At 45.8% G+C, this 141,966-nt stretch overlaps 3 protein-coding genes across 9 annotated transcripts in view; 2 read left to right on the forward strand and 1 right to left on the reverse strand.

Annotated features, from left to right (window-relative positions):
- Nucleotides 1–11,879: 11,879 nt before the first annotated feature.
- Nucleotides 11,880–68,351, forward strand: CEP170B (centrosomal protein 170B). 5 transcript variants are annotated; one of them, XM_084519646.1, is made up of 22 exons: nucleotides 11,880–11,935; nucleotides 12,246–12,355; nucleotides 12,997–13,132; nucleotides 24,325–24,414; nucleotides 27,159–27,237; nucleotides 29,767–29,825; nucleotides 31,153–31,291; nucleotides 39,040–39,141; nucleotides 40,272–40,748; nucleotides 42,942–43,004; nucleotides 43,849–44,612; nucleotides 46,693–46,881; nucleotides 47,075–47,183; nucleotides 48,631–50,400; nucleotides 53,726–53,975; nucleotides 56,315–56,474; nucleotides 60,064–60,102; nucleotides 60,654–60,797; nucleotides 61,663–61,751; nucleotides 62,295–62,388; nucleotides 63,393–63,444; nucleotides 64,183–68,351. In XM_084519646.1, exons 3-22 carry the CDS (start codon nucleotides 13,028–13,030, stop codon nucleotides 64,416–64,418), a joined length of 5,010 nt encoding a protein of 1,669 aa, XP_084375772.1. In that variant the 5' UTR covers nucleotides 11,880–11,935; nucleotides 12,246–12,355; nucleotides 12,997–13,027; the 3' UTR covers nucleotides 64,419–68,351. The 5 variants fall into 5 exon arrangements, with proteins under 5 accessions (XP_084375772.1, XP_084375775.1, XP_084375773.1 ...); XM_084519649.1 differs by having other exon boundaries at nucleotides 53,831–53,975; XM_084519647.1 differs by lacking the exon at nucleotides 60,064–60,102.
- A 2,540-nt stretch (nucleotides 68,352–70,891) lies between these two features.
- On the forward strand, nucleotides 70,892–87,440 carry PLD4 (phospholipase D family member 4). Of its 2 annotated transcripts, XM_084519653.1 has the most exons (12): nucleotides 70,892–71,064; nucleotides 72,699–73,354; nucleotides 76,005–76,094; nucleotides 77,900–78,099; nucleotides 78,783–78,966; nucleotides 79,785–79,905; nucleotides 80,289–80,416; nucleotides 80,591–80,791; nucleotides 81,167–81,306; nucleotides 82,937–83,102; nucleotides 85,247–85,343; nucleotides 86,815–87,440. In XM_084519653.1, exons 2-12 carry the CDS (start codon nucleotides 73,352–73,354, stop codon nucleotides 87,015–87,017), a joined length of 1,533 nt encoding a protein of 510 aa, XP_084375779.1. In that variant the 5' UTR covers nucleotides 70,892–71,064; nucleotides 72,699–73,351; the 3' UTR covers nucleotides 87,018–87,440. The 2 variants fall into 2 exon arrangements, with proteins under 2 accessions (XP_084375779.1, XP_084375780.1); XM_084519654.1 differs by lacking the exons at nucleotides 70,892–71,064; nucleotides 72,699–73,354 and having other exon boundaries at nucleotides 76,008–76,094; nucleotides 77,962–78,099.
- Nucleotides 87,441–91,128: 3,688 nt separating this feature from the next.
- The window catches only part of AHNAK2 (AHNAK nucleoprotein 2), a 67,376-nt gene continuing 16,538 nt past the window's right edge, over nucleotides 91,129–141,966 (reverse strand). For both annotated transcript variants that reach the window (XM_084519652.1, XM_084519651.1), the window contains exons 2-7: nucleotides 120,337–120,410; nucleotides 119,462–119,551; nucleotides 118,644–118,700; nucleotides 117,909–118,050; nucleotides 116,972–117,153; nucleotides 91,129–116,207 (exon numbers count right to left, since the gene is read on the reverse strand). In XM_084519652.1, the coding sequence (XP_084375778.1) occupies nucleotides 92,175–116,207; nucleotides 116,972–117,153; nucleotides 117,909–118,044 (24,351 nt within the window). In that variant the 5' untranslated portion in view covers nucleotides 118,045–118,050; nucleotides 118,644–118,700; nucleotides 119,462–119,551; nucleotides 120,337–120,410 and the 3' untranslated portion in view covers nucleotides 91,129–92,174. The remainder of the gene's footprint in view (nucleotides 116,208–116,971; nucleotides 117,154–117,908; nucleotides 118,051–118,643; nucleotides 118,701–119,461; nucleotides 119,552–120,336; nucleotides 120,411–141,966) is intronic.

A 141,966-nucleotide genomic window follows, 5' to 3' on the forward strand; every position in this document is an offset into this window, starting at 1 on the left:
TGGTGAATGAATTTGGTGTTCAAAGCCTTTCCCACATGCCCCTACTTTTTATTTTTCTTTCCCTTCCAGGTTAATGGCTGTGTAATCCTTGGTGGAGAGTAAAACAATTACCAGGAGGCAATGGTGCTAATTACACAGAGTAGAATAAATGCACACGGTCGGCCCCTCTGCTAATATAAATAGATTTCCAGGGGTCTATTCTTACTGCATGAGGGTGTTCAAAGCCTCTCTTGCCTTTCTTCCTGCCCCAGAAGTGAAATTTGGAGCCTGAGTTCTCAGGGATGTGAAATCTCACCCTGTAAGGACGATAACATGTCCATGTTTACTTCCCAGCTTTCTATTTTTATGCTGTCCAGCAAAAGCCGTCAGAGCACAGATGAAGCACTCAGCTGTGCTAAATATTCCCAGCATGACTGTTTTGATGACTGAAACCCATAATCCCAAACTCTGCGTCTCGTGCGCTCCCCTGGGTCCCTGAAGCTGCGTCAGGGCACACGGCGCTGGGAGGTTTCCAGGAGGAAACCCATGAGAAGATGTCCCATCTCTGGAGAGCAGAGAGTGTGAGAGGGGGATTTGGGGGTGCTGCACACATGCCAAAGCCAGGCTGCAGGGGAACTGCTCAGACTGACTTGCTTCTGAGTCCAACAACATCACTTGTCATTTCTGCCCGAGCAGGGAGAGAGGTCCCAGGGCTGAGCTCCTGGCCTGGATTTCATATACCTGAGCTGCCATCTGGTTATACAGTGGTATTTTCCCATTTTAGGCCCAGGCCAGGCCAGTTGCAGAGGAGGCAGTGGTACAAACCAGCTTCAGTGAGCATTTCTGTGAACCATGACATCACAGTTTTTTTAACTGGAGTCTATTTTACACAAGCTGCACAAAGCCCTCACCTTAGAAAATGAAGTTAAGTGGTGTTGGATGCAGTATCAGAACCTGGCTACACTTCTGTTTCCTGGCAAGTCTTCACTGAGAGCTGTATTTTACTTAAGACTTGCCAATTAGTCAGTTCTTAATTCACTTACCTTGGACTTTTATGTTATTAGATATTGCCATGATTTATAGTGAGAGGATTGCATGACTGAACAATCCAGAAAAGACAAATAGCTTGCATCTGTTTTGTTGCTGTTATCAACCAAACCAATAATTTAATGAAAAGGGAAAGTCAAATTTCTTTCAGAAGACTTTTTTTTTCCCCATAAACCACGATGGCCCATGCTATTCATGCTGATACTATTTGCTGATTTTTGTATTAGCATTTCATTACTTTGCCCAGAATTGCTAACTGGCTTAAAATTACTTAGTTGCCCTAGTTATTTTTTTAACGATTTATCCAAATGCAGCATTTCTTTAGTCCTCTAAAATGTCTGCAGTCCTCCAGGATGAAGTGGGAGAGGGGCAGAGATCCTTAGATCCACTTTGGTTCAGCTGTAAGGGTGCCAGTTGCCTGGACCTGGTAAGGTAATAATATTTGTCTCCAGTAATGCTGTTTAATAGCCTCCTTGGTTACTAATGGGATGGAAAGTGCATTGTCCTCATGACATCAGTGCATGATTCTTCTTGTTTCCAAATTCAGAACAAAAATATTTACTGAGCACCTCGGCCCTCTTCACATCATCATCAACAATTTCCCCATTCCCATCTAGCAATGTTCATGTAAGCTAGAGCCAAATGCCAGCTTATTCCCTGTTCTGTCTGATGTACTTGTCACCGATTTAGGACCTGATTGTTCAAGACTGCAGCAGTATGAAATCCTAAAGGACCTTCGGGGATGAACTCAGCCTCCCCGGATGTCAGTGTCTGTGCTACTGGATGCCAAAATGCCTTCAGAGATTGCAAGGGGCAGTGACTGACACAGCGTATGGTCTGATGGATTTTGTTAAAGCTAAAGATGGCTTCAGTTCAAGTTTTAAATTAGTGTGAAAGGCGACAAAGTACTTTCCTTAAGCCAATGGCATTCTTAAATTTATTTTACAACAGCGGGCATTTTTCATCTGGTGTTTTTAAAAGCTGTTTTCTAGGCACCATCCATTCTGAGTGTTTCTAATGTAAAAAATTAACCAGCTGCAGCACCAAGACGGAAGAAAATGGCTTAACTCTGATAACAGAGCCCAGAAATGGCACAGACTGCAAGCCTGCAGAGTGAGGCCGTGCCCAGTGGCCACTGACATCAGCGCTTCCGCAGGTAATGACTACGGCCTGTGGCCGGATCCTGTGATTAGGGCTCTGAAGGTACCGCCACCCATTCATGTGGGTGAGGTCACATCATGCTGGCTTCTCTCTTCCTGGACACTCCTGGCACTCGGAGGTTCATGTGCTGGGAGTGCTGTATCTCTCCTCCTGTTCACTGCACACGCGGCTCCACGTCATATGAGGAATCATACAGTCAGTCTCACCCTCCAATTCCGTCCCTTTTTCTTTAACAAAAAACCAAAAAGCATCACTTTAAAGATAGGCTTTTGGGGTGTTGATTTTTGTTTTGGTTTGGTTTTGCTTTTTAGCAGGAAATGTCATCTCTTGGAAAGCTGTTGTGCCCATTTGTGTTTGCAAAGGCTGAGCTCTGGGGGAGAGGAAGCACAAACCACACTTCTGCCTGGCTTTTTGTCCTTCAGGGTAGAACAAAGAAACCTGGCAAATGAATGGCCAACACACTCATCAGAGTTCAAAATGCTTTTACCTATTAACTGGAAATGTCAAAAGTCCTTTTGTCCTGCCAGTCCACTGCTGCATTACTCTTTCTTCTGCCTTCAAGTACGTGCAGAAGATATTAGCATAAAGTTTGCTGAATTCACTGTGGAAGGGCATCGTGAGCTCTCTGCGCGGTTAACCTCAGCTCCTCTCCCTGTCCAGACGTGTTCCACGCGGTCAGCTTGCTGCTGAACAGCACATCCTGGGACCAGTCAGACTACACGCTGGAGAATTTCCTATTCATCCTCCTCTAATGTTAATAAAAGGACTTCTAGTAAATGTGATCATTGTAGTAAAAGACATGGCTTAATTTCTTTTTTTGTGCTCAGCTATTACCAGCCATCAAAGAGAGAAATTATAAACACAGTCACCCTTAACTATATCACCATCTCTTGCTCATCCTATCTTTATTGCCTTTATTTTTGAAAGCTTAATGAGAAGTTATCTCCAGTTTCCCTAGGGTCTCAGAGGGATTTGATTTTCATCCTTTCCCGATATACATGAGCTTCTGTTGAGTGATGATTTGTATTGTAGGAGTGCTGAGAAGCACGGTGTGTAGTACAGTGTACAGGAGACAGTCCCTGACTCAAAATGCTTGCAGTCTACTTGGGCATCAGAGCGGACAGGAAAGAAAATAGCTGCAAAGTGGGACAACCCTCTTGTCCTGCCTGCTGTTGCCACCTCTCAGTCCTGTACAACACCCAGGGATACAGTCCTCAGCATCTTTCTTCCTCTCTTTTAATTTTCTTTCACTCCTGCTTTTTTTCCCTGACAGTCCAGTCTCAAAGTAGACCACTTGGACGACCTCTTCATGGCATCTCTGTGCTGTGTTGGCTCCTCTGCTCTCCACCACGTGTTTGAACAGATGCATATGCAAACCCGGGTATTGAGAACTGTCTGATGTTAAAATGCAGATTGGAAAAGATAACCCTTGAGAGTGAATGAGAACTTAAGACAGAATACAGTGCTAATGAAAGCCTCTCTATTTAAATTCAACTCACAGCGAGTGGGCGGAAAGCTCTACTACATCTCCTTAAGATCCCAAGAGGAGAAATCTGGCCTACAGCAGCTAGTGGCAAGGCAAAACGTGGCTAGACGTGACTGAGATGGTGACGTGACATGGAGAAGGCTCTGCTCTCTGATGCAGTGGAGAAGATATTCTGCTTGTCCCAGTGCAGAAAGGGTGGCTACAGCTCCTTTAGAGAGATTTAGTAGCATAATCCATGCTCATCTCTTAGTAGTCGGCTGTTGGGCAGGTGTGCCTAGCAGTGATGGGTGTCCCAGTCGCTGTTTTTTTTCCTAGAGGCACTGCTTGCTGGTGTTAGCTGCCTCCTCTTCTCCCTGGAACTCTAGAACTGGTGCCACAGAGAAACGTGAGCCAGTGAAAAAGAAGAAACCTGCACAAATCTGCTCTGCTCCAAGGAAAGGAGAAGTAGTTTGGTTGATGGCTCTACCCACCTCTAAACCTCCTCTGAGAGCTTCTACACCTCCAATATTAGACCTGGTGAACTACAAGGCCCTGTGCAGTGGACAGGTGCAGTAAGTTCAGAATTATTTCTTCTAAAGCTTTTCCTGCAGAAAATGCAGTGCATCCCCAAACACGCTGATACTAACAACGCCAGTGAGATGGTGCAGGTATCTCCCAGCAGCACCCATCCCATGTATTAGGTATTGAAAGGGCCCAGAATTTTATTCAACTCCAAAAATATTGCAGCCCAGTGAAACTTGGCAGAGGTGAGAGGTATTCTGGACAATTCAAACAAAGCTGCCTGTGTATGTAGAAACACACTCTTGCTTTATGTTCTGCAGATAACCAACACTGTGGTACCTCTGGTACTTGGTCAGATGTCAGTTTGCCTTCTTCAATCCATTAGCTCACCTACCCACAACATGTTTTCAGGAGCTAGCTTTGCCATCATGAAAATACCCTGGAACTTGCACTCTTGTGTCACCTAGGCTAGCTCAGGAGTGCTTAAATGGTACGGCAATCTGTGCCCAGCTTACCTTAGTTTGTGTCAGTAGGAATCACTGTTTGCCTGAAACGGATGAAGGTAAAAAAGACAAAATCTTTGGTGAAAAGGACAGCCCTGAGCACGTGTGTGCAGTTAGCTAGCACGCATACTTTGCAGGGTTTTAAGATGATTTAATGAATGTGAAGCGCACGGGAGTTCACGCACCTGCTGACTAAAGAAGATTATTCCAAAGTATACTGACGCTTTTATGAATCCGTAAAAAAAAAATAAATTGAAAGTAATTACTTATGAAAGTAATGAATCTGCTACTCCTCCATCTTGAAAATGCTGCTTTGAAAGTCTCCTTCTGGTGACTTTCATTCTTCTGTGGTGCTGCTAATCCAACTGTTTCCCCCAAAGAAAAAAAAAATACTGCTCTGATGACTTCTTTTAAAATGCTTGGCAAGCACATAAATTTCCAGCTGATGGCTTGTATGCTATAAATAATTAAAGCTGCCCCCCCCCGGTTGACCCTGTGGAAGCAGGCTGGCTCGTCCTGACACTCGATGACCTTTTCATCCATATTCACATTATTGTTCCACACCATTCTCAAGTGAAGGAAATGCAATGCTGAAGATCAATACAGCAAAATACAGTTTAAACTTCCACAGGACAGAAAATGGGTGAATCTCCAAGTAAATTATTCCCTGCAGGCCAGTAAATTAAGATCCTTCTTTACCTGTAAGACCTTCACCTCTACAGTGGATGTTACTGTAGACATATCTTTCAGTTTAAAGGGAACTGTGATTTTTTAAAAATATATCTGTTAAATATTTCATCAAAGCTTTCCATCTTACTGCTAAAAACTCTCGTGCAATAGCACGCAACAAACCGAGAACAGTTTCAAGCAGAACTGACGTTTTCATTAAATATGAATGGTACAGACTAGTATCGGTCAGCAAAGCAAACACTTCTGGCTCTGGAGATGTTAAATAACAACGACTCCTCTAGAGATGCAGCGGTCTGTTGTAACCTAAATTCTCCCCTCTCTATTGACCTTACAAGGCCAACAAGGAAAGTTCAACAATCTTGGTTTTCAGGTAAAATACATTAATTGGATAAAAATGTACAGGAACGGCTTCTTTTTTTCATGAGGTCTCATTCATTCACCTGTTGCCTACTTTCGAAGTCTGATCTTAACAAGTCTCTTAGACAAGGAAGAAATGTGTGCAGCTGATGAATCAGTGAGCTCCTGCTGAATGGCAATCTCATTTTTCCTTAAACTGATACTTAAATTCAAATCAGGGTTTTTATTCCCTTCATAAATATCAATCAAATCACCTCCATGAGCTAAATATTGAGAAGATTTTCCTACAAAGTCCTGAAATTTATCCCATGGGAGAAGTTCCATGAAACATCTTCTGAACAAGAAACTCTCAGGACACAACAGTTCAGGATCGTCTGCGTGGAACAGATTCTACCATGGGTGAGCTGCCAAAGTAAACCCTAGGTCTGCAAATGTGCAAGTGCACAAGTGGATTACTAGGGGAAAAGGAAGAAAAAGAAAAACAGAGATGGTTACTGGAGCAAAACTGCTTATGGAAATATTGCATCTGTGGTATTCAACCAAATATTCCTGCCTTACCATTAAAATCATAACCTCAGAGGAATGGGGGAAGGAATTTGTTCATGGTTTGGAGGGCAAGGTACAGCCTTCTGGCCATGCATGCTGCATTGAGTTCTTCAGGCCACGTGAAATCACTTTTCTTTTCTAGTATGCTTACATCCTTTTTCATAAGAAATATGCACATACATGAATATTAATTGAACGAATAAGAGAAAAGAAACCGAAATGGAGATGATCTCAAGCTGCCCATTGTTCCCATTCTCCCACACAGGAGTCCTCAAAACCCTGCTGCTTCTCTTATGAAACCAATCAACTTTCCCTGAGAAGCGATTTCTTTAAATGTGATATCGAAACAGCTCCGACTTGCCATAAGGTGATTCCTATTTAAGATGCCACACCACACAACCATGTATCACCTGACCCAATCTCATCAGACAGCACGACATCATCATTGCTGAGCAGTTGCTAATTAAAAATGCCAAATATAAGATCACTTAAGCATACGCTTTAATTCTTTCAGGAAAGTTTTATACCACACAAATCCTAGATGAGACATTCTGACAGTGTTCACACTCCACTCTTTTATTGCACTGATATTTCTTCTTGCCCCCCCCTCAGAATTATGAGGGTTGTAAATTGAATGTAGCTCTATGATTTAAGCTACATAATAAAAAGAAAATAATTTTTGCGGCATAGCAGGGGAATAAAACAGGATGACTGGAGAAGGCCATGCCGCACATTATGAAAAGAAGTGTTAACGCATATAAGGTTTTATTTTAGCAAATTCCATAGTACTAAAATTAAATGTCATGTTGGTACTTGGGACTGTGTTGTGGGTGAAAAAATACAGGAAAAACTCTCCATCTGGTATAAGGCAAGGAAGCCAAACTGAAGCCATTTTGAGCACTACTACTACGCTCCTGCTAAGAATCTGTCTCTGTAGCTCTTTAATAAATGGGTTAAAAATCCAAGTGTTGTACAAATCCACCTTTTAGAACCGTTCAAATGAGGGGCATGTCCCAGTCAGACTGTATCTCTGCAAACATTTATCCAAGTGAATAACTGTGCAGATGAATGGTCTTATTGTTTTTCAGTCGACTAGGCAGGATTGGGGCCTGTTGCTGGCTGTAGAGAAGAAGGGAATGTTGGCAAACAGCACAATCGATATATCTGGCAGAGCAAAGGATTGATACTCAGAGAGGAGGAGCAGATTTGCTTTGCTCTTGCTGATACAAATCACGATTCAGCAACATCGTTACGCCAGCGTAGCTAAAAGGAAGATAAACATCCATACCCTGACAAACACCCAGCAATTAAAAAATAAATCAACCAATAAGAAACGACAAAAAATCAAGGGAAAGATTTTTCAAAATGGCACTTGAAAAGCACATATGCAGAAGGTGGATGATTTGCATTTTATGGTGAGCCAGCTCCAGCTGATTACCCGGAATTAGTGATGAAAAGCTTTGGTCATAGGCCCTGTAGGAAAGGGGACTTTCTGTTGGCAGGCAATAGTGCTATTAGCTGCATCAGGGACACAGGTTGAGACCTGCAGTGTCCTCTTGCAAAAGTCCACAGATCCTTGCTGCTTGCCTTAAAAATCAACACGGGAATTCTGATCCAAAGGGAGAATGCTGCAAGCATGGACCAGGAGCGCATCCAGCTCCCTGCAGCAGGGCCTGAAGAACTGGCCTTGCTGCAATTTCTGCTTTCTGGAAGAGAGAGACATCACAGGGAGGCAGGATCCATCCAAGTGAAGAAGGGGGTTAAGAAAGCCTGCATGACCTACTTGTGAACCTTTCCTGATGCATCTCAAAGTCAGTTAGTGAAGAGCAAATGGAATAATTCCGGGCAACAGCGCCTGATGTCTCTTTTTGGAGTGCCTTTGATGCAAAGCAGCCAGGAATTCACAAGCTGCACACGTGCCTGTGATTAAATGTGAATGCAGCTGCCTTTACCTGATTTCAGGCGGTGTGCGATGGGTTTCTGTGGCAGAGTTCCCCTATAAATCCTGTATATCTTTACTTACTTGCTACCCACCATATGAATTTCTAAGCAATATTTTTTTTTTCTTTTTTCTTTCCCTTAGCTCCTGCACAGGGAAAGCTGCCATTCTGGGGGGGAAGCTGCACAGTGTATCTGGATCAGGCTGTGACCAGCCTGGAACAGAAACCTCTTCTGCAGCAAGATGCAGCAAGCTGCTTCGTGGTCGGGAACTCTGTCAAGTCTCTTTTACGTCAGAGTCTGGCAGAAAGAGCTTGATTTAATTCAGTTCCTCTGGGGATGGTAGGATCTTTGTTTTGAAGCAGAGAGCTGAAGTCGTCCTGGTTCATGATAGCTATGGGCTCAGGGTGTCAGACAAAAGGTGTATCAGTAAAGCAGAGGATTTCTATCCAGATTCAAAAGCTGTGGATATAGAAATCTGTTTTTCCTACATGCCCATGACCTGCTGTTATTCTTCTGCCTGGACATTTTATCTCACCTTCACTCTCCTTGCTTACTGACCATATGAGCACTTTGGGACAGGGACTGGTCCTTACAATGTGCATCTGCACAGTGTACGGCACGATGAACCTCCTGTAACTGGGGTTGTGCAGGTTCACACAGCCAGGGGCATGTCCCTTGTAGTTGAAGGTGACAGCACTACAGATGAAAATAGAGAGATTTGCATGATAAGCACCCTGTGTTGCAAACTTAGCACATGAGCTAGGTTGTGCTGCTGCTGCTCCCAACTTCTTGAGGTCCTTCCTGGGCCTTCCCTCCTCCCTGCGTGCCTGGGTGGCTGCCTCACTGCATGGAGCATCCTTGGTGTGCATGCCCTGAGGCAGTACTTGTTTCCCCAGTGAAACTGGAGGTGGACTGGACACAAGGATTAATGACGTTGTTTGCTAAAAGCACTGAAGCACAGGGGCAATTTAATTGTTGGGATATAGGTAACATCCCCCCTGCTTAAAGGACAGGGCTGAGAGCATGGTATTACTGCTGAATGGAGAACTTTAAAACAGCCACTACACCCAAATGAAAGCTACACCCAAATGAAAGCTGCTGGATTTTATGTTCAATGTGCAATTTAGCCCAGTCCTGCCCCTGTGTAATGACTCGAGTATCCTCAATGCCTGCCATCATTTAACTTCACTCAATGCCTCCTCTGTATTTTCTCCTCTTCACCGTCTCTCTTTCATTCCTTTCTCCTTGAAACTCCCCTCTCAGTCAGTTATACTCTCATTTCTAAATCTCTTCTTCAAGTACATCTTTCCCAAGTTGTGTCTGTGCTAATCTGTCACACAGAGATAACCAGAGGTGGTTTAAAGACACTACTAGTATCATATTTTCCAAGGCAGTCATGTGTCTGGTCAGCCTTTGGTTTAAGCTAGATTAAACTAGAGCAGCCCGCGTGTTGCAAAGGTTGCCAACAGGGCTTGTTCTGATAGAAAAAAAATAAAAATAAATAAAAAATAATAATAATAAAAAAAGTAAAAATCAAAGTACAGCAGTGCAATGACATCTCTTTCCCACAGATACACACTCTGGGATGGGATTTAGAGACAACAGTGTGACACCAGGCTATTCTTCAACCCCTGCTGCCCATACACTACTTTGGGAGGTGTGAAGAAAAAAGAGAAGGAAAGACTGCCCTTATTAGCTTCTTTATTCCCTTTAGATCACTGGAATAAAATAAGGAGGATGTAATGCAGCCTAACGTCTTGGCCTAACTGCACCTTGAATCAGGTCAGAAGACACGTGGTGCAAACAGGGACTATTTTTCTTCTCTATAAATAGTGAAGCACTGACTGCTCTGATAAATACACATATATAAGTGAATGGTAAAACCAAGCTTAAGCTAAAGCAATCACTAACCTTTTTATAGTAACTCATAACAAAGATTTGCCTAGATGGCAGGCTTGTATAAAGAAGTAAATTATCCTACTTCCTTCCAGCAGTATAGAGATATTCTACAGAGCAGACTCTCTAGATGTAGTTCTGAGAGATGTGAATTTTATTTATAAAAACCTAAACTATAGGTCAGTTAAATTGATAATAAAACATGACTCAACTACAGAATGAATTGGAAACGGGTGGAAGTCCATTTTTATTTATCAAGGTTTTAAACTACTTTATGCCAGTGGTCAGCGCAAAAGCCTTTAAAATGCCCCAGAAGTGAGCACCGGTCACCCCGTCCTCCTGCCTGGCACCCCAGGGACGCGGTGTGCAGCAAGGGTGTGGTGCTCCTCTCCGAGGAGATAGCAAGAGCATTCCAATAAAACACAAATGCTGCAGTCTCAGCCAGCTTTTAAGCCTTTGAAGATAATCACACCTTGAAATTGCCCCGAGACGTGATGTATTTGCCAGAGAAGAACTCAAATGTTGATTAAAGAAGGCAATAATACTAGTAATTAAATACTAATGAAGTCCTACTGCTCTTCAGAAAGAGGAGGGCAGGTTTTTTTACCCCCTTCTGGTTCTGCTCTTGCTCACTTTAATGATTCTGTGATTCTCCTTTGTCCTCCCTGGTTCTCAGGCCTTGCAGGGGATGGCCCTTCCTACTCGTATGTTCAGAGGACCAGTCCCACTGCCATCCCTGCTGTAGGCCAGGAGTAAGTCCATGGAGTGATGCTGATGTAGGACTGGCCTCAGTAATCGATGTACTGCACCTATGGTTTCTGTGTCATCAGACATTATCGAGGAAAACACTGAAGCCAAAATTCTAAAAGACAGCACTTAAGACATCTAGGGAAGCTCCTGCAGGTGACTGAGAAATGATATTCAGAAATAAACATGGAGCATATAAATGCAAAGACGCCTTTTTCAGCTGGAAGATAAGCCTGGGGAAATATCACTGTGATCTTGCCATCTTTTTTATGTTCTTTTCTTAGCACCCCGTGCCAGCTGGAGTCAGAGAGCTGGTGTGTAGCTGTTGCTGCCTCCAGTTTTAGTGAGAAAAGAGGTGGTTATAGCGCTTCACACTTGGTGCTCTTCAGTAATTTCCTAGTTACCTGCCCTACGAGAGGGCCTGAGGAAGGCATGCTGAGGACCTTTTCAACCTAAACCCGGCGGAGGATGTGGGAGAAAAGGCTGGTGATAGGAACTCAGTGATTGTGGAGGTAGTGACTCCTGCCCTATGACCTGTTCAGCCTGGAAAGGCTGGTGACAACCACATCTGTGTCAGGGAGGTGTCACCAAGCCCCATTTGTGTTCCACGAACCCCTTTGAGAGCCTGAAATGAAGGGCACCATACAAGATCACGACGTTTATGTTGTTTTTACACTCAGACCACCACCCAGAAGCCCACCAGGCTCTCAGGCTGACACCTGCTGCCTGGGGCTTCACAGGGTGATAAGATTTTGGGGCCAAAAGCGCCGAAACACCCCAAAAGCCTGTGGGGAAGAGAGGCTGGGAGCGAACGAGGCTTTATGAGGAGGCTGCGGGGGGCACCCAGGAGGGGTGGGGGCAGCGTGGGGAGCCCCGGGGGCGGCGTGGGGAGCCTGGGGGACCCTCGGGGACCCTTGGGGACCCTCGGGGACGGTGCTTGGGGGAAAATGGAGCAGGGCCGGGTGCCTTGGGGCCGCCTCCTGACGTCGGGAACCTGCCGTGCGCGGGGGCGGAGCGGGGCGGGCGGAGCCGGCTGGAGGGGCGAGGCGCCCGGCCTGCCGCCGCGCCGGGGCCCGAGCAGGTAGGGCGGCGGTGGGGACCGAGGGAGGGGGGGACCGTGGGGAAAGCCCCCCGGTGGGACCCCGGGCAGGCAGCGGGGAGCAGGGCGAGGCGGCTGCCCGCTGCCGGGAGGCCCCGGCCGCCTTTGCCCAGGTGCTTTGTTGGGGGGCGACCGCTCTTCGCTCCCCCCCTCCCCGTCCCCAAGCTCCGCAGCCCGGTGCTGCTGGGGGGGGGGGGGGGGGGGAGGAGGGCTGGGAGCCGCCTGCGGAGCGCAGTGCGGGAGCGGCCCCGCAGCCCTTTCTTCTTCTTCTTCTTCTTCTTCCCTCCCTCAGGCCGAGACGGGAGGAGAAAATGCGAGATTGCGAGAGGAGGAGGAGGAGGAGGAGGAGAGCCAGCAGGGCTGCGCCCCGCGCCGCCGGCCCGTAGCAGCGCCAGCAGCCAGGTGTGGCCGCGGGGGGACGGGGGGAAGGGGTTCGTGGGCCAGGAGCCCCCCTCCCGTCCTGTGCAGCGCTTTATTTGCGGGTCTTTATTCCTGTGTTTTTCCCGGATCGCGTAGGGGGGGAGGTTATGGGGTTGTCTGCCTGCAGGTGGGGCTGAGCAGAAGGCTGGGAGCGCTCCTGGGGGGTTGCTGGGGGCTCAGCCCCGCTCCCGATGCCCCCCTCCGGGTCCTCTGAGGATGGGGGAGGCGGGAGCTGTGCTGGCAGCCCGGAAATGTTCTGGAAAAGATCTACGCTTTTGCCTTTTTTTTTTTTTTTTTTTTTTTTTTTTGACTGTATTCAACCATTGGATTCAGCTGCTTACTTCGTTTCTGAGATAACGAGCCTTTTCTTAACCCCCTCTCCCCCCCAATCCTACCCTGCTGTGGGTGTGCTTCCAGGGCTCCTACCTGTGGCAGGTCCGGGGCCGTGCCTCTCCCCTGCTCCTTGCCACCAAAAAATTTAACGTGAACACAGTGCAAGGAGCAGCACGGGGTCCCACGGCTCAGGAAAATTTGGGAACTCTAGCTATGCACTGCTATACTTACATATATCGTTAATAGCTCCCTCTGTGCCCCTTAATTTTATTTTATTTTTTCATGTTCAGGATGTGTAGAGATTAAGTGCCAAGCGCCAAAATGAGCGTGACTTCGTGGTTCTTGGTGAGCAGCACTGGCATTCGCCACCGGCTCCCTCGGGAGATGATATTTGTTGGCAGAGATGACTGTGAACTGATGCTCCAGGTAATGTGACTTTTTTGTTACCCTATTCTGAAGGTGTTCTAGATGTGAATGTAGTGCTGGGATCTGTAGAGATAGCTCATGCTTTCTTCAAATGACATCTTTTAAAACAAACTTCCTCTTTTATGTCAAGTCTGCGGTTCCCACAAAGGCTTCATATGTTCATGAAAGTGCAAGTGAGGTTTCTTCCGAAAAGCTATGTCATCAGATGGGCAGGAGCTGTGCTGGTGGGAGATTAATCAAATCGAACAGATTACCTATCTTGATGCTGCTGGAAGTATTAAACATAGACATACAATTCTGTCCTGATCTGCAAGTGATTAAACTACTGTTTTTTTTGGCATGTGATTTGGAGGTTAGCAGTGTTTTGTTTGCCTGTTTTTCCCTTTACTCTGTTTGATTACATTGTCAGTGCTTGTACCCCTCATTTATTTATTTTTGTGTGGTTGGTTGGTTTGTGTATGTATGTATGTATTTTTGTCATGGTAGGAAACCCTGATCTTTAGCGGAGTAATGCTGGCTCTTTTGGTGGGGTGGCCAAGGTGGTGTCCTCTTGCTTCCAAAGTAATTGTGTAATTGCCCACATAGTGGGCAAACTTGCAGCTTGCATTAGTGCTGTCCATACCAGGGTGTCTCACTGCTGGATGTAATCCAACGTTTCTGAAGTGTTGACTGTGGTCTGATGTTTGACAGAGTAATGTAATAGATGTCACTCCAAAAAAATTGAACTGGAATTTTGCAAAGAGCTGACAAGAGCAGTTTAGCTCAGGACTTTATGGAAGCTTAGAATTCAATTAGTGTTTCTGCTAGATACATGTGTGAATACTTAAATGCCAAAAAAAAAAAAAAAGTTTGACTGCACCTACCTGCTCCCTGTTTGCCTGTTTAGAAACATGTCAGAAGATTCTCTGGATCACCTAAGTGAACACTTATATTTTTGGAGAATTTTGAATATGTAATGATGAGTGATTTTAAAGTATCCAATAATATATTCTAAAAAAAAAAATGTTTTTGACTTTTGGAAAAGCATTCCAGTGTTATGTCATTTTGTTTTACATGGCACACACTGGCAAGAGGAGAGATGACACCAGGGGAGTTTTAGGTTGGATCTTAGGAAGAACTTCTTTACTGAAAGGGTTGTTAGACAATGGAACAGGCTGCCCAGGGAAGTGGTGGAGTCACCATCCCTGGAAGTCTTTAAAAGACGTTTGGATGTAGAGCTTAGGGATATGGTTTAGTGGGGACTGTTAGTGTTAGGTCAGAGGTTGGACTCGATGATCTTGAGGTCTCTTCCAACCTAGAAATTCTGTGATTCTGTGATCCATAAAGCCCACGTGCCCATAGATGTCAACATTAGGAAGCTGCATGAACAATGGGGCCTTCCTCCCCTCTAGATTTCACTGCTGGTGTGGTAACAGCCATCTCCTAAATGCTTTGCTAATGTTCTTCCAGGCAGCCTGTGTTTGTAGCTACGGCAGGGATTTTATAAGATGTGTTAGCAGGAGGTCTGTTTGGGGGGTAGGAGCTCTTATTGTACAAGCTGTACTTGGAAGACAGTTGGTTAAGGTGTTATCTGGCTGTAATAAAACGTTAGTGTCCACAAAAGGAGAGCTTGCAGTGTTTGTACTGCTCTGTTAGCTAGAAGTGAATGAAATGGCATTGCTGCAGTGGTGGGGTTTGAAGCATGCTCTGGTTCGACAGCAGGTCGTTTGTTTGGGTTTCCTCGTGAATTACGCTATCATTTATTTCATGTTCCTACATGTCTGGCTGGTGAGATATGTAATGGTGAGACATTAAAAATGTCCTAATATTTTCCGTAAGTCTGTGTTTGCTCAAACCCCTGATTGCTGTATTCCCCTTCGACTTAAAGGGAGAAAATGCATACAGTGTTCTTGGTTTTTCTAAAATGGCCTGAGCTTTAGGGTGCCCAACTTAATATGTTTGGAAGGTACTTGAGGGTTTTTTCATGGTCAGGGTTCAGCACTGCGAGAATCCCAAGTCTGAAGTTGTGCACCTGAACATGCAAGTGCCCAAATATCAGTCATCATTAAAGTGCGTTGCTTATTCCTCTGGTTATTCAAGGGATTAATTGGGCAGTGTGGATTGTGAACCACTCCGTACCGTGTGGAGTGTTTCATGCTTCTTTGCAAGTCTCAGCTGGCTTCTCAGTGTTGCATGTGGACTGGCACCTGTGACGCTGTACATTTGTCATGCTCTTTTCTACAAGGTAAACAAATTGGGATTCCTGGAGGAGTCAGCAGTATCTCTGAGAGGGATGCAGTTGTACCTGGGGGCTTGTAGGTGGTGATGGCTCAAAACCTTAATTTTTCAGACTGAAGGCTCTGGATTGTTGGTAAAATGCAGCTGTTTCTTCTCAGGGGCTGAATTACACATGACCCTTTATTAGTATATCAGTTTATTGTCTCCAGTAATAAAGCTTTTTCTAAGATCACGCAAATGGTCTCATTTTGAACAGCACAGCACATTATTTTCCTAGCCATTTGCTTATAAAGATGTTTGCCAGAGCTAACTTGGGCTGCAAATGATATGACTGTAGTAAGGCTCAGTGCAGAAGGGAGGCTGCAAGCACACACTTAATATCCAAGCAAAGTTGCGTGTGAGCAGATGGAGGATGAGATCTAAAAATAGATGTTTTTTTTGCTTCTGTGACTGTCCGTGTCACAAAATTGTTGTGCAGTCACAGTCATTTGTCTTGGGGAAAGATAAGGAACAGGGAGGTTATCAGAGCAGATGGACAGAGCTCTGGGGGCAGTGTTTGTACCTGTAATACTCCTGCAGTGTTGACACTGAAACTGTGTGTTGTGTTCACTGCACAGTTAGTTTGTATATGTATATTTCAAGCTATTGGCATTTAATCCTCTCAAGTGCACAATTGGGAACAGACTGGCATTGTCTGGGGAGAGAACTGGATGACCTGGTCATTGTTTTTCATCTCTAAGATTATTTCTGCTTCGTGATTTCATTGTGATACAGTTTGCGGTCCCCCATTGAGACCTTGTGTGTTAGTGCACAAACATACAGCACAGAGATAAGCTGTCCTTGTCCTAGAGAGCTTGCAGTGTTGCCTTTCACATTTTACACTTTTAGGAGCATCTTGTCTTTAGACATTTTCTTGGCTGCGTTGCCTGAAGGTATCAGATCCCTAAACAGGAAAAAATGTCTTTGTCACCGAACAATCAAGCCTTAGTTTCCCCTGTGTTTGCTTACTTCATACAGGTACTAGATTTGCTTTATGGTTAACAAAGAGGTTAAGAAAACCATAGTCTTCAAGCTTTTTAAGTAGGTTTGATAGTGGGGAAACAACCTGCCTTGTAATCCTCTATATCTACTAATAGGATTAGAAATATTTTAAATATTTTAACAGCATTGTAAAGCTCCTAGTACAAGAAAATGTAAGATTTACATTGGGTTTGAACATTAGGGCTTGGGAGACAATGCCGTGCAGTGCAGTTTGGTGTGTGCACAGTGTTAAACATAGCAAGGGCTCCATTCTGCCTTGTTTCTGATAACAGTACTTGATTCCCTTTGTACTCATTGGCTCCCTTCAGATAAGGCAACAGCAGGAGTGTGGACATCCAGACCTTCACTGATGTGCACTAGCGTGTTTTTATATGAAGCTTGATGGTAGTAGGAAATAGTTCTCTGTGTTTACTTTTTTTTACTGTCCACCCAGGACTAAGATTTTATTTTTTTATTGTGTTGACACTGTAGAACGGAGTAACTTCCTCCCCCACCAACATTTTTCCTGGGAAACATAATTGCCATTTTTATCAGCTTTGATCACTTGCTTAATGCGATGGGTATTTACTCAGGGTACATAAACATTTTGCAGATTCCAAAATTTCACTTAACCATTAAAACCTTCTGCTCTGCCCCTAAACAGAGCATCTTTGAAATTTGTGCTATGTGTAAATATTTAACAAAAAGGAAAGCAACAGCATGATTTCCTTGTTTTTGTTTAAAGAGAGGGATATTTAATGGAAAAATTGAGAAAGCAAAATGTTTAACCAGTTCTCCCTCGACTGTTTCCCTCCCTGTAGGGCAGTGGCTTGGGCATGCCCTTGTCCTGCACTGTGGGTTCGTACACGTGAGTGTGAGTTACAGCAGAGGTAGGTGCAGATGGTCTGATGCTCTCTGGTTTAGGTGTGGCCTTTGTTCTGCCTGTCAGTTCAGACAGCTTGGCACTTCCTATTGTGAGCCTCCTCTTTCAGTTGCTTATAACTCTGTTAAACTCTCACTGGTTGAGAGGCGAGGTTATATTCCAGGTCTCTGTTGCAGGCAGCGTGCTCCGGAAGAGATCAGCTCCCTTCTGCAGTCTTCTAGGAGAACAAGACTGAGGAAAATGCTGTTCTTTTCATGTAAACTACTCAGAAGTATGTTTAACCCGTTCTTTGAAGTTCTGGTGCTGTAGGGCCGGGGGGTGATGTTTTTCAGGAGGGAGCTCCCAGGTCAGAGGTGATTGATTAGTCTTCCGTCAAGGACCTAAATGCCTTTGGCTGTGTTCCAGACCTTTGAACACAGTTGAAGTTTGCGTGCAGGCAGCAGGGACTGATGAGAGGCTGTTGGTTTTGGTAACATCACATCTGGGAGTGGTGCTGGTGAGGAGATGGGTTGGAGGACAGAGCTGTCGTGGGTCGGGCAAGCAGGAGGTGGGTGCGAGGACGCACAGGAGTGGAGTTTAGAAACAAGAAGAGCTGTGCTGGATTAAATCAAGGTGCATCTACCTGATGTCCTGACTCACAGTGGTCAAAGCAGCTGTCGAGGAAAGCTGCTGGAGTACTTGCTCAACCTCCTACAAGGAGTGGTGGAAGTAGGGCACTCAGTGTGCGCCACTGCTGAACAGCATCTCCCCGAGGCCCCAAGTGGACTCGAGACTTGTTTTCATTCTGCTGTCAGCAAATAGCTGTGAAAGCTACTAGCCAAGCATCTGTCACTGGTCCATATGGGACGTCGCATGCTGCTTATGGTATCAATTAGTTCAAGTATGTTAAGCTCACGGGCCCCTACCACAAGTCCGTTTTGCTGGCAAGTTGAATAAACGGTCACTTGATACTGCTTGGATAGACGTTTTCCTCTTCTTTAGCTTGTTTTGGTAAAAAGCTAGGCAATTACAAGCATCCTGGGCACTGAAAGAACATTCCTACGGCTGCCAAGTCCGGTGTTTATGGCTGCAGAGCAGTGCGAGGGCCGCCCGTGTGATTCTGCTTCTGCCCCTGCGTACGCAGGCGTGGAGATGCGATCTGTCACCGTGTCAGTACCAGAGGTTTTCTACCACCCGAGATCTGTTCCCTGTTTAGTACTCAGGGTGTGTGGTGCACCCCGCAAACGATGCGGTGCGTTGTGAGCTCTGTGTGCGTGGGGCTGGCGGTCAAATTGAGGTTTCGTTGACCTGGCATATCCTGCCTTCCCTGGGCTGTAGCTAATGACACGATGTCTCTGCAGTGTGGTTGGGTGAGTGTTTACATAAACAGGTGGGAGTAGATGTGGCGCAGTTTGCCTGTGCCAGCAGGAAGAAGGTGGCACGAACTCGGGAGATGTTTTTCCTGATGCTTCCAGGTGAATTTACTGCTGTGCAGCAGCCCTATCCCTCCCTTACTAAAATATTTTCTGCACTGGGAGCTCCCTGTAGCAGTGATGGGGGACCCCTGCTGCCTCCAGCCTCCCTCTCAGTGGAGGCACAGGGGTGGAGAGGGAAGCTGCAGGCAGGGCAGGGCCGTGCCCTGCTCGTGCTGTTCTGCTGCAGTTATCTGGAGGGTGTAAACCAGCACCTAAGCCAGTCCCTGGGCGTTAGAAAGCACAGCGATCCCGGGCCGTTCATTCATCAGGTGTCACAAGGGAAGTAAGTGTCTCGCAGGCAGGAGGGAAAGGACCTAGCCTTGGGAAAGCTCGGCTGTCGGGCAGGCAGCGCTTCCAGGTGCTTGGGCAGCAGCTTTGTGAGGATGCCCGTCCCGTATTTCCAGCCCTGGTGGTGTTTGCTTGGCTCTTCCCTCTGCTATTGTTTTCTCCCAATGTGGAGCTGGTGGGAGGGCTACAGCTGGCGGAGGAAGCGTGGTGCAGGAGGCTGGGGGCACGGCAGGACTGGGAGGGGAGGTCAGTGCTGGGGGCAGCACAGGGACAGGAGGCTTTGGGACAGCAGCCAGGGCTGGTGAGGAGCTGGAGGGAGGGTTTGGCCCTTCTGAGGGTGGGCAGGGGTGAAAGGGACCCTGTCCATGTCAGGAGCTGACTTGTACTCCACAGCCTTGATCCTGGCAGCAGCACGGCTCAGCTATGAGCATGCAGGCTGCTCTCCCACCAGAGGTGATGCTCGCACATTTCCCCTCTGCGGCGGTACACAATGAAGGGGAAGCCAGCCCATCTGCGGGCTGCCTGGTCCCTGCCTCTGGGGAGAACCTGCCCCTGGGTCATTTGAGCCTGTCTTCCACTGCTGGAAAGAGGAACGAACAAGCAAAAACCTATTCTAGCCCAAAATAATGGGTTAAATTGTTATGAGGACTATGCCAGCCTCCAAATCCCTGTGCCAAGCTGTGGGGATTAGAGTTTCATTTTCCCAGGGGATTTCTTTCTTTTGTTCAGTGCCTTATTTTTGCGTGAATACTCAGGCCCTGGTCCTGCCACGGATCTGCTAAGCAGATCTGTGATCCTAACTGCAGCACAGCTGACAGCAGCAATCTGCAGCTCGGAAACTGCAACATGAGGTCGGCTCCAGCATCGAGGTGGCTGCACGTGCTGAAGAGACGTCGGTGTGTGCTTGTGCAGAATCGTGCAGAAAGCAGCACGGGCCCCTGGAAGCAGTCGGTCTGTGAGGGCAGCTCATTGCAACCAGCCCGAGGCAGGACGGAGCGTTCACAGATCACCGCTGTTCTGGAAAAGCTCTGAAATGGCCAAGATGCTGAACTCTTACGAAATGCATCGTGGTGAAAGAGGGAGACCCAATGGCTATCGCTGTCATGAAATATTACCCAGGGTTTTACTTTGGAGGAGCTAAAACCACGCTTGAGGCCAGCGCGTGAGGATATTTTGTTGTTGTTTGTTTTAAGTTGGCTCTGCGTGCCTTCCTCCCAAAGCGGGGCACTGGGAGAGGTTTGTATTTCCTTACTGGGACACTGGTGCGGAGCACATTACTGGCAGAAATGTAACCTGTTCAACGTGGAAAATATTCAAGCAAGTGTTTATTGCGTGCTGCCACCAGAATGCTGCAGCTATCTTGTGCCAGACGTGCACAACAGACTGCAGCTAGGAACAGGGAAACTGCTCTTGTTTGTTTATTTTATCTCCAGTACCATGATGCCTCACAGCGCTGGCAGGGCTGAGGTCCAAATCTCAACCCTGAGCAGTAGGTTTTTGCCCATGGTGATTCTGCTGGGGGAAAAAAAACAGCATCTGTATCCACGTAGACAGCTGAGCTGCATCTGCTCCCCGACCCTGTGGGGAAACGCAGGCTGTCTTGCTGTATTTTTTCATCCTGCCTTCCTAAGCAGGTCTTGTTTCCCTGTGGATTATGCTTGCTGTCTCTCTGCAGCTCATCGTGTGTACCCTGCTGTGTGTAGCAGACCCGTCCCCAAACACAAGGCTGTAAGTGATGTTCCCTTTGCAGCACACATAGCTGATGTGATATTAACTTCGTTGGAGACTCCTGCACCCTTCTCAAGCTGCTTTTGCTGTTGCAGTGCTAAGCAGGGCCTTTTGCCAACGTGATGTATGCAGTTGTGAGAATCAGAAGCAGGCTGCCTGGCTGCACGTCTCCCTGGGGGCCGATGCAGGCTGCTGGTACAGGTTTGGGGCTGGCAGACCAGGAGGTGCCATTCCTACCTAGGGTTTGGAGGCGCCTCCTGTTTAATGTCAACTTGGAGGAAAGTGTAACTGTAAAACACCTCCGTCTCCAGATACGTGCAGCATGTGCCCTTCGTCTACTAGGTATTTAAAACATGATGCACTGGAGGTAGTGCGAGGGAGAAGCGGGACAGCCTTATATTAGGAAGTGATTTGAATGTCTGGAAATGCAAGCCCTGGGTGAGTTTAATGTAGAAACAAATCAGTGTCCGTGTTCTCCCCTCGGAGAAGCGTAAATGTTGTTAATCAGAAGAGCACACGCTGTGTTTTCCCGAGAACTGTTTTCCTTTGATAACAAGCCTAGTGTTGGGATGTGGTGAGAGCGCTGCTGTTTGGGTCCGAGCAGAACCAGAATGAGTCTTGCCGTAGCCGAGGAGTGCTGCTCTCCCTGCTGCAAGTGCTTTTCTGGCGAAATGGAGTCACTGCTAGGGTGTGCTGGTTATTTTCTGCGTTTGACATTTGTGTATAGGCACTTCAGCTGTGTTATTTTTTTAATATATAAACACTTTATTGTTATCACACATTAATTTTGTGTTATTTTTGCCCGACTTGCACCAGCATTTTCTGTCCAAACATGTGGATCAGCGTTGCCTTTTGCTGTGGAGGCTGTGACTGAGCACAACCAAGGCTCGCTGCCTGGTGCAAAAGTGCTTTTGAACGAAGGAGTCCTCTTCTTCTTGGGATTCAGTCACCTTCACTGCAGCTTTTCAATTTGTAGCTGCATAAAATCCTCCCAGTGGAGTTGCAGACCTCTGGCAGGTCTGCACCCATGGGCTGCTCTGTAACGTGCACAAACTCAGGTTTCCCAACTTGCTGTCCGTGATTTAAGGGTTCATTCACGGGAAACCTCTGCCTTTATTGACTAAGTGACTTCACCAGGTCTGTGCTCATGCCTTGTCAGTTGGCACCCTGGTGGCTGCTCAGGCTCTGTTTGGAAGTGGGGTTCAGGCATCCTGCTCCTCTCTGGGAACAAAAGCACCACCAGCCTCCGGGTGGCTGCTGCCGCTGCAGGGAAGAGCAGCTTCTTGCAGATGTGGCTGGTGTTGAACTAAACCACACCTTGGTGCTCGAGAGGGACCTTTGGCAAGTCAACATCAAAATAAACGAGGTGCAATTTTAGTTATTTTAAGTTGAGTTTCCTTGGAGACAGGCCCTTAGGAACTCCCGCTGCAAGTGCTTGTGATGTTTGCTGTTTTAACATAAATAAAACTGAGAAAATTCATCTCCTCTCCAAAAAAAAGATGAGATTTCACGGAAGTATGATCTGTGTAACAGTTTGCCACGTTCCTAACACGCTCTTTAAAGAGATGCTAGGAGGTTTCAGGACCATGGCACAAATACAGCATATCATTTTACCTGCTTTTGCAAAGGGCAGTCTTGAACACAGCTGCAACTTGCTTGAAAGATGGGAAATTTTGGCATGAATCAGTTTCTTTGGTGACCTCTGCTTTTATATAGAGGAATATTATGGTGCTAGAATATATCTCCATCCCTGTGGGATGACCCTTGTCTGGCTTGGGACCCCAGGGTAGTCAGCTGTTGTAAAATACAACAGTCCAAAGGCTGTGGTAACTTGCATCCGGGTCAGATCTAGGGCAAACTGAATTTTTAGGAGACAGCTGGTTCCCTGAAGTAAGCCTCTTTTTAAATGGCCTGCAGCTTGATACAAGGTAAAATCTACAGCAGTTTTTTCTCTGTGCGAACTCTCTTTTTGGGGTGGAAGACCTTCTGACGTTGGAAGTGGACTAAAGGGATTGTTATACCTTTAAATTCAGTTAACCTTTCAGTGAGTTTCTGAGGCATGCCTTAAAAAGCTAAAGCAAGCACTGCTGTACCTATTCAGCACTCCCTCCCGTCCCACTGGGAACGGTGATGTCCAGGATTTGGGGTAGCTGAAGGACATGGCAATGCCCTGTGTCTGCATCCGTGCAGTGAAGGCAGCACCCCTGTGCGTTTTTGTCTGAGTCCTGCAGGATGTGATGTGGTTATAAACGTGCATCACTGGTGAAAGCGGGGGATTTCTACCCGTGCTGTGGGTAGGAATGGTCTCCCCCCATCCCTGTTTTGTAGGTAAAGTGCAGGGAGCCCTCCTAGGAGCCCAGCCTTCTGGGACCTGACGTTTATTAGCTGTTGGGATATTACCAACCTGCTTCACATTGCCATGGGAAGAAGAAATTCCTGTTAATGCTTAATTGTTTGTCAGGAAAGACTTCTGTTTTCATCAAGGAATTCCCCTGTAAGAGTCTTTGCCCCTGCATGCCCGCGAGGAAGTATGTCATGGCTTACTGAGAGCACTGCTGTGGAAACCTGCCTGTTTGTACCTGGGGAAAGGGAAGGACTTACCTTTCACTGAGAACTTCTTGGTTGATGCCCAGGATGAGGAGGATGCACAGGCTTAGCTTGGCTCGTCTCCCTGCTTTGGTAGCGTGCCCTACCCTTCCCTGGGCTGAGGTACCAGGGAGGTTTCAGCAACACATGCAGACGCTGATGGATTGAGTGAGTAGTGCCAGTGAGTGCTTCAAGCCAAGGTGCAGACAGTCCGGTGTCTTCATAGCTGTGACACTTATGCTGTGTTTCAAAACTGCTCAGAGGTGTTGATGTTTGTGCCATGAAACGGTCTGACAGCACTTCTCCTGAAGTGTCATACTCTGTTTTGAAGACAAGATGTATTTGGTGCATGTGCATCATGACAAAGCCATTGGGACCACATCAGTCCTAATCAGTGTCCTCAAAGTTAGCTTTAAATTTCATTTTTTTTCTAGTCACTTTCTCATCCCAAGTTAACTAACCTCTCTCCAAGCTGGAAAGCATTAGGGTTTAAGCCAACTCCAGCACACGGTCCTAGGAGCAGTATGCATCATGAACAAGTTTGGTTTGTAACTTAAGGAAACTGTATATATATTTTCCCCTTTGAAAGATAGGAAGAAATTCTCCCAAATAGAAAGTCCCTGGTGAGGAGGCCACCAGCTTCAGCCAGTGAAAATGGAGCTCTTCCAGTTCACGCAGGCTGAGATGATGCCCCCAGGCTTTCTATTTGACTGGTTTGGTTTTCAATGTGCATTGATATAACTTACTGAAATACTGGCATAGACTTGACAGCTTTCCATGACTCTTTTTTTCATGTAAATAGTGTATTATCTTCAGTGAACTGTTTACACCAACCATGGAAGCGTTTACTGTGTGTTCTTCGGTTATTTATAGTAGCAATAATATTTAATCTTTCCTGCTTTTTTCCCTTTCTCCCCCTGCCTCCTATCAAGTTAGTTTCATGTCTAAATGCTGCTTTGATTAACAGTGTCTCTTCTGCCTGGCTGCTCTCACGCTCATTGTGCTTTCGTTGCCAGTCCCGCAGTGTGGATAAGCAGCACGCTGTGATCAACTACGACAAGGAGAAAGATGAGCACTGGGTGAAGGATCTCGGGAGCTTAAACGGCGTAAGTACCAAACCTCCCTGCTGACAGAGGTGAACACGCGGCGTGCTGAGTCTGCAAGTACTTGTGTATTTTACTGCTAGACCCTTCTGGGGTCTCACTGCAGCCATTTGCATGAATCAAGCTGAAGGTACAAAACATTTGCAAGACCTGAGACAAAGATCACGCAACATCTTAGAAGAGGAAAGCTTTAGTCAATATTGCATTTTTTTTTCCCCTTTTCTTCTTGGTGCCCTTGCAGAGCTCTTCAGGGCTCACAAAAACGTGGTGCCTCTTAAAAAAGGGCAAGAAATAAATTCAGTCTTGTTTGGGGGATGTTAACATTAAACTGGTGAAGATTCTGGAGCAGCTGTTCAGTACGAGCAGGGTGACCTTTTAGCAATTCAGTTGTCGGTGTGTGGAGTGATTTATGGGATGATGAGCCTTTTAATTTCTTTGGGGAGAAACTATTTTAAACCTCCTCTTTCTGACAATAAAAATTGCTATTCCACCTGCCTTGATTTGTGTTAAGACTGGGGGATAATCTGAGCCTACCTGAGTCTTAACCCTTGCTGTGCTCCTGAAGGAGGCAGTAGTGTTAGGCAGCTTGGTGAGGCTTTGCCCACCTGAATTCTGTGGTTATTAAGTACACCATGATAGTTAAAACTATCCTAATGTCATAGCATGCCTCTTCTCGGCTGCTTTTACATACCAGTGAAGTTATTCCTCTTCTGAAACAGGCCTAAGCTAGATTCACGTAATTGTGTTCATTGTTTGTTTGTTCATGGAATTTTACTGCCATCATTGTTTTGGGTTTAGAAACAGCAGCCCTCCATCATTGCAACCACAAAAACACTGGATGAACCCAGAAACTTGTACAAAAACACATGCTAAAGCAGGCAACAAACTTTCTGCCTCTTCTGGCATCTGAAAACAGCTAGAATGAGTGTTAATCCTCCTCAGCCTAATAGCTGAAAGCAGGATTGAATCCTGCTGAAATGTCAGGATTTCTGGTAACTGGTCTGGGCTGTGTTGGGATCCCTGATTCAAAAATCAGAGATATAAATTGCAGCTGAAAATTCTGCCTGCGGAAAGGGAAGGCTTGTATCACTACTTCTCTTTCTTCATAGGCTAATGAATTTATAGCATTTTAGTAATAGGCTTGCGCTCAAGGGGGGTGGTGGATTAAAAGCAGTTATGGCAGTGCCTGTCTACTACGGTGGGTCAAACAGACTTCTGTGGGAGAAGGTGGCTGTGGCCAAACTGAATGTATTTTGTGGGAAGTAAATATCCTTAGTTGGAAGTTTAGGTGAAATTTAAGACATCCCTCCTGGGGACCTTGATTTAAATTCTGTTTTCAGCATTTGTTTTTATTTTGTATTTATTTCATGCCTTTATCAACAATGCATTATATGACTTTGTGTAATCTAATTCATATTATTTCCAAAATGTTTTGAATTGTTTTAACGCTGTGTTTTAACACTTTTGATTTTGAAGATAGCATGTCTATCTGTAACAAGCAGTTTCCATGGGTTATTTTACTTTAAGTGGCCACAGACAAATAGGTAACAACATCAAAATGGATTTTCTTGCAAACTTTGGTTTTGCAGAAAATTCAGCAAATAAATTTTTTTGTTGTTGTTGCAGATCTGACTGTGGAATTTTAAATATTAAAAGTTTTCATGCAAATAGAAATTGCTGGTTTTTAACCAGCTTTACTGCTTTTATTCTGAAATGAAAGGCCTCTTCTCCAGCTCTTCTGTAAATTGCCAGGCAGCTGGGGGCTGTTGTCTGCTGAGCTTCCAGCTTCCTGTTGTAGCATTTATTTTTTCCCCTCTGGTTTTACCATGGGTGCTTGGCTTGGCCCAGATGAGAAAACAAAAGGAGAAAACCATGTCTTCAGTGGTGAAAGCATGTCAGTTCACTTTGTAGCACAGTTTTGATTCTTTAAACCGGAAGAATTTTGGAAGCTGGAAGCGTATGGAGGCTGCAGAGACCCAGCAGTGACTTCCAGGTCTGTAAGGCTGGGCAAATCCTTCCCTGTAAGATCAGGTAACTCCTGGTGCCTGCAACAGCCCAGGTAAATCCAGCAGCACATGGGCTTTCAGGACACTGGAGTGCACGAGATTGCAGGCATCTGAGACATCCGAGGCATTTGTTCACAGCTGTGAAGTGCATTCTCTTTACCTTTATAAGGACAATTTAGTTTCTTTGGGCCTCAATTAAATATCTGGAGCATAGGAAAAAATGAGCATGTGAGCCTCTGGGGCAAGAGGCCTGTTGTGCTGATAATGGTGTCTTGGACAGCGGCATCTCAGGCACTGTGGTGATTCCACAAAAAATGCTTGTTTTCCTGTGTGTTTTCACTTCCAGTTCCCTTTGTGAGAGGTTTTACTTGTTAAATTACCCAGCTTAGGGCTGGTGTGAGCCTTGTTTGACACCCAGCAGAGAGCTGATACCCAGCTCCATAACTGGAGCAGGAATTGCTGCAGCTTTGCTGCAGCCCTCACCCTTTGTAAAGGGAGGGGGAGAGCTGAGAGTGGAATAGGGATGCTGGAGCTATCCTACAGGAGCTACTTTTGGTGGTTTACAGGGGGCCTGGCTGACAGGCCGGGCTGCTGTGAGCTGCTGCACTCTGTGCGTGTGGCACCGCTGGTAGGCGGGCCTGGGTGTGCTCCAGGAGCCCCATCCCAAACAGATGCCTCGCCTCAATTTACCCTCTGTCAAAACCCTCTGTTAAAACCCACTCCTGTGCTTCTTCTCTGTAGACATTTGTCAATGACGTGAGGATTCCTGACCAGAAGTACATCACCCTAAAACTGAACGATGTCATTCGCTTCGGCTACGATATCCTTCCCATCTTCAGACACAGGCTTTGGGTTTTGTGCTGTTTGCTGCACGGAGGGTTAACAGTCCCAGTCGTGGCTAATGACTAAGGGTGTTTGTTTGGCCTCCTGGAGCCCTTGGGTGGCTCATCAGCTTTTGTTTCTCTGCCATGGACCTGATTCAGAACAGATTAATCAAGATACCTGCTGCCTTCATTGGACTTTGAATCAGGCCCTGCGCTGGCAGCAGTGACTGCAGAGGTGCCACATCACTCTGTCTAAGGAGGGGTTGTGGGGTTTTTTCTGCCTATTTGGGATCGCTGGGTGGCAGCTGTCGCTGGTAGCAGCCTGGGAGCAAACATGTTTCATATGCTTTTGTAAAAACTAACTTTTTTTTTTTTTTTTTTTAAATCATCTGATATAAGTATTTTTGTCATTCATTTTGCCCAACTACTTGCTTGCAGACAATTTGCAGGTCTTTGGCACGCTTAGCTCTGGGGACTTGTGGTCAGACCCTTGACTCTGTATTGATTGATGCTTGCTCCTGCAAATTGCTTCTGCCACAAAATGCAAGAGTAAAGCTTTCTTTAGCAACAGAAAATTTCCCTTCCATCTGGGGAGGCCAGGTTGCTGTTACCACTTGGTTTACAGAGGTACATCCCACTAGGGTCTGCTAAAATTCTTTTACCTTCATCCCTTTCCTTCTCATCCTGGTGCGGCTCTTTGGCTGGCTGCTGTAGATCTACGGAGGTAAGTAGAAGCTCCTACTGCTGCCTTTTCTTAACACCATCAAATTCTTTTTCAGAACAGCACTCTCAGTTGCTTCAAACTGCTAAACTTTCCCTGCTCAGGCTGAATTTAGAAATCACAAATATTTTCTCCAGGTTTCTTGTTTTATTTGTGAGAAATTTTGGTTAAAACAACCCAGACATTTCTGAAAATGGAAGCAGGGAGAAAAGGTTGGCTGGCAAACTCTTGTGTGTCCTTGGCCCCAAGGCCACATGCTCGTGCCCTTCGTCGTCCCCATGATATATATGATATTCATAAATAACAAATCCTTGCTTCATGGTGGTAGTTTTTTTTTTTTTTTTTTTTTTTTTTTTTTTTTAAGGGAGTTAGTTGCTAAATCTTTTTAGACAACAACCATAAAGATGCATCTCAGAGGAGACAGATTATTTGCTTTTAAGGCATGATTTGGAAAGGGTGCAGCTCATGAAGGTTCAGGCATAAATGGGGGAAAGTCCTGAGTCGCCCCTTGCTGACTGCTGCCCAGTGCATAATCAGGTAGGGTCTTAGGGTCTTGTCATGGCAGGTGGCATCTCAGCATACACCTGGCGAGGCATGCTAAAGGCAGCCTCTGTTCTAGCTTTTCTTGACTTTGCAGCTTTGCAAATGTTCTTTTGATGTAAGTGGCCTTGTGTCTTCTGGTCTCTGGATGTGTGGGGAAACTCATCGTTTTGCTTTAATTCCAGTCGAGCAGAGGCATAAGCCAGGGCCAAGAGCTTGGATAGGTTTTAGTGGCCGTGATACAGGTTTAAACTTTTTATAGAAAGTAATTCTGAGCATTAAGCAGCTGAGTTAAGTGCTTAGTCCTGCAGCCCTTACATGGATATTCATGTGAAATGAATAATTGCATTTATGAATTGTAGAATTTATTGCCCTCAACAGGAAAACTTCTGAGAATGTAGGTTTTAGACATGGCTCTTCACTTTGGCAGGATGGCTGTAGCAGTTAAAATCTCTTCCTCTCCTTTGGTGCCACCCTTTTTAGCAGTGCTTTGTGCCCGCCGCGTGGATGGCAGCATCTCCTGTGGCCTCTGAGTCAGCTGTGCTCGATTGCATAAGAGCGTTTGTCTCTTTTCCATTTACAGCTTCACTTACAGACTGTGTGGAGTTTCCCTGCTATGCCAGTATCTCTTAGTTTATTTTTAGTTTAACATTTTCCATCTTTCCTTTTTCCTCCCTTTTGCTCTGCACTGTCCTGATTGGGTTGCTCATGATGGTATTGCCAGATGCTTCCTTTGTTTTTTTTTCCCCACAGCATTGCTGGGGATTATTGCCTAGGCTCAAACATACCAAATGCCTCCCTTCCGAAGAGGTCACAGCAGCTCATGACCTGATTTACTTTTCATCCAGGAAACTGCAGTGGCTAAAGCCCCTGCCTCATCCTGACTGCTCCGTCCTGGCCAGGATGCTGCGGGCAGAGAGCGATCAGGCAGGAGGTGAGAGGAGCAGGGTGTGAGTTGAGTCAGGGTTCTGGTTGCTCCCTCATCCCACACCAAGCTGCTGGTGCTCTCCAGAGCTTCTCCTGCCCCTCTCCTGTTGTGTGCCACTCTTCAATTGGCACAGGTCCCGCTATCAGATGTGGGTTACCCTCTGTTGAAAAACACATATGGCAAAGACTGGGGTGGTACTCAGCGAGGGTGGCTTTTAGTGCCCCGTGCATTTTCAGTGTCACTGTTTTTATGATCTTGTTTTCTTTTAGTAGTGACTAAGTGCTAGATTTCTTTCTGCATCTGATTCCTGTGCTGTTTCCTTAACAAGTTCTGTACATTCGAATATGTATGTCCTGGAGCAAATTCAACACAAAGTCCCGGAAGAAGCATTAAAGGTAAGGGGATGCAGGTGCAATTTTTTTTTTCAGTGCACTAGTAGTGGTCAAGCAGCCTAAAGTGTTAAAATACTCTTGATGTCAGTGAAATGATCCACAATGTTATGCTGTCCTTGGATCGAGACTTAACAAAACCTTCCTTTGAGGAGAGACGTTTCCCAGCTATCTCTGCTCAGATCTCTCTTATCCCTCCACTAACATGTAGATCAAGTTATTTATGATTTTATGACTGCCAACAAAAAAGGTTACTAAAGCTGTACTGTATTAAAGAACAGTCAGCACATTAACTTCTGGGTGAAGCAGAACAGAATTTGTTCTCTTCCAGAAGTGGAGCATGGTTGCTTTTCTCCATGCACGGTGGCTTTAGGCCAGATCCATCGCATTTCCGTTAGGTTGACGTTCACATTTATTCGTATCACCTCATCTTTGCCTTCAAGCTCCCCATTTTTCCTTACCAAGAGGTCCTCTTATGAGCCAGGTGTTTTTTTAAACAAAGAGTTCAGTACGGGGTATAAAATATTCAAACATCTTCTAATTTAAGGCACAAGAACAACCCCCTCTAGGCAGGAACGCTGCCCTTGTTTGGCTGAGGGTTCAGGTTATCAGTGCCAAGCATCCATCACCTGTTGGCCAGCAGGTGCTGTCCCCTTAGCCCTGGTTCCAGTTCTAGGACTTGGATAGGATCAGAAGTATAACAGCCAGGATTGGGTAAATGATTCATCAAATTTACTCAGGGGTAACCCGAATGGGTACACCCTTTTATTAATTTACTTGTAATAAAGCCACTTTTAATGAGTCCATTTACTAGGCCCCAAGTTAATAATGGAGTCTGTTCTAAGGCAGGCTCATCGCTCTCCTGGCTGATGAGAGGGTTTGGAGAGAAATAATTAAAATATATTTTAATTGCTTTTTCTGAAGGATTGAGATAATGCAGATGAAAGCCTAGAAAGAATTTATAATGTTACTTTACAACAAAGGGGATTCCAGGATTTGAATCCTGAACAGAAAATGGCATCAGTTCTGATTGTTCTCAGTTTACTCCTTGAAGGGTTTGCTAATCAGCTATTTTGCAGGGCCGTGTCACAGTGACCTTCTCATGGGCTGTAATTGTCACTTACTGTCTTCCAAATGAGGTATTTGAAAGCCTCTCAAGTGGCATTTCTGCTGCTCTCTAGCCTCTACTTAGGTGTGTTTTCTTTCTGTCACAGAGCATAGCTACAGCGTTTGCCTTTGCACGATGCATTTGCGGGGTGGGTGGTTGGTTATCTGCTGTGGGCTGCCATACACATCTCACGGGCACCCTGCAACTGTCCTTATGTCCCTGCAGCACGAGAAGTACACCAGCCAGCTCCAGATGAATTTCAAAGGCACGGCAATGAAGAGGGCGGAGCAGCCCATGGAGCACGGTGTCTACACTGAGTCCCAGCAAGCGAAGCTGGAGAAAGGAGAGAGGAAACCCATTACAGGTACTTGCTCAGAAACCAGTTGTTCGAGATCCAGCAGAGTCAAAGCGCTGCTTGATCCCTGCACTGGGTTGGAATGAAGTGTGCCATGGGTTATGCACAAGGAGCGGGTCATCTTTTTAAACCTCTGAGCATTTCAGATTCTCAGTTTTTGGAGATTCAGCCTCCCAGGAAAAAAAAAAAAAAAAAAAGAAATTGGCATGATGGTTCGTGCATGCCTTGTCACTGTGCAAATGCTAGAGAACCTGTGGGCTGAGCAGGTTTGGTAAGTTCTTTGGCACCTGTCTGGTCTATTTTTATTTTCCTAATCATGAGCTGGTGTTTGAACAGAGATGGTGACTCACTGTGGAAGATGCATGGCTGCTGCGGCGTGGTACTGGCAGCCAGGCAAAGCGGTACCAAGGGATTTGTTCCAGAAAGCCATGTATGGTCTTAAATTACTGTATTTCCTAATACCCCATGATGTGGGGCTGAAACTGACTGCTGAACTGGGAGGCGTTTGCTTCAGGTTCATTGTTACCTGGCTTCAGAACTTTTCCATTTGAGAAATTCCTTTTGTTGCCTGTTTCTCTGCCCTCTGCTACCTTCCTTTAGACCTTCCTGTTCATGCCTGCCTGTTCCCCACCGTGGTGAGCCAGGACCTCCCCAGCAGTCTTATCTGAGCTTCCTACCTCCTGTACGTACTACCGTGGCATGTATTCTCCCTGCTCTGTTCACATATCAGTTGGTGGCCTTCTTGAGCTTGATGATACACAAAAAGAGGAAGAAATATGATATTAAAGCATCCTGATGGCTAAAGACTGCCCGTGGTAGTCTTGTTCTCCAGGATGGCAGAGCGATGGGAAGCTTCAGGTGTAGCAGAGGCAGCCCATCTGCACAGTGGGCCTGTTGGAGGCAGGAGAAAGGTGAGTGGAGGGAAGATGATGGGCAAGTAAGAGTGAGACTGCATCTTGGGAGAGGTGACTGAGATGTAGACACAGCAGCTTTCTAGAAATGCGTGCAACTTTGGGTAAATCCATTAAGGTTTTCTGATACCTAATTGGAGTGGGTTGGCTGACCTTAATCTCCTCTGTATTGTCTTTGTGAAAATCCCTCTAAGCTGGCGTAGCACACTAAAACAAAGTAATGTTTCTCTGCCATATTTTTGCTTCTGTTCCTGTTGCCTCCACTTGTGCATGGAGGCGGTATGTGTGCCTGACTACTGTTCTCTGGGCTGCAAAACCCTTCTTCCTGTGGATTTAGTGCTTTTGTGGGTCACCCCCCTGTGGATGGGGCATTTGGGTCTTTACCTCACAAGCGTGGAGTTAAAGGGATGAAGTTGGGGATTAGCTGCGATACCGTGGAGGGTGAAAAGAGGTGAACTGCACTGGGGAGAGCTCTCAGCTGAGCTGCGAGGGGTGCTGGGCTCTTGGGAGGTGTTGCCAGTAACTGGTCTGCAAGGCCCAGGTGGAACCAGTTTGTGTTTCCCTGCCTGGCTGTGTGAATATTCTCATTTTTATTCTGTCCACCTTCCTGGCTTTAACCTACACAGCGTAGCGGTTGATATCTGGAAAATCTTCCGAGTCAGGAGACACTTGAGCAAGGTGCCCCTTCTCTCAGCAAGTGGTTCACAGACCTGCATTACGTCTCTGTCACTGTTCGTGGGCATAGACCACAGCTCGAAGGTTAAAAAAGTAAGAATAAAAGCTGTCAGTACCTGCTGGGGGCCAGTGGTGGAGCATGCTACATGCAGTGGGGCAGATGGACCCGTGTGAGGAGTCGGTGGTGTGCTGCTAAGCCACAGGAAGATGGAGAAGTTCAGGATATTTTGTTGGAAGCATTTTCCTGGGTTGGACTGGAGCCTGTGGAAGGAGGCTGAGCATTAAATCAGCGCCTCGCTCCCCAGAGAGCATCTCCATCACGTGAGCAGAATGATCAGCGGGTTCCCTTTTGGTCTGTGATGTGACTAATTCACCTTGTCTGCAGCTGCACGCATGCACAGATTTTTTTTTCCTCTGGTGCTTGGAGGAGTGGCAGCAATTTCAATGATCAGTGGAAAGAAGAATGTGGTGTTCTTACAGGGAGGGGGCTTGCTTAGTGGCAGCAAAAAGAGGCTTTGGGGAAAAGAGCTGTTTTGCTAAGCCTGTAGGTATTTAGGAATTTGCATTGACTAATTAAAGCAAGGTCTGGGGCGACAAAAAGCCTTCAGAAGGATCGCTTCCCAGGGCTGGCTGGAAGAGAGGCAGAGGCAAGGCAAGCTTTCAGGGAAGAGGTTTAACAAAACAATGCGAACAATTAGAGCTGCTTAGAAATGGGAGGAGGTGAGGGGTTGAGGATAAAGAGATCCAGCCGAGGGAATTGAAAACAGCTCAGCCCTTTATTATTCGTCGTGCTGTGGAAGGGGCAGCGTTTCGGTTTGTGCTGCCTGTAAGCAAAAAACCATCAGTCTTTGGGAAATGTGTTTCAGGGCAAGGAGATTGGTAAGACCTGTGGGTTACATTATTGGTATGAAGAAGAGAAGTGCCCACAGTTCAGCTAGTTAATGCTAAAAATAGCCATCAGCTCGCATGCTTAAAGCCTCAAGTCATGGGGAGGCCAGGTACAGCCTGAAGCGGAGCAGATTTTAATGCTGTCACGCTCCCCATCTGTTGCTACCTGAGTTGAGGTAGTGGATGAGATAAGCTACTTTGTGGTCTTCTCAACACATCATTAATCCTCAGGCTGATCTGAATTTATTATTATTATTTTTTAAAGCCCTCCCAGGCTGATGGCAGTAGATAATGCTGAAGCTGATGACTAACCTCTGAATAAGTGCTGCAGGCCTGAGTTTCCACGCGGGGAGGCTGCCCGCAGCTTCCAGCTGAAACGGGCATCCCCGACTGCAGGAGCAGGACTTGAGTCTCTCCCGGGATCCCTGAAACAGCGTTTCTTGCTGGGTTGGTGCTGGTGTAATTGCAGAGTGCTGTGAGCAGCCGACTTGCAAGTCGTGTCCGTGTCCGGTGCTGAGGTCAGCAGGCAGCGTGGAGGGAGGCAGCGGGAGTTGTGCCGAGTTGTGGAGTGGTTTCCATGGTCCTTGGCTGCTTTCCCCATGAGATCATGGTAATAGCTACTTAGACACACAGCCCTGCTCTAGCCTTTAATTTAGGAGAGCAGAGGTGGTGTATCTGCTTTTCATCTGTGTTGGTTTGGTGGTACCTGCAGCATGTTAAAGGTTTCGCCATGTAATTGGTACAAATAAATTTGTGATTATCAACCTGATTTGAAAGCCTCCAGGATTTGTGTGTGCTCACAGCAGGCACAAAAGACCAGGGTTTAGGTTCACGTGCACACAAAATAAACACCGTGGTGAAGAGCCAAAGAGTTGCTTTGTGTTTATCCCTGCTAGGTTTTAATTCTGTATTTTGGAGAGGAAGAAAAAAGCAAAGACATCAGAAATCAGTTTAGAATGTTTTAAAAGCTAGATCACCCCTTTTTTTTTTTTTTTTTTTTTTTTTCTCCTCCCCCCTCTGCCATAGGCAGCCTGCTCTGCATCTTCTGAAGACGGACACTTAGGTTATTAATAATGAATCAAAAATGGGTTGACTTCGAGCAAGCAGGATTTCTCATGCTGTTGTTATGCCTTGCTGTAGACAGCTTCAAAGCTGCTTGTGCTTCTGTCAGCAAAGAAATGTGCTGCTGCTGTCCGTCTCTCTCTCGTGACTGTTTGAAGCTCTGCAGGGACTCAGGCACAGCTCAGCCCTCGGTCCTGTCCCAGCCAGGCAGCCTGGAGGAGAGCCACCTTCAAAGGAGATCAGACCCCTCTGTCGTGAGAGCTGCCTGCTCCTCGTGGAAGCTGCTCTGCCCACTTGCTGATAGAGCAGCATTAACGCAGACTTCCCCCCTTTCCCTTTCATCACCTGTACTGTATTTTTGGTCCTGCTGTTGTTCTGTGTGATTCACTTCTCCCTAAATACACCCCTTGTACTGAAACGTCTCATTTTCTCTCGTGGTGCCTCTCCTTTGGATGATCAATAGCCGTGTATTCATTTAGCAGGCCACGTTCTTGTCAGACTCGTTAAACAAATGGACATCCCTTGTTTTGAGCTAAAGCAGCCTTCTTTTTTATTTTTTTTTTGTGTGAGAGCCCCAAAGACTGAAATCCAGGAGCAGAACATGTGCGTGGCAGTGGTCTTCCCTGTACTACGCTGTCACCCATAGCTCAGTGTTTATCTGCCTGAACGCTTGTGCTGACCTCGATTCAGTTATCTAAAAAGGATGGTTTGCAGGCTGTCTGCCTGAATTGACGAGCCAAGAAATATGCCTAAATGAATTGGCACCATCTGGCCAGCCTGGCACGGAGTCCAGAGAGGTGGTAACGAGCTGCCATCAATGGGAGGAAGTCTCATGTCATTAAAATGACTGTTTGTTAGTTCTCCTAGTTGTTCCTTGCTTCGCTGCTGACTCGAACAAACCCCGAGCCTCTGATCCTCCAGGAGCTTCCAGCTGACACCGCAGTGAGCAGGCAGGTTGTGGCTTCAGAGCTGGATGCGTGGCCCAGCACACTGGCAGATGTGCTGCTCTGGATGCTGCTGGCCCAGGCTGAGGTTTGCTACCCAAAATACATCCCAGCTGGTGAGGAGCTGAGCCCCCTGGCAGAAAATGTGTGTGTGTAGCTGCTACCTGGCCTGCTGCTGTCACAGCCATCTGTTTGAGCTGCCTTCCTATCACCTCCTCCCCCTCTTCTATCCAGCATTATGGCACTAGAGCTGCAGTGGCTGTCAGGGCGGTTGTGCTGGCGGGTTAGAAGGGGCTGCAGTTTCTGACATGAGCAGGGCAGTGAATTTATGTCACTGGTCTGGAGTTACAGAGATTTTATCCTGGCTCAGGATCTGGCCGCTGTCAGCGGGAGCTGAAAACGAGGGTGTTGGTGCCACTTGATAATGTAATTTAAAATGCAAATTAACATGAAGGCTCACTGGAAACATTAATTGCACTTAAAATATTGAAACTGGCCCCAAATAGCGAGATACTGACTCCTCGGCTTCCCATCTGTGCTTTTTGCAGTCTTCCAAATGAAGTCGTAGTTCCCTGTGGGGGCTGGGAGAGGGAAGGAATGAAAACTAACCCGTGGAAGTGAGGTGATGGGCTGCACTGGGCACACGCTGGTACGGACTGCTGCAGGTGGGGCCGTAGGAATTCCCTGCCATTTCGGATGGCCCTGGAGCAAGCAGGAGGGACCTTCTGATCTTCTGCAATGGGGCTGCGCCTACCCTGGTGACCCCGGGTCCCTGCGCTCTGCTCAACCCAACGCAGTGCTCCTTGAGGAGCCCTGGGTTTTGGCGTTCTGCTAGGTTTTGTCAGAGGGGGAATTGAGGGAATTCCCAAGCACCTATTAGGGCTTTTTAGGTTAGCAGGGGAAATTTAGAAGGCAGAGGTACTGGCTCATTGCTCTTTATAAATTTTACTTTTTTAATTTTTTTCCTTTTTTGCTTTCATTGCAGTCCCAAAGCTCCTCATCAACAGAAGAGCCTGACCAAGGTTGACTTGATTTTGCCTTTTCCCCTGTAGCAGAAAAGCTCTTGTGTCCTGTAGGCAGGCAGGACACAGCTCAGGGCAGGAGCAGCTGCTGGGAAGGTTTGTCCTGCAGGATGGATGTGAGCTCCCTCAGCTTCTGCCCCTTGGGAAACAGACTTTTCTTGGAACAACTAGCTGAAAGCATCTAGCCTAGGAGCCCTTTAGGATCCTGGAGAGGGGCTGGGATGTCCTGGAGAGATGGGCTGTAACGAAGCATCTCCTTCCAAGCTGTGAGCAGTAACAGCACCAGTGCTTGGGAAAGGTGCTGCCTGGGCAAGAGTGTGAGCCTGCCCTTGGGTTTCATCTGCAGCAGAACGCGTTTCATCTCCGTAGTACGTTCAGGATTTGGTCCTCTAGCACCTGAAAATAAATCAGTATTGAGTTGGTCAGAATTGGTCGCAGTAATCTGAGACAAGTGTCCAAAACCTCAGGGTTGAGACCTTCATGGTGATGGTGGCGATCTATTGCAGCATGATGTGACCAAACCCTACCTTTGGGTTCCTCTCTTATTTGACAGTTTTTTGAGCAGGTTTTTACTATTTTTTTCCTTCGTCTTTGAGTAGCTCACCGATCCTCGGTTGTGACACACATTGCTTCGCAATTCCAATTTATTCGTGGTGAAAAATGCTTCCTCCTTTGAACGTTCAAAGGCTGCCTGCATAATGGCAGGACAATTTATCTTCCGCGCACTCTAGGCAGAAAGGAGAGTAATACTTTCAGCCTCTTTTGATCCTCGGTGTGAAGGGAAGCAGCGTGCTTCATTTTGAAGCACAAAAATGTCTTGAAAAGGGCTTGTGGACTGTGTCTGTAAAGCAAAATTTTTACCTAAGATAACAAATAAATGTATATATTTATGGAACTATTCTACAACAAAACAAAAAACTGAAACAGTGGCCGTTAGATCTGTGTACCTTTAGAAACAACAACATAAAATTTGGCTTCTTTTTTTTCTTCGACTCTTAAATCCCCTTCCTTCTCTCCATTTCCCTTATGCCAGCAACAGCTCTCTGTCCTGGCCCTCTTACAGCAGGGAATGCAAAATTGCAGGGCTGTTTGAGGGCTGTTTTGCAGAGGGCTGTGGCTATAAAACCCCAAGCTGAGCAGCAGCTGGCGGTAGAAGCCCAGCTGTGGCTGGAGCTGGATTTTGAGACGTGTCTGGCGAGGTGTGTGCCGACGGCTGGGCCGGGTAGAGGAGAAGCAGCTCCTGAAACCGGGCTGTTAACCTCAGCCCCTGACCTGGGCTTGCGTCTCTGTCACCTCCAGATGAAAGAACAAAAGCTACTTTATTTGCCTCTCATCAACTATTATGAAAACATAAGCTAATGACTGTTAACACAGGTAAATTGAGCTTTTTTTTTTTTTTTTTTTTTTCTTTTATAACTTGAAACACAAACAGCAGCAGCCCAAGGCGCTGCCAAAATGCCATCTTGTTCTGTGGGAGAAAAAATAATAAGACTGAATTAGTTCCTTTGGGTACCTGTTCCAATGGAGCCCTGATCTTTCAGTGAGTGCTCTGGGAGTAGAGAAAATTATTGAAGTCTGGCTCTTCTAGAGGGTTTCTCCATGTAAAAAAAACCCTCCTGCAGTGACTGTGGGATCCCCTTGCTTTACGCTTTTGAGAACAAGAGTTTTTACTTCTACTTCATGTATCCATAATGAGACAGTTTGACCATTTTCCCTAAATTTGTAACTCTTCAAGAATTTCCTGCTGTAGGATGTGTGTCATTTAGAGTAGGAGTAGTGAATAGTTGGAAAAGATTCCTGGCCTCCTGACATCCAAGCTTGTGGTGGGGCAAGAAAGGGCAGAGCTAAAGTTTTCCCAGTTAAGATGAGAATAAAGCTCTGATTTTTTTCACCTGAATTGCAGGTGAGTTGCTAGTAATTTTGTGGTTGGCGTTTTGTAGCCTTGTCCTGGAAAATCTTCCACTTTCTGTAAATGATGATGAGTCTGGAGGGGGTGAAAAGCCAGTATTTGGGAAACACAGCTATGGAAGACAGGGAAGGGAAGGGAAGTTAGCATCTTGTAGCTGGCTGTAAGCAGGGAAAGGAAAAAAAAACTGAACTATTCTGTATAATTTGCTATGTTTATGACTGCAATGTAACAGGTACAGAATCTCATCTGACCCTGCTATTTTTCCCCTTTTGGCATGCAGTTGACTTCTGTGAACCTTATGAATTGATATTTTCTGTGTCAAAGTAGTTGTTTATCTTCTTCCTAGAGACCAATACTTACCGCACCCCTCTTTATGGGCAGCCTTCCTGGTGGGGGGAAGATGATGCAAATAACAAGGAGGACAGAAGGCAGGAGGAACATTATTCAGGTAAGGGAGGTGAATTTGTGGGACAGAGAAGGGGGGGAGAGAGACAATTCCTGCGTGTTTTTTATCTTTCTTGTGTGAAGTCATCCTGCTTCAAGGCTTTAATTACCAATTTTTTGTGCTTGTTGTATTTGCACGTTGCTCTGTGTAGACTGCTGCCAATGAAACCAGAGTAAGGGGAAATTAAAATGTTTCCACTAGAACAAGTGAAGGTTAAAACCAGCAGTTGTGGAGTAATTCAGTATGTATGAGAAAGGCCTCGCGAAGCTTGTTTGAGACTCACGTTACGAAGCAATGCTCTATATGTGGTCATATGCAGCCCACCTGAATAAACTATTCAGAGTGAGTCCATCTGCTGGGAATTTCCAAAGAGGCACTTGACTGGGTTGGAGTGATGCAGAAGCTCTCAGTTTTACACCTCATCATGACTGGAAGCCGTTTAGCCTCACCACTCCTGTTGTTGTGAATCCATATGCTTGGAAGATGCCTATTTTTATATTTATATTTGTGCAGTGATGCTATCAAACATGCTTTCCTGCACAAAGATGAGATTTACTTCAATGTACATCTGTTTTCTGACAGAGAGGGGTTGTGATTAGCAGCCCTCCCAAGAGGCTGAAATAAGGTAAGTGACCCTCTAGCCAAGAGGTTTGGGCACTACTGAAAAATGTGTTTGTAGCCCTGTTGACATTACTGAATTCAGCACTGATCCAGCAAACACGTGCCTGTGATTAGTTTTGCACTCTCAAGCTTTTCATTTGAACTGGAGAAAGTGGAGCAGGTGTGCGTGTAAGTGAATTCAGCAGAGTGAAACTGGATAGCTTCCTGCCACATCAGCCCAGCATACAGAAACCTCAAAATGCCACCAGCCGCATAGGTTCTGCCAAAATATACAATGTGTGCACGTGTGCTCAGCTCTTTAGGGAACAGTGAAAGAAGGAGCAAAGTGCATATGACAAGTAGTAATCAGACTGCAACAGTGCTTGCACATGCATTTCAGTGATGAGGCCAGAGTACAAAGCTGTCTAAAACAGAACTTTTACTTTTTCTTTAATTCATTTTAGATATTTCAGCTAATATTTGTGAATTTAAGGCTTTCTTTTTTTCTTTCTTTTTTTCTTTTCCTTTTGTAGATAGATCAAAAGAGATAGCCCAACACGAAGAAGAACTGAATGGCAATATTTCTGCTTATAGAGATTCCCAAGAACAGTCGGTGTTTGCTTTCCGGAGAGAGCCGAGTTACTTTGAGATCCCAACTAAAGAATTTCAGCAGCCATCAAAATCTCCAGAAACCCAGGTCCATGAGATCCCGACAAAGGATATCGATGCCATAGTAGCTCCGGTTGTACAGAGCCATGCCTCTTTCACTATTGAATTTGACGACGGTACCCCTGGTAAAATAAAGATAAAAGATCACGTAACTAAGTTTTCACTCCGACAGAGAAGACCTTACAGCAAGGAGCCAGCTCACACAGAAGTGATGTCAGCGGAGAGCAAGGTGGCTGACTGGCTCGTGCAGAATGACCCCAGCCTGATGAGGCGGCAGTCTCCAGGAGATGATGTGTACAGTACCAAGAGTGACCTGCCGGTTCATGTGAGGACGCTTAAAGGTGAGTGAATGTCTTGTGCTGTGGGCAGTGTTTGTTGTTGGCTGTGCAAATGCACCACACTGAAGGGGGAAAATCCTTCTCCTGTCAGGGAGAACTGCACTTAACTTATCTCTGCTCCAAATTTGCAAGATGAAGAGTATTTCTTTAATTACTGTTAATGGTTTTGAACCCAGTGAGTAGGCTCTTCGCCCAGCCCTGCAGTCATATGTGGTGCTGGCCTGGGGGCTCTGATCTGGTTCCTCCACATCTATATCCCTATCTTGGCATTAGCAGTGATTGAAAAAAGGGTTTTGATTTTTAAATGTTCAGTCATTTCCATGTGTCCAGGCAGGCTGGTAAACACGGGTATTACAGTGGGTTTTCTTCTCCTAGCTGAAGAAGTGAGTTTTCTATTTAGCTGCAGTCCAGAAGATGTTAAGAGTGATCTTCATGGGTACAATGATCAGAGGTCACGGCACGGTGATTGGTGATAGAGTTGAGATACACATGATCAACAGTGGAAGAAATAGTTGTATCTTTGGAAGAAGGTTTCTTCTCTTAAACTAAAGCATCTCAGAATTCCTGGTCTGTTCAAAAATTCCAGGTTTTGTGGACCTGGTTCCTGTTAACTGTGGCACTACGAGGAATTCTTTGGAGATTTTCAAACGCAGTTTGTAACCTAATTCTTAGTGCAGCTGGTGGGAGTCACTTAATTCTCACAACTTTAAATATATTTTTGCATGATCTGAGTTTGCTTGGATGCTTCTCTTGGGCTGTGCACAAAATAGTGAGGAGAAGACCACAGATTACTTGCTGCCTTTGTATTCAGAGGCTTTGCAGGTGCTGGAAGAGCTGCTATTGCAAACTGCAAATGAAGTTATATTGGAGGTTACTAGACCGATCTGTACTTAAGATCCTTCTTAAGAGAGCAATACCTTGTTTTCCTTCAAAGGAATATTTGCTCAGTCCATGTTGGAAAAATCCTCTTAATGTGAAGAGTTTTATGTATTATGCCTCCAACTTGCTGTTTTGCGTGTGTGTTTTTGAGAAGCCCCTATGGTCAAGAAAGTTTCACATAACTAGACATGGGGTTTGGCCTGACATGGAAATTAAACTCTTTTGCTGTCATTGTTTCTAGTTCTTCCCAATATGAGAACGTTGAGGTGGCCTGCAGGGGTACTTCAGGTCCTCTTTTCAGTCTACTGTGGCGATGTGGTAGAAGTTGGTGGTGTTGGGTTTTGTGTGTGGTGGGTTCTTTTTTTTTTATTCATTTTTTAAGTGAGATTATGGGTTTTGTTGACTTGTTTTCAGAGATTCAGATGTGTTTCAGTAGTTCTGCTCTTTCTTCCTGGGGAAAACCAGTGTGTCAGGCAGCAGCTGCTCATCCCAGAGGTTTCCTGAGCAATGCACAGAGGGTACTGCACTCACCTCTCTGCAGTCCGTGAGGCATGGAAAGAAGCTGAAGTAACTTAATGCATAATTTGCATATCAAAAAATCAACTGTTTGGCCATTTGATTAAAAAATACAGTGTTGGTGGCCTGAGGAGTTCAGCCACCTCTGCCTTGGCAGAGGATGGCATGTCATTTATCTGTGGTGGCTGTGTAACGTGTTCTTCTTGCGGGCCTGATTTTGAAGATGCCTTGGAGGGAGGCTACAGCTGGCTGCGTACCAGGTTCGGGTCTTAGGATCACAGACACCACCGGGGTTCTCATTAGCAACATCTGTTCCCTTTCAGGAACACCTTGGTGAATGTAAAGCCTGGTATTGAGACCAGAGAGTTCAGGTCTTAGCTGCTCGAGGGGATGTGCATGGTGTTGTGCTGAGGCATCCATAGGCACGGTGTTTTTCCTTGCATCCTCAGTTTGCATTCAGCAGAGTTCCTCGCCAAGACCCTTTAATTGAAGAACTTTTCCCTTTCAAGGATGCAGCTTATTAGCCCTCGGGGCGCAATGCAAAGTCTGCTGGCTTTCTTCAGCAAGGTGTTAGGAGACTCCTCGGAGGACTGACTCCTGGGTTGGATGGTTCTTGTATTAAATTCTAATCTTTCACAGTTAACTCGAGGTAATAAATGGTCTTCACCCCTGTGCCTGGAGAACTTGCAAAGTAGGTTTGAGCAGTTTTCCCTTCAAACACGTGGTATTTTAGCCAGTATATCTTGCTGCATATTACAGTCTAGAGCGCAGAGACCTCTTTCCCCGTTCTCCCAATGACAGGTTCCCGGTCGTTGACTGAATCAAGTTGTGTGCCTTCACACCCGTTTCCTTCTCCAAAAAAAGGTTTGTTTGTTTTTTTTTTTGTTTGTTTTACTTTAACTTAATCTCTGAGAGTCCTGAACTAAGGTGCTGAGGGGCAGAGAGCATCACTGATACAAAGGGAAGGCTGTAAAGTTGGTTGTCAGTAAAAAATAAGCGTAAGCTTACTCTAAGCTTTGTGAACTCTATGTAATGATTTAACATTTGCTTGGCTGATGGTAGGCTGGTGTGGCTTCTGGGCTGTCACGGTGTGATTCTGAAATCTTCAGGAAAGTGAAGAACCCTGCAAGTTCACTTTGCCAGTTAGATGCTGTTTCATTCCCCGTTGTAGAGAGGGGCAATGTGGGTGCTTGGAGGTGCATGCGCTGGTAACACACTGCTTGTGGCTTCTTCATCACGGGGATTTGCCTCCTTGGGACGTGGTGCACAGGGTTCGTTTGTAGATTCTGCAGAGAGATTTCTCCTGTGTAACAGAACAAAATAAGGTGATCTCATACTACGGTAACTGGGCAGAACGGTAAAATAATGGCATTGCATGTATTTAAATGGCAAGAAGGAAATAAACAACACCTCACGTATCAAAAACGATCTGTGTTACAAAATCAAAACCCCTTGGGGTTGAAATGATTTCTTGGATTATTTTTAATAATTCGATAGCCAGCCAGCTGTGTAAAGTGGGATTTGGAGACAGCCTCCTTCTTTTTTCCCCCTGAAGGGATACAATCCCAGTAGCACAGTAGGTGTCTTTGGAGTTGTTTATTTCCTGTAGGATCTGTTTCTTTTAACTGAAAGGATATATTTCAGTTGGTGGGCAATGGCAGGGCCACAGAACCTGAGAATGTAAGTCAAATGCACGACTTGTTTCCAGGCAATAGGCACGAGGACGGGACGCAGAGCGACTCGGAAGACCCCGTGGCACCCAAGGCGGAGAAGGAGCCGACGACGGGCAGCGAGCGGGCGGTGGAGCAAACCAAGCTGCAGCGCCAGATGAGGCGTGACCCCCACGAGATGCTGCACAACAAGCAGGCGTTTGTCATCGAGTTCTTTGAGGACACGCCGCGGAAGAAGCGGTCGCAGTCCTTCACGCACAGCGCTCACTCCTCCCAGAGCGACACCGATCCGGGGCTGAAGACCAAGGTAGAGAAGCGCAAGAACGCGCTGCCGGCCGAGAAGCAGGGCAATGCGGTGCCACCATCCCACGCCGGGACACAGGCAGGGAAACCCAGTAACAGCTCCTCGGGGACCCAAAGAGCTAGCTCCTTCAAGAGAGAGAAGACGGAGGATCGGATCAGCTCGTCGTCGTCCTCCACTTCCAGAGCATCAGGCAAAACCTACGGGAGCGTTGGGAGGAAGTCTAAAATGGCTCAGGATTTTATGGCTGAGTACCTGCGGGAGACTGCTCAGTCGGGGAAAGCAGGGGCTGAGAAACCAGCACCTCAGCCCATGCCGGCAGCTCCGCGTGTGGTTATATCATCAGAACCAGAGTCTGCCTCCACTCCACCTCCGGAGGTAAAGTCAGCCCAGGGCAGGAGGAACGACGAGGAAGATAGCGTGAGTGAGACGGGCACATACACCATCGAGACAGAGTCGCAGGATAAAGAGGTGGAGGAAGCACGAAAAATGATAGATCAGGTAAATGCTGCTTGCTTTTCTGGGCTTGGCCAGCGAGCTGGGGGCTGAAGGCTTTGGTCTTCTGCAGCTGGCGACAAAGGGTCTAACTAGCTTCATTAGCTGCTGCCATCTTAAATCGGGTGCACAGGGGGGTTGTGGTTGATGTGAGAAATCATCCTGGCTGAGCTGTGTTAAGGATAGGTGTCAGCAAACTGAGGCTGGTCTTAAGAACAATTACAATAAAATAACCCAAACAATAAAAATGACAAAAACAAAAAAAAGTCAAATATGAGAAAGCAAGGTAAGCCCTCAGCAAAAAAACTTTCCAAAATGAGACTTGGATGGTCAGGTGCAAGTGGGCTCTCTGTGAGTTTAGAGGGAAGGGCAGCAGCAGAACAAAGATCAGGCTGGTCCTGCTGAGCACCACGGCTGGGAGCAGCTCTGCTCTCCAGGACTGTGGCTGTTCACAAGCCTCTGCCTGGGCCGTGCCTCACCTCCTGCCCTCCTCCCCTGTTTGTAGAATAGGGGAGCTGCACCCCATCGCTGGCGCTGCGTCCTGTGGCAGGGTGAGGGAAACACAACCACGGGCTGGTGTCCTTCATCGTTCACAAGCCCTGGTGGTAGGTGGTGTGTAGTTTTGCTTGGCTGGAAGGCAGTGCTGGCTGGCAGGGCAAGCGGCAGCTGGTTGAAATAGTAAAGGGTGTGGTCTAGGGCAGAGGCAATCCTAGATGGATCTGTGCTTGTTTGGATTTTGCAAAGTGAATGATAGCCTTACAAAAAAAAAAAAAAAAAAGAGGGTGAGGCTTAAAAATACCCCACCCAGCCAGGCAACCCCAGGGCAAACCAAAGTTTGGCTGATCTTCAGGTTTAACTTTCATCTGCGGTCTATTAGGAAAACAAAACTGGCAAGTTGCTGTGAACATTTAGTGAACCGTGGGCAGGAGGATGGTGAGATTTAAAGGAGGCCTTAATTGAACCTGGCTTTAGAGCTTTATGTACAGTGCTCTGTGGGCCTCCATCTAGCTTCCCTCGTTTGTTTGGTTATTACGCTTCTTCCTTACATCTTGTTTGAAATGCGATCGGAAGCTTTCAGGGCAGGGTGTTTCAGCCACAGCAAGGCCCTAGTCCTAATATTAGATGCTTTATTGCTCTGGTGGGGAAATATGAGCAAAAATACCACAAAAGAAAAACAGTTTCTGGGGAGTAGTCTTGGCAGGCATGTGCCCAGGTCAGGCAGGCTGCTCAAATTCTGCTCCTGGCTGTGCTGTAGACTTGGTGCAGCATAGACCTGCCACTTGGGAAATAACCCACCAGAACTCTGCATTTCTGTCCAGGAAGGAAGATTATTTGAATTTTGGATTTGCTGAGGTTCTGGGGTATTTGCTTTTTGTTCCTCTGCCACTATACACACACTATTTTTTAAGGGAAGTGAGAGGGGAGAACTTCAGGCTGTCACGGTCCAAACTTAGGTACCCTCCATGGTCTCCTTTTCTCCTGAGCTATGTGCAGTCAGGCAAGGGAAACAAGCCTTTCTGATGCGTGGATCCTGCTTACTCCCCTAGGAAAGCTTGCTCATCTCCAGAGGGAAGCTGGCCAGCTAGCTTAAACACTTGTCTCAGAGATTCATCCATTCCCAGGTCCTTCCATAGCTGTGCAAGGCTGCTTTGCTCAGCCCAGTCACTGCTGCAGTCTATGAAGGACCCTGGAGATGGAGCTTTCCCAGTTGTGTTTTTTGTTTTTTTTTTTTTTTTTTTTCCTGCTTCATGAATTAGCTGGTGAATAGATTTCCTGACACTCATCCTAAATTTCTCAGGGCTGAAAAGGGGCTCAGTCAGTGCAAGTTACTACTGTTAAAGGCAATGCATCGAAATAATGCGGATGAGAGAAAAGGTGGGTGTGAGTGGGATTCTGTGAATGAGTGTATTTTAAACGAGTAGAGAAGAAATGATTTAGTTAATTTGTATGGAATGATTGGCAAGTGTTTCTGGCCCTTTGGAATCGTAGTTTGTGTGTGAATAATGCTTTGTAGATTTGCATTTGGGGCTAATATTTTTTTTTTCTTTTTCCCCTTTTAATCTTTCCCACCCAATTGTCTTTTCAGGTTTTTGGTGTTCTCGAGTCACCTGAATTTTCCAGAATCTCCTCAGTCTTTCGACCAGTAATAAAAGGTGAAAAAGAAGACTCTGGTTCTCATCAGCATTTAATCAGTGAAAACGGCACTAGTCAGAAGTCACCCTTGCTCCAGGCGTTTGCCTCAAAAGCTGTGAGTGGGTCTCAGGCTGACATGCAGGTACGGGCAGTCCGGGTGGATTTGTTGAGAGGGTGGAGGTGTGGGTGGGTTTTCTGGAAGCATGGAAAAGTGATGTGTGGATTGCTTTCCATCTCAAGGAGACTGGGTGATGTGGATATGAGTGGAGAGATTTTGTGCCTAAGATTTGTTTTTACAAACTGCCTTTCTGACACACCTTCCCTCCTTGTTATAGATGTCTGCAGCAGCTCAGGGCAGTCAGAAGTGGGTGTCTAGGTGGGCAAGCCTTGCTGACAGTTACTCTGACTCTGGATCTGTTTCTGGGCAGGCTGACGGAGGTACAGGTAAGTCTCAACCTGACATTTACCTTTTGAAGGTGCCTGAATCTAAATCAGGATGATATGAAAAGCAGGAATTATGGGCTTCTGTGTGTCTGGCTGTGGCTTATGTTCTGTTTTAGCTAATGTATTTGTGGGTGGGAAGGGCAGGGTGAATTGTTCCCAGTGGAGCAAAGGTTTGAGAGCACCTCTGGTTTGCATTTCAGAGTCATCCAAGTTCTTCAGTGTTGTATTTGATATGACTAAAGGGCACCTGGGCAGCAAAAAGATTGTAAGGGCCTTGGGTGTTAACTAGCCCTAAGTAACTTCTTAGACTGCCTAATGATGCCAGAAAAAAACCCTCTGCAAGTTGTCTTGGAGCATGGTTGCTGACTGGTGCTTTTTTTTGGGGGATGCTTCTCCTGTGCCTGGCTATGCTGAGAATTTTAGGCTGTTCTGGAGTTTGTTGACAGGTTTGAAATCTGGAGATTAGCATAGAAATCTAGGAATGGAGAAGGGAAAGGGAGTGGGAGGAGATCAGGTTCCCATCACAGCTAGGAAGACAGCTTACAAACCCCCAGGTCCTGCTGATATGCGAGAAGACACATAACAAGGCTTTGTTGGCTTTTAGAAATGCTTTTGCCCTTTTTTGTTCAGAAATATTTGTCATTACCTTCATGCCATCAACAGCTAGAGACAGACTGAGTAAAGCTTAAAAGAAACCTTTGTTTTGGAGGTTACTGCCACTGTTTTCACACCATGTGAGAAAACGACTCCCAGAGCATTTGAAATATTACCCTAGCCATCCAACCAGTTATCCTGGTATTTAAAGGTGGTATCAGATAAGAAGCCCTGACCAGCAGGGGATAAATAAGAGCGCTCTTTCTGTGAAGTGTGATCATGCTGAAGAGCACCCACGCTGGGGCAGTGAGAGCTCTAATTCAGTTTCTTCATTATTAGCATCTTTCTTCTGAGGCTTTGCTGTAGGATACAATCAAATGGGAACTCTGTAAGAAACATCATCTGCATTGTGTAGAGTGGCACTGAAAACGCTGCATCGCTGCAGTGGTTTTGCTTGATGGCTTTTCACATTGTTCCTGAGGTCTGATTTTTATGGTAGATTGATGCCAGCAAATTCATAGTATGGCCTCTAAACATATGTGATTGTACTGAGAGGTAGATTATCAGAGAATGTCCAAGTAGGATTTCAGATTCAGAGGAAAGGTGTTGAGCCTTCTGATCCAGCAAAGGAATTAAGTTTACTTTGGGTTTCTGTACTGGTAAACCTAAAGGGACTGAGCAGGAGTCTGGCCCAAATATGATGTTCATGTTAAACACAAGCTTTAGTTCTGCATGCAGTTTTTTCAGTGCTTTTGTGGACTTGCGCTTCGCATGATTAAGCTCTTAGTTGTTTGAGAAAAAAAGGCAGTGTAGTTGTACAACATTTGACTTGTATCCACTTAACTCCCTTCAGAAAGCGGTGTAGCCACAAAACCTGGGGAACCAGAAAACGCTGTGCCCTTGAGAACGAGGCGCCTTCTTCCCCAGCTCCCACCGAGCGATAAATCGGACAGCCCCACGCCCACGGTCCTGGTCTGCCAGGAGGCCTACTCCGAGGTTACAAAGAGAACCGTCGTGAAGGACCACTGTGTGGAAGCCTATGGTGATCCCAGCAGCCGCCTCTTCATCCAGGAAGACTTGGATCCAGACAGCCTCAGCGATGCCAGCAGATCCGACGATGGCTTCAGCTCGGAAAAAAGCAGGAAGTACAAAGAGAACAACAAAATGCTAGATCAGACGGGAGAAGACACAAAGTCAGAGAGCCGGCAGCAAGGAGCCCCCCGTGTTACAAATATGAGAGCTGTAAGTGAGGCAGTTTCTACTTCATTCTACATTGGAGATGACAGCAATGATGTGGGGATTGCCTCCAAGCTCTGTCTGAGCATGGCTCATGCTCGAGCTGACAAAGACGGCAAGGATCAGGAGTTTTCCTTCAAGGCTGCTGGCACACCTGTTCCTGGAAAGCCGCCGGTCAAAGACGTCAGTGCTTACATTAATGCAGCAGGAAAAATGGTTATTTCCCTTCACCAGAGTCCTCAAGATCAGGAAAATGCGGCAGGGAAGGAAACATCATCTTTTGTTAGGCAGGAAAGCTTTACCAAAGATAAATCAAGCGGCAGCGTTCCTCAAAACAAACTTCCGCATATTTCAAGTCACCCTCTGCTTAAAGATTTAGAGGCCGTTCGGTCAACCCGCATGGACTTTGGTCAGGACACTCATCTTCTCCTTAAGGATACTGAAACTGCCTTGGCAGCGCTGGAAGCCAAATTTCTTGGTCAAAGCCAACAGCTGGAGGCCTCGGAAACTGCTGGTCAGCTGGAGGACTCCTTGTCTGGCGACTCCGACGTGGACACAGCCAGCACGGTCAGCTTGGTGAGTGGCAAAAACGTCCCCACGAGCGCCCCGAAACGCAAAGCGGTGGCGAGCTTGCAGAAGGAGAAATCTTCCTCCACGCCGTCCATCCAGGACCAGTGCGGGCAGCCGAGCGCGCGGGACCGGCTGACGGAGAAGAGGAAGGCCCACGTGCCGGAGGCGCCGAGGTGCGTGGAGGCCACCAAGCGCTTCCAGATGAAGCGGAGCGCCGGGACGCGGGGGTCGCTCGACTTCACGGATGATGAGAGAAGCTCGAGCCTGCCCTACTTGCCCGTCCCAGACGCGGTCGTGTCTGACCACGAGCACTCGGTAACGCGGCCGGTTCCCAGAAGGAAGCCTTTCCCTCAGGCTGCCAAGGAGGAGCACAGCAAAGCGACGCCGAACGTGCAGAAGATCCAGCAAGTTCTCACCCGCTCCAACAGTCTGTCCACCCCGCGGCCCACCAGGGCCTCCAAGCTCCGTCGCGCCCGGCTGGGCGATGCTTCGGACAACGAGTGCGTCGATGCCGAGAAGACGGCCTCCAACCACGAAGCCACCGCGCCGGGCTCCAAGCAGTCCACGGAGACCAAAAAGCTCTCCCGGCTCGACATCCTCGCCATGCCGAGGAAGCGGGCGGGTTCCTTCACGGTGCCCAGTGACTCTGAAACCGCGCAGTCGAGGTCGGCGTTTTCGGGCCGGAGCATGGAGTCCTATCGGAAGACGGGCGTTGCGGAGGTCAGAGCTGCAGCGAGGAAAACGGCGGCTGCTGCCTCCGCCAAGCAGCCTTTCAGCAGGACCCGCTCAAGCAGTGTCAAGTATTCTTCCACGTCCAGTAAGTGCTCGGGCTTTTGTTTTTCCTGTATTGCCTTCTTTCTGATTTACAGGCCGGACACGGTTGCCAGCAGTTGGTATTTCAACTAATTCAAGTCCTGCATTGGTGAGTACAACGCTCTGCATTCATGATGGCGATGGAGGGGCGAGGGTGATGCTTCCTGTGCAGCAGGGCTTGGGGGCAGCAGAGCATCTCAAATACCCAGGGAGATGTCATTGTGGTGTTGCCTGTGAGGATACCACAAATGGCTTTTTTTAATTTTATTTTTAGCCCCTCGACTTTCTTTTTTTTTTTTTTTTTGAGCAGCCAGTTGCCATCTAGCAGGAGAATGTTAGCCTTTTTGTTTGTTTGTTTGTTTCTGTTAAAAAGGTAGAATTTCATGCCTTTCCAGTTCTGTTCTGCTTTTCTCTGATGTCTAAAACTCAGAGTTTTCTCCAAGAATGGCTCTAATGGTACTGATGGCAGCTAATGTCCACGGTGGCAGGTTTGAAGGCACGTGAAACAGGAAAACAAATCAAGTCCCTGTGTTTTAAAGGCTGTTCTCTTGTTCTTGCTGTAAATGCAAGCATGGATCTAGACACTACATTTTGATTGCCCCAAGAGGTTCCCTCTGCTGTGTTTTTTGATTTACTCTTGCCATGGGTAAGGAAGGCGCACGGTTATGCTGCCTGTGGGGAGGAGGTTCGGGAGCTGTCTTGCTCTCTAGCTGTAAACTTAGCAGCCTGTTACAAACAGACCCTCACAATATCAACACTTGTCATGGTTAAAACAGCCTTTAATTAAGAGGTGGGGACAGTGCAGATGACAGCTCTGGTATGGTAATTGGCAACCAGACTGTCCCAGATAGTGCTTACGCCTTCACTCTAAGACCTGGTCTATGCCCAGGCTCCTTGACCTACCATGAATGTGACCAAGCAGGGCTGTTTGCGTTGTTTTTTAGGAAGGATGGGAGGCTAAAGGGACAGGAAGAACTGCTTTGGTTGAGTTTCTCAGGCCTGTTGAAAGGGTTACTGTTTTGAGCAGATCCGTGTTTTTGTAAGGGCTCATAAAGAGTTTTGGATGTGTCCTTTTCGTGTCCTTTCATACAGTTGAAATAATTATCCTTCTTGCACTATTCCTTTATATTGCATGCTAAAAATGTTATTTGCTGCTTGTTTTGATTTTGGATTGTTTTAGCACATCCAGCTTCCCTTTATTTCAATGTCTTTTTTCTTGCACTATTGTATATGCATGTAAATCAGAACGTAAATTAGCTACAAAGTGTGTAGAGTGGCTCTCTTGCCTTTTTCGAGATGATTCTGTTATTGACTTTGTGTTAATCAATAACAACTTCGGATCAGTACGATGTGGTCCAGGTTTTACAAACAGGAGGTACTCTTCACACCCCCCTGCCTTTGGACCACAAACTTCAAATCATTTGGAGAAAAATGATAAGAGCTGGCCAGTTCTTGTTCTCAAATGAATTGGTTTTTGATTTGTAGAGCTTTGTAGTAGCACACTAACACCTCTCCTTGGGCATAGTTGCAGCACATGATGCTAATCCTTTCTTTGAATTATCTGCTCTTAAAATACTAACCTCCTAATTCCTTGATAGGATTGTGGACCTTGCACAAGCTCTAAGTAGACTAGTTGTACTTCCTCATGCTTTGTAGTGCTGTAGCGGGTGTGTGATGCATGTTCCTATACTAACGTTACAGACATTGTGAACGAGCACCCAGCACCTCATTCCTGGGACAAAACCAAAACGTTGATAAACTGAACGGTCACACTGTGCCGTCGAGGTGTTTTTGAGCGCGATACAGTAACCACTGAGAACACTGGGTGTCAGGCCCTGGGAGTAAGGAGGCAGATGTGGCTGATTTATTCAAGGATTTCTTGAAGCATTTAGCTAACCAAGGTGGTTTCCAACCATCCCAGTGGGAGAAAGTTAATCTTGCTAACGGAGGAACGGAATGAATATCTGGCCTTGGGACAAGAAATGCCAGTGGCTTGTCAGGCATCTGAGGTAACTTCATGTGAAAAGCGCAGATAACGTCAGGATAATCCAAGGTACCAATTCTGAAAGAGAAGGGCTGGTATCCCCCTGCCCTTCTGTGTACGTGACTTGTTTACTCAGTGTAATTTGAATGATACTGAGGGACTAGATTCTGATTGCCCTTGGTGTGCAGGGATGGAAAATCAGGCCCTTAGTTTTGAAGTCCCTGTTCAGTGACGGGGTGATCTCTTGATTTGAAACCCGTGCTTCAAAACAAAACAACAACAAAAAAAAAAAACCTCTCTGCTGGAGGAATATGAGCTGATTTATTTTTTCCATATATACATATATTTCTAATCCTGAGCCATGACCTGTGAATAGCTGAGACAACAATGTATAGGAACATTTTTTTTTCCTCTATGTGGTAACTGCCTAGTTTCTATCTCCATCTTATATGCCAAATTCATTATTTTTGTTTGCATGATCATGATGCTGGCTTAATTTGCTTTCAGTGGTTCAGCATTATTACAACCTTGGTAGCAGAATGAAGCTTTTAGGCGCTGTCATTTTCAATAACGTGGCCAGCTTTGTGTTTGGTGGGTCTTCATCCTCCAGGCAGGGATGGAAGGAATGAAGCACTGTGCAGAGAGTGCCATGAAACAGCGCACTCTGGGAGCCCAGTTTTCAAATCCGGGGGTTGATACCGGCACATCTCAGTGCTTCCCATGCAACGAGGACCTGGGTGGTTGCAGAAGCGGCTGGGACAAGCGGGCAGCCTCTGTTTGACTTCAGGGGCTGAATCTGGTCCTGACAGCCTGCTGGTGTGAGTGCTTTCTTGTAGAGTGTCAGTGACAGGGAGCTGTGAGGCAGGAAGTGGGGTGTGGACTCTTACAAATAAAAGCAAGTACCATCATCTCTGCTTCACTCAAAAAAAACCCTTCCTTTTGCTTGTACTTGAAACTAATTGGTAAGGTGTCTGCAGGCTTGAAAATTGGGCTCTCTTCAGAGAAGGATTTCTGTGGGACTGTGAGGAGTCTGAAGCGTGTGCTACTTATACACAGAGCTTCTGTGCATGGAAAGCTAACTCTGTGGTAATAATTTAATACTTTGGAGCTGTTAAGAGTCATTTTGGTTTTGCATTGGAACTTCCCACTCCAAATTTGTGTAGCGGATGTGAGCCACAGAAGTGCTCAGCTTTGAAATAAGCTCCAAGAATGTGCTGTTAAACTTGAAATTTGCACAGAAACTCTCCTTCCCTTGTGTTCCTGGGCTAGTGTTGTGTTACCTTTTTGCCCTGTTGTAGTCCCTCTTCACTTTCCTTTGGTCTGAAACCAATTCATTTTTTATAAGCATCAAGGCGGAGACCGCAGGGTTCAGATTACACTTCTACTTCGGAGGAGGAATATGGCTCAAATCACAGCTCCCCTAAACACAAACGCTCCCATACTTCAACAGCCACACAGACGCCGAGGATGCGTGGCTCTGGGCTGGGCAAGCAGAAACACAACGGCAGAGAAACGGATGATGACGAGGAGTTTGACGACCACCCTGACCCCTACAACTTCATGGCGCAAACAGCAGAGATAGCAGAAATAGCCAGGTGAGGAGGTGGGCAGCAGTGGGTGCCTTTCCTTGGTGTTCAAACCCAGGTATGAAGGTGGAAAGAGAGGCACACTCCCCTGTTGTCTGTGTGTCCCCCACCTCCCTTCATGCCTGAGCATCACTGTGTTTTCCTGAAGCTTTACAGCCTGTGCCAGTGCTGGTTGTACCTTGTCTAGAAAACACCAAGGTGCAGGGAAGCTGACTTGTTTCTGGGCTTGTTTCGTATTTCAGCTGTGGACAGGTATCCTCTTTTAGCTTTAAATCTCTCAAAGCGTTTATCTATCTCTGCTTGTCACTGCATTCTGCTGGAAGGTGCTCTCTGTGCACAGACCAGTTCATGTGAACTGTCCTAATTCTCCTACAGAGGAAATCAAATGGATCAGCAAACAGCCAGCTGTAAACTGCCTGAAGCCGGTGAGGTAGCAGTAAGCAGTCGCTGCAGGGCAGAAACCTCTTTGGCTGGCATAATCGAATCCAGACAAGAAAACCTGTCTGTGCCCTGTATATAAATGAGTTGTTGCTGAGCTCGATGTCTGTGGATACGGAAGCTATTGTGTACTGGTGGTCCTGTGGTTGCCTGGAGGACTTTGGCAGTGAAGCAAATAGTTTCTTTTTTTAAACAGTGGCGTTTGAGGTTTGACATCTCTAATATGCGACTGCGTTATGCCAACTTTCCAGAAATACTGGTCTTCCATTGTGCTGGCCATACTTGAAATAATTTCGATGTAGGAAGCTGTCTTGGTGTGCTCCGGGTCAGCGTTTCCACGTCAGACTTATCGCTTGCTGCACGGATCTCAAAAAGCTCCCTTTCCTGAATGCTGCTGGCAGCCCGTAGAAAACGTGCCAGCCCTCAAACCAAGCTGCTTTACCTGTGCTGTAAGAAGTGTGTTGGGGGGGAAACGTTGTTTTCCCTCGTAGCAGCGTCCCTACCCAGGGAGAGCACTCGGGCACGCAGGAGCTATAAATAAGTGATTGCATCAGCCTCGTCTGGCTCGGCACGCTGCAGAACTCGGTCACATAGTCTGCTTCTAATTGCTGCTCTGATTTCCGTTGCTGCTCCCAAATTAACTGGGAGGGGTTTAAAGTAGTCGGAGAGAGTTAAAAGGGAAAATGCAACTTGTTTACAGCAAGGGAATCGCACGGTGTGGGCATTCGGTGACAGCTCTGTCCGAAACCAGCACGGGTGGGGGCACCTTCGGCAGGCAGATCCAACTACTTTTTATTAATTCAATTACACATTTTCTTTCTGAGGAAATGTTTTGATGAACTGACAGCTTTATTATATTGCTTATGTTTTTTCCAAGTAAAGATGATGTCTTTCAGATGAAGTTAGCTAACCAGAAGACTTTTTTCTAAGCTCTTCCTTAAAATTATCACAACGGCTACTTTTGGTCAGACATTTCTTTCTAGTCTCTGCCGCTAACAATCCAGAGACTCACAAACTGGTTTCAAGATCTAGAGCAAGCAGAGCAAAGTTCTGCAGTCACTGAGTCTTAACTGGAGACCTGTAAGGGGGCTTCAAGTTTCTTGTTTCTTCTGGTTTCTGAAAATCAGATCACTCTAAGGTATGCCATGCGTAACCCTGGTCACCCCTCATCCCTTTTGGAGATGATGGAGGGATATTTTGATTTGTAAACCATGAGGGAGAGGGAAAGAGCTTGAGGTTTTTATTCTTTATGTAATAAAGAATACAGTTTTGGGCTTTCTAGCAGAGCTCTAGCCGTGTTGTAGAACATCACACTGTGATAATTTCCATAAGACACGAGCTTACTATTTTTTTTTTTTTTTGCATGGTGGAGGAATGCTTTCATTGTTGCTTTTTAGTTTAACGGTTTACAGAGAAAAATAAAAGCCTGGAAATAAGCCACGAATATAATGTTGGCCAATGGATTTGTTAATCCCATTTTCCTTCTTTGTGCTTTTTAGGTGAAAGCAAAAGTCCCAAGAAGTGACCATGTTCTTCTATTTCAAAGATAAAATAGAATGGTTGGGGAACAAGAACATTAAGCTTCTTTATGGATCATCTCCAACACTTTTTTATAGTGTGTACTAACTAGAATTTGTTTTTAAATTAATCTCTACTTTGAAGCTGAGTATAGGAGAGAAGTGGATTTAATTTGTTGCTCTTGCATGTAGCCAGAGCATTCCTCATTGCTGTGCCAAGGCACCCCAAAGCTTTCCCTAGCCTCTGCAGAGATTGTAATTCATACAGACTTTCTGTGGTCACCAGTAAGAAAAGTCTTTTTCAGATGCTTTTTTAATATATATATTTGTTATGAATATGAGGCTTGTTGTATCATGTGTCCTAATGGCTGTGCTTCATGCCCTGTGCTTCAGACTAAGCCAAACCTTGGTGAAGGATGTGGCCATCCTTGCTCGAGAGATCCATGATGTTGCTGGAGATGGGGACTCACAGAGTTCCTCAGGGACGGGACCAAGCACCTCCCTCAGCTCTGTGCCCAACACTCCTGCTTCTACCATATCGGCGAGAGAAGAGGTAAGATCCCAAACAGCAGAAATCCCGGCCTCTGAATGCTAGCAGGTGTGTGGGGCATGGCTGTAGCGGGAGATCAGGGCAGCATCCTTGGGTTCTGCAGCATTACAAACCCTTGCCATCCTAAAAAAAAAAAAATAACAGGAGCAGATTGGCTGCAGTCTGTTTAGGGCGCTCTTTATTTATTTTTTTTTTAATATTGAAACCAGGCAGGTTGCACTTTTGTTGGGGACATCGTTACAGCATCTCCAGCAAGCGGAAAGGCCCTAATGTCAAAATGTTAGATTCCTAAGGACCCAACAGCCTCTAGTGGGACACTTGTCCCTGAGGAGCTGGATGGGGTAGGTGTGCAATGCTCCTGGGCTGGGAAGCCTGAGCCTCCCTCCTTCTTCCAGCATTCTGAAATGCTTTGCAGGGGTTTCTTAAATCCCTTCCCTATACCTGTGTGTCAGCAGGCCAGGGCAGGGACTCTGCTCTGCAGCCAGTGGAGTGGGTGAGGATGGAGGACTTTATAAAATTTGGCTCACCAGTGTAGCAGCTCAGGGACTCAGCCCAAACTCAGCAGCAAGGTGCCCTGGAGGATCCAGCTGCTAAAGTAAAATTGCCTCCGCTGCTATTTAAATGCAAACTCCCTCCAGTCGACGACCAGCATGGGGTTAAAATATATCTTTCCTTGTATTTGCTGTTCACCTGGGCCTCTTGGTCCTTTGTTGTCTTTGTTAGGAGAATTGCATGTCTGTCCTAAACAGGATTCAAAGCTGAGGCCAAACCTGCTGCCCTGCTAGGAGAGGATTTGGAGGCCCCATGACCCTGCTGTGTTCATTGCTGAAGGTGCAGAGCAGAAGCTTAGGGAGGTTACTGGAAGATGAGGTGTGCGGGGCTGTGCTTGTGTTAAATAAACCCTGGTCAGCTGCAGCCTGCTCAGGGAAGGGTTTTCTGCTAGGGGCCATTTGGCTTTGAGCCACAGTGTGCAAACATTTCACAATAACTTCAGGCTCCAAGATGGTGTTTTATTGCTTTGTTTCCATGCAAATGCCACACCTGCAGAACTGCCTTTTGTGCTGCTCTGTTGAGCAGTTAAGGTGGCGTATCTGCCTTACTTCTGACTTGCAAACGAGACGTTTGCTGTGGGTTGGTAATGACCAGCACCCACTTCCTTCCAGCAGGAAGCACACCTACTTTGCTGCAGTGCCACTGAAGGGTGCGGCCCTAAGTCAGCACCTACAGAAGGTTTTCCCTGCTGCTGGGTAGCACGGAGGAGCAGTGATGCCTACAAAACACAGAGACTGAGGCTGCTGTGAAAAAGCCTGGCCTTCAGAGCAGCTGGTAGTGATGCTGAATGATTTGCCAGGACTTCTCAGACCCTGGCTAATCAAGGATTTCTCCTTGACGTGACTTTGCAGGGCTGTGTTGTGCTGTAGGTAATGCTCAGTAGCAGTAATTCAGGACTCCAAGCAGGCAGGAGGGAGCAAAATGACAAACACATGCACTGTTCTGGGGGTCCTGCTCCAGTCTGGTTGCAGTGAGAAGGGCCTTGCTTCATAGGCAATGGTGCAGGAGGATCCTGTCCTTCATCTGCTTTTGGCACCTTTGGTGTGCTCAGCCAGCGTTGGCTGAAACCCCAGTAAAGGCTTTTAACTAGATTCCCTCCCAGTAGGGCTGGATAACAGCGACTGCAGCACGGCCAGTGGCTGGGAGGCTGTTCAGGTAGACCCAGAACGCTGCCATGCATCGGTGGAGCTGCCTCGTGATAGCCAGGAACAGGTTAAATCAGCAGGACTTCGTGCTGTTGAGGTGTTGGGCTGAAAATAGCTTGGGATCCTGAACTGCATCCTGGGGGTCGTGTTGTGGTTGGGAGTAACAGGACTGATGGCGGGGTGTAGTAAATACTCATCACGTCTCTGGGACTGGTCTTGGAATCAGCGGGCATGGTCTGGGTGCTGCTGAACCTGGGCTAAAACAATTACTTTTAGCTTAACACAGGGAAGCTGCTTGGAAATCTCAAGATCAGCATGTGTGGTACTAAGCACTGTGACGTTTGTGTTTATTAAACAACTTTATGGTGAATGTTCTAGGAAAGGACACAGAGATTAGACTTTTACTATAGCAAAAGTAATTTATTAGAAACATCTGCTAACAGTAACCATGTGAATGAGCAATGGTTGCTGTGCGTGACCATCTCTCTCATACAGCTCTGGTTCCTGCAGTGCTGTGTGCCATCCTGCCAGCCCTTGGTTTGGTGCTGCTAAATATTTGCACCTACTCTAAGAAACTGGGGGAAAAAATGCAGGGAAAAAGTGCCAACACTGGATTCACTTCTGAGGGTTCAGCACCTTAGCAGAAGCTTTGCTTTGGACCTGTGTGTGCTGCAGCACTTCTCAGCCTCCAACAAATTGCATTTTAAATTGCTTTTGTTACAGAGCTTGGCTAAGAGCAAAAACTGGGTGTGTTCTCTTAAAAGTTAAGACGGAGCCTTAGATTTAAACCTTATCCTTCACGTTCTGCCCTTCAGGTCCGAGAGTTGGCTTGGATGTTAGCCTGGGAGGGTTTCAGTTCCCCGGTGCACGTTCAGGGTGTTTTTTGTTTGTAGTCCTCAACTGTGCAGTATGAGAGAACCCAGGTTCCTGGAGTGCTGAGCTGAGCCCTGCTGCAAGCAAGGGTGAAACCTTCATGATTCCTGTTTACCGAAGTCCCAGGTTGTTTGGGATGCCTTGGGTTGTGTGTGTGTAGGTGTTGCAGGGGGAGTCAAGTGGGTCAGCCCAAATCACTGGACACTTCTGCAAGACTTAGTCCTGCACAAAATTATTTAGTTGGCTTTCTTTTTTTTTTTTTCATTGTTAATGATATAGCAAAAAAAAAAATACATCCCAGTGATATTTATGAAGTTGCTGTCTGTGATTCTGTGATTTTAATGTACTCAGTATGACTGTTGGTGTGATGAGAGGAGGTGCTTAGGATGTGACAGAACAGAAAGCATGAGAAGGAAGCAGGTTGTGTATGACCATCTCCTGCTGGTGGTGGAGCAGATGCAGCTCCTACAGCTGGTTGTGCCAAGATGTGCTGGACTACAGGAATATCTCGTTCCCTTCTGACACTGTTTCACTGCTGCAGCCAGCCTTAACTCACTGTTTCTGCACTTCACAAAAGGATGCTTAAAAAAACAAAGCTTATTAGCTAAACATTTTGGCTGTTGTGCACCCATAGCATAATGTCTCATGCCTTCTGCCTGTGCATAACCCAACTGCTACTGCGTAGAGTTTGGGAAGCCTGGACCCTGGATGGCACACGGCTTCCTCACGAAGCTGAGTGCTGTTGCCAACCCCAGAGCCTCCTGTGCTCAGAGAGCTGTGGGATTTCACTCAGCACTTTCTAAAGTATCCGGGGAGCTGCCTGAGACCACCTCTGCAGAACTGGTGGGTGACCAGCACCTCCGTGGGCTTCAGTGCATGCTGAAGGGGGTGGGCAGCAAGTGCTGGTCTTCAGGAATGCGCTCTGGGGAATGTCACCCCAAAATAACGATGTGTGTGTTCTTTGATACTTGCTGTCACAGTCATTCAGTAGCATTGATCTCTTTGTTTCTGTTTTAACACAGATTGCTCGTAGATCTTTTCGGCTGGCATATCCATCTCAGGTGCACTTTCCATCCCATTATTTTTGTATTCCTGTCTTGTCACTGTTACCTTCCTCACCTTCTTTTAGAGGTTTTTTGTCTGTCAATCAAACAAACAGGAGTAGCTGTCTTGCTGTTTCTGTTCTTCCTGTTAATTGTCTGCATTATCGGTGGTTTTGGATTTCTTTTTCATCTCTTCCATGTGTTATTAAATATTTTCTGATTAATTTTAGTGTCACTTTAATGTTACATTGGTATATTAAAACATAAGATACAAGGAAACAGGGCCTTTTGAGTTTTAGCCCATAAAAGGCTAAGATGTACTGTTCAGTGACACATTTAAGTCTCGAGATTATAAAGTGGAACAGCCCCACTAAGTTTCGTAGGATGACTCCAGTGGGCAGATACTTGGGGTCTGGTAATTTGTTTAGGAACCCATACCTGTCTGAACAAGACTTGAATGAATCAGTGTTCCTCTGGGGCTTGCCTGAAAATCTGCCATACCTGCACTGAGTGCCTGTGTGCCTCCTTCCCTACTCATTTTTAATGACTCATTACTCATTATTTCCAAGTTGGTGCAGCACATTCCAGAAGCAAGTCTGAACTACCAGAAAGTGCCTCCGGGATCAGTGGAACTGAAGGATTTTGACCAAAATATGAACGATAATAGAGAAGAGGATCCATCAAAAAAAACAAGGACAAGAAACCGTGAGGAGGCAGGCCACCCTTTTCTTTACTTTCTAACTTTACATATGACATTACTCGGTTGCAATATGCATGTCTGTATAGAAATAGTGTTAAAGAAGTGAAAAAAAGGAACAGAACATCACCCTTTTAGCCCACATTAACTGGAAGTTTCCTCTCCTGTGTAAAGCTTCACTAGCATCCGAGGCTTGATTGCCGGGGAGGAGGCATTCAGTGTCAGCCCACTTTGGCTATTTCACTTGCTCTTGTAAATAAAAACACAAATGTCTCAACTTTGAAATGTGCAGCATTGGTGGTTTAATGACAAGAAATCACGTCAGAAGACTAGCTGCCCTTAACCAGTAATGGCACCGTACTTTTCTGCAGTGGGCATGCTGGTCCGAGCTGCCTGTGAAGCAGTCGTGGCATATGGCATATAGTCTGTATATGCCTGGCTGAGTATCAAGATACACGACCATGAAAGTGGCCTGAAGTGCCTCATATAAATCACTTAGGATGTTTTGGTTTTGTTTTGTTTTGTGTGTGTGTGCACACATGCTTGGTTTTGGGGGTGACAGTAACTATCAAGCTTGTGAAGTCTTACAGAAATGTTTAAGCAGTTATGTGACTTCAAACAGCTCTGTCTTCCTCAACTCTTCTAGAAAAATAAAAGGACCAAAGCCAACAACTGAACAGGTTACTGTTAATCTTTCTGCCAAAGTGCTACAACAAAGCTGTATGCTATCTTAATCTCCCTTGAGCTTCATATATCATCCATATAGCTGAAGATATCTCAGTGGGGATTGTTTACTCTTAAAAAAAAAAAAAAAAAAAAAAAAAAGTATTTTTTTCCTCTTTTGATAAATTTTTTTTTATCTGATTTGCCTTTTATTTTAGGTAATCTTTGACAACCTGATGTTGAACCCAGTGTCCCAGTTATCACATACAATCCGTGAAAATACGGAAAACTTAGCTGAAAAAATGAAGTAAGTAACTTTTTGTCCCTGGCCTGAAATGTTGACTGGCTCTTTGTGGAAGATAATACATTGTCATCTTCAAAAGTCTTATTATCAAGGGGTAGGGAATCGGTGTAGTAAATGGGGTATGGAGTGAACGAGAGATAATATGGTCTCTTGCCATCTCTTTTCTTGTATGTTTGGCCTCTGGAATTTTAGTGCTGGATTTAGAATATCTGTTAGTCAATTAACTTTGAAATGCTGCCTGTGGAAAGGAGAGAAAAAAAATGTATTCCTACTGGTGGATTTTGTTCTCTTTCCTCCCATGTCCCAAGGCTCTTGGAAAGCCCACAGATCACCAGGTCTTGTGCAAGCTCTTCAAAGCCTGTTGTTGCTCTAGAAGCCATCAGGTAGAGAAGGACTTTGGAATGTTCCTAAATCAGCTGAAAGCAGCTTTGTCCTGTCACTAATCCATTAATCTCCTTTGTTGCCACATCTTGTGATAATTAAGTCTTTCAAACAATCAGCTTTTGGATGGCAATTTTAAGACCTGTTCCACTCTTTGTGCTGCAGGATTCTGTTTCAAAACTCAGAGAGGACCTGGGAGGAGATGGAGGCCAAAATTAACTCAGAAAATGAAGTGCCAATTCTGAAGACATCAAACAAGGTAAGACATGGAAAAAGTAAACTACTGAAGGCTTGTGTCCATTGAAAGCTTTGTGAGAAACTGACCTAAGTTCTGGCCCGCCTCAAATCAATTTCTGAATTTACTAGTCCATTTGCATGTGTTGAACTGCTGTTTTCTGTTGCTGCTTTAGGTGTGACAAGGTGAGTTCTTTCAGCTGTTGTGGTACTGTCACTTTCACCAAAATTTTCTCCTTTGCCTTAGTAATTCATCTTTAGATGCTCAGTCCCGTAGCAGCTGTTCAAATGCAGGATCTTTAGGCTTCATTTAAACATCTTCCAAAGCATCACCTACCATGTAGTCGCCACATCTTTAGTTGAAGATAAGTCTTTCTCCTGGATGTTCATTTTTTTTCCCTACCTGTTACAATTTGTCAACAGGACAATAACAAAACCCTCATCTGTAGGGTGGTGTTTGTACTCACATAACCTCTTACTGTCATTTATTGGGACCATCAGCAGGGATTTAAGTACAGTAATGGACCCTGGCTAATGCTAAGAGTATGTATAACTGTGCAGGATCTGTGTCTAACGACTCAGTGCTACAGCAGTGTATCTGTGGCCAATTACTTTGTCTAGTCTAGGAGTTGTTTGCAAATATCTTTTTGAGTGTGGTGTTAAAGGGGTGTGAATGAGCCTTTGTATAGTTAGTGTCCAGCTATGTGGACAATTAATCTAGTTGACACTTCAAATCTAATAAACCATTGTAGCTATAAACTGGGTGGTGTAGTAGCACTTGGGAAAATGAGGCAGAGCAGAGGTTGCATGTGCTGACCTAGATAGAGATCACAGAACCATCTCGGTTGAAGAAGACCTTCAAGATCATCAAGTCAAAGCATAATGCTGTATTAGTCTTTTCTGTTAAATAACCAGGTTTGGAACTGACTTTGAATATTCTTGATGGGAAAAGGCAGGGAGAGTAGGACTGGATTTCTGCATAAGTTGAGTAACTTGTTTAAATCTCCCTTCTGATGCTTTTATTTCTAGGAAATCAGTTCTATCCTGAAGGAGCTCAGGAGAGTTCAAAAACAGCTTGAAGGTTGGTCATTTGAAATGTTTGTTTTGTCTTTCCTATGCCAGTAAACTGTACAAAATAAAATAATGTAGTTTGATTTGCAACTGAAAACTGGGAAAGGATGCAGAAGTTGAGTTTGCATGGTGCTCTTTGAGTGCATACGGAAGGAACAGTAGATTCATCTTGTACTGCCAATTTTTCTTTTAAATGTTGACTTTTGAAATGTAGAAGCTGTAGCTGTGGAAATGCTTTGTTTGTGGTAATTAGTATATTCACATAAGATGCACTAGCAAAGGTCTGTTCTGCTGAAATAATACTTAGCAGCTCTTCCAGCCAGTGAGCTGTGCTTTGCTTTTGGACTACGTGTCCATGTTGGCTTGAATCTTGCACATAGAGCTCTGTGCAACAGAGAAGGTACAGCAAACTCAGTGGATGTGTCTTGCATCATCTGGAAGCTTAATAACAATATGTGAAAGCATACAGGGATCACTTCAGGCTCCTGCTAAATGCTTGTTATTTTTCTGCTGTAGTTTGTCGTGTTAAATTTAACCAGAAAGTTGAGTGTCCTTGTAAACTCAGACTGGGAGAGGTTTTGCTTATTAAAGCTGCTTAGGCCTGAAGGTACTGAGGGGGAAAAAATAACATGATTAAATGAACACAAGTACTACCTACAGTTCTGTGGCCTTCAAAACGAAGGCAAGTAACTTCTTTAAACAACTCTGAGTTCTGCTAATATGTTTGTGTATGCCTCTTTTTCCCCAGTTATAAATGCTATCATTGACCCTACTGGAAACTTGGATGTAGTTGCCAGTAACAAAGCATCTGCTGCTGCTAAACAATCCACAGCCACTAAAGTCAGGACTGCTAACGCATCTGGGTCCACACTGGAGACGTTGTCCCCAGCACAGATGAGAAACTACACGCAGAAATCGAACTGTGGCTCTTCTAGTTTGCAAGATTCGAATTTCATTCCAGATGGAGAGAAATACGTGATCTGATGAAATATTTTGTATTGCTATCATACTGTAATCTACTGTCGCGTTAGTATTGTATGTGAGTGGTTTGTGGACAGTTTGTGTGGAGCAGTTGTTTAGATTGCTAACATGTTGCACAAAAAAAAGAAAATCTATGCTGTGAGGGTGAATGGCAAGTCTGTGTATGCCTTTTAAACAAGACTAGCACTGTGGAGCAGCACATATTCAGCATAGAGGCAAAACGACTTTTAAAGAGTTACTCACTTATTCTTCCAGTGTGCCATAAGAAAACAGGCTTTGCATACCCTCCATTCAGTACTGCCGAAGCTAAAGTGTTCTTGCATTGGCCTGTTTATAATTATTCAGTTATAATGAGGCGCAGGTTTAAGAAAAAAACACGCAACACTTTTTGGTACTGTATTTGCTTTGGTTTTTTTTTTGTTTTTTTTTTTACTTGTACAAGTGAGCATTGCAGCTCTGTTGGAATCAATGTGCAAATCCAGCAGAACGATGGTGCAATATAACGGGTTTCTCAGAGGAACTCTTGCTACAGTTCTGTAATCAGCAGTCTTAAAAAGGCGATCACACTGAAGTTGTACATATATCTTTTTTTTTTTTTTAGTTCAGAAAACAAAAGAAGGCAGAGCAAACCCTTGTTGTTCTCTCTTGGGAAAGTGTAAAAGTTAATGCTGGTGTGAATGTAAAGATTTCTAATACAGTTACTGTTTTTGGTGTTTCAGGCCCAAAGTTTGGTGTAGGTACAAAAAAAAAATAATCAAATTTTACAGTTTAGCTTGCCAAATTTTTGGTACAGTTGCTATCTTTAAGCTTTTTATGAACTATTCAGTCTTTTTGCAATGAACTAGAAGTACTCCTGGCTGGGCCAACAACTATGTTGTTTGATTTAGCTAATTGCTAAGAAAAGCATCTGTTCCAGTGGCTCACATAATAAACTTAATGACACAGTTGCTGTGAACTAGTGTTCACTTGATGGCACTCAAAAAATAACAGCATAAGTGTAGCTCCTCCTTTATGGTTGGTTCTCCTATAATTTTTTTTTCAATGCAAAAGTGCTTGAAAACAACGGCTCTGTGGTGTTTTTAGAAACTACCCACCAGCGTCAAGCACTTCATATATCTGGGATTTTTGTCTGGATTTTATTTTTGGTAATTATAGTCCCAGAAACACTACTATGTGCAGTTGCACTAAGCAATTTCTTGTTTAAAAAACATTGCATTTTGTATTCTGCCTTTCAGTTAAGCTGCAAAACCTGCAATTTCTGTTGCTCTAAAAACAAAAGGTTTGGTTTTGCAGAGGACCTCTTCCAGATGTGTTTGCTCCCAGTTTTTTCCATCTCGTATTGATTCCTTTTTCATTCTTCCTGGTCCATTAACAGTAATCAGGTAGAGAAATCCTTCCATGGTCGTGGAGGATACATTTGCTGGGAAAGGTGAGCAGATGAGTTCCACTTTGCCCTCATACAGTGTGTAATTTAACTAGTGAAATGGTATCCCAAGCTTGACTGCTTCTTGTGTGCCGACTTTATATTTTGGGTGGGTAGTGGATTCCTTAGTTAGCTTCAGTAGTTACCTGAGCTTTTCTGCTAGAATGTTGTGAAAGTGGGAACCAGTTAAAAATAACTTAAATAAGTAGGGATGCTCACAAAGTGTTTAGTCTTACTAGCAAAGAGCATGAGTGCTTTCCTGGTGAAGCCAGTGGGAGCTTTCTATCAATTTCAGCAGAAACAGGATCGGTCTCAAAATGGGAATATGCCAGCAGGTCGTTAATTTGAGCGTGCAGAATGCTGGCTGGCAAACAATAGGTTCAAATATCCTTCCAATATCTCCAGCAGGTTATAACTCATCTGCTTATGTGGAGATGCGCTTCCATGAGGAAATCTGCTGAATTTCACACAGATGAATGCAGAATAATAATAATAAAAAAAAATGCCCATGATGCTCTTCTGCCTGTAATATACGCACTATCTGAATGTGTTGATTCACTTGTTTACTCTGATCTGTCTTTCCTTGAAATACCTGACTGTGTCTGTGATGACTATCATAAGTGGTGGTTTGTTCCTGACGTATGAAACATTTTCCCAAGCCCTGCTTTGTTAGGGCTTGATATGACCAGGTGCTACCCCAACTCACTAGGAGTTGAAGGACCTTCACAGATGAGGTATTGCTGTTAGTTTTGGTTTTGCTGTAGAGACACGTGAATTACTCAGACATCTGACTCTTATTGTTTGTTATCCGCATTTCCACATCTTCGTGGCTACGCTCTAGTGGATTTTTTTCTCTACAACATGTCCTAGAATTGACTTCTGATTGTTTTCACTTGAAAATTGCTTGACTCTTCCATCTTCCATGAACACATCAGGAATGGATTTTCTTCCTTGATTGCTTTGTTCTGAATTTGAGAGCGCGCCCGCAGACACCTTACATCAATTAAGCCAACCCACAAAATACGGTACCTCTTCGAGTGACTAATAAGGATGCAGCAGTCCGTGCCTGCTCATAATTTGGACGTGTGTGAGAAGGGCTGGGGGGGGAGATGCACAGCTTGGTTTATTTGTGACTCAGCCAAAATACAAAATGCTTCTGTGTCCTGACGCAGTGTTCGTGCTTGGATCTTTGCATTTAAAACAGTCTTGTTAGTCAGCGAGGAAACACAACATAATTTTTTCTTGTGTTCACCATTTCTGAAGTTCACCCCATTTGTACTTGTCTGCTCCAGATACACCAAAGAGCTAGCCACTTGAGTAACTCCTCTGTTAATTTTCAGTCTTACACATGGTACTGTGTGCATCCATGCCTCCGTGACTGCAGGGTGAGCGTGCCAGGTGTGTCTTGTTGGCCTGGGACCGGTGTGCAGGATGCCTTTTGGCTTCGGTGAGCTGTGGATGGGCCTCACGTTGAGCTTGGTAGGGGTGACGCTGACCTGTGGGTCGTTCTCATACCGTTTTGCTTTCACATGTTTTGTATTTGACTAAAGAAATGTAACGAAGGGTGGGATTTTCCAAGGCTTAGGGAAGCGAGCGCTCAGGCCCTCGTGGGCTTCCATGCGATCTGGGTGCCTGATGCCTTGAACACCTTTCAAAATCCCAGCCCTCAGTTCTTCCACTATACTTGAAAACCATGTTCTCAGTTCAGCGCTTTCAAATGTAAAATCCTGTTACTCTGTGCTGGGATGAATGTAAATTCCTGGGAGAATGTGTATGAGCTTTGTGAGCAAGGACACAATTGTACCTACAGTGAGGTCATGTCGTGGTCGTGCTCCAGGAGAAAAGAACGTCTGCATCATCTTTGAGTAATATTTTAGTAAAGGTAAACCTAGTGGAATGTTTACAGCCTACTGAAAAAAAAAGAAAAAGAATTAAAAAGAAAAAAAAGGAAGAAAAACTGTAAGGTAGTTAAGTGCAAGATTCTACTAGTGTTTTTTTTTTTTTTTTCTTGTTTTGCAGATCACAGTAGCTATTTTTGAAGTTTGGTAAATGTGTATAACTTTTGCAAAGACCAGACAGAACTACCTGTTCACTTTTGATGTGCCCCATGCTGAATTGTGCCTATTTCACTATCTGCTGTTGTTATGCTGCTGATTCTGCTGTTCTGAACTGTTCACTGGATCATTCCATTTGCATGCAACACAAATGCAAGCTGAGCTGTTTGAGAGTAAAGCTGAAACACATTGGTATAACTTGAACTGATTAATGACTTTCTCTTTTCCACACCCTCTGGAAATGCTGTGTATAATTTTGATTTGTTTCTCCTACCTTGATTTTTTTTTCTGCTTTTTTTAATGGTAATTTATTTTTGTTTGGATTATAGGCAGTATCTGTACATTTTGTTCCAAGGTGATATTGTGGACGTCTTTAAAAAATAAAATAAATTGTTATTTTATATAATTTTATCATAAAGTTGCTCTAATAAATCATTCTTATATCATGTGACAATACGATTCTGGAATTTTGTGTGTTAATTTGTTGAGAGTAAGTGCTCAGTGGACTAAATTTTCCAACTACCTGTTTACATTGGTGTTAATAAGTACAGCGTAACGAAAGACTTGCCAGCAACTGAAGACATAACAGCGCAGCTGGATCCCCTCTGGTGCCACCTGGGGCTGGGGCAGGTCCCTCTCTAGCAGTACAGGAGTCCCTTCTTCCCTGCTCTGGGATTGAAGTCTGCAAGTCCCCGTCACCTGAGGGTGGTCTTACCTCTTACTTCTGTATGGTGATATGTAATTTAATTTTGCTACTGTTTTATCTCATTGCCATGATTAACAGTGGTGTTTTAAAAGGTTAAATCCAGCCTGGATATGATCATGCCCTAGCAGGTGATCATAGAACACTACTTGTACTCACTCTTTTGCCCTCATTTTGTATATGTTGGATTTTTACATTTATTATGAATGTAAATGAATTATGATTTTTTTTTTCTTCCACTACATCACTGTCTTCTACTCTTCCTGGAGTTTTGTCTGACCTTTGCATCTTTCTTGGCACTTTAGAAACAGTATTAATTCCTTCTTTCCTTCTGCACAGCCTTCAGGTGTCTGCAGCTTCACCTGCCCTGCTTGGTGCTGAGCTGGACTTTGGCTCCACATCCTCTGCGTTAGCACAGCTTCTCTAGGAAGTACAACAGTAGCACAATAGTACAACAGCAGATAAGAACATTGCATGGTTTCCAACAAGAGCTAAAGCACAGAGAAAGGAATAAAAAAAAAATAGGACCCAACCAGGCTCGCTGAGTGACTTCCCATTCCCTGAACATTTTTGCATTAGATCCTTGAACACTTATGACACCTTTGTACTTAGAGTTAAGAGTTTTAGGGAAGGGGGGTTATTTAAATAAAAATAAAAATCTGCCTTATAAGAAGCTTTCTCAAGCTTTTCTATTTAAGTCTGCCTGCTGTATCAGCAGAGAAGGTTTCCCTGTTCTCTAAACCACAGACTGGAAATCAATAGTGCATCCACTTCACCAGTTTGTGAACACTGACTGAACAGAACTCAGAGGTAGTGGAACTGTGGCCAAACATTTGCATCATGATGAAAGCTGCTATCTGGCACAACTTAAAAATAAGTGATAGAAGGCAAATGTACCGATCTCTGCGCATCTTCCTGCTGCGTGTTCAGCTGAAATCCTGCTTGGCTCTTTAACATCCTCATCTCTGCTGGGAAATACAGAGTTTGACTTTTCCATGTGTGCATAGAAAGGAATACCAAAAAGTCTTTCTAGGAGCAAGGTTTTCAGGACCCTTTGTTAGGGTTGAAGTTTGTTGAGCAACCAGAGACAGGTTGTGATGTAATGACTTGATGTGAAAGTCTACCACCAGACCCTCAAGCCTCCCACCATGGTGTGGGAGGGCCATGCTGCTTCAGCAGGGGCTTTTGTGGACCAAATGGGCAAGGCTGCTGGCCTCAGCCCCTCCTGGTTAGGTGGGGTTGGCTTGGGGCAGCAGTGGGCAGGTTGGCTGGGGGCTGTGGTGTTTTCCTTGGGAGGGCTGCAACAATTTGGGTGCTGTCCTGCAGAGACAGGAGAATGCCAGGTGCAGTTACCTAGGTGTAGTCTGCTAGTGCATCCCCTGCTTAGATCTCTGAATGATGAGGGATGACCAAGGAAACCAAAAAATCTATGTATATCAGAAAATAATACGCACTAGGATTCGTTCCTGTTTTTTGTTGTTATTTTTTTTTTCTCCTCTTAAGTAAAATCACTAAAAATACCGTACTTGCCAAAAGAATTAGTGCCAGAAAAGGCTTAGTCAGCAGTAACTCTATTACATGTGTCAACAACCAACTTGTAGGAGCAAAAGGAAAGGGAAAAATAAAAGTGACACCCACGGGTCACAGAAAGACAGAACACACTGAAGTTGTTCCTAATCCTCGTAGGTCATATTTCCTAGGTGCAACTGGAGGGCATGTGCCATGAAGGAGAAGTGACAAAACTGAGACAGGAAAGTCCTCTCTGAAAGAGCAAACATAGAGCTATGCAAATCACAGAATTTTTTTTTATTTATTTTTAAATAAGCTCTTCCAATCAAAATACAGCTAACTAGCACTGAGTTTTAGATTAAAAAACAACAACAGCAACAAAAAACATATTCCAAATATGTCACATATGAAGTGTTCTAAGTCTAAGGTTCATACTTCAATGTATTTATTGAACTTTTAAAACAGTTGAAATTGAGTAAATCTTTAAAAACATTTTCAAACAGAAAGCCAAACTTTGATTTAAACAGAAATTTTCTCTAGGCTTGTCAGCTGAATCAGTTCCCCGTTCTTGACCTGAAATGACATTTTCTTTCAGCTACTTTGAGCAGCACAGTCTTTTGGCACAAAATATAGATCGAGCATTTTCCTTCTCAAGCGTAAGGCCTCTGGCTGTTTGTGCTTGCCATCCTGCTGCTGGCTGTTGGCGTCCGGAGCCTGGCAGCTTGGTCCTCATGAAAATGAAAGTGTAATTCTGTAGTAATCTCTGCAGTGATAGTGACGCTCCTGTCTATTATTAGCTCTCCGAGACGAGAACATGTTAAACCAACAGTTTCTTCTTAGCAAACCTCCCACATATAAAGATCTTTCACTCTGTCATGTAATACACATTTCTAACAAACTGGAGACCAAGCATGGCTGTAAAGAGAGTGTGCTAACTGGAGAGTGGCATCCAACTGTAAGGTGAGAGATTTATTTACTCTGTGTGGGGGAAGGCAGCAAGTCAGCAGCTGGCAGAAGGAGCCTCTTCTGAGAAACAGAAGTGGAGGAAGAAAGCAGGTTTTTGTTTGCCCTGACATTTGCCAGTCTTCCCCTCCCTGTTGTGTAAGTGGGTCACACAAACCATTTTCCTTCTCCCCACAAACCCACTTCCATCCTTAGACACTCACCACTACAACACTGCTGGTAAGGGCAGAAATGTGTGATTGATGCTGGGCTGCTGTGTGGGATCAGATAAGCAGAGGGAAAGCAGCCCTTTGCAGGCTGGAAAGGGGGAGGATGAGGAGATAAATCAGAGCTGTAAGTGCTTAGAGAGCTGCCAAGGGGGAGGAGAAAAATGATTCAATTTTCTGGAAGCATCCTTTGGGAAGAGCAGTCTCTGGAAACCAGCGTCTTTGTACCACATCGAGTTGACTGCTCACAACCTCTGGCACAGCAGAAGTCATTTTAGAGAACCCTGGCTTTAGACTGTGCTGTGTGCTTCCAAGTTTATATAATAGGTCTTAAATCGTGGGGGAGATCTGCAGAGGAGAGCAGCGTGTGTGTGGAGGTTGAGCTTGTGCTGCTGGAGCGTTGCTGGTCCTGTGATACAGTCCAGCCTCTCTTAGTCTGAACTAAACTGGTGATACTGGAGCAATGACTCCTTAGCTGCGTGGAGCCAGGAGGTTGTTGTTAGCTCCTGCTTCCAGACTTTTCTTTAATACATCCAGGATGTATTAATACAGTCATGAAGAAGTATGATGTAGCACTACCTTAGCATTAAAGCTGGAAGTGACCAGAGAAAAGTCCTGAACTTCATACAAATATGCTGCTTCTTGTGAGGTGAAATCCTGAAGCCCATGAAATCCGTGGGAGCTTTGGTTATTTACGTCAGCATAGTTTATGCCAGAATTTCAGTCCAGTGTACAAACAGAGCGAGGCAGCTTATTGCTAAGCTTGCTCACACGTGCATCGCACACACTGACTTGAACCCATCACACACTTGGCTGCTGCGATGTGTAATTTGGATGCTCAGCCTCTGAAGTCAGTGGAGGAACAGGGGCACTTCCAGAGCAATTTGGACCTTTAGCATGGCTGCTCACTGGAGTTGCCTCTTCTCTCTGAGTGCAGACAAAGGCTAGGTCATGCAGGATCCTGTCTGCAGCTTTCTGGTAACTTGAGGCTAAAGGGGTGGCAGTAGCCTTCACCTGGACCCAGCCCAGTTTTAATGGAGACTTAAGATGTTCCCAGTGATGGGTAATCTGTGTAGAGCAGTACATTCAGGAGAGCTGTCTGGTCACATAGGCTTCATATCAACTCCATGACCTTTTTTATCACATTTGGCCTCCTTTGAGTAACTGCTCTGTTGGACCCAGGGAAAGCAGAGGATTCATAATACCATTATCTTCCCAGAGAAAGGCCGCTTTCTGCTATACCCGACCTATCCTCTGGCTCCTCCTAGTTTTTCCATCTACATTCACTGTAGAGCAACGTCCCTCAAATGCCAAAGCAGGGAACTGCATTCTTCAGTTCAACAGGATCGAGGGACTGCCTGGAGAATTACAGCAAAGTGGCTACCTGGGTAGTATTGACTTTGTAAAACCTTTGGATTTTTGCAGGAGACATGCTTTCTTAGAAGCTGCCTCAAACTCAACATTGCACATAACCTTCACCTTCAACAATTTCTCATCAAATTCCAAATACATTTTATTATGAAAGCTCTAAGATGTATTATTTCAAAGGAGCTAGCTTGCTCTTTTACATATATCCAAGGTCAACTGAGCAGAAGAGTTTGATAAGCAAGAAGAGAGGTGGTATTGAAGGGTTTGCTCCTAAGTTTGAAATGAAGTTTCTGATGGGCTGACAATAAAGCAGTGAGAATATTGCCATGTCCCAGGCACAAACAGCACCAAAAGCTGAGTAATTCTTTCAAGCAGTGTCTTCTTGTGCTGAGCTAGGCAATAAACTTACATCAGTGAACACCGTGAGAATTTAGTCATTCAACAGTTTGAATTGTGGGAAGTTATGCCAGATAGGTGGAGATCAGGATCTGGAACCTAAGAATTGAGTAGCAACAGCTAGATGGCAACTTGTCTCTGTAGTATTCATTGTGGAACTCGGTGCTTAAGAGGAAGTACTCAGCAGGAGGAGGAAGAAAACAGAAGAACCTGAAATAAATCTACTGGTGAAAAGCGTGTGCACCGTCTCCTCTATGTGTAGTTGGGAGTAACATCAGACTACAGAAGCACATCCACACAGGAGGTCTCCCAGGATGGTAAGTACACTGACGAGCTTTTGAGGGTGCTGGGAGTAGTAATGGAGAGGTAAATCTCCATTTTCCACTTTGTTCATTTGAGACCCTTTAAACATCTTGTGGGGAAGATTTTCTAGCCTGAAAAGTCTCACCCTTGTATTTGAAATCCAAGATCTGAAACAGTTTGACCCTGAGGGAGAAAAGAAGTAACAAGTATTATTTTGGGGTGCAGGGAGAAAGCAACCTGATGCAATAAACAACAGCCTCCTGTGTGTACTGTGTAGATTGGGGCATTAGCTTGTGATCCAGTCTGTGAAGCAATGCTAAGTGCTTGCATTTATTACTCTTGGATGAACTTTAGTCATTGAAATTGGCAACCGGTGAAGCACTGAAAGCTAGAGGAAGCCATAGCTAATTACTGACCTGCTACAATATCATTATTAAGAATTCTGCTTGCCTGTGATGTTTTCTTTCTTGCTGAAATGAACCTCAAAGTGGCGCCCTTCCCCCCACTCTGTCCCTATATATTTTAGTACATTTCTCATGACCTCTCTATAGCAGCTGGGAATCACAGTATTAGTCACAAATATCAAGGAGGACTTCATTTGAACCAAAGGACAGATGACTATTATGGCATGTATGAGATATGTTAACTCATATTTTAAGAGAAATGTTGCTTTTTGAAGCCATTTTGTTGCTGTAGCAGAAAAAGGGAAGTGAAACGAATCATTTCTCACAAGCTCCATCCTTCTGAAGCCATCACACGACTGTCAGCGCACCTACAGCTGCAGTGTCCTACCAAGATGCTACCTGTGCCACAAAATGTGTCGTGGGGAGCACTTTAGCTCTGGGGGTCAGACAGACAAGATGGCACGTCCTGTGCTCAGGTTTGGTGTCGAGAACCACCTGGGCTGCCAGAGGAGCCTGTTCGTTACCAGACAGCCCAGCTGGTCGGGACAGCTGCTGCCGAAGCAGGGAGCTGTGCAGCGGGGCCTGCAACCTCAGTGGGCTTTCCCTGGCTTAGGCTGAAGGGCTGCTGCTGTTGTTTTTCTGTTACCTTTCTCATCCTCTTTTAAAATAATTTTGCCTCAGTTTCTTAGCAAACTCCTTAGCCTCTTCTGCCTTGCTGTCTCTTCATTTTCTTCCTACTAACTTTCCTGGCTCAGCATTCAACCCAGACTTGCGTTGCTATCACACAGCTTTGTCACACAGCATGATGTGTTATATCCCCCTCTCTGCTTGGACTGTAAGCTCTTTAGGGTGAGACACCACGTCTTTGTACTGGGCTTAAAATGCAAACTGGGATCTCAAGGTCACAAGGACCTGCACATGACCCTCACTATATTCCCCAAGTCAGTGTTTCAGGCTCAGCTCCCTTGTCTCCCAAGACATCCTCCATCTCTTCTGTTCAATCTCGCTAGTTTTTGTTAGTTGGATCCCACGAGAAGCCTTTGGGGCTATGGCCGTGCTGCATCCAAGTCCTGCCAGCACCGTGCAGCCACAGTGCAGCAAGGTGCAGGGAGGGACAAATGCATGGCCATGCTGCCTTGCTGGTGTGGGAGGGCAGACAGCATCAGCCCCTGCAGTTCAGGTAACAATAGCTGTGAACATATGGTAAGATGGACAGGACAAGCCTGGCAGGATCCTTTCTACCTAAAACTAGCTTGAGTATGACCACCAGCAGAGCAACTGAGTATCTGATATCATAACAGCACGTTCATCCATCAGGCTACAAATGCCCGGTGGCTCAGGGATAGGAAGCAGCGGTCTGGGGACTGGACAGGTGGCGATATCATCTGGTATCACTTTTTGAAATCCACCATACCCCAGGATGTGCTTCTTGCTTCTGAGCATGAAACATGACAGCTGATTCCTCAGGGCAAGTTCACCTCTGGTGTCAGTGCAGTGATAGCATGCAGGGATGATTCATAACTCATTAGGCGTGTGTGAAGTGTTCGGTTTGGGCATTTGAGAAGGCAGAATAGGCAAGTGGCCAGCTTACCCCTGCCCCACCATCTGCTTTGAGTTTGGACATACTTTGGTATTTGCTCTTGTGGCTGCCTCTGCTGGTGATAAGACAGAGAATCCTGTCTGAAGAGGAAAATAAGTTAACTTAATTCCTAGCATCATACTTGCAATAACAGAGGAGTCTAGATTTTGGCCTAATCTGGCCCAAGTCCTATTAACAGAGTCCTTTCTGGAAGAGACAGAAGCACTGAAAATGGCTCAAATGCATAGGGAGAGAGCAAGGGCCTAACAGAGTCACACACGTGATGAGATTGGTGCTGTACGTTATCACCCATGGTATCTGCGCTTAGTTATTGCTTGATGGCAAATGTGCCAGCCTGCAACAGTACAAAAGTGGGGGCTGGAGGATAACTTGAAGAGGCGGTGATGCAGTTGTTTACACATTAATTACTGCAGTGATTTTTGTGTGTAGACAGCACCAGGGAAAAGCTGCAGGAGACTGTCTCCCTCTCTCACACACTGGAATCTGTTAATGTCACTCAAGATCCATAACACAGAGAGAGTGTTGCACAGATCTGTACTTAAATCTCAGAGCACTATATAAAGCAATGGCAGTGACCTGCTTTTTTACTCTGTTACTGGCTTTCTGCAAACGTTACCACAACACTTTATTTTCCCTCTTGCATACATTTCTGTTTTTCAGATTGTGAAAAAAGCATTAGGAACATCCCTGATGGTTAACAAGTCTTCCAACACAAAATTAAGCATGAACAATCAAAAAGACGTCAAAATGGTAATTATTGGGATACACTACCTTTGCTTACAAGAGCTGAGATTACACTGACATTTCTGAAAAGATATAATAGATCAAGAAGAATGATTTTATTGCCTCCTTTAGAAACCTGTGTAGGTTTTAATCCTGTCTGTAAGCAAGTGAGTGACAAAACCCTCATTGATTTATCCAGTAGGCTGATCAAACCTTGCCGAGAGGGACAAACCTGGAGCCTAATCCTGCAGCCTTCACTCAGGACAGTGAATCTTGCTCATGCAAATAGCCTCACTTCTTTCATTAGCCTAGAGGCTAGTGAGTGCCAAATAAGTAAATGGAATTTGTATTTCTTCTGCTGATGTAAATCAGCACTGATTAAAGTCAGTTTCTATGAACATCCTATATTCCATATAATGCAAGAAGAATTTGGTCCATATAACATGGTGAAATTCTTCCTAAGACCTCAGCACTTTCCCCTTACTTTGTGAGGTCTTGTGTGTGTTGTCTGACACTTGGCTGACTGTCATTCAGGCTTAGTCTCACCATAGCAAGCTTCTGGAATCACTTGATTTATTTAGCATGCTTCAAGCACCTGGCATCACAGCATGGTGACAGCCAAGATGTGACTTGGAAATAGACCTTTTACCTGAGAAATGCCTTCTAAAACCTGCATGATGTTTAAGTCTTGCAGGCATGTTCCCAGGATGAAATTCAGAATTGTTAAAAATTGGTAGGATTTTCTTTGTCATCAACAAGAGTGAGAACAAGCCAGTGGGAATAAAATTAAGTAGATAGTTTAAAAGCATTTTTCTCATTCTAGGTCAAATCACTCTCTGAAATTGATGGCAGCACTGTAAATCTTGAGAAAAGCATAGAAAATGAAAAGTAAGAGATTTTATCCACATAGAAACCGAAATAGATGCTTTCAGAAGAAGCTGGCTTCTACTCAATTTTCATATGTACCATTTTGGGAGTTCACATTTATAGCTACAGCCACTTGACTGCTGCCAGACTCACTTCTCCTGTCTGGAGGTCCAAAAGCTCAGCTCTGGATTGCACATTGCTTGCCATGGGGTGGTGGGTGCTCCCAGCTCTCAACACCGCCAGAGGGAGCCAGCCAAATTTTCTCACTGCTGGGGGAACATCGATTTGCTCTGGTGCCCGTCTTCTCCTTAAAAGTGCAATACGTAGAGCCTTGTGCTTTATGTTTCAGCATGTGAGTGGATGGACTACAGAGCTGGGTATATGAGGTAGCCAGGCTGTAGACTTTTTTTTTTTTTTTTTTTTTTTTCCAATCCACCTTCAGGAAAAAAAAAAAAAAAAGAAGTAAAAGAAGTACAGAAAAAGGGAAATGAAGCCAATTCACCACACTAACATGTCACAAAATGTCTTTCAATTTCTCGTTATGGTAATAGTAGGCTTGATACCACAGTTAATTTTGTGTTGTTGGCTTTCTTTCTTTGTTTTTGGTGGAAATTTTGTTGAACGTTCATTTCTCCTGTACTAAAATAATAATCAATGTCAAACTAATCATAAGGCTTGGAGGAAAACATAAGTGTTTGTTTTTTTTTTTTCTTTGACAAAATAAAACAAAACTAATATCATGGTCCTCACATAGACTAACATACTTGCCTCACGTAAGCCCACATGTTTGGATCATGGTCCTCACTTTAAGTGATGTATCTAAGAAAACTGACTGCCAGTAGCTGAAAGCAGAACTACTGTTGAATGGCTTTGATTTACTCACCTGCAACAGGTAGTTATCCACTAGCTGATATATCAGTGACTTGGCGAGTGCTTAAATCTTACCCTGTTGGATTCTGTTCTAGTATCAATTCTCAGCAATTTTGATGCTTGGTTTTGTTGCCCTGATGGCTCTTTACTTCATGAGAACATCTAGCACAGTTGATCCTAAGGGAGAAACTGTTGTCAGCATTTACCGAGAGGTGGAAGAAGAAGAACTTCATGGAGACTTCCAGAGACCCATGATAACTGAGGAGGGCACCAATAGATCTAATGATTCCTGCAGGTAAGCCAGGCCTGATGGCTCATGGAGAATTAATCACCAGGTGGAGAAATAGCTACAATGCTGACAGCATCTACATGGATTTTGCTGCTTTCTCACTGTGGAATAGCTGATAAAGTACCACTAACTGGGGAAGAGCAGGGGTGTTGTTTGGGCACAGGGTCATTAGTCATTATTCCCCTAGTAGAAGGGGTGATAGGGGCGATATCACAGCTCCACTATTGTCCTGTGCTGGTAGGTTCAGCACAACTCTGTAGCTGCCCCAGCACCTACAAGCACCCCCTTGGCAGCAGAATGGGAGGCAGCAGGGTGAGCAGCAGACAAAGCATCCCTACACTGAGATCACCTCTCTCAGATGCCACAGGGGGCAGTGGGAAAGGTCAGGGAGGGTGCCAAAGTGCCACCCAGCCCCAGGGGATAGCTTTTGTCCTCATCTTTAGGATGGTAAAAATCAAAGCTCAGAATGAGCTACTGAGAAGCCATTCTGATGGATATGGGAGGAAAAATTTACATGTATTCTTGACTATAAAAGCTGGGGATAGAGAGTACTCTCAGCTCATTTTTCCAACTCAGCTTGTTTGGTTTTGGCACTGACATTCAGAACGATCAGCTGTGCAGTGTGACAGGTGCTTGGTTTCCTGCTGGGTCACAGTTGCTTGCTTCACAATATACAATTGCTGTTGCAGATTTGAACTTGTGGAAAATGTTCCTTATGACTTACCTTTTGAGGTAAATACCACTGCAGCCAAACCCTTGTACCAAGCCTGGATAAGTCTCCTCGATATAGCCCAGGAAAATATTCATGTGGCTTCTTATTATTGGTCTCTTACTGGGAAAGATATCAACGTCAATGATTCCTCTTCAGAGCAGGTAGGAGAAAATCAATGACAAGCACATCTGGGGTTGTATATCTCATGTCCACGGGGCAGACTGACCGTATGGCTTATCTCTAAGAAACATTGCTTAACTCACATAAACCCGCAACAGTTTTTTATGCTGGTCTGAAGCAGCAGAGCAGTTTTCCTCCTCCAGTCAAGCTAGACTTCATGTGGGCTTTGTCCACATCTCTGAATACTTCCATGCTGCGTTTTAAGAGCAGCCTCGAGGTCAGTCTCAAGGTGTGACCTGTCACCCTGTGTGACCTGTGGTGTCTCCCTGGCTCCAGTGCTAAGAGCAGATAACACAGGCCAGTGCACAGGCTCACCCTGAGAACATCTGTCATGTTTAATTGCTCCTTGGTGCAGTTTTGGCCTATGGCAATTGGCAATTTCCCAAGCAATCCTGAGCAGGGTATGGGGGACAGTACAGGCTGGGGACTGCTCTAATACAGGCAAAAATGGACAAGACCACCCTGCTTCAGGCATGTAGAGAGTTTACCACATGTCAGGAATGGTGCTGTTTGAGATCTGGGCCAAAGAGCTGACACTGAACTGCTTTTTACTGTGGGCATAGCCACTGCCTCCCTCCTGAGTCACCTTCCTCATCCTCTTCAGGGGCTCCCTGTCCCTTCCTCCCAGGTGCTGGTGTGAGTTGACTCAGTCCTCAGCATGAGAAAAAAAAAACGAAAAAAAAAAAAAAAACTGGCAGATGTGAGGCTGAGCCCTACCTCGGTTAAAGGGACAGCCCAGTCTGAGTCTCTGCTAATCATATAGTAAAACATGATAAATAACAAAAAACATATCACGTAGGGTGAAGATATTCTGAAGAGGTTTGAAAGATTACTTGCGGAGAATGTCTCTGTGTATATTGCAACAAGTATGCCAACTTTGTCTACGAATTCAACTGACCTTGAGCTTTTAGAAAATAAAGGTAATTTTCTCACCTCAGTGTTGATCTCTGAAGTTTGGTATTGCTTAAAGGCAAGATAAATTGGCCTCTGAGGCCTATTCTGGCATGGTGCTTACACGGTCCTGAGCTCGAAGTCATACTGTTCATAGGATAAGCACTGAATATTCACTACTTCACAATTCCTGCGTATTTTGCCATGACCTCAATGGTTTTTCTTCAAGTTCATGTTTTGTATATTTTTGCAAATTATTGTATTTCCAGGAACTGGTGCTTTTGAGTTTGGTAGCCATTACTGGCCGCAAGCATTAAACATTCAGCCATGCTCTGGCTGTTAGGGGAACGGTACACTATACCACCTCCATGGTGTATCTAAACTTATTTCTCCGTTCCCTGTCTTTCTTTAGGGGCTCATGTAAAGAAAATTGATTTTGAACATTTGACAGGAGGAGTTCTGCATAGCAAATTCTGGATTGTAGACATGAAACACGTATATATTGGTAGTGCAAATATGGACTGGAGATCTTTATCTCAGGTAAGCTCTGCTATTGTGTATTCAAACACCTTGGGTAAAATTAATGTCCAAGCACATAACAGAAAAAATCCTAATGACATAAAAATATTGACTGAAAGGGACAAACAGCAAAGAACCCCCTGATGCTGGAGGTGGCTCTTGCTGGGGCTGTGACATAGTGTGTTCTCTTTGCAGGTGAAAGAGTTTGGTGCTGTGATATACAACTGCAGCTGCTTAGCCAAAGACCTATGGAAAACATTTAGTACTTACTGGGATCTAGGACATACTAATGCTACCATCCCATTCCCTTGGCCTCGAAACTATTCTACCCACATTAACCACAGTCATCCTCTGGAAGTAGAATTTAATGGAACCTTGACAAAAGCCTACTTTTCTGTAAGTAAGTTTTAAAATAACAAGATGAATTATAAACTATGTTTAAGCTTTGACCAGAAAAGTTTCTTCAGTGCTTGTTAGCTACTTCCACTCTAGCTAGATAATAATTTATTCAACAGGTTTCTCTGGAACTACTCAAGGAATAAGGGTCACCATGGCTTGGGCTATCAGGTTGTATGGCAAGGACAGTGTGCAGGTCTCCCGTGGGTTTAATAACTCAATAAGTATTTGACTCACTGGGCCTGAGAAACAGTAGTGTTGCACCTCATATGCTTTGTTCTACTGTGATTAAAACTGAATAGACTTGAATGTGAATGAATCGCAGTCTGATAAAAGAAGGATGAAATCACTGACCTGCATGCTTTCTTCTGACAGGCTTCTCCTCCTGCATTTTGTCCAGAAGGCCGCACTCATGACCTCTTTGCTATTATCAGTGTTATCAGTGCGGCACATAAATTTGTCTATATTTCTGTTATGGAATATTTCCCTACCAGCCGTTTTGTTCACCCAGAAAGGTATGATTTTAATCCTGACCAAATCAGTTGACTGTCTAGGTTGCTTCTGTATCATCTTGGGCTATTTAAAGGGAAAATGAAATATTTCCTCCCCTGCTCCAACCAGAAAGGAAATCATTCAGCTTTCTTGAATACCAAGAACTGAGGCTTTGCTCCACAATCAGTGGCTGCCTCATTGACTGTGCAATTACTGACTAGATCAAGAGCTCAGAGGATTTTCAGTTTCTGTGTAGTACAGTTGAACCTCTGGTTTTCTCATCTCCTGCTCTTTCCTATGAATACATTCACAGAAAGTCTCTTCCCCGCCTTAGGAATGGAAGTGCTAATTCTCCTCATTCTTCATGTGAAGCCTTAATCCTCCATTTGTGACATCTAGGGCCTGATCTGATGCAAGCAGGAGTTTGAAAAGCGAGGGGAAGCGGCACTAGGCCTCAGGCTATCTCCACAGCAACCAGCTGTAGGACGATGAATTGGGGCTGATTAGTTCAGGTTAGGTTCTTCCAGCAGCTGAGGCACAGGGAACAAAGCGGCTGTCTTAATGCCCCAGTGTTAATCAACTAGAAACCAATACATTGAAAACATGGAAACTGTTCAAAAACAGCATTCCTAAATAGCATGTTTTTCCAAGCTTTTCAGGATCTACAAGTAAGTTTCAGACGGTCAGCCTGAGTCTGAAAGCACACAGCTGCTCTGGTTGTGATAGGAAGATGTGCGAGGGAGGATTTGAGAATTCAGGCCTTTGTACAATGGATCAAAAGGAATAAGCTAGGGAAATTAATTCATCATTGCTCATGGGACTGTGAGTGAGTGCTGGACCTCTCTGCATCAGCCATCCTGTCTATGTAAGCGACACTTGCCTTCCTCTGTGCAGCACTTGTTATGTCTACGAAATGAAAGCCACATGAGAGTTTGGAGTTACTAGTCCTGGGCTGCACATTGCCCAGCTCTTTGTGTTATATAGTTAGGACCAGGATGTTAAATACTCTTCCCTAAGCTACTGCCAACACAAATGTCAAGAAAACTGACAGGCTCCGTGTTTAGGGGAGCACAGCTATGTTTGTTACCTTAGGGGCACACAGCATACTGAAGAGAGCAAGAAGGAATGGGGCAGCAGAGAGACCATGTTGGCTGATGGCACAGGACCACTGCAGGTCCTAGAAATAGCCTTCAGGTCCCTGAAATGGCCACATTCTGCAAAACGTCTCTTAGGCTTTCCTCTGGGCTCTGCCCTGTCCTTTTTATGTTGTGCTGTATGATCGTGCTTTACATTGGAGTTCCTATTGTCATGTTTAGTTTCCTAAGGAAATGAGCATGATGTACACACATTCTATGTGTGTACGTGTATACATGCACTTTACTAAGTTTATTTTTTTTTTAATATATATATATATATATCAATTCCAACCAAATTTGAGAGACTGGATCTCTCTAAACAAATTGTGAAGAGACCTGGCTGAGTAGAAGGCAGACATCTTATGCATACCTTCAGTGAAGGCATGACTGCCGGTCCTAGTAGTCAATAGCGATCCCATTTGTGCACAGCATCACTTTTGTTCTCAGTTTATTTTCAAAGTTTTCTAGAGAGTCATTTCAAAAATTCTCTTCTCTCCACCCACTTTCTTTTCTCTAGATACTGGCCAACCATTGACAATGCTCTGAGACGTGTGGCTTTCAACTACAGAGTACAAATTCGGCTTCTGGTCAGCTGCTGGACCCACTCTGACCCAGCCATGCTCCACTACCTGAGGTCCCTGAGTGCTCTCAACAACCCACATACCCACATCAGTGTCAACGTGGTATGATAAGAAACCTGATTTTGAAAAGACAGTTTTCAGGATATGGTCTCCAAACTGATTTTTGTGTCTAAGCTGTCAGCTGCATGTGCAAATATAAGGTTTTAGAGAAGCAGATTGTTTCCACCGGTGTGCTACGTTTCAGGTCCTTCAGAAAATAAGGTCCAAATGATAACCTTTGAGGAAGGTTAATGCAAACCACTGGTGATATCAAGGGATGTGCCTAGCTGCAGCATTTGTGATGTTAGCAATGCAATCATTTTTGCTGAGCACCATGACAGTAACAGTTCAAATTATGACTTATTGCTCTTCTTATGACCCTTTTCTGTATGCAGTATCTCAGATGGGTCTATCTAGAATTAGCAGAATCACAGAATCATTAAGGTTTGAAAAGACCTCCAAGATCATCTGGTCCAACCATCACCCTACTACCAATATCACCCACTAAGCCATGTCCCTAAGCACCACGTCCAACTTTTCCTTAAACACCCCCAGGGACGGTGACTGCACCACCTCCATGGGCAACCTGTTCCAATGCCTAACCACTCTTCCTAAGAAGAAATGTCTCCCCATTTCCAACCTGAACCTCCTTTGTTGCAACTTGAGGCCATTCCATCTGGTCCTATCACTAGTTACCTGTGAGAAGAGGTCGACTCTCAGCTCCCCACACCTTCCTTTCAGGTAGCTGTAGAGAGCAATAAGGTCTTCCCTGAGCCTCCTCTTCTCCAGACTAAACAACCCCAGTTCCCTCAGCCTCTCCCCATAGGACTTGTGCTCCAGGCCCTTCACCAGCTTTGTAGCCCTTCTCTGGACATGCCCTAGGGCCTCGATGTCTTTCTTGTAGTGAGGAGACCAAAACTGAACACAGTACTTGAGGTGCGACCTCACCAGAGCAGAGCACAGGGGGACGATCACCTCCCTGGCCCTGCTGGCCGCACTATTCCTGATACAACCAGGATGCCGTTGGCCTTCTTGGCCACCTGGGCACACTGCCAGCTCGTGTCCAGGCAAGGATCAACCAGCACCCCCAGATTCTTTTCCTCTGCACAGCTTTTCAGCCAATCTGCCCCAAGCCTGTAGCGCTGCATGGGGTGGTTGTGGACAAAGTGCAGGACACAGCACTTAGCCATGTTGAACCTCAACCCATTGGCATCTGCCCATCAACTCATCCTGTCCAGGTTGCTCTGCAGGGTCTTCCTACCCTCCAGCAGATCAACAACGTGGTGTCACCTGCAAACTTATTGAGGGTGTACTCAATTCTCTCATCCAAGTCATCAATAAAGATATTAAGGAGGATTGGCCCCAACACTAACTCCTGGGGAACACCACTGGTTGCCAGCTGGATTTAACTCCATGTTAAATGGAGTTAAACTGATCCACTATAATTTTATTTTATTTTATTTTATTTTATTTTATTTTATTTTATTTTATTTTATTTTATTTTATTTTATTTTATTTTATTTTATTTTATTTTATTTTATTTTATTTTCAATTGAGAGCTCTTCTATTTGCCTATATAAATTGATCCATTTTATTTCAGCAATGAATATTACACAGAGTCCACAGACAATACAATGGAAAACACAGAGTGAGTAGGGGATGGTGTGGAGGCTCCCAACATGATGCAGTTATCAGGAAAAAAAGGCAGTAACAGATGTAAGGTGGAATTGTTTTTACTGGGAAAAGGGAAAAAAAAAGGATCAGAAATGTAGATTTAGTAAGATTTGACACAAAAAGTTAGGCATTATTGTTGTCTACAGTACTCCTTGTGTCTGTGATCAGCCCATTTTAGCACGAAATAAGAGCAGCAATCAGTGGTAAATGCAGATCTATTAAACAGCTGCCTAAAACTGCATTTAATTGTCTGCCCTGTAATGATAATAGCTGTGCCTCTAATGGAACATTGTGAAGCAAACATCCTTATCTGATTTCAATTGCTTATCCAATTTTATGTATAGTAGAAGTACTATTTGTTAGTTTTCTTGGATAAAAGTAAAATCTCTTTTATGGTACACTTAATAGCAGTGTGTGGAATATTCTTTCTGTAGTTTAATATTGCTTGAAAATATAGAAAATCTGCATTGTCAAATTACTCAGTCTGATCCTCACCTGGTATTTCTATCTATGTTTTAATTTCTCCCATCCAGAAACTCTTCATTGTTCCAGTTTTTAACCACACAAATATTCCTTATGCGAGAGTGAATCACAACAAATATATGGTCACTGATAAATCAGCCTATATTGGTACGTATTCCATTATTACAAACATTTTTAGTATCTTCAGATCTATAGGGCTGAGAATGAGATAGGATGGGCTGCAATATCAAAAAAAAAAAAAAAAAAAAAAAAAAAAAAAAAAGTTAATTTTGCCATATAAAGTAGATAAACATATCAAAATACACATCTTTTTCAGAATATCTTCCCTGGGCATAGAAGCAGAGATGCATGCAAAGGGGAGAAAATAATGTAGGTCAAGTTCAGTAGGAGATTATCTCATATGATCGTGAACCATTAAGAATGGAGTGTGACAAGTTAGAGTGCATGGTTTGTGACAAGCACAGTGGGAATTTCACAGACTGTGTGCTCAGAATGATGCAGTGATAGCTAATGCTCTAGTACATTATCGTGCTTTAATAAAAATAAATTGCTGGGAGGATTTAATTCCACATAGTTTGTTGAACAGAAATCTAGGCATTGAAATAGGGAAATAAGGAAACTCTAGTGTCAATTGCTGCTCAGTTCCTGAAAGTCAGGATGGTGTTTATTTTTCTTGCTCTTTTACGAGGATCCCTCTAAAAAGGAAAGGGGCCTGTCATTTCAGTCAGTTCATCCTCCAAGCAATACAAACCAGCAAATATCCTGACCTTCCAAAGGGCTGAAGACTTGCAGCTCCAATTGCTTTTAATGGAACCTGTTTCTTACCATGTTGTCTTTTGAAGATAGGTATGCAGATAAGTTGTTTTCATGACTAAGCACCTTCTGGAATTTATAGTAGATTTTTCTGGCTAAGGCAAGCACCAGAAAAAAAATGCTAAGTGCTAAAATATGTATTTTTTCGTAATGTTTGCTTTTCTGAATGCTGGTGGCTTTGGAGAGAGCCCTAGGCAACATTTACAGCCAGATTCCCAGCTTTGCCTGGTTTAAAAGCAGGCTTTTCATTTTGAGCTCAGAACAGCTCCTGAGGATTTAATCTAGGATCCAGTTTCTCCTCTTATTTTCCTTTAACAAGTGAAGACCCACTATGAAGCTCATTTGTTGCTAGTCCTTTGCTTCTGATAGTATACAAAATGCTTGAGGTTATTTTACTGGTAGCATACTGCCTCATAGATAAAGAGAGAATTAAGTACATTGAAGATTCTCCTCTTCTCTCCTCTTCTTTCTGCAGAAACCCATATCAAACACCAGCCCCCTCATAATACCCAAATGCTGCGCTCTGTTCCCATATTTATTCAAGCAGATGCACACATCTCTGCCACACACTAAGAAATCAGATTGCTGTGAAGCTTCAGAGTGGCAGTTAACACTGTCTTTCCAAAACCTGAGGTCTGGAATAAGAAAGAGGTGACCTAATTTTTGTTGCTCAGTTAGCCCTAATGAGATTTGCAGTTGTACAGCAAATCAGCAAAGCAAGACAATGTATACTTAACAGGTCCGGAGATCAAACAAAACATTGGAAAATGAATGTTTTCTAATTAGCTCCTTTTCCACTACACAGGGACTTCCAATTGGTCAGAAGATTACTTCACTAACACAGCTGGTGTGGGACTAATTATCAAGCAGAATTCAACCAACCTGCGAAGAAGGCCTATCCAGGAACAATTAAAAACCCTTTTTGAGCGTGACTGGAATTCCAAATATTCAGTGAATCTAGAAGATGTGCAAGGACAGAAAGACTGTAACTGGAGAGACAGTCTCTGAAGTGAACTGAAGTATGCATTTAAAATAGAAAGAAAAATATATATTAATCTTGTTCCCTGTGCAAAACAGGGAGTTTTCTGTTTTATGTCTTTGTCAGAGAAATTTATTATTTGTGGTATCCATGCTGTCTGATGATGTTAGAACTTCTCATAGTTGAGTCTACCTGCCTACTCATTAGTCAGCGTGTGACATTTTCTTTGCTGTGTATGATTACCCCATCTCAGAGTTAATGAAACGCATGCAGTATGATAAGACAAGCTGTCTGATATTAAAGCAAACATGGAAGACATAACCAGATCTGAATACATCAGAGAAGCAGGTCATTATTGCTGTGCTGTTTTAGGATGCTATATATTCAACCCTAATATTCCACTAACAGTGTTTTCTTACATGTGTTTAAAAATAAAGTTCTGGCTACTATAACGTTTGAGTACTGCAAGTAATCACCTACAGCAGCAAGGGAAGATATTTGAAAGCATTTAGGCATTAGAGGTACAAGGAAGCACCTGTATTTAAATGTTGAGGCTAATCACTAGAGTTAAATACCCAGGATTTAAATCTTGGGATCAGCTTCCAGCTTAGCTGCCCTGGACTGCGTGTCTGGTGTGCTTGGATATCTGTGCATTGGCCTCCTGTAGTAAGCAAAATGGGGGCCAAGCTGTGATGAGAGGTGGAGCTGAACTAGGGCTGAGATTCCTTGGACTGTTTAATCCATCACTACAAGCCACTGTTTGTCATTAATAAGGCATATTTTTTAAGACATGTAGTTATATCTACTGATCACGCTGTATATTCACATACATGTTAACATACTGAGGAGATACAGTTGCTTGCAATGCACTCCTCTCCCATTTATTTTCTAGAGTCTGCTTAAAATTTTGAGATTTCCATTCACTAATTAAAATTTCTTGCACAGTAGAATTTCCCAGTTCAGGTTTTCATTAGCTTCACAGGTTTCTCAACCTGTACCAAGAAATACATCTGGCCATACACTGTATTAATAATTGTGTGCAGGAAAAACATCTGGACGGATTTTTCCCAGTACAAGCAGCACACGTGAATGGTGGGAGAACTTGAAAATCTTTTTGAGAAGTTAATGTGCTCATGAACATCAACGAAGCTACTTTCTGTAGAGCAATGCTCTCCTCTAGATGGCACTCGAAGCTACGTTTTCACTTTTTTTCCAAGGCAAGTTTAGCAGGAAAAGGAAGAAAACTTTTTCTTCCCCTTTTGAGCTCCAGTCGGACAGTAATGGTAAGTTGTTTAGTGGGGCAAAGTTTCTGGGCAGGTTGTGAAGCTTGTATCTTGGTAATACAAGAATCCTCTAGAATCCTCTGGGATAAGATTCAACTTATAAAGGAAAAATTGATGCCTTCAAGGGTGCTATTTTATTTTCTGCCATCACCTGTTTTTTTTTTTTTTGTTTTGTTTTGTTTTGTTTTGTTTTGTTTTGTTTTGTTTTGTTTTTGTTTTGTTTTCCTCCACATACAAAGGAGGGCTTTGCAATTAAGGCAATGAACTGGATTTCAGATGCACTTGGGTTTAGTTTCCTTTTTTTTAATAAGTCTTTTGGGGCCTCTTGGTAGCTACACGTTATTTGTACTCTACTACAAAGGTAAAATATGGTGTAAATTATAACCTGGCCTTGCATCTCTCAGTATTTTCCTTTTCCATGTGTGAGACATGGATAGTAATAGTCCTTATCAACTCACCTATTGCTTGTCTCTTTCATTCAGATCGTGATTTCTTCAAGGTAATGATTTTCCCAAGTGTAACTCATTATTACACTTCACAATTCATTAATTATTATGTGTTAGCCTTGGATGGATTTTTCTAGTTTGGAGGTCAACTAAGCCTTGACCACAGACAGTTCAGATATTGCTCAGTACTGGTCTACTTGGGTGGGCCTAGGCAAAATTCCTGGCTTGGGTCTTGAGCATGGTAGTCTGCTAGACCCAGCTCTTCTCCCCTACCTGTGATGAAGTACATCTTTAGCTAATTGACCTGCCTTTATTTGAGAGGATTTCATGTAGAGCTTCTGCCCTGCTGTCCCAGCAAGTTTCTGAGGACACCTGGCTCAGTGCAAGGCCTTGTGGCTATAGCACTGCTGACAGCCATGCAGATGACAGCCATGCAGTACCTAGCAGGCTCCATAGCTTTATGTGTTTGGACAAGACAACAAAGTCACCTGAACTCATGCATTAGACATCAGCTTCATCCCAAAGCTTTTCTATTATCTGTTTTTGATCCTAATTTTTTGGTAGTTGTAAATTTTTCAACACCTGCTGGCTCTTTCATCAGGAGCACTGGCTCCTTGGCCTTTGTGTTTTCTCATTCAGGATTAACTTTGGCTGCCTTGCCTTTGGGATATCAGAGGTCATACTTCAAATAGAAGACATGAAAAAGATGCAGAGTGACTTTTTTACACGGGCAGGTAGTGATAGGAGAAGGGGGAGTGGTTTTAAACTAAAAGTGAGGAATTTAGTCTAGAGGTTAGGAGGAAATTCTTCACCCAGAGGGTGGTGAGGCACTGACACAGGTTGCCCAGAGAAGCTGTGGATGCCCCATCCCTAGAGGTGCTCACAGCCAGGCTGGATGGGGCTTTGGGCAGCCTGGTCTGGTGGGAGGTGTCCCTGCCCATGGCAGGGGGGTGGAACTTGGTGATCTTTAAGGTCCATTACAACCCAAACCATTCTGTGATTCTGTGTTTCTAGGAAATATAACAGCAAAATAGCCAGCTAATTGTCATGTATTTATGTCCCAACAATGAAGGATACTGGGGTGGGGGAGAAGGAACGGCGACATACATGTCCTTCTTTTTAATGTATTTATAGCTCCCTTTCCATGCCAAATTGTAGTTCTAGGTTTGTGTGGCTTGGGACTGCACATAGATGTTTAGCTGAACAGCCCAATTTTCCAGCATTAAAAAATGAGCAGCAGTATCCCAAGAAACCTACCATAGTTAAGGAAACAGCCTGAGAGTCAAAAAATAGGTGGGGTCAGAAACACAGGAGCCTGTTGACAAGATGTCAGTGTTTTGCAGACTTGTGTCTGTGCTCCTTGCACTCTTTTAAGCTCTGTCCTTAGCTATTCCTGCAGTCAGACCATCGGGAAATACTTCGTTAACATGGTTGCTTTTTTCCTAACCTTCACTTTCACCAAGCTGACCGTAGCCTATTGGAGAAAGTTTTTATTGCTGCTTCTTTTCTCTATTGTTCTTTCCTCATCTACTTCATTCAACTTTTAATAACATAATAGAGAGTATTGCTCTGTGGTCATTGCTGTCTCAGAGCTCAGTTTTAATTGACCTCATTCTTTCACCATCATGACAGACTCCTACAGGTGGTGCTGTCAAGGTGGATTTCTTTCTGTGTGCCTAAGTTAAGGGACACTACCTGAGAAACTTTTTATGTGAAGGCTGCCTTTCAGGCAGATGAGAACTGCTGTTACAATGGGATGTCCTTTATTACATATATTACATTCTTCTGGTCTCAGTTTTTCTGGCGTGATCACAATGCTCTTCTTCAGTCCTCGTATATGTTGTCTGATGTGGTAACTTCGAGTCTTTTCAACAATGACACATAAACTTAGGGAAACTTTGGGGAAATGCTGCATGATCCACATACAGGCCTACTACTTATGTCCACAGTCTCTTCAGAGATAATATGAGGAACACAGGCTTCCAGAAGGTCTCTAGAATATTTAAGACTACCATGAAGATGCAGAAATGGAGAATACCTTGAGCTACAAGTGATTACACAAACAAGTACACTTCCATGATAACTCAATTTCTAAATGTTTTGCTATGTCTGCATTCCCTGTATAAAGTAGAATATAGAGATAGACAAGACAGGATGAGAAAAGGATGAGAAAAGACAGGATGAAAAAAAAATAAAGATGCATGACTGCACATGCAAATTGTAAAACTTGGGATTGTAATGGGTGAAAAGTCTCAGATTAATTTGTAACCACTACTATCATATTTAGAAACTGTACTGCTATTAAGCAGTCACTTCAGCATAGATTAGGATACAATCAAACCTGCAAATCAAACCTGGGGTTTTCAGCTGCAGTTTTCAGAACCAGAAAATGCTAATGGCACTACCAGTAATTCATGGTACTTGTTTTATTTTTCATATGGTGAGTTTATTGTGAATTAAGAATACAGACAGTGTTTTAATGATACATATGAAGGCTGTCACGTATGCACTCTGGTTTTGGCTGTGCACTTTAGAGAAGCATTAATATAAACAGAGGTAAATAATTATATACATCTCCTTTCCCAGAAAATCTTTGAAGCAATTCCACCAAAGTGTGGCAGATCATTCTGTGCATTTATCTATCCAGTAAATATACACATAAAAATTTATTTTTCCAAATTTTTATAATTATTCTTTACCACCATGTTTTATTTTGGTTCCTTAAAATGTGAAATATTATTTTTGGTCTTGAATTTATTGATTTATTGATTTATTTTTGACCTTTTAAGGCTAAATATGACCCACCACAGTAATCTAAAATGAGAAGAGAGGAAGGGGTAAAGACTTAGTCTCTCTACACTAGTATTTTGCTTTCATTTTGCATTTTTAAATGACTGTGGAATATATGCATTACCTTAGCTGAAATAAAGAAAAATAGTTTAGTAAGAAAGCAAAAATAGGTCAGAAATGTCCAAAATCTAAACAGGTAAGTATAATTCTCGTAGTACTAGTTTATACTCTGTTTGCAAGTAATCTATAATCTAATCATAACTGGCATTGTTTTGAGAAGCATATTTAACAAGTTTGTATGTTGTCATTGAGTCTTTTCAATAGTTTACTTTCATGGTTCAGGTATCTTCTACGACTTTACTAAAACTATGAACTTCCCTGTACTTGTAGTAGTTGTTGCCTTCGGGGCAGATTTGGATGAAGTAGTATTTTTATTACTGCACAGTACAGCACATTCATGTGTCTGAAGATTTAGATGTGGTAAATCCTGTTCAGTCAATAGTTTTCATAAATATCAACTTTGAGTTTTGTTCAATTTTTGACTACTGGAAAATCAGGAAAACATTGTTTCTTTTTCTCTCTCTCTCTTTTTTCTTTCTCTCTCTCTTTTTCTTTTTTCTGTATAGATTATTTTATTTTCACTGAGGGTGTTGAGAGAAGACAATCTTCATTTGGTTGTCTCTCCAGAAATATTAGATTGACTATCTTTTTCTTCCTCCAACAAGATTAGTTCAGTCCTTGCTGAAGATGTAACGATAGTTCGAGAAACTGGAACATTAGATGAGGTCCCATCAATTTCAACTTTTTCACCCTCTGTTGTTTCTTTGGGTGATAAGGTTTCTTGTGCATCAAAAAATACTTCAGGTTTATCTGATGGGCTATCTTCATCTGAGATTCTTCTCTCTTTATGACCTATCTCTTCTTTGTCAACAGTCTTAGCTTTTTTGGAAGGAGACGAGAAACCAAGCTTGGGAAATCTAAACCATCCAGTTTTTTCTGTTTGCTTAGAAGAATCACTAGCAGATGTGTCACTTGGTTTCATATCTTCTGGTTTCATTTCTTCTATTTTTTTTACTTCTGTTTTTGAATCTGAGCTTGTTTCATCACCAGAAGATGAAAAGCCAATACTTGGAAGCCAAAATTTGAATCTTCCAGGAGATCTTTTACTATCAGTCTTTTCTTTTTCGTTAGTTATGTATTTTTCCTCATCTTCTAGAGCTTCAGCTACATCCTCATCTTTAGAGAGAGAAGCTGTGGTTATTTCCTCTGGTGACTTGTCAGGATGACTCTCCTCAGGTTTACCAGAGGGCTTTACTTCAACGGCAAATGTTTTTAACTTTGGCAAACCTATCACTCTACTAGATCCTTCAGTCTCAGTGTGAGGTTTATCACATGGTTGAATCTCAGCACTGCCAGGCCTCTGTACATCTGCTCCAAAGCTTTTACCAGAACATTCCATTGATGCATCTTCCACTGAAGATGGCTCCTGGACTAACACTTCTAAGTCACTGTGTGATTCAGGCAACTTCACCTTGAGCAATGAGAATCCCAAGGTAGCAGTTTTAACTTCAGATGAAAGAATCTCTGATTCCTTCACTATCTCAGTAGTGTAAATTTCACACCTTTCAATAGCAACATGTTCAGGTTCTACTATCTCACTCACTTCTTGGCCTTCTACATATGACCAATGAATGTCTTGCCCTGCATTTGAAAGGGAGGAATCTATGGTAGCAGTCATCTGTGCTGTTTTAATGTCAGGTTCAGTCAGAGTTAGAATTTTGCTTTTTGCTTTTTGAATATTGCCCTCTAGAGTCTCTGGAGTTTCTTCAGGGACAGCAGAACTTGCTTGCAGATGCACCACTTCAATGTCAGAAATAGTTCTTTTTTGATCCAGTACTACTTTTGACACTGAAACATCAGCTTCAGTTGGGAGAGCTTTGAAAGTGAATCTCGGTATTTTTAGCTTGGGAATTTTTATATTTACTTCCAGGCCATCCTGTGATTTGTCCACCGTTTCCTCTGTTATTCTAGCAGATGAGTCCATATGATCTCGAGTTGGACTTGTCAGGCCAATGGATCCTTCTAATTTTTGAAACTGCATTTCTGCTGTGCCTATTTCAGTTTCAGACACTGACATAGCTTCTGACTTTGGCAAATTGATATCATCTTTTAAACCCTTTACTTCTGAGTGCAACACTCCGAACTTTGGAATCTTAAACTTGTATGCTTTAATTTTACTTGTTTCTGCTCTGTCTTCTACTTGCTCTTCCACATTTGCAGACATGTCCTTTTCAACACTTTTTTTCACTTGAGATTTCATTTCAGGATCTACTCTGGCAATTTTAACATCCATTTTCACACCTGGAACTTCTACCTTTATATCTTCCAGCTTAGCTACAACAGTTGTTGTAGACCATTCACACGAGGGCCATTTTAACTCACTGTCTTTTCCTATAATTTTCATCTCACCTGTCTTTATCTTTCCTGTATTAATCACTGCCCCTTGATTTTGAATGTCTAGCTTTCCCTTTGAAAGACTAACATCTGCTCTGTCCTGTGTTCCGTCCAGAGTAATTTCAGCTGATGATGTTTTAAATTCTGCACTTGAAGCCTCTAGTTCAGTGGTACTTTCAATCTTTGGGAGCTCTGTATCCTGTGTTTTGACTTTATGCTCTTGAAGAGACAGAGTACATATAGGGAGCTTACTTGGTGAACTGCTGTCTCTGTCAGTTTTTGAAACACTTATTTCTGGTTTAGTTAATTCTGTTGAAGACACTACGAATTCTGAAGTGTGCATTTTTTGTCCTTCAGCACCACGCTTAACTATGTCTGCATATGTTTCAGTTTTTGGAATATTCACTCTACTATCTGTACTTTCTGCAGATAATGAAATATCGCCTTCCATCTTTGGCAAGCTAACACCAGAACCCTTCACAGATTCTCCTAATTTTTGAATCCCTTCTTTTCCAATAGTAATTTCAGCAACTGCATGTGGTAATGAGAAGGTATCTTCAGGAATACTCGTTTCAGTGTGTTCTTTGGAGGAGGGAATGCCTGCCTGAGTTTTTTCCAGACTTCTTTCAACATCAGCATCACCTTTTTTTTCCTTTAAGGATGTCCGGCCAAATGCAGGTATTCTGAATTTTGGCATTTTAAACCATCCCTGTTGTTCTTCAGTCTGAACTTCTTCAGCTTTAATTTCATGTTCTTCTTTTAATTTGACTTCTTTCTCCTCAGGACTCTCAGTATCTTCCTCTGTCATTGATTTAGACACTGCCTTGGGGCTTATGTCTACCTTTGGAGCTTCAGTGCCAGCTGTCAGAACTTGAGGTGTTTTTGCTTTACAAGCATAAATCCCTAATCCAGGATCTGGTGTATCAGATGTAAATTCTGATGCTGGCACTCCCACAGCAATGTCAGCAATTTCTGTTGTCATTTTTAGCTGGGGTAGCTCAGCTTCTATTTTTGGAGAGCTGATCTCTGACTCTGGGCCTTTCCCTTTTGTCAGGGAGATTCCAAACTTTGGCTTCTGGAATTTGGGCATTTTAATCTTCCCATCAGGACCTTCCACTTTCATCCTTCTTTCATCCATAATTAATGATCCTTCAGTTGCTGTTTCAGGGCTCCTCAGTTCAATTGCAGTATCTCCTTTGGAGTACTTAATACCCGTTTTTTGAATGAAATCATCATCAGAACTTGGTTTTAGGACAACCTGTTGAAAACTCCCCTCTGAGGAAGGCACAGCAGCATCAATCTTTGCTGAGATGACTCCCTTGTCAGTCTGGGAGGCTCCAGTTTCTGTTTTGGAAAACTCCAACGTGGAGATCTTAACTGCAGCTGGTTTTATGCTGATTTGTGCCCCTTCTTCTGTCCTTTTGGAATGACTTCTTTCTATATCAGGTATCTGTATGGAATCATCTCCATCTTTTTGTGTTTTAGGAATAGTAGCACCAGCTTCAACTTTTGGTGAGTGTGTCTGCGATTTGGGAACCTTGATCTTGGAAAGTGAAATTTTAGGCATGACAAACTGAGGTTTTTTAATTGGACTTTTCTGTTCATCTTTTCCTGCAGATATTTCCAGATCAAGGGCTGGCCTAGGACCTTGATCATCACTTGCAGTTCCTCCCACTTCAGTGTCTGTTCTGCCTGACTTTGCAGCAAGTTTATTATCTTCCAAAATTGCTCCAGAATCCGGCTTAACAGTTGTTTCCTTCTTTGGTGACCAATTGAAGGATGGAAGTTTGAATTTTGGCATTTTGAAATGTCCTTCTTTCTCTTCTCCATCTCTATCTGCACGCTTTATTTCCTCTTTATTTTTTAGTGCTATATCTGAATCCTGAATATCACTGTCTGTCTTTGGGATAGAAATGTCACCTGATGGGAGGTGAACATCAACTTCTGGTGCCTTATTGTCAGCTTCGGTTGTTTTGAATTTAGGGCTGGATGTTTCTGTTCCTGCACCACATTCCACCTCCAAATTTGGTGCTTCCATGGCAACATCAGCTATTTCTATCATTGCTTTTAGTTGGGGAACCATGGCTTCTGATTTGGATTGGCTGACCTCCTTTTCCGACCCTTTCCCTTTAGAATGTGTCATGCCAAACTTTGGCATTTGGAATTTAGACAATTTTGTTTTCCCTTCAGAACCTTCAGCTTTTATTTCTACACCCCCCACAGCAATTTCACTTTCAGTACTTGTCTCAGAACTCTTCACCTCAAAGGAGCCTTTAGCTACCATCTTAGTATCTGAGGTAGAGAGGCTGGTATCATCAACAGCTGATTTCAATGTTAAGCCATCCTGTTCACATACAGGAAGTATGATCTCACCTGTAGGCATGCTAATATCCACCTCTATTTTGGGAGCTTTGACTTCTGGTTTGGAAAATTCCAAAGTTGGAACTCTAACTTTTGGCATTTTTACACCCATTTCTGCCCTTTCTCCACTACTCCCTTTCTCAGATTCCTGTACTGAAACATCTCCGTCTTTTTCTTGCTTGGGGTCAAATACATCAGTTTCTAGTACGGGCAGAGAGACCTGGACTTTTTGACCCTTCACTTTAGGGAGTGAGATCTTTGGCATGATAAATTGGGACTTCTTGTTTTTTCCCTTTTCACCATCTTTTTCTGTTGCTGTATCCAATTCCATATGAAGGTGTTGATTCTCAGGGATAATTAGTGTTAACTTTGATTCTGTGTCTCCGGACGAAATAGACACATTGGATTCTTCCAGATGTCCCTCAGCTTCAGAAGGAACAATAGCTTCTTTTTTTGGGGACCAACTAAATGAAGGTAGTTTGAATTTTGACATTTTAAATTTGCTTTCTTTCTCCTCCGTGTCCTTCTCTCCTGAAATTAATTCCTGTTCTGTCTTGCACTTTGGGCCATGGATTTCCATTTCTAATTCTGGCATGGCATCTTCTGTTGATGGGAGACTGACGTCCAACTTCGCTGCATCCGTAACACATTCGGGTGAAGGCTTTTGTAACTTTAGACTTAATTCTGCATCAGGAATCTGAGATGGATATTCAATATCAATATCAAACATATCAGATGTTATCTTTTCCTTGGCAATTTCAGATTCCACTTTGGAAACAACATCACTTTCTGATGGCTTTCCCTTAGACCAAGAAATTCCGAACTTTGGTTTTCGGAATTTAGGTATTTTAACTGTATATTCTGTGTGTCCAAGAGATATTTCAGCAGTTGGTGTTTTCATTCCTGGCTTCGTAATTACTTCCTCCCAAGAACCATCTTCATTCAAAATTTCAAAATCTGATTCAGATTCTCCAATATTCATTTGATATTTAGTAAGAGTAACATCCCCCGTTGATAAAGGTGAATCCTGCTCAAATTTAGAAGAACTAATATCAACCTTAGAGAAACCCAAATTAGGAATTCTAAACTTGCTACTTTTGGGAGCATTATCTCCCTTAATATCAGAAAACAAATTAGAATCAAGACCGCCTGAAATCACAGCAGGAGATTCCTCGGTTACAGAATAACAACTAGATTCTGATTCAGAAACTTCCATACCAGACTTACTCTGTAGATGCTGCTTAGAACTTTTAGGAAGGGAAACCTTAGGAATTCTAAACAAAGAAGATTTAGTTTTAGTAACAGCCTCCTCCTTAACTGAGGTTGTACCTAAACCAACATCAATACCAGCCACTTGTATCTCGGCCCCGGGCAGGGTCACCTCAACGTCGGCGGCTCCCGAGGGCGCCGTCACTTGGGGCTCCTTGAGGCTCACGTCCACATCGGCGGCCACGGTGCCCTTGGCCTCTCTGCTGCTGGACCAGCCAAAGGAAGGCATGCCGAACTTGGGCATTTTGAACTTGCCGTCCTTGGCCTTCGTGGCCTCCTTCTCTGGGGCTTTTGCTTCCCCTTCGAGGGCGAGCGCCGCCTCGGGTGCCTGCAGCTCGACGCTGGCCTTTGGAAGGGTGACGTCGACGGAGGGCAGGCTGATGTCCACCTTGGGAGCTTTGATGTCAGCTTTGGGCATTTTGAGGGAGGGCTTTTCCAGCTTCCAGCCAGCCTCTTCGGTCTTGGCACCGGCAACGTCAGCTTTGAGGCCCAGTGCAGGGCCTTCCCCTGCCACCGTCACGGTGCCGGAGGGCAGGTCAACCTCAGCGGTGGGCAGGCTGACCTCGCCTTCGGGCCCTTCCGCCTTGGGCGCCGACACTCCGAATTTGGGCTTGTCGAACTTGGGCATCTTAAACTTCCCTTTGAGGCCCGTGGCTTCCAGCTCGGCTCCGTCGAGCGAGCCTTCGGCGGAGGGCACTTTCACGTCTACCTCGGGTGCCTGGAGGTCAAGGGAGCCTTCCACAGAGGGCAGCTTGATGTCCGGCGCCGAGATGCTGATGTCGACGGCGCCGGCCTTGACCTCTGCCTCTGGCAGGCTGGCCTCGACTTTGGGCAGGCTGACGTCCGCCTCGACTTTGGGAGCCTTGACGGTCGGCTTGGAGAAGGCCACGCTGGGCACCTTGACTTTTGGCATGTGTATTTTCATGCCGCTGCCCTCCACTTTGCCGGCAGCCACGTCCAGGCTGCCTTCGGCGTCGGGGCCCTGCAGGGTGAGCTCGCCCTCCGGGAGTTCGGCCTGGGCTTTGGGCACGGAGATCTCGCCCTTTGGCAGGCTGACCTGCACGTGGGGCGCTTTGACTTTGGGCAGCTTGACGCTGGGCATCTTGACGTCGGGCATTTTGAACCGGCCTTTCTCGCCGTCTCCGCCGGCGGCTGTCTCGATGGTCACCTCGACGCCGGGAGCTTGGATCTCGGCCCCGGGCAGGGTCACCTCAACGTCGGCGGCTCCCGAGGGTGCCGTCACTTGGGGCTCCTTGAGGCTCACGTCCACATCGGCGGCCACGGTGCCCTTGGCTTCTCTGCTGCTGGACCAGCCAAAGGAAGGCATGCCGAACTTGGGCATTTTGAACTTGCCGTCCTTGGCCTTCGTGGCCTCCTTCTCTGGGGCTTTTGCTTCCCCTTCGAGGGCGAGCGCCGCCTCGGGTGCCTGCAGCTCGACGCTGGCCTTTGGAAGGGTGACGTCGACGGAGGGCAGGCTGATGTCCACCTTGGGAGCTTTGATGTCAGCTTTGGGCATTTTGAGGGAGGGCTTTTCCAGCTTCCAGCCAGCCCCTTCGGTCTTGGCACCGGCAACGTCAGCTTTGAGGCCCAGTGCAGGGCCTTCCCCTGCCACCGTCACGGTGCCGGAGGGCAGGTCAACCTCAGCGGTGGGCAGGCTGACCTCGCCTTCGGGCCCTTCCGCCTTGGGCGCCGACACTCCGAATTTGGGCTTGTCGAACTTGGGCATCTTAAACTTCCCTTTGAGGCCCGTGGCTTCCAGCTCGGCTCCGTCGAGCGAGCCTTCGGCGGAGGGCACTTTCACGTCTACCTCGGGTGCCTGGAGGTCAAGGGAGCCTTCCACGGAGGGCAGCTTGATGTCGGGCGCCGAGATGCTGATGTCGACGGCGCCGGCCTTGACCTCTGCCTCTGGCAGGCTGGCCTCGACTTTGGGCAGGCTGACGTCCGCCTCGACTTTGGGAGCCTTGACGGTCGGCTTGGAGAAGGCCACGCTGGGCACCTTGACTTTTGGCATGTGTATTTTCATGCCGCTGCCCTCCACTTTGCCGGCAGCCACGTCCAGGCTGCCTTCGGCGTCGGGGCCCTGCAGGGTGAGCTCGCCCTCCGGGAGTTCGGCCTGGGCTTTGGGCACGGAGATCTCGCCCTTTGGCAGGCTGACCTGCACGTGGGGCGCTTTGACTTTGGGCAGCTTGACGCTGGGCATCTTGACGTCGGGCATTTTGAACCGGCCTTTCTCGCCGTCTCCGCCGGCGGCTGTCTCGATGGTCACCTCGACGCCGGGAGCTTGGATCTCGGCCCCGGGCAGGGTCACCTCAACGTCGGCGGCTCCCGAGGGCGCCGTCACTTGGGGCTCCTTGAGGCTCACGTCCACATCGGCGGCCACGGTGCCCTTGGCCTCTCTGCTGCTGGACCAGCCAAAGGAAGGCATGCCGAACTTGGGCATTTTGAACTTGCCGTCCTTGGCCTTCGTGGCCTCCTTCTCTGGGGCTTTTGCTTCCCCTTCGAGGGCGAGCGCCGCCTCGGGTGCCTGCAGCTCGACGCTGGCCTTTGGAAGGGTGACGTCGACGGAGGGCAGGCTGATGTCCACCTTGGGAGCTTTGATGTCAGCTTTGGGCATTTTGAGGGAGGGCTTTTCCAGCTTCCAGCCAGCCTCTTCGGTCTTGGCACCGGCAACGTCAGCTTTGAGGCCCAGTGCAGGGCCTTCCCCTGCCACCGTCACGGTGCCGGAGGGCAGGTCAACCTCAGCGGTGGGCAGGCTGACCTCGCCTTCGGGCCCTTCCGCCTTGGGCGCCGACACTCCGAATTTGGGCTTGTCGAACTTGGGCATCTTAAACTTCCCTTTGAGGCCCGTGGCTTCCAGCTCGGCTCCGTCGAGCGAGCCTTCGGCGGAGGGCACTTTCACGTCTACCTCGGGTGCCTGGAGGTCAAGGGAGCCTTCCACAGAGGGCAGCTTGATGTCCGGCGCCGAGATGCTGATGTCGACGGCGCCGGCCTTGACCTCTGCCTCTGGCAGGCTGGCCTCGACTTTGGGCAGGCTGACGTCCGCCTCGACTTTGGGAGCCTTGACGGTCGGCTTGGAGAAGGCCACGCTGGGCACCTTGACTTTTGGCATGTGTATTTTCATGCCGCTGCCCTCCACTTTGCCGGCAGCCACGTCCAGGCTGCCTTCGGCGTCGGGGCCCTGCAGGGTGAGCTCGCCCTCCGGGAGTTCGGCCTGGGCTTTGGGCACGGAGATCTCGCCCTTTGGCAGGCTGACCTGCACGTGGGGCGCTTTGACTTTGGGCAGCTTGACGCTGGGCATCTTGACGTCGGGCATTTTGAACCGGCCTTTCTCGCCGTCTCCGCCGGCGGCTGTCTCGATGGTCACCTCGACGCCGGGAGCTTGGATCTCGGCCCCGGGCAGGGTCACCTCAACGTCGGCGGCTCCCGAGGGTGCCGTCACTTGGGGCTCCTTGAGGCTCACGTCCACATCGGCGGCCACGGTGCCCTTGGCTTCTCTGCTGCTGGACCAGCCAAAGGAAGGCATGCCGAACTTGGGCATTTTGAACTTGCCGTCCTTGGCCTTCGTGGCCTCCTTCTCTGGGGCTTTTGCTTCCCCTTCGAGGGCGAGCGCCGCCTCGGGTGCCTGCAGCTCGACGCTGGCCTTTGGAAGGGTGACGTCGACGGAGGGCAGGCTGATGTCCACCTTGGGAGCTTTGATGTCAGCTTTGGGCATTTTGAGGGAGGGCTTTTCCAGCTTCCAGCCAGCCCCTTCGGTCTTGGCACCGGCAACGTCAGCTTTGAGGCCCAGTGCAGGGCCTTCCCCTGCCACCGTCACGGTGCCGGAGGGCAGGTCAACCTCAGCGGTGGGCAGGCTGACCTCGCCTTCGGGCCCTTCCGCCTTGGGCGCCGACACTCCGAATTTGGGCTTGTCGAACTTGGGCATCTTAAACTTCCCTTTGAGGCCCGTGGCTTCCAGCTCGGCTCCGTCGAGCGAGCCTTCGGCGGAGGGCACTTTCACGTCTACCTCGGGTGCCTGGAGGTCAAGGGAGCCTTCCACGGAGGGCAGCTTGATGTCGGGCGCCGAGATGCTGATGTCGACGGCGCCGGCCTTGACCTCTGCCTCTGGCAGGCTGGCCTCGACTTTGGGCAGGCTGACGTCCGCCTCGACTTTGGGAGCCTTGACGGTCGGCTTGGAGAAGGCCACGCTGGGCACCTTGACTTTTGGCATGTGTATTTTCATGCCGCTGCCCTCCACTTTGCCGGCAGCCACGTCCAGGCTGCCTTCGGCGTCGGGGCCCTGCAGGGTGAGCTCGCCCTCCGGGAGTTCGGCCTGGGCTTTGGGCACGGAGATCTCGCCCTTTGGCAGGCTGACCTGCACGTGGGGCGCTTTGACTTTGGGCAGCTTGACGCTGGGCATCTTGACGTCGGGCATTTTGAACCAGCCTTTCTCGCCGTCTCCGCCGGCGGCTGTCTCGATGGTCACCTCGACGCCGGGAGCTTGGATCTCGGCCCCGGGCAGGGTCACCTCAACGTCGGCGGCTCCCGAGGGCGCCGTCACTTGGGGCTCCTTGAGGCTCACGTCCACATCGGCGGCCACGGTGCCCTTGGCCTCTCTGCTGCTGGACCAGCCAAAGGAAGGCATGCCGAACTTGGGCATTTTGAACTTGCCGTCCTTGGCCTTCGTGGCCTCCTTCTCTGGGGCTTTTGCTTCCCCTTCGAGGGCGAGCGCCGCCTCGGGTGCCTGCAGCTCGACGCTGGCCTTTGGAAGGGTGACGTCGACGGAGGGCAGGCTGATGTCCACCTTGGGAGCTTTGATGTCAGCTTTGGGCATTTTGAGGGAGGGCTTTTCCAGCTTCCAGCCAGCCTCTTCGGTCTTGGCACCGGCAACGTCAGCTTTGAGGCCCAGTGCAGGGCCTTCCCCTGCCACCGTCACGGTGCCGGAGGGCAGGTCAACCTCAGCGGTGGGCAGGCTGACCTCGCCTTCGGGCCCTTCCGCCTTGGGCGCCGACACTCCGAATTTGGGCTTGTCGAACTTGGGCATCTTAAACTTCCCTTTGAGGCCCGTGGCTTCCAGCTCGGCTCCGTCGAGCGAGCCTTCGGCGGAGGGCACTTTCACGTCTACCTCGGGTGCCTGGAGGTCAAGGGAGCCTTCCACAGAGGGCAGCTTGATGTCCGGCGCCGAGATGCTGATGTCGACGGCGCCGGCCTTGACCTCTGCCTCTGGCAGGCTGGCCTCGACTTTGGGCAGGCTGACGTCCGCCTCGACTTTGGGAGCCTTGACGGTCGGCTTGGAGAAGGCCACGCTGGGCACCTTGACTTTTGGCATGTGTATTTTCATGCCGCTGCCCTCCACTTTGCCGGCAGCCACGTCCAGGCTGCCTTCGGCGTCGGGGCCCTGCAGGGTGAGCTCGCCCTCCGGGAGTTCGGCCTGGGCTTTGGGAACGGAGATCTCGCCCTTTGGCAGGCTGACCTGCACGTGGGGCGCTTTGACTTTGGGCAGCTTGACGCTGGGCATCTTGACGTCGGGCATTTTGAACCGGCCTTTCTCGCCGTCTCCGCCGGCGGCTGTCTCGATGGTCACCTCGACGCCGGGAGCTTGGATCTCGGCCCCGGGCAGGGTCACCTCAACGTCGGCGGCTCCCGAGGGTGCCGTCACTTGGGGCTCCTTGAGGCTCACGTCCACATCGGCGGCCACGGTGCCCTTGGCTTCTCTGCTGCTGGACCAGCCAAAGGAAGGCATGCCGAACTTGGGCATTTTGAACTTGCCGTCCTTGGCCTTCGTGGCCTCCTTCTCTGGGGCTTTTGCTTCCCCTTCGAGGGCGAGCGCCGCCTCGGGTGCCTGCAGCTCGACGCTGGCCTTTGGAAGGGTGACGTCGACGGAGGGCAGGCTGATGTCCACCTTGGGAGCTTTGATGTCAGCTTTGGGCATTTTGAGGGAGGGCTTTTCCAGCTTCCAGCCAGCCCCTTCGGTCTTGGCACCGGCAACGTCAGCTTTGAGGCCCAGTGCAGGGCCTTCCCCTGCCACCGTCACGGTGCCGGAGGGCAGGTCAACCTCAGCGGTGGGCAGGCTGACCTCGCCTTCGGGCCCTTCCGCCTTGGGCGCCGACACTCCGAATTTGGGCTTGTCGAACTTGGGCATCTTAAACTTCCCTTTGAGGCCCGTGGCTTCCAGCTCGGCTCCGTCGAGCGAGCCTTCGGCGGAGGGCACTTTCACGTCTACCTCGGGTGCCTGGAGGTCAAGGGAGCCTTCCACGGAGGGCAGCTTGATGTCGGGCGCCGAGATGCTGATGTCGACGGCGCCGGCCTTGACCTCTGCCTCTGGCAGGCTGGCCTCGACTTTGGGCAGGCTGACGTCCGCCTCGACTTTGGGAGCCTTGACGGTCGGCTTGGAGAAGGCCACGCTGGGCACCTTGACTTTTGGCATGTGTATTTTCATGCCGCTGCCCTCCACTTTGCCGGCAGCCACGTCCAGGCTGCCTTCGGCGTCGGGGCCCTGCAGGGTGAGCTCGCCCTCCGGGAGTTCGGCCTGGGCTTTGGGCACGGAGATCTCGCCCTTTGGCAGGCTGACCTGCACGTGGGGCGCTTTGACTTTGGGCAGCTTGACGCTGGGCATCTTGACGTCGGGCATTTTGAACCGGCCTTTCTCGCCGTCTCCGCCGGCGGCTGTCTCGATGGTCACCTCGACGCCGGGAGCTTGGATCTCGGCCCCGGGCAGGGTCACCTCAACGTCGGCGGCTCCCGAGGGCGCCGTCACTTGGGGCTCCTTGAGGCTCACGTCCACATCGGCGGCCACGGTGCCCTTGGCCTCTCTGCTGCTGGACCAGCCAAAGGAAGGCATGCCGAACTTGGGCATTTTGAACTTGCCGTCCTTGGCCTTCGTGGCCTCCTTCTCTGGGGCTTTTGCTTCCCCTTCGAGGGCGAGCGCCGCCTCGGGTGCCTGCAGCTCGACGCTGGCCTTTGGAAGGGTGACGTCGACGGAGGGCAGGCTGATGTCCACCTTGGGAGCTTTGATGTCAGCTTTGGGCATTTTGAGGGAGGGCTTTTCCAGCTTCCAGCCAGCCCCTTCGGTCTTGGCACCGGCAACGTCAGCTTTGAGGCCCAGTGCAGGGCCTTCCCCTGCCACCGTCACGGTGCCGGAGGGCAGGTCAACCTCAGCGGTGGGCAGGCTGACCTCGCCTTCGGGCCCTTCCGCCTTGGGCGCCGACACTCCGAATTTGGGCTTGTCGAACTTGGGCATCTTAAACTTCCCTTTGAGGCCCGTGGCTTCCAGCTCGGCTCCGTCGAGCGAGCCTTCGGCGGAGGGCACTTTCACGTCTACCTCGGGTGCCTGGAGGTCAAGGGAGCCTTCCACGGAGGGCAGCTTGATGTCGGGCGCCGAGATGCTGATGTCGACGGCGCCGGCCTTGACCTCTGCCTCTGGCAGGCTGGCCTCGACTTTGGGCAGGCTGACGTCCGCCTCGACTTTGGGAGCCTTGACGGTCGGCTTGGAGAAGGCCACGCTGGGCACCTTGACTTTTGGCATGTGTATTTTCATGCCGCTGCCCTCCACTTTGCCGGCAGCCACGTCCAGGCTGCCTTCGGCGTCGGGGCCCTGCAGGGTGAGCTCGCCCTCCGGGAGTTCGGCCTGGGCTTTGGGCACGGAGATCTCGCCCTTTGGCAGGCTGACCTGCACGTGGGGCGCTTTGACTTTGGGCAGCTTGACGCTGGGCATCTTGACGTCGGGCATTTTGAACCGGCCTTTCTCGCCGTCTCCGCCGGCGGCTGTCTCGATGGTCACCTCGACGCCGGGAGCTTGGATCTCGGCCCCGGGCAGGGTCACCTCAACGTCGGCGGCTCCCGAGGGCGCCGTCACTTGGGGCTCCTTGAGGCTCACGTCCACATCGGCGGCCACGGTGCCCTTGGCCTCTCTGCTGCTGGACCAGCCAAAGGAAGGCATGCCGAACTTGGGCATTTTGAACTTGCCGTCCTTGGCCTTCGTGGCCTCCTTCTCTGGGGCTTTTGCTTCCCCTTCGAGGGCGAGCGCCGCCTCGGGTGCCTGCAGCTCGACGCTGGCCTTTGGAAGGGTGACGTCGACGGAGGGCAGGCTGATGTCCACCTTGGGAGCTTTGATGTCAGCTTTGGGCATTTTGAGGGAGGGCTTTTCCAGCTTCCAGCCAGCCCCTTCGGTCTTGGCACCGGCAACGTCAGCTTTGAGGCCCAGTGCAGGGCCTTCCCCTGCCACCGTCACGGTGCCGGAGGGCAGGTCAACCTCAGCGGTGGGCAGGCTGACCTCGCCTTCGGGCCCTTCCGCCTTGGGCGCCGACACTCCGAATTTGGGCTTGTCGAACTTGGGCATCTTAAACTTCCCTTTGAGGCCCGTGGCTTCCAGCTCGGCTCCGTCGAGCGAGCCTTCGGCGGAGGGCACTTTCACGTCTACCTCGGGTGCCTGGAGGTCAAGGGAGCCTTCCACGGAGGGCAGCTTGATGTCGGGCGCCGAGATGCTGATGTCGACGGCGCCGGCCTTGACCTCTGCCTCTGGCAGGCTGGCCTCGACTTTGGGCAGGCTGACGTCCGCCTCGACTTTGGGAGCCTTGACGGTCGGCTTGGAGAAGGCCACGCTGGGCACCTTGACTTTTGGCATGTGTATTTTCATGCCGCTGCCCTCCACTTTGCCGGCAGCCACGTCCAGGCTGCCTTCGGCGTCGGGGCCCTGCAGGGTGAGCTCGCCCTCCGGGAGTTCGGCCTGGGCTTTGGGCACGGAGATCTCGCCCTTTGGCAGGCTGACCTGCACGTGGGGCGCTTTGACTTTGGGAAGCTTGACGCTGGGCATCTTGACGTCGGGCATTTTGAACCGGCCTTTCTCGCCGTCTCCGCCGGCGGCTGTCTCGATGGTCACCTCGACGCCGGGAGCTTGGATCTCGGCCCCGGGCAGGGTCACCTCAACGTCGGCGGCTCCCGAGGGCGCCGTCACTTGGGGCTCCTTGAGGCTCACGTCCACATCGGCGGCCACGGTGCCCTTGGCCTCTCTGCTGCTGGACCAGCCAAAGGAAGGCATGCCGAACTTGGGCATTTTGAACTTGCCGTCCTTGGCCTTCGTGGCCTCCTTCTCTGGGGCTTTTGCTTCCCCTTCGAGGGCGAGCGCCGCCTCGGGTGCCTGCAGCTCGACGCTGGCCTTTGGAAGGGTGACGTCGACGGAGGGCAGGCTGATGTCCACCTTGGGAGCTTTGATGTCAGCTTTGGGCATTTTGAGGGAGGGCTTTTCCAGCTTCCAGCCAGCCCCTTCGGTCTTGGCACCGGCAACGTCAGCTTTGAGGCCCAGTGCAGGGCCTTCCCCTGCCACCGTCACGGTGCCGGAGGGCAGGTCAACCTCAGCGGTGGGCAGGCTGACCTCGCCTTCGGGCCCTTCCGCCTTGGGCGCCGACACTCCGAATTTGGGCTTGTCGAACTTGGGCATCTTAAACTTCCCTTTGAGGCCCGTGGCTTCCAGCTCGGCTCCGTCGAGCGAGCCTTCGGCGGAGGGCACTTTCAAGTCTACCTCGGGTGCCTGGAGGTCAAGGGAGCCTTCCACGGAGGGCAGCTTGATGTCGGGCGCCGAGATGCTGATGTCGACGGCGCTGGCCTTGACCTCTGCCTCTGGCAGGCTGGCCTCGACTTTGGGCAGGCTGACGTCCGCCTCGACTTTGGGAGCCTTGACGGTCGGCTTGGAGAAGGCCACGCTGGGCACCTTGACTTTTGGCATGTGTATTTTCATGCCGCTGCCCTCCACTTTGCCGGCAGCCACGTCCAGGCTGCCTTCGGCGTCGGGGCCCTGCAGGGTGAGCTCGCCCTCCGGGAGTTCGGCCTGGGCTTTGGGCACGGAGATCTCGCCCTTTGGCAGGCTGACCTGCACGTGGGGCGCTTTGACTTTGGGCAGCTTGACGCTGGGCATCTTGACGTCGGGCATTTTGAACCGGCCTTTCTCGCCGTCTCCGCCGGCGGCTGTCTCGATGGTCACCTCGACGCCGGGAGCTTGGATCTCGGCCCCGGGCAGGGTCACCTCAACGTCGGCGGCTCCCGAGGGCGCCGTCACTTGGGGCTCCTTGAGGCTCACGTCCACATCGGCGGCCACGGTGCCCTTGGCCTCTCTGCTGCTGGACCAGCCAAAGGAAGGCATGCCGAACTTGGGCATTTTGAACTTGCCGTCCTTGGCCTTCGTGGCCTCCTTCTCTGGGGCTTTTGCTTCCTCTTCGAGGGCGAGCGCCGCCTCGGGTGCCTGCAGCTCGACGCTGGCCTTTGGAAGGGTGACGTCGACGGAGGGCAGGCTGATGTCCACCTTGGGAGCTTTGATGTCAGCTTTGGGCATTTTGAGGGAGGGCTTTTCCAGCTTCCAGCCAGCCCCTTCGGTCTTGGCACCGGCAACGTCAGCTTTGAGGCCCAGTGCAGGGCCTTCCCCTGCCACCGTCACGGTGCCGGAGGGCAGGTCAACCTCAGCGGTGGGCAGGCTGACCTCGCCTTCGGGCCCTTCCGCCTTGGGCGCCGACACTCCGAATTTGGGCTTGTCGAACTTGGGCATCTTAAACTTCCCTTTGAGGCCCGTGGCTTCCAGCTCGGCTCCGTCGAGCGAGCCTTCGGCGGAGGGCACTTTCAAGTCTACCTCGGGTGCCTGGAGGTCAAGGGAGCCTTCCACGGAGGGCAGCTTGATGTCGGGCGCCGAGATGCTGATGTCGACGGCGCCGGCCTTGACCTCTGCCTCTGGCAGGCTGGCCTCGACTTTGGGCAGGCTGACGTCCGCCTCGACTTTGGGAGCCTTGACGGTCGGCTTGGAGAAGGCCACGCTGGGCACCTTGACTTTTGGCATGTGTATTTTCATGCCGCTGCCCTCCACTTTGCCGGCAGCCACGTCCAGGCTGCCTTCGGCGTCGGGGCCCTGCAGGGTGAGCTCGCCCTCCGGGAGTTCGGCCTGGGCTTTGGGCACGGAGATCTTGCCCTTTGGCAGGCTGACCTGCACGTGGGGCGCTTTGACTTTGGGCAGCTTGACGCTGGGCATCTTGACGTCGGGCATTTTGAACCGGCCTTTCTCGCCGTCTCCGCCGGCGGCTGTCTCGATGGTCACCTCGACGCCGGGAGCTTGGATCTCGGCCCCGGGCAGGGTCACCTCAACGTCGGCGGCTCCCGAGGGCGCCGTCACTTGGGGCTCCTTGAGGCTCACGTCCACATCGGCGGCCACGGTGCCCTTGGCCTCTCTGCTGCTGGACCAGCCAAAGGAAGGCATGCCGAACTTGGGCATTTTGAACTTGCCGTCCTTGGCCTTCGTGGCCTCCTTCTCTGGGGCTTTTGCTTCCCCTTCGAGGGCGAGCGCCGCCTCGGGTGCCTGCAGCTCGACGCTGGCCTTTGGAAGGGTGACGTCGACGGAGGGCAGGCTGATGTCCACCTTGGGAGCTTTGATGTCAGCTTTGGGCATTTTGAGGGAGGGCTTTTCCAGCTTCCAGCCAGCCCCTTCGGTCTTGGCACCGGCAACGTCAGCTTTGAGGCCCAGTGCAGGGCCTTCCCCTGCCACCGTCACGGTGCCGGAGGGCAGGTCAACCTCAGCGGTGGGCAGGCTGACCTCGCCTTCGGGCCCTTCCGCCTTGGGCGCCGACACTCCGAATTTGGGCTTGTCGAACTTGGGCATCTTAAACTTCCCTTTGAGGCCCGTGGCTTCCAGCTCGGCTCCGTCGAGCGAGCCTTCGGCGGAGGGCACTTTCACGTCTACCTCGGGTGCCTGGAGGTCAAGGGAGCCTTCCACGGAGGGCAGCTTGATGTCGGGCGCCGAGATGCTGATGTCGACGGCGCCGGCCTTGACCTCTGCCTCTGGCAGGCTGGCCTCGACTTTGGGCAGGCTGACGTCCGCCTCGACTTTGGGAGCCTTGACGGTCGGCTTGGAGAAGGCCACGCTGGGCACCTTGACTTTTGGCATGTGTATTTTCATGCCGCTGCCCTCCACTTTGCCGGCAGCCACGTCCAGGCTGCCTTCGGCGTCGGGGCCCTGCAGGGTGAGCTCGCCCTCCGGGAGTTCGGCCTGGGCTTTGGGCACGGAGATCTCGCCCTTTGGCAGGCTGACCTGCACGTGGGGCGCTTTGACTTTGGGCAGCTTGACGCTGGGCATCTTGACGTCGGGCATTTTGAACCGGCCTTTCTCGCCGTCTCCGCCGGCGGCTGTCTCGATGGTCACCTCGACGCCGGGAGCTTGGATCTCGGCCCCGGGCAGGGTCACCTCAACGTCGGCGGCTCCCGAGGGCGCCGTCACTTGGGGCTCCTTGAGGCTCACGTCCACATCGGCGGCCACGGTGCCCTTGGCCTCTCTGCTGCTGGACCAGCCAAAGGAAGGCATGCCGAACTTGGGCATTTTGAACTTGCCGTCCTTGGCCTTCGTGGCCTCCTTCTCTGGGGCTTTTGCTTCCCCTTCGAGGGCGAGCGCCGCCTCGGGTGCCTGCAGCTCGACGCTGGCCTTTGGAAGGGTGACGTCGACGGAGGGCAGGCTGATGTCCACCTTGGGAGCTTTGATGTCAGCTTTGGGCATTTTGAGGGAGGGCTTTTCCAGCTTCCAGCCAGCCCCTTCGGTCTTGGCACCGGCAACGTCAGCTTTGAGGCCCAGTGCAGGGCCTTCCCCTGCCACCGTCACGGTGCCGGAGGGCAGGTCAACCTCAGCGGTGGGCAGGCTGACCTCGCCTTCGGGCCCTTCCGCCTTGGGCGCCGACACTCCGAATTTGGGCTTGTCGAACTTGGGCATCTTAAACTTCCCTTTGAGGCCCGTGGCTTCCAGCTCGGCTCCGTCGAGCGAGCCTTCGGCGGAGGGCACTTTCACGTCTACCTCGGGTGCCTGGAGGTCAAGGGAGCCTTCCACGGAGGGCAGCTTGATGTCGGGCGCCGAGATGCTGATGTCGACGGCGCCGGCCTTGACCTCTGCCTCTGGCAGGCTGGCCTCGACTTTGGGCAGGCTGACGTCCGCCTCGACTTTGGGAGCCTTGACGGTCGGCTTGGAGAAGGCCACGCTGGGCACCTTGACTTTTGGCATGTGTATTTTCATGCCGCTGCCCTCCACTTTGCCGGCAGCCACGTCCAGGCTGCCTTCGGCGTCGGGGCCCTGCAGGGTGAGCTCGCCCTCCGGGAGTTCGGCCTGGGCTTTGGGCACGGAGATCTCGCCCTTTGGCAGGCTGACCTGCACGTGGGGCGCTTTGACTTTGGGCAGCTTGACGCTGGGCATCTTGACGTCGGGCATTTTGAACCGGCCTTTCTCGCCGTCTCCGCCGGCGGCTGTCTCGATGGTCACCTCGACGCCGGGAGCTTGGATCTCGGCCCCGGGCAGGGTCACCTCAACGTCGGCGGCTCCCGAGGGCGCCGTCACTTGGGGCTCCTTGAGGCTCACGTCCACATCGGCGGCCACGGTGCCCTTGGCCTCTCTGCTGCTGGACCAGCCAAAGGAAGGCATGCCGAACTTGGGCATTTTGAACTTGCCGTCCTTGGCCTTCGTGGCCTCCTTCTCTGGGGCTTTTGCTTCCCCTTCGAGGGCGAGCGCCGCCTCGGGTGCCTGCAGCTCGACGCTGGCCTTTGGAAGGGTGACGTCGACGGAGGGCAGGCTGATGTCCACCTTGGGAGCTTTGATGTCAGCTTTGGGCATTTTGAGGGAGGGCTTTTCCAGCTTCCAGCCAGCCTCTTCGGTCTTGGCACCGGCAACGTCAGCTTTGAGGCCCAGTGCAGGGCCTTCCCCTGCCACCGTCACGGTGCCGGAGGGCAGGTCAACCTCAGCGGTGGGCAGGCTGACCTCGCCTTCGGGCCCTTCCGCCTTGGGCGCCGACACTCCGAATTTGGGCTTGTCGAACTTGGGCATCTTAAACTTCCCTTTGAGGCCCGTGGCTTCCAGCTCGGCTCCGTCGAGCGAGCCTTCGGCGGAGGGCACTTTCACGTCTACCTCGGGTGCCTGGAGGTCAAGGGAGCCTTCCACGGAGGGCAGCTTGATGTCGGGCGCCGAGATGCTGATGTCGACGGCGCCGGCCTTGACCTCTGCCTCTGGCAGGCTGGCCTCGACTTTGGGCAGGCTGACGTCCGCCTCGACTTTGGGAGCCTTGACGGTTGGCTTGGAGAAGGCCACGCTGGGCACCTTGACTTTTGGCATGTGTATTTTCATGCCGCTGCCCTCCACTTTGCCGGCAGCCACGTCCAGGCTGCCTTCGGCGTCGGGGCCCTGCAGGGTGAGCTCGCCCTCCGGGAGTTCGGCCTGGGCTTTGGGCACGGAGATCTCGCCCTTTATCAGGCTGACCTGCACGTGGGGCGCTTTGACTTTGGGCAGCTTGACGCTGGGCATCTTGACGTCGGGCATTTTGAACCGGCCTTTCTCGCCGTCTCCGCCGGCGGCTGTCTCGATGGTCACCTCGACGCCGGGAGCTTGGATCTCGGCCCCGGGCAGGGTCACCTCAACGTCGGCGGCTCCCGAGGGCGCCGTCACTTGGGGCTCCTTGAGGCTCACGTCCACATCGGCGGCCACGGTGCCCTTGGCCTCTCTGCTGCTGGACCAGCCAAAGGAAGGCATGCCGAACTTGGGCATTTTGAACTTGCCGTCCTTGGCCTTCGTGGCCTCCTTCTCTGGGGCTTTTGCTTCCCCTTCGAGGGCGAGCGCCGCCTCGGGTGCCTGCAGCTCGACGCTGGCCTTTGGAAGGGTGACGTCGACGGAGGGCAGGCTGATGTCCACCTTGGGAGCTTTGATGTCAGCTTTGGGCATTTTGAGGGAGGGCTTTTCCAGCTTCCAGCCAGCCCCTTCGGTCTTGGCACCGGCAACGTCAGCTTTGAGGCCCAGTGCAGGGCCTTCCCCTGCCACCGTCACGGTGCCGGAGGGCAGGTCAACCTCAGCGGTGGGCAGGCTGACCTCGCCTTCGGGCCCTTCCGCCTTGGGCGCCGACACTCCGAATTTGGGCTTGTCGAACTTGGGCATCTTAAACTTCCCTTTGAGGCCCGTGGCTTCCAGCTCGGCTCCGTCGAGCGAGCCTTCGGCGGAGGGCACTTTCAAGTCTACCTCGGGTGCCTGGAGGTCAAGGGAGCCTTCCACGGAGGGCAGCTTGATGTCAGGCGCCGAGATGCTGATGTCGACGGCGCCAGCCTTGACCTCTGCCTCTGGCAGGCTGGCCTCGACTTTGGGCAGGCTGACGTCCGCCTCGACTTTGGGAGCCTTGACGGTCGGCTTGGAGAAGGCCACGCTGGGCACCTTGACTTTTGGCATGTGTATTTTCATGCCGCTGCCCTCCACTTTGCCGGCAGCCACGTCCAGGCTGCCTTCGGCGTCGGGGCCCTGCAGGGTGAGCTCGCCCTCCGGGAGTTCGGCCTGGGCTTTGGGCACGGAGATCTCGCCCTTTGGCAGGCTGACCTGCACGTGGGGCGCTTTGACTTTGGGCAGCTTGACGCTGGACATCTTGACGTCGGGCATTTTGAACCGGCCTTTCTCGCCGTCTCCGCCGGCGGCTGTCTCGATGGTCACCTCGACGCCGGGAGCTTGGATCTCGGCCCCGGGCAGGGTCACCTCAACGTCGGCGGCTCCCGAGGGCGCCGTCACTTGGGGCTCCTTGAGGCTCACGTCCACATCGGCGGCCACGGTGCCCTTGGCCTCTCTGCTGCTGGACCAGCCAAAGGAAGGCATGCCGAACTTGGGCATTTTGAACTTGCCGTCCTTGGCCTTCGTGGCCTCCTTCTCTGGGGCTTTTGCTTCCCCTTCGAGGGCGAGCGCCGCCTCGGGTGCCTGCAGCTCGACGCTGGCCTTTGGAAGGGTGACGTCGACGGAGGGCAGGCTGATGTCCACCTTGGGAGCTTTGATGTCAGCTTTGGGCATTTTGAGGGAGGGCTTTTCCAGCTTCCAGCCAGCCCCTTCGGTCTTGGCACCGGCAACGTCAGCTTTGAGGCCCAGTGCAGGGCCTTCCCCTGCCACCGTCACGGTGCCGGAGGGCAGGTCAACCTCAGCGGTGGGCAGGCTGACCTCGCCTTCGGGCCCTTCCGCCTTGGGCGCCGACACTCCGAATTTGGGCTTGTCGAACTTGGGCATCTTAAACTTCCCTTTGAGGCCCGTGGCTTCCAGCTCGGCTCCGTCGAGCGAGCCTTCGGCGGAGGGCACTTTCACGTCTACCTCGGGTGCCTGGAGGTCAAGGGAGCCTTCCACGGAGGGCAGCTTGATGTCGGGCGCCGAGATGCTGATGTCGACGGCGCCGGCCTTGACCTCTGCCTCTGGCAGGCTGGCCTCGACTTTGGGCAGGCTGACGTCCGCCTCGACTTTGGGAGCCTTGATGCTGGGCATCTTGACGTCAGGCATTTTGAACCGGCCTTTCTCACCGTCTCCACCGGCGGCTGTCTCGATGGTCATCTCGACGCCGGGAGTTTGGATCTCAGCCCTGGGCAGGGTCACCTCAACGTCGGCGGCTCCCGAGGGCGCCGTCACTTGGGGCTCCTTGAGGCTCACGTCTACATCAGCAGCTCCCGTGCCCTTGGCCTCTCTGCTGCTGGACCAGCCAAAGGAAGGCATGCCGAACTTGGGCATTTTGAACTTGCCGTCCTTGGCCTTCGTGGCTTCCTTCTCTGGGGCTTTTGCTTCCCTTTCGACGGCGTGCACCGCCTCGGGTGCCTGCAGCTCGACGCTGGCCTTTGGAAGGGTGACGTCGACGGAGGGCAGGCTGATGTCCACCTTAGGAGCTTTGGTGTCAGCTTTGAGGGAGGGCTTTTTCTCTATAACTTCCTGTGCTGTCATTGTAACCGTGGTTTTTCCTTTTTTTGTTTCTGAAATTTCATTTTCTGTATATTTTACATTCGTTTTGTATTTTGTTATTTCTATATTTTCTGTTGGAATTTCTGTGTGTTGTTTAAAGAATCCTTTTTTTGTTAATTTTATCTTTTTTTCTTTCATTTTTATTTCTTTTTCATCTTTTGTTGTTCCTATTTGAGAGATAGTTTCTTCTTTTTTCTGGGTTGGTGTACTGGGTTCATCCATTTTTACTTCTTCGTCAGTTTTTATAGGCTGTATTTGTCCTGTTGTTTTTTCCAAATGCATGTCTGGTAATGACTCTTTTATATGTTGCTTTTTTATTGTTGGTAATTCATGTCCTAGTGTGTGTTCGATATTTTTTTCGCTTATTTTTTCTTTGGATATTCCTATCTCCATTTCAGCATTTGGAAATGTCGTATCTTCTCCTGATACACTCATTTCCATTTTTGCTCCTTCTTTTAGGGATGGCATCTTTGCTTCCTTGTCCCTTAACTGACTGTAAGGTTCCCCTGTCTCATCCTTTGCGGTTGCCCAGGTAAATGTAGGCAGTTTAAACTTTGGTAGTCTGAATTTGCTTTCTTTTCCTTCCGTATCCTTTTCACCTGTCTTCATGCCACTGTCCATCTTCAAGTCTTTATCACTCATGGGCATATCATCCTCTGTCTGTGCCTTTTTAACAATATCATCTGATTCAACTGTGCTGTCTTCTCTTGATATTTTAGTGTCAACTTTAGGTATTTTGGCAATTTTGAATGATGGTATTTGCATTTTCAAAGTAGATTCTTCTGATTCTGCATCAGATATGTGAGTTTTCACTTCTAACTTCCTGCCTACCTCTGTAATTTCATCAGCTGTTGTTTCTGGTACAGAACGTGGAACATCACTTTCTGGTTTGGTTAAAGTGTTCTCAGTCTCTGGCTCTTTTCTTTTGGGCACTGAAATTTCAGATTTTGTTTTCGGAACTTTTGGTATTTGTGTGTCATCTTCCATTTGCTTTTCTTCTGTTTCCAGTATGTCAGGTGTATGTAATTCTGCTTTAGCAGTGCCTATTTCTAGACCTCTTACCTGTATGGATCCTTTTGCTGCATGATCCATTATGTCTATGTTAATTCCAGATTCTCCTTCTGTTTTATCAGCTGTTCCTTTCTGTTTCTTTTTCCGTGATTTTGATGAGGCTTGTGGTAGTTGTTTAGTTGGACTTTCTTTCAGATCTGCTGCTTCTGAACTGGGCTTCAGTACCTGTGTTGTTATAGCTGGTCCTTCAGGTACAGTAAGCTTCAGTGCTGATTTCTTTTCCTTTTCTGTTTTAATGCTTATTTCAACTTCAGGGCATTTTTTTTCATGAGTGGGAATACCGTTTTTCATATCTTTTAAGTCTTTTGTTAAAGTTTCATGTAACTCCTCTGTTTTCATTTCATAAGCAGGAGATGTGGTATATTCAACAGTCAGTATTTCAGGACTTTCCATACTGATATCTTCTTTATGTATCTTTTGTCTTTCAGATAACAGTGTAGCTTTTATTTCTTTTTTTTGCTTGTCTTGAGATTCTCCTTTGGATCTGTGCATTTTGAATCCAATACTAGGGAACTTCAGTTTCTTTTGGCTTCCTTTTTTTTCTTTAATATGAACTTCTTGTTGAAATTGAGACTCTGTGTCTGTGCTTGTAGGGGAAATATCCTGTAGAGCAGGCTCATATGCATCAGATGTACTATGAGATCTTCTGTGTCCCAATATCTTTTTATTTTTAATTGACTGGAATTTTGGCCATGACAATCTGTCTTTTTTAGGTCTCTTGCTTCTTCCTACCCTTTGGTTTACAATTAATGTTTCCCTGTCTTCTTCTGAAATAGTTTTTCCTGAAATATGCAGTGTTTCTTCAGGAATGCTTTCACTGAGTTCTTTTTCCTGAAAGAACAAATATAGTCAGTAGATTAAGAGTTAACTAAATATAGAGGCAAGACAAAAAATATAGACAATAAAATATAGACAATAAAATATATACTATAAAATATGTAGAGAATTGAGCTTTGTATTCACGTTATCTGCTTCTTATGTTAAAAAATCCTGAAAATGGAGGATGTAATTCAGGCAGAAATTACATAAAATAAATAGATTATATGACAGTAATATGTGGACTTGTGAAAGTATACCATCGTTGCAAAACATCTCTCTGTATTGCTGTATAAATACATGTATATATGAAGAGAAAATATGCAAAAATAATTTTGAATGTGGTGAAGACCTGTGAGCAGATCCTGCCTATGGAGATATCAGGGATTCAACATATTTTTATGATAATATTTCATTGCTGAGCTTTTGAGAAAAATATTTACTGGTATCTTACACTTTGAAAATATTGAACATAAATATTAGAGTTTACCTGAGCTCATTCAATCAGTGAACTTAATAACAGAAACAGCTCTGACTCACTAGAGAAGAATGTTTTTCTACCCTAAATCAAGATTGTGTTTTTATCCAAAATCTATAGTCTTGCCCAGAATGTTTATAAGGATGCAAATATTGTGTGGGATTTTTTTATTCTAATGAATATTCATATTAGTAAGAAGATGTTTTAAGAAGAAAAGCACTGTATTTTCTAATCAGTATTTCCACATAGCATGTTGCTACAGTATTATACAAGCTTTGTAAATTAATCAAGTAACTAGTACCTGACTTAATCTTTCCTTTTTGTACTGGGCTGTAGAGTGAATATGTTCCAGCTCTTCTTTCCCAGCAATTTTTCTTTTGAGGCTGAACTGGACTCTGTATGGCTCAGAATATTGAAGAATCTTAAGTGCATCTTCATATTTGATGTTATCAAAAAATATTGTGGCGCTTAGAAGCTGATCACCTGCAAAAAGAATCAGACATCATGTCAATTAGTTTGTATTTTCTTGTGATTTTTCAGAATCTGCTGAATTAATGTTCATACAAGAGAAAAATATTTAACAACTTCTATTGATTTACAATATAAAATTATGTTCACAGACTAGAATTACAGAATAGTTAAGGTTGAAGGGACCACTGGAGATCATCTAGTCCAACCACTCTGCTTAGGGCAGGGTTAATGACAGCACCTTGCTTCAGTCTGTGCGCAGTCAGGTTTTGAATATTTCCAAGGGTGGTGACTCCATAACTTCTCTGGACAATCTGTTTCAGGGTCTGACCACCCTGCCAGTAACAGTTTTTTCTTATATTTTTTTAGACTTTGGACTTCTGTTCTTGATTAAATCACTATTTATCGGAGTTTTGTGGCAGAATATTTTGTAGAAGAATGAAAGGCAGGTTCTTTGTGAATGTAATAATGAGTTGTTTTTTCTCTCCATTTTAATTGTGTATATACTACTTTCTATATAACCTTTTCACTATTCCAGTGAAAATTTGATTTTTTTAATGGTATTCAAAACAATTCACATATTGTTAATAATTAAGAAACTTATCTTGGAAATTATTAATATGGAAAGGTCATAATATTAGTTGGCTTGGCATCTTCTATTTCTATTATCTAAACAGATGACAGATCAGGCAGGTATCTATATACACAGAGATATATGCCTGATTATTATAAAACTTAAAAAAAAAATAAATTAGAAAATCAGACTGTACCTTCTCTCAGACTAAATACTTTTGAAGCAGGAGACTCCTTAAGTACTTTTTTAATAAATATTCCTTCATCTCCTCCACCTGTCACGCTAAAACCACTAGCACCAGCTTCCACTTCTGTTTTCAAGGTCACTTCCATTGTCTCCTAGATGTAGAAAAAGGTTTGAATTTATGATTACTCATTTGTATTAAAGTATTTAAGATTGTACAATGAGAAAAGTGAGAGTTCTCAGGTGTATTTTCAGTGGCTTAAGAAAGATTATCTAAAGCAGACAATGTACTTGTTCAGTGTGAGTCAAGTCTGTTCTAAATTAAATTAAGCACATGTGTTAGGTCCTTGCTGCATCAGGGCCACAGGGAAAATAGATTATAATCTGAATATGTGAAACATATGGAAGTTTATAGGGCTGAAAGTCTGCATTTTCTGTGAAGATGTTAGGCACCTGAAATAGAGTCAACAGGCCAGAAAAGTCAGAATAAGAGTCAGTACTGTACTATACTGAAACCAGAGAAGACTAAAGAATGTTGAAAAGAATAACAGAAGGACCACAAATAGGGCAAGTAAGTGTTTATACCTGCTTGTGCCCCAGTGAACAATTTTTGAAGTTCCTGGCCAAACCAAGTCTAAAGTGATTCTTTGCCCATTTGTCCTTTCTGTCTACCCATTCACACCTGCATAACAGACTTTACTGTTTTGCAAACCATACACCTAAAACTACTGAGTGTTTTTAGACTGACCTGTGGATGACTCTGTTTTGATTTGTCTGTAGAATATTTTTTGTTTTCTTCTTGAAGCTGAAAAATAAATTTCAATTGTTTAGTGTTAATAATTAGTTCTGTTCTAAAGTTCAACAAAATGCTTGATTTAGACCAAGAACTGAGGCTGACTTTAGTGGCAACATAGTTAAATTTGGGATATACAAGTAAAATGTACAGTGTTAATGATTTAACTACATAATCCCCAGTAGTAAATTAGATGCAGGGCCTCCCTGACTTGTACCAAAATTTGAAGGAAATGAATGCCAGAGAGCAGTTGCATCAAGACATTGAGATCTTTTCTCAAGTAGCATATTTCTCATGCTTTCATCTTTGTGAACAGCACACGTTTTTCATTTATTTGATTTCAGCATGAACTTCAAAACATTGACTACTTAACACGAGTGTGCTAATTAATTTTTTTACTTTTGAATAATGAATAGATACGGGTACTTTTGAAATATGTATTAGATTCAAGTAAGTTAAATATTTTAACTAGGAAAAGTGTTATAATTTTTTGGCACCTTGTGCCCCAGGTACCTTAAAAATGAAGTCAAAAGCTTTTTTTTTTTTTTTTTTTTTTGCCAAGAAAAAAGAACACAACCAACAACAAATCAATTAAAACAAAACAAAGACAAACAAACAAACAATCATCAATGAACATGACCCTTAATGAACATGGCAGGGAGGGAGACAACACATCATTGTATATGGCATTTGAGCCTTGGCTTGTTGTAGGGGCTGAAGTCCTTTCAATCAATCTGATAAAGCCATGCTCCTATGAAACTTCAGTGTCTTGCCTTTAAATATTCTTCTTCTATGGAATATTCATAAACTGGAGAGGAACCCTGTGGCCTTGGACGGATGTCTTCTACTGCCACTTCATTAACCTGAGGAAAAGAAATGAGTGGTGGAAAAGGCACAACCAGAGTTAAGCAGTGACCCAATTTTTTAGGAGAGATTTTCATATTAGGCACAGTCTCTTTCTGTGTACACATCTTTTATTAGCAACGGTGAATACAGAATAATGAGTAGCTCTTTCCTTTGTTCAACAACAAACATAATGCTCATTTAAGGATGCTATTCAAGAACACGAGGGACAGACTCCAGAGCGACAAAAGTGCTGGTAGAGTGACTGTGGTTTTCTTTACAAACTGTATGCATCAATGGGCTGAACAGACTCAAAATACTAACAGATCAGTTAGTGACAACTGAAAAAGGCTATAACACTGCCATACCCTGCTTTATTTGCAAGGTTAAACTTTGCATCTTGCAACTTCAGACTTTATTGCCATCTATAAACAAGCAAATCATGGGAGAGTCCCACAACAAGCTTTGCTGACAATCATCAGACTGTGGGAAACCAGCAAAAACTTTAAAGAAATGTAATTGTAGTGAACAGTCATGTCCTATTTTGCTAGGTCTTGGTATTAAACTCATGCTGGTGAATCATGGTCAACAGCAGATCACACCATGTTGAAGCATCATTCCGGCTTTTGAGCTGGCGGACTAATCCCAAGCAGAAATACTACAAGCTACAGTATTTCTGATTTGAAAAAGAATCACAAGCAAGACCCAACTATAAAAAAAAAAAAAATAATAAAAAAAAAAAAATTGAAGATCCCAATTTCACAATGCAATTTAAAACAACAACAACAACAAACCAAAAACTCACAGAATCTTCTTCATCTTCTGCATCAGCATCAGCATCTCCCGGAGGCTCTGCCGGTCTCAGCTGTCGTCCAGAACCTGAAAGCAGCACACAGGTTGTGGGTGTCCGTGTGAGCCTTGCAAAGCACAGAGCAGCGAGCTTCCAAACTGAAGCAACCCCGAGCAGCACTCCTGGAAAAAGCGTGCAGCCAGCAGTAGGAAGGCCTGCTTTTGTTTAAATTCCTTATCTCAGATCGCATTAGGGTGATTTTTCCAAAAATACCAGACATGTTCATATCCAGAAACATAAAGGCTTTTGCAAAATAAAATGAAAAAATCAAAGAAGGAAAAAGAAGAACTAGAAGATGGCCTGACTTTTTGCTTATTGACTACCAAGGGGGCTTAAGGTAGGCCTGGCAGGGTTTTGGCAGTGGGGTTGCAGGGTGGTCTCTGTGAGAGAAGAGTGTGACTGTCCTATGACAGATGCAGCTGGTACCAGCTGGTTCCAGCTGGTTCCAGTCAGTGCCTGCTGGTTCCAGATGATTCCAGATGGTTCCAGATAGCTTGGTAAGGCACGGGACATATCCACTCCCTGCAATGCTAACCCGATCAGAGGAGTTTCTGGCACCTCTGTGAAAGCAAGTTTAAGAAACAGCGGTAAACACCGAGAAAGAAGGAACAATGCTAGAGGAGGAGGAAGAAGCAGAAGAACACACCAGAGCAGGAGGAGAGAGGAGACATGGAGAGCAGGAGAAACACCAAAGCAAAATTGCAGCTTGAGTAGGAGCTGAAGTAAAAAGCTGAGTGGGCATGGAAAGCAGGTTTGATTCTGATGGGTGGAGGAACCCACACTGGAGCAGCTGAGTGTGAAACAAGGAGCTGAAAAAGAAAAGCAGCCCCAATCTGCTGACCCCTACCTCCCACGCAGCCCCTGGCCTCCCTGAGGTGAGGGGACTGGAGACCAGAATTTGTCTGGAGGGGAGCTGAGATGTTTTTCCCAAGTGTGTGTTTGTTTGTTGATGGTGGTTGTTTCTTTCTTTCTTTCTTTCTTTCTTTCTTTCTTTCTTTCTTTCTTTCTTTCTTTCTTTCTTTCTTTCTTTCTTTCTTTCTTTCTTTCTTTCTTTTTCTTTCTTTCTTTCTTTCTTTTTTCTTTTTTAAAATCATAATTGGCATTTAAAAGTTTAAAAGTTTGCTAATTGGCAATATATTAAAGTGATTGAAATTCCCCACCTAGAAACTTTTCCTTGACTGTGATAGAGGTCTTAAGGGAGTAAGCATCATGAAGTTTTGATAGTCATAAAGACTCTGCTTTTATGGTTTTTAAAAGAATTCAGGGCAGAGAGGAGAAGGAATGAAGGAGAAGGGCCGTTTGAAAATATGATTCTTTTGAAATGTCTGAAGTTGAGCAACAAAGAATGAAAACAGCATGAATATATTATCTTTTTTAGCGATCTGGGTTTAGCCAGTAGATGACAGTGTGGCCGAGTTACACAGTCCCTGATGCACAGGATATTCTAATACATACATAAGTCTTGTCCTGATGATTAGACCTCTTTCCTGTCTCCATGACATATTGTTTTCAAGGCATCAGGCTGTCTCTCTCTCTCTCAGGACCAATTCTGCATAGTTCTGGCTCTCCTAAACATATCCCCTGGCTTAAAAATATGCTTGAATACTAGAGAAGACAGCCACAAGCAAAATTGTGTGATTTGTTCATTGTCTACTTTAAATGAAGAATTCTTGGCTGGAAAATGACATTTTTGACTTTGGATATTGCATGCTGTGTGTGCAGACAAGCTGGCATGTCTTCTGTATGCATGCAATCACTCTACAAGTTGCCAAGCTCTTGTTAAAATGGCTGTGATTTTGATAGCCTTTTTACATAGTTTGCTGATCTCCTACATTTCTTTTTTTTTTTTCCTTGACTTTTTTTTTTTTTTCTTCTACATATGATATTATTTACTATAGGCAGGCTCATAAAAGATCTGTGCCATGCGATCAGTGATGGACCACTTCAATAAGATGAATGGTGATAACGTGCTTCCAGTGGGAATGTCCCATGTCAGTCTGGGGGCCAAATTTCCAAACTTGACTGAACAGAGGACACCTTACCCATGTGTACATCTTCTTAATCATCTCTCCTACGGTATTTTAGCTCCAGAGAATTAGGATCAACTTAGAATGTAGTGGGACTGACAGACCTTGCCTCCTTTAGTATTCACAGGACTAGTTGTGACCCCTACGATGGACAATTCCAGAAAATGGTCTTAATACAGGCCCTAATTCAGATTAAAGATGTTTTGATTTTTTTTCTTCCAAAAGCTCTAGCATTTGCAATTTTCAGAAACTCGATAAAATTGGAAAATGAGCATTTATATGTGTATTTATATGAACCTGGTTTTAGGCATTTCTACTTGAAATTTCTGGAATTCATTCATGAAACTCTTTACCACATTTATTTTAATGAGTATCATATGGGGAGAAGAGCTGCAGGACTGAGGTTTGATTGTTTAATTTGCTTAGTGCTTCTAAATATTCAGGTGCCAACAGCAAATTTTATGGCTATTACTAAAATTCCAAGAAATTGTAAGGACTTAGGCTTGTGGCATTGTCGTATTTTTCACTTGGGAAAATCCCACCCACGAGCTTTGAAGTCCAGTAGAATGACTTAACAGAATAGTACTTGGATTGCTAGAGCTTTTGCACTTTAGTGCAGCACTTTAAGGCTAGTTACAGCATTGATCCCTGGTGGCTGCCAATGATTTGCTACTGGAAAACTGAAAGGAAAGAATTATCTGGGAGGATTTTTGGACTGGTTCACTGCTGTTTCTCTTGTTTTACTCTGGTGTAACTTTAGTGGCATTTTAGCTGTCTAGAACAGGAGCAATGCAAGTATGAGGTTCTCCAGCTAGGGGCTTATAGAATCATTTAGGTTGGAACAGACCTCTAAGATCATCCAGTCCAACCATTAACGTAGCACTGCCAAGTCCACCATTAAACTATGTCACTAAGCACTACATCTAAATGTTTTTGAAGTCCTCCAGGGATGTTGACTCAACTTGGTAGCCTGTTCCAATACTTCACAACCTTTTCAGTAAAGAAGTTTCTCCTATTATCCAACCTAAACCTCCCCTGGAGCAACTTGAGGCCATTTCCCCTCATCTTATCACTTGGTGCTTGGGAGAAAAGCCTGATCCCCACCTCACTATTTCCTCCTTTCAGGTCATAGTAGAGTGCATAGGTCTCCTTTGTAGATCTCCTTTGTAGGTCTCCCCTGAGCCACCTTTTCTCCAGGCTAAACAACTGCAGCTCCCTCAGCTGGTCCTCATAAGACTTGTTTGCTAGACCCTTCACCAGCTTCATAGCCCTTCTTTGGACATGCATCAGCACCTTGATGTCCTTGTAGTGAGGGCCCAAAACTGAACACAGTACTCAAGGTGCGGCTTCACCGGAGCTGAGCACAGAGGGACAATCACTTCCCTAGTGCTGCTGGCCACACTATTTCTTATACAAGCCAGGATGCTGTTGGCCTTCTTGGCCACCTGAGCACACTCCTGGCTTGTGTTCAGACAGCTGTCAACCAATACCCTAAGGTCCCTTTTCACAAGGCAGCTTTCCAGCCACTCCTCCCGTAGTGTATCATGGGGTTGTTGTGCCCCAAGTGCAGGACCCAGCACCTAGCCTAATGGTCTGCACTAGCTTGAATGTCCCTGTATAGTTTGCACAGTTGATTTATCTTGCCATCCAGCAGGGCATATCCTATAGGTTCTAACAGAGGAAAAACTCTAAAAACCAGTTACTTTAAACTAAGTATGCAAAGAATGATTAGGTGACCAGTACCTTCACAATCTTCCTGTTACTAAGACTGTGCTATCCCTAAAACCCAAGAGAATTAGATCATCACTTTCTGCAATGAGACCTGAGCACTTACTTCATATCAGGATGACATTTTAAAGCAACAAATTACACTGCTAAATATTGTTCAGTGTGGTGGGTAAAAGCCTCTACTCATCTTGTGTAGGAAGGGAAAGAGTCCTCCTGTGAAAGCCCTTACTAAACTGCTACCTTTCCTAAATGGTAATAGCAGGATGCTTTCCTACAAAAAGGAGCAACGAACTACAGGGCAAATGGAGATGCAGCTGAGATTACATGGAGGGACATCAGCTACATAAATGACCTCCCTTCCCGAAGCTTCATAATTAGGGCCTTTGCAACCATCTGATTTCCCCAGACTCCGTGTGCTTGTATATTAGTTCTCCTCTCTACCACAGTCAACCTATACCAGCAAAGACTTCTTGTACCCCTCATTCCCACTGTAGAGTAGGTATAAGATTTGCTTTAGATTTTTTCCCTAAAAGCAATATCTATAAAAGAGGGGAATTACAGTACATTGATGAATTCTGTTTTCAGCAAAGCCTTCTTTTTGTTTATAAAAGACTGTGCCAGTAAACTATAATTTATATGCATGTCATTCTCATGCCCCAAATAGTAACGATGCCAACATTTTATAGGTTTTAACTTTTTTTATATAAATCCTGGACAACCAGTGCTTTGTTCAAAATGTTTTCATAAACAAGATGGAATTTACATCAGTGACTACTTCTAATAGCCAGTGAACTGACTTCAGAACAAGGGAATTTTTTGAAAGTAGGCAGTAGGAGTTACATAGAATGGAACATTTTCATATCATATGACTGAAAATTGTGTTTGCTTTCTAAAATACATTTTTAAATTATTATTATCTTTAATCTAGTAACCCAGCTGGGCAGTTTTGGGTAAAACTGCAAAAATGTAAAACCAATACTTTTTTTGGTGTGCACATTCTGTGGACAACAGTTTCAAAAAAAAAGAAAAAAAAAAAAAAGAGAGAAACTATAATCAATTTATATATGACAGTGTTATCTAATTCAAGGCAATTGGGTATTAATGTATTGTATAAACTGAACAGAAACCCAGCTTTAACTGTGCCACTGGTGTATAAATTTACCGTAATCTGAGTGCTTTAAAATCAAATTAGGAATAAAACAGCAAATGACAATACCGGGTATGATTATCTTCCTTTCTCTGCACTTCTTAAATTTGGGCTTTTTGCTTCTTAAGATTTCATAGTACAGATATGTTTGCATATGAATGTAGTGAATTTAAGAAGTCTGTTCATACTTTTTAAGTATACAGTTTTTCTTTGCATCAAGTCCTTAAACATTAGATTTCCTGCCAAAAGTGGCTTTGTTTTGTTTTGCTTTATTTATTTATTTCTGTGGAAGAGAACTATAATGCTGCTGTTGTCTTGTTTTCCCTGGGATTTTAATGTAGATTTGTTAAAATCAAGAGAAGTAGCAATTGTTGCAGTGCACATATTTTTGACAAAGATTAAATGCTTATTCTCAAGTAGTATTGTCACCAGAGAAGGTTTTCTCTTGCCATGTACTGACTGGCATGAATTATCCAACTTCATTTCAACACTGGATTTCTCTTAAATAGACAGAAACCTGAGCTGTGGTAAACATAAATCTTTAGGTGAAAACTTGTATGTTTTGCTCACTCATTTATTATTGTTTTTTAACATATGAAATCCACAAAACTGTGCCTTTTCTTTACTAGGATTTTGTTAATTACCATTTCTTAGCTGCAGTAAGAAACAGAGTTCTGTTTGTCCACTATTGATCTGGTCATGTGGAAATTAATAGCTTTGAGTCCATACTGAGTTAGAGGACTCATGCTTAGACATGCACAAGGCTGAGGCATCTTTAGATCAGGTCTTTTCTGGCAATGCAAAGCATACCCTGGGCACAGAACTTTATTAGCATTATTAACAAGGAGAAGGAGGAGCGAATAATTGTGTGACAAACAACAACAATAATAATTAACTATCAGTATCATCGTTGGCACTCTGTTTAACCCAGCAAATAACTTATATAAGTATGTCAGCAGTTTCATGGGGCTCCCTCATGTGTTTAATATCACGTTTTGTTATAAATAATGTTGTGCATCGCTGCCATCATTCAGACCTTCAGCTGGCATCAAGACCCCTCTGCCAGGGCAGTACCTGCAGCCATTGGGTGCCCACACCTGCAGACCTGTCTGTCCCTGTGCCCTCAGCCCCCCTGTCCCAGCCCTGTTGCCTCTCATGCATACGCTGCTGGTCACTGCTAATGCACTACTCCAGAATTGCTCCTGTTTTTTTAAATTGAATCCCTTTCTCAAAATTGGTAATGTGCCCTTCCTTTTTATTTATTTATTTATTTTTAAATTTCCTATTGCTTGTTTTCACTCACTTGTAGGTATCACAATTTCTTGGATTCCTTCTCTTCCCTCAGAGCTCTCACAGCCTCCTGAGCAGTGCTGCTATGAAGGCCCATAACCCCTTCTGATTCACTTCTCATATTTGAAATAGGGAATATTTAGAATATTTAGAATATTCAGAATCGTAGGTCCCAGTTCAGGAAAGCACTTGATAACAGGAACACTATGCACATGCTTGGCATTTAACATGGCCTCTCAAGAGCAATTTTTCTGATAGGTAAGTTCACCTGACTTCAGTTTACTAAGAGAAAATTTTCACTTTGAGCTAACAGGCAAAAAGGCAGCAATTCAAACATTTTACTTTTTCTTTGGCCTCCTCAGTGCTTTCCATATCTGGTTCTTCTTTGTTTCCATCTCCATCCATAGCCTTAATTATTTTGATGGTTTATTAAATTAATGCATACATCTTGCACTGAATTCTTTGGGTTTCTGAGGATATCGCAGGAGACTGAAGACTGATGAACAAATGTAGATTAACTAGCTGATTAAGATGTCATTTCAACTAGGCAGTGTCATCAAGTATATAAGCTATTGCATTCTTGTTTTAGTTTCCTTAAAGCTCTAATGGCTGAAAAACAGCCTAAATCAGATATTATTTTTTTTAAGCCCTCACAGGCAAAATTATAATGATCACAAAAAGACCATCTTTTCTATCTCAGCTACCATTTTCTGCAAATGAACATGATTTTTTGGCACTTAAAAAAATATTTTCACAATTTTCCAAAATCAGCCGTGCTAAAGATCTCTGGGCTCCAAAGGATGATTGTGTTCTCTCACTGCATGAGGGGCTTGGCTAGGTCAGTTCAGAGCAACCATCCTCACCATCCAAATCCTCCTAGGCAATTTGGAGGAAGAGTCACGTTCTTCCAAGCAAGCAGTGCTGTCTGTGAGGAAAATGACCCTGCAAGCATCACTTGGTGAAGATCAGACTCTGAAAGAAACTGCATATAAGCTCCTCTATGCATGCACCATGCTCCTTAAGGAAGCTGCCACAAGGCATTGCCAGTAAGCAGCCCCGACAATGCTGGGGAAAAGCATCAGCTGAAAACTGAGAGGTCCATTTTCTACAGAAATTTCCTAGTGCATTTCAGAGAGCTGGTTTCATTCCATTGTCCTGCGAGATCCCCTGGGCTGAGAGTTACAGCAACTGCTGGGCAGGGCCCCGGGGCACGGCAGGACCGCAGCGGGAATGCCGCGGCTGTCACTCTATCCGGGCAGGATCCGTGGCAGTGGGGAGATGCGGGCGCAGTGTCACGGAGGAGGCTGTAACATTACAGGAATGTAATGTTACTTCACTTGAACCCCTGCCAGCGAGACAGCGGGGGCACCCGCTCGCTCCACCTAGACAAACTAGCTTGTCAGCTCCGAAATGAACTACTAACAGTGGAAAAAGCAGCCGTTCTGCCTTGGAAAAAGTGATGCAGTGGGGAATATTGCCCCCCAGTTTTTGTGTTTCCCCTCTGCCCTGGGCTGGGAGAGGGATCCTCCCCACCAAGCCCTGAAATTCTTGTTTCCCTAACTGCTTCTGTGAAGACAAAAGGCCTAGCCTGTGGAATGGCAATACAGAGGCTGCATGCAGCTAGAGGGGTGTAACAGGCCATGCTGTCTGCAGGATGCTATCAGAACCAGTCAGGCCTGTGTCTGAGCTCTACTCCCGCCTTTGTTTTGTATCTGGTTTGGTAATGCCCCCTGGCTGCACTCTGTCACTTGGCTGCATATTTGTGCTGTGATGAATGTAACGCGGCCTTCGAGGCGAAAGCCGGGCCTCGTAGCACAGCGGAGCTGGAGGAGCGGCTACTCCCAAATAACCAATGTGTGAATAGTTTCCTTCCATTCAAGGCATGAACAAGATGTTTTGATTCAATGCCTTGGTATGTTAAGCTGCCCTTGTCGGTAGTTAGAGTACTTCATTAAAAGCCTTCAAATCATTTCATCTCAAAACCCTCTGAAACCAGAAAATATACGTGAGTTACAATCAACCATCTCCTTTCCTGGCCAGAGAGCTGTTTGTGAACTTAGCTCCTGCTTTTATCTAAGGGAACAGGCCACTGCTCTCCAAAGTACGTCCAAGTAAAGAAACATTTAGGGAGTTAAGGTTTCTTACACCCCAGACTGGGCTCTGTAGGATTTTATACAGCATTTTCTACAGGTTGACTAATATCAGGGAAGATGTGGAAGAGCACTGGCATCTAAGAACAGATATAAACACTACCATAAAAAGAGAAACTAGCAGCCCCCAGATGAAAAGGGGAGCGAATGGCTTTCCCGTGAGTGTGTGTATATTGATAAGCTCTGTCCACAGATTTAAAACTATTGAAAGCATGCCTGCTCACACTTTGCAACAAGAGCAAAGCCTTTCATGATACCAATCAGAAAGGAGCTCTTTATTTTTACAGACGTGCATCTTTCCTCTGATGGTAAAGGTAAACTTAATAGAATCCATACGGCATTTCAGACCATCAGAATAAAAGCACCCTGGTGGGGCTCCACACAGACTTTCTCAGCTTAAGTCATATTTAAGCAATAAAATCACAGGGGATTTTTACTTCCAAGCATTTTTTTTTTTTTGAATTGCCAATTTGAAGTTTCCCAGATCCTGAGTTAATGAGTTTCATCCAACTATCACCATTTTTCAAGTACTTGGCTGAAAATTACTGCTACACATTTACAGTAGTTCTTGTGATCTATATAGGAAATGTAATCTAGACAGATCCACACAAATCTTCTGATGCTAGAATAAAATATTTACTAAAATATTTTAATAGTCCAATATTTCACCTAATACTGAAAAAGAGCAATGTTTTATAGGAGTAACACAGTATTTGAAAATAAGCTCTCTACCAAAGTTTATTGTGACAACATCATTAGGATGATGTCCAAAAGAGACAGCAAAAGCAGGCAGCTATCTGAATTTTTCCCTCCTGATTTCTCCTTTGTTGTGCTGGCTAAAATACAGTTACAAATGGCAGGGTTAAAAAGGCAGCTGGAAAATGCTCATGGCGCCACCCAGACAACCTGAGGGTCAGTGCTGTTTCTCCCTGACCAAATGTCCTGTCTCAGAAGTAAAAGTTTTGCATTATCTCTGTAGTTTTAGTCTAATGGTTGCCTGGAGGGTAGGTGTAATGTCCTGGTCCGTGTCTCTGTGTTTGCTTGGTCTAGGCACGAATTTTCCTCTCTCTCAGGTTTTACGTGACAGAAGGGGTTTTCAGTGTGTGTTTTACTTCCTGCATGAATTCTCACGGTGTTCTGGTGTGTAATTATTGTGATGCTAATATGACATTAGGAGCCTGTCTGATAATTATCAGTTAGGACCTTTCTCCAGGACTACAGTGCCTCTATTCTCACAGTGTCAATAAGGGAGAGGCATCACTTTTTAGCAGTCATTATTATTTACATCCCAGCTCCTGGGCTGAACAAAAATTGCTTATGACCCTCGTGAAAGGGGCAAGTGTGGTTTAGAGATTCATAGCCAAATAAAGCAATAAAGACTGGTTTAATCCATTTTGATCCTCAACAGTTTTATCTCCTGGGACTCTCAACAATTTTATCTCTTGGGATATACTGCTTTGACTTGCAACTGAGTCATTACTAGTGCTGTAAATACCCGTACGGCTACCCAGCTAAAATCTGCCAGGGTGTCACTGTCTGGATTTCAGGAAGGGTTTCAAGGACATGTTGCAAGTGAAATGCTCTCACTGGCTTACCCACTTCAGAAATCCTTGTAGGAACTACTCTGCAGGTATTTGGTTATCCAATATACTGATTAGGTATGTTGCAGCTTTTTTCCCTCTGAAATCAACTCCTCCACCTATATAACAAATTTGCTCTGTGAAAGCGAATGCAAAGCTGCTGCCTTCTCGCAGGCGGCTCTCTTCTTACTGTCCTCCCTGCTAGATAGCTGTGAATTCAGCTCTTATCATGGCCTGCCTAGAAGCGGAGGCAGGTGGGTGCCTATTGCAGATAAGGCCCATAAAGCTCACACAAATTAACTTTCCCACATTCCTTCTCCTCGCTGATTCATCCCCCCAAGAATCCAGGCTTCTCCCGGAGCAGATTGCCTGCTCCATTGCCAAAGCACAGCCCTGGCCAGACTTAGAAATGATCAAATATTTATCAAAAATCATCATTCTGTCTTGATTGGCAGCCCTGGAGACTGAATTTCTCTGGCCTCAGAGTAAGTATTGCATGAGAAGTAGTGGCTGTAACCCCAAGTGGTCTCTTAAGGCAGCCCAGTACTGACCCAGAGAGGTTTCAATGGGTAGCAATGTAAGCTGACTGTCCCCTTTGCTGCTACATTAAAGGAGGATGTTAATTTGTGGTGCTTTTGGTAGAGTTCATGTTTATCCCTTAAGAATAAGTCTGAGAAAATCTACTAACACTATGTGAAAAGCCCAAAGCAACTGATACAGACTTTATATAAATGCCAATTACCACTCCAAATCAGAAACAGATTTTTTCAACCCAAACCGCTCTTCAAAACAGTTTTTAAAAAAATCCACACCATAATCAATGTGCAGAAAAAAAAAAAAATAAATAAATAAATTATATTTATACAGAGTTCAGGCTAAAGATTCTTATGGTCTAGGAAGACTTATTTCTCTTTACTGCACTGATAAAATTCAGTGCAAACTTAAGTGCCCAGATGTAGCAATATTAATGGAGTGATGTTACTGTGCATGTCTCTCTGGTATGCTGGGTATAGCCCCTCTCAAAACAGGAATGAAGAAAAAACCTCTTAGCTTTTCCACAACCTTTTATGGGGGGTTTAATATAAATAACTGCCCTTGGAAACAGGTTTTCAGTTTGAGAGAAAGTTCCCTGAGCAACTTGTTTGGTTGTAAATCACCACAGAAAAAAAATATCTTTTAAGCTTTAAAATTCCTTAATGTATATGTAATACCAGAGATATGGGAAAAAGGTGACAGAAAATTCTTATGGGAAAATATTTTACATCAAAGATAAAGTTAGCAGTTCCTTCATTCTGTTAAGATAAAAATCTTTTTTGTCAATAAACAGTGATGGTAGCAAAATAGTATTTGGCACAGCTCAATTTCTCTTGTTTTTATGTAGTGCAAGAGAGTCCCTTTAAAAATTAAGGAGAATTTCTAGATGCAAACTGTGGGTTTACAAAAGCACAAAAGCTCATTTACAGATAAATTAATCCATTGATTTGATTTAATAAATTAATTAGTATAGTTCAGTTCACATCAGTGTAGTTCAAGTCTGAAAAAAATCAACTACAGGCTGGGTTTTCAGCCCAAAGAGGTCAGATTTCAAAAGAATTAATCAGGTGACCTACCAAATTATTTGTAAAAATGTTATCCCCTTGTTTTGGTTCCTTGGTATTCACCTCTTTTTTGAAAGACTCTCCCTAGCAGAGGTGTACACAAATCCCATCTTGCCCTGGTATATTCTAAGCTTCAGTTTGATAACTGTCCTCATTTACAAATCAAATTTGTGAGCTTAATCTGTACTCTTTGAAATCAGAAATAATCAAATATATGAGGGTGAAAAACATCAGAATTGCAAGTGTGTCGAGTTATGGGAGGAGAAGCTGAAAATAACAAGCTTTCTTTGTATTTTATTATTGAAGAAAAAAAAAAAAAAGTGAATCTTTCTGCATGAGTTTTAAATGATTCAGTGCTCACTTTCCTCCTCAACACCATCTAGCCAACCAGTGAAATGCCCAAAAATAACAAATTAGTGTGCTTGCTTAATAGATTAGAGGAAAACACAATTTAGTTAAGGAAGTAGATTTCAGTTTTATGTTTCACAGAGGTTAGTTAAAATGACAGGGAGAAAACATTTTTGAAAGACTCTTTGCTACAGTTCTGGATGTCTTTTTGATTAAAGACTCAAATAGTGAGAGAGTAACTGCACTTCGGTTCATCCATGTAGTAACTGGTGAATTAATTGAGATGGGTGGAGTTGTTTGAAAGCAATAAGAAAACTATTTCTTGAGTTTATCACCCTTACGTCTGATTCATAACAGTTGCAAACATTCAGAGACCTTCTGTAATAAGAAAATAATGATATCTTATGGAAATGAGTAATTGTTTCTTTATCATAATGGTCTACTTACGCATAGGTCAAATGTATTTTAATTGAGTTAAAACAGGATGTGTTCTTTTTGAAGGCACATGTTAATTTTTTATTTATTTATTGATGAATAGCTGTTCTAGATTCAGACTAATGTTATAAGGGAGATTAAATTACATTTTGAATGTAATTGAACCAGCAGCCTTGCACCAATACAAAGCTGGTATAAGGAAAAGGAAGACCCTAGGGCTTTGGTTACAGTCTTTGAGATCTACTGCAATAGGTGGAGCTGATTCTTTTCTCAGTTAGATACTTTGGAGTCATTTGCATCTGTGCAACAAGAGGAAAATCCAGTGGCTTGTCCTCACTTTGCAGAATGCCAATGACCTCCTCAATTTGCAGAGCTGTGGAGAGTTTGAGTACAAGATGTTAGAATGGGAGGCATCTGAAGATGACCCTCAGTTCATCGCTAGGTTTTTCTGCACAATTTTTTCAAATCATACTTTAAATTCAATAGTGTTTTATTACTTATGCTCTCTTGAACTCTGCCTCATGCAATAGCCCCAGTGAGGACTCTGCTTTCTGTGAGCTGCAGTTGATCACGTATGACAGAGAGGATGCTGCTCTCCCCCAGAAAGTTACATTTGTCATCCTCTTGCCATCACCATATACAGCTTACAGTCAGTGATGCCAGAAAAGGAGAACAATTCCTGCCTTGAAACCACAAAGTGGAATAATTTTCATTTTACTGTAAACATCAAAAGCTTCATCACTATCTTACTCCAGCATTTTTAAATTCTGCAGTACCGAAGTCCTCTGTAAACTGGGATGTCAATAACATTTTAGCAGTGAATGAAATATTTGCTTTATATTGTGCTGTTGGAGTTGGATTTGACAGCACTCTGTAACTGCAACTCTGAGTGCAGATTTTTTTTTCATTTCAAGTGCTCTGAACACCGCTCAATCACCCTTTAAACACTCTTTTGACGTAAGTCTGTCCCTTTTTGACTAAGGGAGAAAAGGAAATAGCAAAGTGTTTTGGCTGATCTCTGAAGAAGACAAGCAGCCAGAGCACTCCTGTTTTGAAAGAAACAAAGTATTTGGCATCTTTCAATGCACAGCATGGTGCAACTGTGCATGGATGGGAGAAGGGCAAACACACCTCTTCTACACCAGGTAAATCTGCTATGGTAAGATGATTTCAGAAGGTTTTGAAAATACACCAGGGCATGCATCTCACGAGCTCAGAACCCAGGACAAGCAATGAATGCTATGCCAAGCACAGTGAACAGGGCCAAGGTTAAAATTTCGGGTCTCCTGGGAGGTGTTCTGCTGCTGCTGGGTTCAGTTAAGGAAAAGAGCTCTTTCCTTTTTGGAACAGAGCTTGGGCAACACTTTGTGCTAGGTCTTGTTCTTGCTCCCTGGATTTGAAGGCCCATTCTCAGAGGGCCTGTGTATGTGCACATGCAAAGCACAGGTTGTTGCTGCAGGCTTACCCTCTGCAGACGGAATCACTGGCCCAGTTAAAAACTTCTGGACTGGTATTAGCATTGTGTGTAGGTACAAGAGGACTCTGGGGGGTTTGTTACTCTTATCGCTTGGACACATGCGGATATTATTCATGACTTAGTTACTCTGCAGACATCTGCAGCAGGGAGGGTCACAATCGCTTCTACAGCCACATGCCTGAAGAGAGGGGTCTGAAAAAGTATCCGAACAGTTTCTAAGGAAGTTTCAGCTCTCCTTGCTGAACAGTGCCAGCCCAGGGATACTGGAAAACACATTTTTCATGCATGTGTTTTGCATTAAATACAGCTGTCAGAAAAGAGGAGGGCTCATGTTCCTGAAAAGGTGCGGCAAAGAGAAGACAAATGGTTGGAATAAAGCCTTGACAAGAATGTGCCTGCTTTGCCTAGGCAATAATCACCACTCCTACAGACCCTTCGGGGCAACCTTTAAACAAGCTGGCTCGGGGACTAGTAGCTGTCTGGCTGCGGGATTTCAGTGACTGCTGTACAAACCCAGCCAACTCCCCAGCTCCTCCCCATCCCCACACCGGCCGGAGAGACACTGGCCCTGCACAAACTGCACCTTCCCTGTGCTGCATCGGTACATCTGGAGGGAGATTATCTTCAGCTGAGCCTGGCTCTCCCTGCCATGCTGCAGATAATGATTTCCAAGTGTGTTGGCAGCAAGATGAAACCATCTCCCACGGTCTGATAATGCTTACCTCTAATCGTTTTGCTACAGTAAAATTACGGAGGTGAGAGCAGCAATGGAAAAGCGACTGTTTATTTGCTTGATGATAATTTTCCTCTTATTCAATAGATTTAGGTTTGGATTCTTTCCCTTGATCTAAATGCACATTCTGAAGGAGTGCAGCTGGATTTACACCAGTGCAATACCAGAATTGGGCTTGTGATCCTCAAATGTCAACACAAATTAACAGATTTTCTTATTTCACTGTAATATATATAAAGCTTATATTCAGCAATAATGGTTTAACTAGGATGCAGTTGTGTGGCAGCAGTGTACCACATAAATTAAGCTAACTCTGGGTAATATCACAAAAAAATATGTGTTTATAGCTTCATGCCAGTTTCTGACTAATGCTTTTGTTTGTTGCTATAGCAAACCACACATGAATCTGATAGCCAAAAGCATGTTTATGACTAACCTTAGCTCTCTGGGGATTGAAAATATGGAATCAAAAAAAAAAACTCACAACACAATGTGAGTAGAACATGGTAGGAAACACCTTTTTTGGCACAAGTTACTATGAACATTAAAAGTGAAGAACATCAAGAGTGGAAAACATTAGGAAATGGGAACTGTGGGAATAACTGGCTTTAACTCACAGCAAGTCAAATGCAGCTTTTATTTCACGTTGCAGAGTTATCTGTGCAGCACTAGAGTACATTGCAGAAAGACCTGGCTGGGTGTTAAGGGATGGATCTAAGCCTCTGAAGTCTGGAGAAGCTTTGAGTCACACTGCAAAACATTCAGATCACTTTACTCAAAATCATTTTTACGCTCTGCCTTGACACCTAAGACACTGGTATTCACGTAATTAATTTCTATTACGATTTATGCATCAGGAGTTTCCAAGAACCTGTCCCAAGACTGACACCTCATTAGGCTGTACAAACACACAGTGAAGAGCAATGCCATCCCAATGCACTGTCTGGCAAATGATTGGGGAGAGCCAAAGGGAGAGGAGGGTGGATGGAGGGGGAGTGGGAAGCACAGACAGAGGCAATGGGACTGCAACACCCACCAAACCACAGGCTGAACCCAGGGGTCTTGCACCCCAGCTCACTTGTCTGATTCAGATTGCCAAGATTGTTACCGTGCAAAGAGTAACTCCTATCTACCCTGTAGAGGAGGCAAAATCAATAGTTAATAGTTGATTCCTAATCTAAGATAGCATACAACAAAGCTACAAAGTATTATTCTTAATAACCTTCCTCTTTAATGGGTAAAAAAAATAAAGGGGAATATTGCTGTATAGTGAATAGAGACAGAAACGATCAGTGTTTTCTATTGATGTGGATTACAGTAGCTCTAGACTGTATATTGCATATTTATTCACAGATTTTTCTGTGAGTAAAGATATAGTTATCACAATTCATGGCAAGTTCTTCCCAACACTCCGCAGAGAGTTGTGAGATCACACACAGCTTTGTGGGGAGGGTGGCCTGACCAAGCTGTGGAGTTCTGGCTGTTTCCAAGAGGGTGTTCATGAAAGCTGTCTGGACCTGTCAGTAGGGTAAACAAGATAGTATCATAAATGGAAGCCTGCAAAAAGATGTAGGACTCAGATCGTACCTGCTGGTCATTTAGTACCACGGGATCAAATCTTGAAGTACTCAGATTTCATTCTGTGCATACTCAAGCACAGCATCCATGTGCCTCAATGAAACTGATATTGGGCGTGCTGCATCTTGTTCATCGTGTAATTCAGGCTAATACAGTCCGAGATCAGCTTGGATCCCCATCTCGTGGTATCCAGCTGAGTACACAGCGTTGCACACAGTAATCAAGCCTTCATCTTTGTAAGAGTAAATACTTTTAGGAAAAAAAAATGCAAGCATTTACAAAATGTTTGGCCATGAGTTCAATCTATGTATTCAGCAAGTAGCATGAGACATAAGTGTTGTACAAAGTGAAAACCAAGTCAAATAGGATTTCAGCTAAAGCCTAAATATCACTTCTCAATTGATGGTGATATGCAGAAGGCTGTGTATGACTCTTTTGCTATCATGTGCTTTTTTAATTCTCAACTTTTAGCTGAAAATGCACCTTAGAGAGAGAGAAAAAAAAAAAAAAAAAAAGTTGTCAGGCTTCCTGTGACCTTGGGAACCTGGAAACAGTTTTTGCTACTGGAAGCACCATATGGAGACTGTATCAAAACAGCTACCCCAATTCCTGTGCCTTACCCCAAAAACAAGTACCTTTCCCAGGGAACAGTGTAGTAAATGAGATAAGAGATGGTTAAGTATATGTGAAGGAGGCTGAAAACCCCACTCTCTGAATGACTTTCCCATCTGTAGTAACAAAGGCTCTGATTTCTAGTACCTATGGGTAGATCTTTACACAGGTGCAGTGCTCTGTAGTGAGCCCTTTGGGTCTCCAAGAGCACAGCTACCCCTCCTGCACACTTTGGGATGCCAATCACCAGACAGCATTGCCTGCTATACTGTGTGTGGATATGCCAGTTCAGGTCGCAGTCACCAAGGAAGTCCCTGCACCTGCCCAGAGTACTGTGTGAAAGCGGGCGAGCTCTCCCTGCCTCGCAGAAAGTGAGGTAGCAAAGCAAAAAAAGCAACTTGAACCAAGTCAGAAAGCAAGCTGGCAGCAGAGCCAGCAGTAAACACAACCCAGATGTCCTGGATTCCACCTCCTCCCTGCACCACGCTGCCTCTCTCAGCTCAATTTTGAAAGGAAATGTTTTACATTTACTCATCCCTCCTCTTCCTTTGTCAATAGAAATTAAAGCAGGCATCTGACTGCCTAAGTCTTGAATACTCTGATGGTTTCCAAGGCTTGCGGTGAAGTTAGCCAACATTTCTATTGAATCCAGCCCTAATGGACAACTAAAATTGATTTCTCTGCCAGCTAGCCTATCAGTGCAAAACTCATCTAAGCACTTATTACTTTGATACAGATATGCATTGTATGTATATATATATTATATTATATATATATAATATATATTTTGCAAAGAACCACTAATTGCAAAAATGCCATTGTTGCAACTCATCCAATGAATAGATGGATCTACCACTAAAAAAAAAAAAAAAAAAAAAAGCTAAAAAGCTGCATCATGATTTTTGTAAGTATAGGTTTAAAACAAGGCTCTGTACCTCTGCACTGTGTTGAAAGGTAGGACGGTCTGACAGGATGATTCTTACATTGAACCCACTGAGGTCTGCCTAAGGACTGGTGGTTAATTTGTATTAATTTTCCGCAAATTATTTTTTTAACAGAGTTTACAAGTATTTAATATTTGCTCACTGAACTATCTGTGGTGCCTGTGGAGGGCCACTTCCATGTATTTTCCAAAAGCAATGGAATCTCTTTTCAATGAATGTAAATAAGTCATGTCCTGTCAGCAGAGCATCCTTACTGCTGTCAGCCCTATGTGAGTCCAGGTCTCTGAGCAGGTGAACTCACTCTTACTTGTTTTTTTTTTTTACCCTTAAGGCAAAAGCCACTCCATTTTCCTGCCTGTCATCATAAAATTTCTGCTGGGGGCTGTAGGTGTTGTGCTGCTGTTGCCATAACTCCACTGGTGGGGATGCTGGAGGAGCTGCACAGAAGTGGGGCGTTATATGTTGTGTCCAATTCTCCTCCAAACACCCGAGGGGCATGGCAGTGGGAAGAAAAATGTTAGCAGCTGCAGATTGCCTAAAATACTAAACTTCTCTTTGCAGAACTACCTCTTTTTTCCTAACTAGAAAAAAAAATCTAAATTTTCACAGCAAGATTTTGCATTCGGGTCTGCACGCACAGGTCTCTGCCCTTCTGCAGGACAGCGGCAGGATTGCCCACACGTATGAAGATCACTGTTTACGCTCGGACGTATGGTGTGCTGCTGCCTCGAGCACTTTGCACGCACCCGCTTGCTGGATAACTGCATCCACAGCTTTGCTTCAACCAGCAGGGATTTATTATGGCATAATTTCTGGGATCTTCTAGACAATGAGACAAACCAAAACACAGCCCAAAAAAAGCCTGCCTTCTTTCTCTGTAAGACCATTCTTCCACTATTTCCTCATTCCTGCCATCCCTGTTTTGCTTGACCAGCTTGACACAAAGCTTGCAAGTCCTCTGGGGCATGTCCTGGTGGGTGGCTATATATCACTTAACGTGGTGTGAGCCTTAACCTGCCATCAGACTGCAGCAACAACAAAAGATGGGAATAAATCTTGACAAACGAAGCTGGATTTGTGGCATTTTTGTGAAACAATAGCAAGTTTGTCAGATTTGGCTCTGCTTTCATCCCAGAGGTGTTTCCCTGCAAGACCCCTTCAGAGAAGTGTCAGTCTTTCTCCGTCCTCAAACCTCCTGCAGCCAGGTTAAGGAACTGCTTCAGCTTGGCAATTCCCAGCTCCCTTCACCTCAGCGTGCAGGCCCTGGCTGGCCAAGGATGTATTTTCTACTGTGTCCAACAGCCAAAACCTTATCACAGTCCATCTCTGTCTCCTCACAGGAATTGACCTAACAAAGGAGTTAGCGTGGTCTGCTTGTGCTGGGGTGACAGCCAGCTCCTGTTTTGGATTAGAGGATGATGGTTTTCCTTCCCTCCCCATCCCTTATCAGGCATTTAAAAGAGAAGAAGTCATGGGAAGGACAAAACGCTCATTTTCATGGCTTTTTATACCTTTTCTCCAAAATTGTTGGGTTTCTTTCCCCGCCTTTTGCTTCTGTCCCTGCTCTGGAGTTGTCTTTGCCTCCATCCCTACAGCACAAAAGGTTTGCAGGCACCTTTAGGTGGTCGTGCTGGGGCACTAGTGGTGGGCTGTGTCTTTTTGCTGGGCTATCTTCTCTCATTGCTGCCAGGCAGACTGACCCTGCAGATGTCTGCCTGCAAAGGACCTCAAGGTGTGCCTGTCACAAGCTTCCTTCATTGGTGCTGTATGAATTTAAACATGTATTCAGAAAGAGCTCCAGAAACTGAGAGTAGAAAAAAAAAAAAAAAAAAAAAAAAGTTGGCTTTTTTTTTTGAGGGGGAAGCACAAGGGAGAGCTCCAGGGCAAGCGTGCTGTGGAAAGTTTGCTTGTGATCTCCTCACCACGAGACCCAGGGATGATCTGTTATCACATGGACTGAGCACCCTGTTTTCTTTCTAAGAAACAAGCTGGAGTATTTAGGAGATTACATTAATTCTCGGGGTAATTTGCAAGTGCTGTGTTTATTCTCTGGACTTTAAGGTTTATTTGGAAAGAGTAAGGCTTATATCTTTGTTGGCGAAGCATACCGTGTATACATTATAATTATGCAATTAATGCCTTAATCTCTGGGATGAACTTTCCTGGCATAGTGCAGTACAGTTATACAAAGGCTTCTCTTTAATCTCCGAGGAAGGATATTTTTTAAAAGAAAAATATGATTTCTCCTGCTATCTCTACCCAACCCATTTCATTCACAGATTCCTGCTAGGCTGACTGAAGCAGCTGTTAAATCCACTGAGGACATAAAATCCAAATATAGATTTAAATCATGGTACCATTAATAAATGTGTTCCTTTCATAACAGGTCTGTGGGGGTTCTGCTTCCGTGCAGCTCTGTAAATCACTGAAGTAACTGAAATGTCCCCATATAAATACTTTCAAAAGTCTGTTTTACACCACTTAGAGAGTCAATAATTTTCTAGTCCAACACTTGCCCCAAAAGCAGGGAGCAATAGCAAAGCCTATGAAAATATTGCCCTTCACTACCACTCTAGCAGTCTGTTCATAGGAAGCATGATGAGTAAGTTATCCTCACAAGTGCATGCATTATTTACCTTTGTAGTCATCCATCACCACGAGTATAAAACCTACATGTAGTCATTCTCATGAGGAAATGCCCAGTTTGCCTCCTAAACGGGCTCTGACTAACTGGTTACTTTAATTAGGCACTGAGTTGTCTGAGCTGTGTGTTGCGCAAGTATTTTTTTCTCATAATCAAGCCCATTATGTGAAAAAGTCAACGTCAAGGAGTGCGAGAACACAGTTCATGTAAAAATCAATGCAACCTTTCACTAAAACATAAATCAGATCCACTCTGGCATATATGAAAATATTTGAGGAATGTTTAATGACATTTTTGCATTCTTGTACGTTTTCTCCTTTCAGCTGATTTTAGAAGCAGGAATAGGGAAAGCTCAGCTCACACCGGGAAATACCAGTGATCAAAACCACTAGCTTTCTCGTGATACTTTCACAACTCTCCAACTCATATACCCTCTGACAAGCACACAGACATTTCAAACAGTCAAAAAAACCAACCTTTTGGATACTTATCTGACCTGAGGGTGAGCTGTTAACCTCTTTGAGGTTCATCAAAAACTGTTTTCTAACTACTTTTCAAAATAAAAATGCCTAATACCACTTAGACCTATTTCCCTTCAGATTATAATGTCATCAGTTAACGTAGTTCTTGCTATGTAGAAGAATTATTACCCCATTTTTCACCAAATCCTAGTTTTCACTCCTGCAAGCATGTCCTTTGAGCTTCTCATTCAAGCTGAAATTTAAATTGTTGAATTCACTCCTCCAAATAATTCTGCTAAAGGTTGATCTTTGGACTAAAATGAGAACGAAGTGTCAGGGAAAAGAAAAATTCTTGCGTGTACTTATTTTGAATGACGAATTATGACTGACTGAGAATCAAAAGTCTGAGTGCTGGGGCAAACCACGCAGCAAGCAAAGGGAGAGGTGACCTGTGGAAAGCTGAATGGCATTAGTTTTCTAGGGCTGGAGTATGAGGATACTTGGGAAAAATAGGAATGATTGGGCTGGTAAAATGTGTGAGCACCCAGAACTCCCTGCATGGTGGAAGATTTTGTATCAATACTCATTTATAAGGCTAATTAGCTAGGACTTGTTGCAGAAATGGGAAGAAAGGCATGCAGTTTGCACCTTTGCTTTTTGGTGCTGGGAGGCTGAGCTGCAAACACAGCACTTGTCAAGGGGAGGGAGCTGAGAGGTCACCGGGCAGGTAGAAAGGTATTTAAAATCAGATGGCTGTGAGGATAACAGCTGCTCCCCTGACTCTGCAAATATCAGACACAGTCCACTGCTATCAAAATCAAGTGGTGTTTGTT

This window comes from Aythya ferina (genome assembly GCF_964211825.1).
Source record: "Aythya ferina genome assembly, chromosome: 5".
NCBI lineage: Eukaryota > Metazoa > Chordata > Aves > Anseriformes > Anatidae > Aythya > Aythya ferina.

Bases quoted from the DNA above. Each gene is read 5' to 3' on its own strand.
- CEP170B (XM_084519646.1), top strand. From the start codon at position 13,028: ATGAGCGTGACTTCGTGGTTCTTGGTGAGCAGCACTGGCATTCGCCAC. The intron at 46,882-47,074 runs GTACGGGCAGTC...TCCTTGTTATAG, and splicing joins GGTCTCAGGCTGACATGCAG to ATGTCTGCAGCAGCTCAGGG. The intron at 47,184-48,630 runs GTAAGTCTCAAC...AACTCCCTTCAG, and splicing joins GCAGGCTGACGGAGGTACAG to AAAGCGGTGTAGCCACAAAA.
- PLD4 (XM_084519653.1), top strand. The intron at 80,417-80,590 runs GTAAGCTCTGCT...TTCTCTTTGCAG, and splicing joins ACTGGAGATCTTTATCTCAG to GTGAAAGAGTTTGGTGCTGT. The intron at 83,103-85,246 runs GTATGATAAGAA...TCTCCCATCCAG, and splicing joins CCCACATCAGTGTCAACGTG to AAACTCTTCATTGTTCCAGT.